General features: G+C 44.3%; 1 protein-coding gene, 1 long non-coding RNA gene and 4 other non-coding genes across 7 annotated transcripts; 5 read left to right on the top strand and 1 right to left on the bottom strand.

Moving 5' to 3' along the window:
* Positions 1 to 8586: 8586 nt before the first annotated feature.
* Positions 8587 to 70515, bottom strand: tmeff2a (transmembrane protein with EGF-like and two follistatin-like domains 2a). Of its 2 annotated transcripts, XM_072700492.1 has the most exons (10): positions 70332 to 70515; positions 54506 to 54615; positions 41909 to 42038; positions 30767 to 30793; positions 20235 to 20331; positions 15845 to 15993; positions 14614 to 14673; positions 12014 to 12149; positions 11038 to 11196; positions 8588 to 8970 (listed from the first exon to the last, which is right to left on the bottom strand). In XM_072700492.1, exons 1-10 carry the CDS (start codon positions 70513 to 70515, stop codon positions 8874 to 8876), a joined length of 1149 nt encoding a protein of 382 aa, XP_072556593.1. In that variant the 3' UTR covers positions 8588 to 8873. The 2 variants fall into 2 exon arrangements, with proteins under 2 accessions (XP_072556594.1, XP_072556593.1); XM_072700493.1 differs by lacking the exon at positions 14614 to 14673 and having other exon boundaries at positions 8587 to 8970.
* A 17359-nt stretch (positions 70516 to 87874) lies between these two features.
* trnar-ccu (transfer RNA arginine (anticodon CCU)) lies at positions 87875 to 87947 on the top strand. The gene has a single exon. It is a non-coding gene; the product is annotated as a tRNA-Arg (tRNA).
* An 836-nt stretch (positions 87948 to 88783) lies between these two features.
* On the top strand, positions 88784 to 88856 carry trnar-ccu (transfer RNA arginine (anticodon CCU)). Its single transcript has one exon. It is a non-coding gene; the product is annotated as a tRNA-Arg (tRNA).
* Positions 88857 to 89142: 286 nt separating this feature from the next.
* trnar-ccu (transfer RNA arginine (anticodon CCU)) lies at positions 89143 to 89215 on the top strand. Its single transcript has one exon. It is a non-coding gene; the product is annotated as a tRNA-Arg (tRNA).
* Positions 89216 to 89603: 388 nt separating this feature from the next.
* Positions 89604 to 89676, top strand: trnar-ccu (transfer RNA arginine (anticodon CCU)). Its single transcript has one exon. It is a non-coding gene; the product is annotated as a tRNA-Arg (tRNA).
* A 17633-nt stretch (positions 89677 to 107309) lies between these two features.
* LOC111850221 (uncharacterized) lies at positions 107310 to 125643 on the top strand. The gene is made up of 3 exons (XR_002839738.2): positions 107310 to 107519; positions 123913 to 124029; positions 124444 to 125643. It is a non-coding gene; the product is annotated as an uncharacterized lncRNA (long non-coding RNA).
* Positions 125644 to 144179: the final 18536 nt, after the last annotated feature.

The following is a 144179-nucleotide window of genomic DNA, read 5'->3' on the forward strand; positions in this document are numbered from 1 at the left end:
CACAAGGTCTGAGACATCCTGCATTCTAAACATGCCACCAGCATAAACATCCAAGTTGATTGGGCTGATGAACAGGTTAAGCAGAGCATGTTGCATTTTCGGTGCATTTTCTAGCCAAACACTGACATCAGGTGACCATGCCCTGTAAATGCAGCCAGAACACTGAGAAACTGGGACAAAATGCAGGGCAATCAGGCACCTGTGCTTCAGCAGCTGAACCACCAAGATCCTCCCAGCCAGAATATTAGTCTTTAAACCAGACGCAATTAGGATGGTACTTCTTTCCACCAAGATACATTAAAAAGATATTTAATAATCCAATTAAACCCAAGAGCAAGAACTGAATGGGCTTGCTGTCTTTGACCAAAGTGAAGTCCACGCCTCATATTAGCAGGATGGTTCACACTGAGATGTTCCACTTCGTGTTTTTTGTCACATGCCTCTCTTGGTGCCCTTAGCATCACATTCCTCATATATATGTCTGCCTCTGCAGATCACTGTGTCGTACTGGTCTGTCTCTGCAACATGCTTGTGTTTCCCATGCAGGGAAAGTATTGAAGTGCAAAGCGGCTTACAGCACAGCCTCTTCAGAAACCAGCGCCCCAACACAAGCCTCAGATAGCACATTGAGGTAATAAGCATGCTGTTATGATTAACATGCTATGGATCGTGCAGCATAGGAAAAACTGATTCAACACTCCGACCAGATTAAGAGTCTTCTGGGCGCATTTTGAAATAAACTCAGGGAGGATCCTCTATGTTTCAGCAACGACAACAAGCACCATTATTTTCAGCAAAGCACATAACATTATATACAAAGCATCTAGCTGATATTTTGTACAAACAGCTATTTTCAGAAGGTAATCTTGCTACCACAATCGCTGGCTCCACCATATGTTCTCCTAGAGGATATGCTGCCCGCTACAGTTATCAGAAGTACATTTAGGGGACGATGCTGGATTTGACCTTACAAAGAAAAGGTGAAGAAGTCTTTGGTCTCCGTGCCAAGGTAGCGTTCAGCTGGCTGGCACTGAGGGGACGGCACCATATGTGGCTTCTGGAAGACCCAGGGCCGGTGTTCAGAATGACATTGGAGGGTCCCTAGAATACCGCACATCTGCTGCCCTTTCTGGACTTCCTCCAAGGGAGCCTTGTTACCTTGTTCCCTCAGAGGAGAAAGCCCTGGAGGGGCCAGACCTCTCATGACCCTGTTGCACCATGTCTGTTTCCGCGCCGCGGCGCTGGTAATGCCAGTAGTTTCGAGCCCATCTGTGCTTTGTTACTGCTTTATTTCCCCTCGCTCTCTCTTCTAAAGCTCGCCAGAAAGGATTTATTTCTTAAGAAGAGGCAGGAACAGTTCAACCTTTAGGAAAGAACAGACCTTATATGAGCTCAGAGAATAAACCTGTAAATATAAACAATCAACACGACGAGTTAGAGATGATGCTGCTATCAGATGGGTTTTTAACAGAGTTACAAATAAAATACATTAAACCAAAAGGAAAGTACAATCAGAAATAAATCTCCACCCCTTAGAACAGGGGTGGCTAATCTTATCCGTGAAGGGCCGGTGTGTGTGTGGATTTTCGCTGCAACTCCCTAATTAGATTACTAATTAGAGGACTGATTGGCTGAAGAGTCCTCACACCGGGGTTTGAACAGCTGACCTACAGGTTATCCCAAAAACCTGCATACACACCGGCCCTTTGCGGATAAGATCGCCCACCCCTGCCTTAAAAGATCAAACTACAATCTTCCTAATTCTCAAATATTGGTCCACAACTGTAGCCGTTCAGACAGTAGAGGAAGCTGGGAGAGACACCTTGGAGTTTATGGACTGGGATTGGCTTCATCAGACACTGAGCGAGTCAGTCACTATACTTCAGGTTGTATTATTTTATGTGGGCACATTACAATCTCCACGAAACAGCAAGTTGCTGCACCGATAACAAACCATGGATGAAAAGCCTGAAGGGTTTTCTGAGACAAAGAGGAGGGCATACAGGCCTAGACATAAGGAGGGGATTAAGGGTGTGCAGGCAGAGCTGAACAAGTAGCTCAGTAAAGGAAGGTACTGGGAAAGAGGCCAGTGGGAACACAAGGTACAGCAGAACATAGAGCGGACAAGTCTGGAGTTCAGTAATCACTGGTGGAGGGGAACTCAGACCAGACCGATGAGTCAAATCTGTTCTGCAGCAGATCTAGTACTTATGTGGCAGCCTAACCCTTCCTTAGCCCTCCCTTCTACTATTTCATCTCTTCACTCACCCCCTATCCCTGCTGCTACCTTTTTTTGGCCCATGCCACAAAGCACATCACCCAGGAGATCTCAAGCCCTGAGCCCAATGCACACACAGATTGTGCCCAAGGACCAAATAAGGACCATAACATTGGTAAGGCAGGGGGCTGGATGGGATGGGATGGATGGGAAGCCCTGCACTGTATCAGTGCCAAAGAAGGACTTGCCCAGTGCTGCTATGGATTACAGAGTGGTAGCTTCCCCATTACATAACATCAATAGCGTGTACATTCAACAGCTCGGACCTCAAGCTAAGGACCACCTGAACACTGCAGTTTGCCTATGAGGTGCCCCATATGCTCCACAGAACTGATTAAAAGCTAAATCAAAATGAGGGGAAAAACTGGACCAAGAAGCATGGGCAAACACAAGCAAGGGACAAGAATCAAGGACGCAAAGTGAGCAGCACATACACCAGGGAGCAAACACAACAACCAGCTGACAATCATGGCTTGGGCAGGTACCTAAATACACGAGATGAGGGAGACAAGGAACAGGTGCAGGCCGTAAGGAATTAACACTGAATGTTAGAGTAACAAGAGTCAGGTGAGGATAATAAACAACCCTACAGATTCAAACGGTAGAAGATACTGGCAACATCGGTAAAACAGAATAGAACTAAACTAGACCAAGGCAGGGTTAAAACAAAGACCTGAAAATGCCTCTAGTCAGCCTCAAACTCTTGATGGAGGAGTTGCTTTGTACAGAGCCGCCCCCTTATTTCATTCAGCAGGCAGTGGTCCAGGGAGCAGGAAAACACACTAGGGTGCTAAACCAAGGGAAACTAGAGGAACTCAGAACAGGACGGCCAGCAACACCAGCTGGCCAAACAGGGAACTGACAGACAAGGCTGGGACTGATCCTGAGAGCACCCGTGCTTCTACTCGTGCACTCTGGGCGTGAGTCAGGACCAGGACAGGGTACATGGGACAGGAACTAGGGACAACATGGACCAGGACAAGACAACTACTGGAAACTAACATCTGGCAGACAACAGGATAGACTGAACCACGACGGACAGGAGGAACAAGAGGAGCTGGGACAAGACCACAAGAATGGGGAAGACCACAGGAAACTTACCTTGGGGACTTGGATTACACAGATCAGAGACAGGATGTGGCACATGAGGAGGAGCCGGGGGGGCAGGGGACAACCAGGGGACCTAAACAGGAACCATGGCTGATTGGGGAAAAAGGTCTATGGGGACAGGGCTAGGAGGCAAGGGAGCAAAAGGAGGGGCCCTTGGGACTGGGGATGCGGACTAAGTGGCCCTCTTAGGACTGGTTGCTGGAGATTCTGGCTCCTAAGGGCTGGGAAGTGGAGACACAGTCTCCTTGGGTGCAGCCTGCTTCTTCTTGGAACGGGAACCAGACAAGCCACTCACTGGAAATGAGGGCTTCCTCTGGGCCTGGAACAAGTGATGCAGCCCCTTTTGGGCCAAGGACTTCAGGACTGTGGCAAAGTGGTGACCCCATCTGGGCCCCACACTGGATGCCCGAGCAAACTTAGGCGCTGGGAAGACTGATGAATAGTGCAGCGTGAGAAGTGCACTGGTCATGCGGCAGGATCCTAGGGGCATGTTGGTCATGTGACGGCAGGACATGACAGCAAGACGATACACAGTGTGGTTCACAGACACAGTTACAGGATGGGTCATGGGATCATCCTGGAGTCTATTCCACGAAACACAGGACATGGTCCCTCATAGAGCAGAATATAAAGATCCTCCATCTATCTATATTCTGCAACTGTCCATCAAATTGTTGGCACAAACCTCAGGCCTCTTGCACAATTCAAAATACCTCTTACCTATCATGCATAGATTATGTACAGCTGAACAGTTCATATATCTTTTTATCTTATTATTTTTCCTTATTTGTTTTTGATATTTTGTTATCATGTACGGTGACCAGAGTTACATTTCATTACATGTTGTATGTGAACTGTGTACGTGACAAATAAACCTCTTGAGTCTATTCAGGGTCACAGGCTTGTGATTGGGCACCAACCCAGCGCAGGGCACACTCATGCATGCACACCTACAGGCAATTTGGCAACTCCAATTAACCACAGCGTGTTTTTGGACTGTGGCGGGAAACCAGAGAACCCAGAGGAACCCTCACAATGACACAGGAAGAACATGCAAACTCAACACACTTTGGAACCCTGGCAGAGACTCGAACTCTGGTCTCAAGGGTGCGACGAAGCGGCGCTAACCACTGTGCCACCATCTTATTTACAGATCCTTTATAAATAAAATGAAAGTAATCTGAAGGGATGCCATAAATAATTCTAGCCATGAGTGAGCGTTTGTTCGATGCAGCTGTAACAGACATTGGCGTTTGGAACATCCGGATGCTGCTCATTTTGAGGCACCACTTACACACAGCAACCTCTGCCTTTCATGACTATTTTTGTTTCAGAAACGCCTCAGTGTGACTTTGCCTGTGTGTTTTGGGTCACAGTCTTCGTGAAAAACCATCTTCTTCAAAGTCCCAGGCGGCCCTCAGACCCCAGCAGGAACTCCTCTAGAATTCCTCTACATCATTTTTGGCTCCCGTCTTCAGAAGATCCATCCTCTTTGGTTGCAGCTTTTGCCAGACTTGCTTTGAATGTTTTTTAGCCTTCAGAATACAGGTAGGAGTTCCACTAAACATATGAACTTTTTACAGATATATTTAAGCTCAACTTATGTAAGACACACAGGCATAACCCTTGGTGAGGCCATTTCTCCCACATTAGCTGTAAAATCAGTTACAGACTCATATCCCACACACAAAAAATCCAGAGGACAAGGAGGCAAAGTAAAATCTTAATTTACTATGTCCATTCAAAGATGGTCATAATAACTAAATACTTAATACAAACCAAGGAGCCCATAACAAGAGTCAGCAACAAGCACTGCCAGCAGTGAGACTTAAATAGGGAACTCACATAGACACAGGTGCCAGCGCTAACTAATAATTAAGTAATTAATAGGTAGGAGAACTGGAATTTGTGAATCTGATGTTGCCCCCAGACTCCCTCTGCTGGCCACATCACAATATGACAATTATGTGACTAGCTTTTGCCAAAGATCATTGAGGCATATCATATGATAATTAGTGTAGTAGAATCTGTACAATTTTGTATGTTGATCAGTGATAGAACATTCCAGACATTATGAATATTATGACTATATCATAATAAAGTTCAAGGTTGTCAAAGCTTTTGACAACTACTCTCACTTTAGAGAACTACTGACTGTGTTCGGCAAAATAAAAATGGAACAAGAACAAATACGATGAAGTCAGGAAAAAAGAGAAAACAAACAAAAATAAGCTCAAGGTGCGGGAAGCCCAGATGCGGAGTGTTAGAGCCGTAGGAAGAAGGAGAGCAAACAAATAATGGGCCTCAGTTGTAGACTGTCATTAATCACGCCAGACTGGGACAGAAACTGGGCAGAGAATGCTGCCGTCTCTCACGTTTACGACCATGCAACATATTTCTTTATGGCAGTAGAGTATAATCTTGTTTACATGTTTGACTGTACTTACTGTGTCTGTTTACAGGATAAATGAAGCGATATGAACAGTTCTCACTCCAAACAGGAGGTGTTAATTGTCAACAGGGTGAAAGTAAACAACGTTGTTCTTCTCAAGGAGATCCGGTCAAACCTGAAGTAAACCTTGAAAAAGCGAGTGGCATGGAAAACTAGAACATGGAGATGGCAGTATGAGGAATCGCTGGCAGGGGGAAGTTCTGGCTGTTGCTTCTTTTTGATCAGGTCTTGGTCACCAAAGGACTTTGGTAAATGTCTTTTTGTTCCAAGATGTGACTGACCAGAAGGGCAGAGCACCAAGAGCTGCACTGTGCCCCCGTCGGCTGTTTCCTGCTTGACAGTCCGAGTCCACTGGGCTGAACAGGGCAGGAAGGAGGTCACCGCCGGGACTTGGGGGTGCTGACTGGACAGATGACTTAGGAACGAGGTGTGCAGGAAAGGGACTGAAGCGTGGATGATTTGTGGACCTGGGGGACAGAGGGACTAGGGGAAGACGACTACAACACAAAAATAAACAAACAATACAGGACTACAACCAAAAATGCAGAAATGAAATTCCAAAGGACAAGAGTGGAGTGCAAAGGCTCTGAGACTAACAAGGATCATCTCCGAGCACAAGTCACTGATGCTCATGCAGTATGCAGAGCTGGAGGCTTCTGGGATGCAGGTAAGGAACTGCAGACCACCTCCGTCAACTTTGGATGGGGACACAGGAGTAACACCGTCCATCTATTCAGATTGCCATTAAATACAGTTTATAAGCCTTTGAAGAACCAAAGATAATAAAAAAACTACCAAAACACCAAACTGCAACTATACAAATGTATCATAAAAAATGATTCAAGTTCTTTGCCACATGGAAATTCCCCACATTTGTTTAAAATCCTCCTCATTTCAATGATTTCATCTGGGTAATTCAGATCTGCCAAAACCCAAACTAGCATCTCTGAAATTTCCATAGCATTTGCGTGTATGTGTGTATGTGCGTGTGTGTGTGTGTGTCCTGTGATGGCCTGGCATCCTGCCCATGCTGTACCAGGGATCACATGACCCAACGCTAGACAGATGGTCGAAAAATGAATGTGAGGAATTGATAGGCGGATGTATGAGGTCCCTAAAATTCCAATACAGGAAAAATTAAAAATGATTCCCTGAATCCTTCACAGGAAAATGCCTATAGAAACATACAATTTTTCTCTGAAATACAGAAAAAGAAAGCAATTTTTTACACAGTGTGTAGTTAGAGTATGGAATATTCTTCCTGTTAGTGTAATGCAAGCTAAAACCCTGGGTTCCTTTAAATCAGAGCTAGATAAGATTTTAACAACTCTGAGCTATTAGTTAAGTTCTCCCCAAACGAGCTTGATGGGCCGAATGGCCTCCTCTCATTTGTAAATTTCTTATGTTCTTATGTAAAATATATATTAAAGTACAAATTCATATGTGAGAACACTTTCTAAACTGCAATGAATATTGGCTCCAGTAAGCTGGAAACATTACTTTTAATATAATCTTAGTAATGTTTTAAGAGCAATGCCAAGAAGTTCATAATACTGCTATGCAAATGAATATTTAAATGAGGACCATCATTATCCAATAAAACAACATGTCATATAGATAGGAGACATTTGTAATTACTTGGTCTTATGCCTCTTTTTCCTGTATCCAGCCTTCACAGTTGAAAAAAACAAACTTTTAACCCAATTTTGGAAGAGAGCAGTTTGTTTCAGGAAAGTAATTTGATTACTTCATGATGTGAGCAGAGATAGAGCCAGATTACTGCCAAGGGGCATACCAAAAGTTTCTTAAATGAAATGAGGAGGCGGTCTGTTCCAGATAAAGGGACCATTTCAATCCCACAATGCTTTGAAAATCAACCAACGGGGCAAAAATCTGTGAAATGTCTGTGGTTACTTTGCCTAGATATTATCTGCTGTGAAACTTGACAAAGCGGTCTAGGAAGCTGAAAGATGCGACTGTGGTTTGCCAGAACTTTATTATCCATATTTATGCACGAAAACCGTCTGCTCCCTGCTGTTCCATTATAAACTTAATGCTCGTAGTAAACGGTAGCTTTACACACCAGTAAGGGAGATAATTAGGGAGCGTCAATTACTTACAATCAAGCAATGGTGGCTGTCCAGATACCAAAAGGAATCTGATCCCTAAATGTGTAATGCTCGTTCATGCTTGTCTGAATTGTTCTTGACCTTTGTAACCAGGAGCTGGATTTATGGGCTCTGGCCTGCATTAAAAGGTTGGCAGTTCAGCGAGTATTTGATGGAGGGATTTGGAAGGAGGCTGCAGGGTCCTGTCCACAGTGTAATGAGGTCCAGATAGTTAGGATGAATCACAGTAATAGAGGTATAACTAATCAAGCAGGGCTCAGCAGGAGGAGGGTCTGGTAGGTAGCCTGTGACAAAACTGTGGCCTGATTCTCGCTTAACTGAACCTCACGCTGGTCCCAGCTGCCTGAAACTAAACGGCCAACAGGGGGATGAGTCAGTGTCTCCGCTCAGACTTGCAAGCAGACTGTCCTCCTTTTGGTTCTGCCTGGAAATCCCAAAGGAGAGCCAGAAGCCCCCTGTAGCTTCCTACCAGGCGATGTAATGCTCTCCTGAGTTCCTGCACCTATTCCCGTCTCTTCTGCAGACGTCTGGCTTTGTCTACGCTTCACGAACAACCAAAGACAATTAACTGCGGGACATGAAATCCATAAATAGCTTGTCACCGGAATGAACATTCACCAGCAGATGTTTTTCTCTGATATAAATTATTTATTTAAATTACAGAAAAAACCCATCGAGACAATGTTTAACTAAGTGAAATATACGGTATCCATACATAACCAAACAGTATCTTTTGAGTATCATTGTCTTCATTGGTGTCGTAAACCACAAACGCAAGGCATCGTGTGCAGTTCCTGCCTCCCCCCTGACACATCCCCCTCCCCCTGTGAGTCAGTCCACAGTGTCCAGGCTGGGGGTGAGGGGGATACTGTCAGCCCTCCTGCGTGCCCCTCGTCCAGTCGGCTCAGATCAAGCGGGTCGACGCCCGCATGGTGTTCTCTGAGCCGTAGTGTGTGGCGTTCTGCTTCTGCCTGGTTATCCTGCTGCCCCTGGGGCATTTCCTGTGGGGCAAAAAGGACAAGCAGGCGGTCTGCCGTCAGTGCCCCGATATCGCATCTGTTCAGAGATCAGGGGCAACTTTTAATCTATCCTCTGGTTATCAGCCATGTTCAGCTACCACAGTTATTGTTTATTGATCATGGTATTCAGCTGTTCTTGTTATATAGTAATCAGTGCTGTTCAGCTATTTATGTTGCTATTTGGTGATATCAGTAGTAATGCTTTTATTATTTGCTGGTCAGTAGTGCTTGACAATAATTTTAATTTATTGATCTGCAATGTACCGCTGTAATACCCAGGTAATATTACTATTCTACTACAGATCTTCTGGTCCAGCTCTGATACAGCTACATTTACACCCAATTTACTACGGCTTTAAGATGAATCCACGATCCATTAATACCACAATAACCAACCTCCAATACTCTCATGAGACATAAACACATAAGTCTATGTGAAGTGGGTGCAAGTGTTCTTTTGCATTGCAGGGTGATCGGAATCTGTATTTCAAAATAAAATTTAATATACAAAAAGCTGCTGAAAGAAGTAGAGAAAATCACTTTCCTGTTAAAATCTGGCCAAATGTTCTGCTAATGTATAAAACCTGAGACGAGCACAGTGTCAGACTGAAGGTTGTCATGGAAACTCACTTATAACTTAGGAAGAGGGAGGGCACTTCATCCTTCAAACGAAAGAGGGTTACCAGTGACTTTAATAGGTGGCTGCATGTTAGTGACCTGCGTTACTCACAAAGTGTTTCTTCAGTGTATGAATATGCGTGTAAACATATGCCTTTGGTGTGTTTGATGTGTTAGCCTGTGCTGTTGATGCGTTTGATTTTCAGGCGTCCTCCTTCAGTGTGTTTGATGTGTTAGCCTGTGCTGTTGATGCGTTTGATTTTCAGGCGTCCTCCTTCAGTGTGTTTGATGTGTTAGCCTGTGCTGTTGATGCGTTTGATTTTCAGGCGTCCTCCTTCAGTGTGTTTGATGTGTTAGCCTGTGCTGTTGATGCGTTTGATTTTCAGGCGTCCTCCTTCAGTGTGTTTGATGTGTTAGCCTGTGCTGTTGATGCGTTTGATTTTCAGGCGTCCTCCTTCAGTGTGTTTGATGTGTTAGCCTGTGCTGTTGATGCGTTTGATTTTCAGGCGTCCTCCTTCAGTGTGTTTGATGTGTTAGCCTGTGCTGTTGATGCGTTTGATTTTCAGGCGTCCTCCTTCAGTGTGTTTGATGTGTTAGCCTGTGCTGTTGATGCGTTTGATTTTCAGGCGTCCTCTTTCAGTGTGTTTGATGTGTTAGCCTGTGCTGTTGATGCGTTTGATTTTCAGGCGTCCTCCTTCAGTGTGTTTGATGTGTTAGCCTGTGCTGTTGATGCGTTTGATTTTCAGGCGTCCTCCTTCAGTGTGTTTGATGTGTTAGCCTGTGCTGTTGATGCGTTTGATTTTCAGACGTCCTCCTTCAGTGTGTTTGATGTGTTAGCCTGTGCTGTTGATGCGTTTGATTTTCAGGCGTCCTCTTTCAGTGTGTTTGATGTGTTAGCCTGTGCTGTTGATGCGTTTGATTTTCAGGCGTCCTCCTTCAGTGTGTTTGATGTGTTAGCCTGTGCTTTTGATGCGTTTGATTTTCAGGCGTCCTCCTTCAGTGTGTTTGATGTGTTAGCCTGTGCTGTTGATGCGTTTGATTTTCAGGCGTCCTCCTTCAGTGTGTTTGATGTGTTAGCCTGTGCTGTTGATGCGTTTGATTTTCAGGCGTCCTCCTTCAGTGTGTTTGATGTGTTAGCCTGTGCCTTGTGTGAATTTTGTGTATAAGAATGTGCCTGCATTGCGTTCGTTATGTAGGCCTGTGTTTTTGGTGTGTGTGGGATAAGTATGTGTTTTTAATGTGTGTGTGTGTCTGTGTTGTGTAAGTGTGTGTGTGTGTTGCGTAACTGTGTGCCTTCCGTACGTTTGATGCATAAATGTGTCCCTGATCGATGTGTAAATCTGTTCCTTCAGTGTGCATGATTTTTGATGTGCTAGTCTGTGCCCTTAACGTGCAGGTGGGCCCTTTGGTTGCCCATGTCACCAGACTCACCGTGTGATACACAGCACCACCACGCAGATGACGGCCACCTGCACGGCCCCGATAATGGATGCGATGAGCACGTAACGGAGCTTTCCGGAGCCCGGGACCACGTACAGGACATTGTAGTCCTTGTTGTCGCACTGAGGACCGCTGAACCCAGAGTGGCAGCTGTACGGGCAAACGTGGCAGCGAGCTGAAGACAACATCTCAGACATCTACTTCCAGTCCTCAGTAACACTTAGCAGAAGCACCTTACATACAAACTGCATGTACACATACAAAAATTACCTTCAGCCCTAAGTGTTTTGTTTGACATGATACACTTTGTCAGTCAACTGATCATTAACACATATCATATTGGGCCCCCGACCCAGCCTAATCCTGTTTTATTACAAAATTTTAAGGCTTCCAGTCACTCAGGGGATCTTGGACACAAACAAAAAAAAAACAAATCACCTTCATCCTAACTGAGTTGTGGGTTCTTTGTTGTTTTACTGATATCTACATTTGATTCTGGTTGTCTCTCTCTTACATTGCATAGGTCTAAATGATGTAACAATCTCAGGGTAAGAGCTGTAGATTATAATACGGAACTCTCTCCAGTGAGTGAGACAGAGCTTCAATTCTCATCATAAACATTTAAGGAGAGATTATCAGGGCATTATTGATGGATCTTCATGTAACCTTAATATCGGCTGATTTTATCAGCCAATCGATATATCGGGTCCGGCTTGATCCAGGCTGCGGCTCAGGCTCTGCCACTGTCCCAGCTGGAGCCAGGAGCTCCTCCTAGCTCTGTCAGTTCACACACCCACACTGTGGATGGTGTCAGAAAGTCACACATCATATGCCATGGAAATGCCGCCGTACTACAGGTGAGGATGGATGGCGTGTTGCAGAAGTGGACAGTAGAGGGCGGTGCAGAGTGGAGCCTGAATCTCCTGTCATATCATTTTGTGGCACTTCTTGTGGGCCTGAGTCTTACCTACAGGAGGGGGGCAGCATGTTATTAGAGTGCTCGCAGTCGCCATGGACACAGTAGTTCTTGTAGTGCTCTGGGCATGGGATGTAATATTCCGGGGTCCCCTCGCTGGGCCGGTCCGGCTCCACCTCCCTCTCCTCTGCGGGTTAGGTAAGTAAGGACAGGGGCGGCATTTCAACATCGAGAGACACCCAGACAACACGTTCTTGATGAGAGCAGAATCAGCAGCCTGGCGACTGTTATATTATTCATTGGGTGAAAATGTTTTAAATTATGTCTGATGGGTTTCAGTCAATATCCCTATTTCTCTTTTAGAAAATATGCTTTTAATAAGGCTGCCACGTGTTTGCATATTATTGCATTTAAATCTGGCTGACAGACTCCAAGTAGTTCATCTGCATCTATTGCCATCCTTAATGACTTCATTTGACAAATTAGAAAGAGCCGAAGCAGACTCCTCTCCACACTCCCTGAAAATTCCCTGTAACCTGGTTTTACGTTGTTTCATCCTCACTGGACACACTCTTCCCAACCATACTGCAATGTCTTCGTGGACACTGGGCTTCAGTAAACCAAAACCCCATCTGCTGAACTATTTCCAAAATGGTGATACTCTGCGGCTGACATAAAGCAAACAAGCGACTAAAAGGAAAACAAAATGGATGGTGTTGTACTTCCCTGCCTATATATGACACCAGAACTGATTTTTGCAATAAGCAGCAGATTAATGACAGTGTAAACAGCATTCATTCGTTCACCCTGTACACACTGAATCACATGACCCGGATCACAAGCCAGTGAGGATAACCTTTACTGACAGTCATGTCTGCCTGAGTCTCTCCTGCCAGCCAGGGTGATATGCACGTTTAGATGTGGATGCACGTTTAGATGTGGATGGGTTTGCTATAAGGGGACCATGAAGTCTGCAGGGTCATTAAACTTGCTGGATCTTTGAAATGTACAGCGATGTCAAACTACTTAACATTTAAAACGGTTGTGCTCACGCCTACAAGACCATTAAAATGTAGAGGTTGAGTCCAGGGCTCTAAGATAGAGGTTGTGTGTTTATTATGTAAGAAATTACACTCACCAAAAGGATTATTAGGAACACCTGTTCAATTTATCATTAATGCAATTATCTAATCAACCAATCACATGGCAGTTGCTTCAATGCATTTAGGGGTGTGGCCCTGGTCAAGACAATCTCCTGAACTCCAAACTGAATGTCAGAATGGGAAAGAAAGGTGATTTAAGCAATTTTGAGCGTGGCATGGTTGTTGGTGCCAGACGGGCTGGTCTGAGTATTTCACAATCTGCTCAGTTACTGGGATTTTCACCCACAACCATTTCTAGGGTTTACAAAGAATGGTGTGCAAAGGGAAAAACATCCAGTATGCGGCAGTCCTGTGGGCGAAAATGCCTTGTTGATGCTAGAGGTCAGAGGAGAATGGGCCGACTGATTCAAGCTGATAGAAGAGCAACTTTGACTGAAATAACCACTCGTTACAACCGAGGTATGCAGCAAAGCATTTGTGAAGCCACAACACGCACAACCTTGAGGCGGATGGGCTACAACAGCAGAAGACCCCACCGGGTACCACTCATCTCCACTACAAATAGGAAAAAGAGGCTACAATTTGCACGAGCTCACCAAAATTGGACAGTTGAAGACTGGAAAAATGTTGCCTGGTCTGATGAGTCTCGATTTCTGATGAGACATTCAAATGGTAGTCAGAATTTGGCGTAAACAGAATGAGAACATGGATCCATCATACCACTGTGCAGGCTGGTGGTGGTGGTGTAATGGTGTGGGGGATGTTTTCTTGGCACACTTTAGGCCCCTTAGTGCCAATTGGGCATCGTTTAAATACCACGGCCTACCTGAGCATTGTTTCTGACCATGTCCATCCCTTTATGACCACCATGTACCCATCCTCTGATGGCTACTTCCAGCAGGATAATGCACCATGTCACAAAGCTCGAATCATTTCAAATTGGTTTCTTGAACATGACAATGAGTTCAATGTACTAAAATGGCCCCCACAGTCACCAGATCTCAACCCAATAGAGCATCTTTGGGACGTGGTGGAACGGGAGCTTCGTGCCCTGGATGTGCATCCCACAAATTTCCATCAACTGCAAGCTGCTATCCTATCAATATGGGCCAACATTTCTAAAGAATGCTTTCAGCACCTTGTTGAATCAATGCCACGTAGAATTAAGGCAGTTCTGAAGGCGAAAGGGGGTCAAACACCGTATTAGTATGGTGTTCCTAATAATCCTTTAGGTGAGTGTATAAGAAATGTGGGTGTCATCATATATGTTGTAGAGTTACATGTATGTATGCGCGCAATACAAAACAGCGCCCTCTAGTGGTCAGTAATAATAAAACAATAAAGTCCCCCTACTGGTCAGAAAGTCCAGGTCTACACAGTACCCTCCAATATCCCCCTTACTCAATGCCAGAATTGCAAGGCCCCTAGGTCTTCTTTTCCTCTTAATTAACTTTGCAAATGCCCCCTCTGTGACCATCCAAATGGACGTGTTCAAACGCACAGAGTAATACAGGTTCTTTCAGATGGGTTGGGGCATCGGCCCCCTACCTGGGTAGTATTTCCTTGGAGAACGGCCATCTCCAGGCTTGACCCCCTCAAGCGTGTCGCCTGTAGGAGGGAGGCAAGCAGAAGAGACAGATGGCCAGTCGGTTACAGCATAATATGTGCTGGGAAAGACCTCTGTGGGGGGGGGGGGGGGGGACATGCCCCAAGAAAAGTGCCGCAACCCCATCCCAGGATGGCTGCACTGGGCTCAGATCTCTGTCAGGTGTTACAAGGCACATGGCCAGGGGCCTGGTAGGATACAGGCACCCAGCAACATTAAGCAGCGGTCTCACGGAGACGGTGCCACAAGGAAGCCCGGTTTATTTCCCGATAGACGGTCGAAAGGTTGTGATCTATTGTATAGGATGTGGGAGGCTGAGAAAGGAGAGCACTACGAGTCCCTTCGCCCCAGAGCACAGCACAAACACGTCTAGCATCCCGAAACTCTGTGCTTCTTTGCTTTCAATGACGGGACCAGGCTGGAGGTTCATTCTGGCAAGAAGCACTGGATGTGCAAGGCGATGCCACACAGATCTGTGTAAATACAGCTGGGTCCCCGAGGAGAAGCTCAGCCACTTCTAAACAGATTAGACAACGGCTCTAACACAGTGAAGCCCACCTCGACACACTTTATGTTCTACTATCGGATAGATTTTTTGTACTTTGGACTTGACTTTGTTTTGCTGGCTGACAGGAGAAAAAGTGGTTAAAGTGAAGAGAAAAAAAGAAAATGAAGGAGAAGGTAAAAAAGATGCTGATAGAGGTGATAGAAGAGGACTGAAGGGAAGTGGGGAGATAAATGGAGAGGACAGAGAAGGGGGGGGACAGATGGAGAGGGATGGACAGACACTGAGACAGAGAAGGACAGGCAGAGAGAGGCAGGGATAGAGAGAGAAAGAGAAAAAGACAGACAGAGTGGGACAGATAATGAGAGACAGATGGACATGGTCAAATGCTGACAGACCCAGACAGACAGAGACACGCAGCTGGAGAGAGACGGAGAGACACTGAGACAGAAACAGACACGGACAGGCACAGGTAGACAGAGAGACATACAAACACAGATGGACAGGAAGAATGAGACAGAGATGGAAAGGGACAGACAGAGAGACATAGGAGGAGAGGGACAGACACATAGACACTGAAACAGACAGGGACAGTGAGACAGAGATAGAGAGTGAACGACAGACAAAGGGACACGGAGTGACGGATAGGCTCACGGCGCTGGCCTCACCTTGGCAGTGACCCAGGTATTTGACCTCGATCCGCTCCTGTTTCTGGCAGGACGCCTCCTTCACCTGACAGGGGTTGTCGTAGGACTTTCCGTCAGAGGCGCACACTGGGTTGAAGCTGATTTGGGAGCAGTCGATATTGCAGACGCACCTGGGAGGGACATGTTTGTGCCACTTATCACATCCAGTAGCAATCAAAGTAACTCTAAATATCTGAGCAGTGCTGTACAGGTGCAGTTTCCTACGTTTTTTTTTACGATCATAGACGATAGGGGTGCAATGCAGAAGTGAATCTGTGCTCCCATAAGAGGCACTAAGGTAGTAAGGGGGCTCCAGTAATAAGAAAGGCAGGAATCCAAGGTGGGCCCAGTCTTCTGAGCTACTTCACTCATGATACTGATCTATGTACTATACGAGGTAGATACTATAGAGCAGGGGAGCCCAACTCCAGTCCTGGGGGGTCAGAGCCCTGCACATTTTTGGGTTTCCCCTCATTTATCACACCTGATTCAACTCCTTGTGCTAATTACCACACAGCTCTTGAGCTGAATCATTTATGGTGGAACAGGGAAAGAACTAAGCTACACAGGGCTCCGGCCCCCCAGGACTGCAGTTGGGCACCCCTGCTATAGAGAATGTACTATAGATAATTCATCAATCGACTGAAAGTGTAAATGTTTATTTCTGGGCTATGATTGTAGCCACACCAGTGGCATTTAAGTTCTTTTTTTCATTCTGGAACTTGTCAATCAGGCAGACAAGCAAACAGAGTGACAAAATAGTAATGTATGTGTGTGTGTTTATGAATTTCACACTTATTTCATGGCTATAATGGTATTTGCCATCGTGACAGACTGGCATTCTCTTTCATAAGACTATGAAAAACTCGTCGGGCTGTTTTAATTATGTTTTAAAGCACGTTATTCAGCTTTCTGTGCAAACCTGACACTCGTGCTTATCTACAACACACAGACACAACAAAACATTAATGGCTACTCTGTTCTTGACTTTACGGCATACACGTTTGTTATGGAAAATGACAGCAAACAGCAAGGCCTTCAAAGGAATACATCTGACGGATCGCGGCACGTTAGGTACACGCAAACGGCACGCGGGAGCGCAGAGCGGCCGTGTGATATCATAAAAACACAATTACTGAGGCAGTCACCTCATTTTTGGCTACGCCTTTTGGGGTTCAGACGAACCCCAGTCACAGGATACCGCGTTAATGTTGGGCGGCTCGGGATGGAGGACGGTGCCTCAGGTGGACGTCTTGTGTTGGGCGTGTTTGCTACTTTATTACCCCCAAAAGGGGCTGTGCTCCTGGGTGATGGATATATATAAATCAAACCAGATGTGTCTGCTACCAGACACTGCCCATTAGAACAAGGCCTCCACCCCCAGCGTGTTACTCAGCCCGTCCTGGTCCTCAGCGCCACCTTGTGTTAGACACTAGCAGTGCAGTGCAGTGCACTAGCAGAGGGTTCATAGTGCCACTCAGAGTCTGCCGTACACATGCCTGTCCTTGTGCTCCCTGATGAAAAAGACCGGCCAAAAACCAGCTAATGTTGGCAGTCTAAGATAGTCTTAGATGGTCTAAGATGGTCATGTCCCAGCTGGGTGGGTCACCAGTTGATCATGCCAGTGTGGCCAGCCTATCATGCTGGTCAGGTTGGTATGACCAGTTAAACCATCAAACTATCATCATCTGGTCATGTTGGTTATTTCAGATGGGTTACCATTTACTTTGGCAGAGGGCGCTATACAGCTTCAGGATGGTCATGGCGTTTCAGGTCCTGGTTCAGGTCACTTTTTTCTTCCAGCCACCGGGTCTAGATTTATTCATTCGTAACTGTCGAGTTTGTAACGCAGGAAAACTACGTGACAAATCATTACCCTGTTTTTCCTTCTGCAGGTATAGTCAGGGATTGGCTAAGTCTCACTCCAAAAGGGATCTGTCTCTCTTGCCATTGCGCAAACACAGTGGGACGGCGCTCGGTGAGAGGCGGCACTGGAAAGGCTGCTCTCCCGTGAGGCCAGCCATTTGTGTAGCTACAGGATAATGTGTGTGAAGGCCATGCATTTTTAATGGTGAGTCAGAGAGCTTGCATCCCCGAGTGTAACTGCTACACAGCACTGAAACACGGCGTGAATTTTCAGCGTGACGCTCTACCGAAGCTGCAGCACCATTCACTGTGACAATAAGCTGCAACGCTGCAGTGTGCAGCCACAGTAATGTGGAAAGTCACACGGAAAATTCTGCAAGGGCTGCAATATGTGTTAAAATGCAATGAGATTCTACAATACATAAGTGCACAATGTAGTATGTAAATGCTGCAATGCAAAGCTGCATTTAATGTATAACTACACTGCAAACCTGAACTGTGCATTACGGCATCACTGCACAGCTTTAACTAGTTTGCGTTTGTACACAAGCGATTATATAGCAATGTGATATACATGGAGTGATGGACCAATCGCCTGCAATCTCGAGGTCCCCCTGTTTACCCACCTAAAGCTGCGGATTTCCAGGATCACATCAAGCCTTTTCTCTAAATCCAGACACACAAACCTGAACCAGCAGCCGGTACAGCAGGAATCACAGCTGTAGGCACACTGGACCAGAATCTGCAGTGTGTTTAGTATTAGTGGGTCTGTACAGCAGCAGGCAGTGGAGAGGCCGAACTGATAGCCCCACGCTGAGCCGGCGCACTGGAGAAACCGAATAGCCAGCACAAGAAGTGAAAACAGCCAGGCTAATGCTGCGGTCGCCACTGCAGCGTCTGGGTCAGGCGCTGAATGTGCTATTGATCGGCCGCTAGGATTTTTCAGCGCCTGCAGCTCAGAAAGCGGACGAAGCCTGGGAGACTGTGATCAGACGGACGATTCTGACCCCGTGCCCCGGCTCAGCCTGCCAGGATTCGGAGCGTAGGCCCAACGCTTGAGAAGCAACAGTGCGGGAATATGGATTGATTTCCCGCCCCATACAGGCACCACTTCATGGCTGAGGGTTCCTTTCAGCTCACATCTAAATGAAACACAAACATGAACAGTGTGTCCTTCATGGAAGGGCCACCCAACATTATTTTAATCAAGCTCAAATTCTGCTCTCTGGAAGCAGCCTAAAACCAGGGCTTAAGTGCTTGGGATCTCCTTGTTATCCATCACCATCTTGTCTGTGTGATTTAATTAATCTCCACAGTGCCCTCTCAGGAGGACTGAGGAACTACAGCAGAAGAACCCGTAAAGGTTAACAGATTGAGGCTAGAGGTCCAACTACTTGTCTGAAGTAAAGTCTTCCCCTTAGCAAAGAGAAGATTTTTTGACTAGCCACAAAGTCTTTAACATAAAAGCTCCAACGAACAGTTAAAAACTGCTCGATGTCAATGCTACCGGGAAATACAACATGTCAGTACATTGCTTTCATGTAAATTTACAACCAGATAAATGACCCCTCTGTACTCTCTTGTCCGTCACCTTTGAGTACAAAAATGTTGATCACTGTGCAGTTTACTAGTGATCAGCTTGTTATCCTGAAGATAACTTGAGGCTGTGTAGTGAATAATATTAAGTGATATTAACAGTATGGTTTGGCTTCACTGCCGGTCACGATGATGATATTTGTGCACAGTGATAAAGGGCATTTATATGAATGACTCAGGAAGGCATGAGGACTTTTTCTGGGCACGAGTCACGACAGGATTTAGCAACACACTTCGGGTTTTGGGAGGCGTCAGTCGGGTATGGGATCGCACATTAGGGTCTGGGAGTGTTTTCTGGGGCTCAGAGGCACAGACCTCGATGTTACTTAATTGGCATTAAGGCGCCGGTGAAGTGAACAAGCAGGCCTGACCCTTGGCTCCGCCCACACTGGGATGTCCACACCCCCCTCAGCCTTACAACATCAATAAATGTTTTTGTCATTGTCTCATTTTCAGAGACCGAGGTGTCCGTCCCGCGTTCCTCTCTGCTTCACTGACGCGCAGCGACCGCGATCGAAAGGGGGGCAGCTAGCTGCTCATCTCTGGCATCGACGACTGCGGCATTAATCGCTGTTTCAGCTCAGCAGTTTGGATAGTGATCGTTTGCCTGGGGTGGTCTACCATCCCTCCATCTGCTTGGCATCTGTTAAGTAAAACAGGACCTGCTACGTCTCGCCTCTGGTCTCAAGGCCATCCATCATCTTTGCGGGCAGGCTGTGCTCGGGCACGTTTATTAACACCGGAGAGTCGCTGAAGTTTTGGGAGACTGAAATGAATGCAAAAATTTAGGCCAAAGCAAAGCAGGATTTCGGGGGAGGGGAGGGGATAGGGATTTCAGACGGAAGCCCTGGGCTTTTGTCTCTCACTTGCGAGAAGCCCTCGTCACTCACATGGACCTCGTGTCACTCACCAGACATCCTCGGCGTCCTCGTCACACTCCGCCCCGAACTGGCAGATGTCGCAGGTGGACGTCTCCTTCTGATTGGTCTCTGCTGAGCCTTCGCCCCCTGGGTGAACGAGCGAGGAAGAGAAACCGGGGAGAGGCGAGTTAACAGTGAGGAATGGATGGGGAAGAGGAGTGTGAGAGCAAGTTCAGACATGCAGAGTGAGCGGTGGTACTGCCTCGGGAGGGGGGGGGGGGGATCAGAGACAGCCGATGCCTCCCTCTCCCTGGATGATTTCCATACTCTGTACCAGGCAACTCCATACAGGCTAGATGCCCACTCTGCACATCCTGGAGTTCCATCGAGAGGACAGATATGCTCCATTCTCCAATTTCTCAGTTTTGATCACTCTCCAAGGTGACCCCAGAGGTCCAGCATTTCATTATGACGGTTCCTCTAAGTGCTTTGACAGAGCTGTTCTCTAGCAGCTTTTCCCTGACTTCCCAAAAACTTGTAACACCAAAGGCTTCAGGAATCTATAAAGATGAAATTCTGAGTGTTTTTTTTTTTTTGTTGTTTTTACTGGAGACTGGCTACATGCTGTAATTGGTTCCTGTCTCCCTCTTGGTCCTGAGAGAAAGTGACCATCAGGATCATGTTCTGTACACATGTACCACACTGACTTAATCAATCACAGAATTTGAATATATGCATTTAAATGAGCATATATCCACTGCTATAGATAGCATGCATATTATCATGGAATTAGCATATTATTAGTACAAAGCCTCTCTCAAAGATATGTTAGATTAGATTTTCCAGCCACTTTACTACAGGAAATATGTAAGATCTCAGTCAGACATCATCTAGCAGGCTAGTAAAGACCTGATTAAGATTGCTTGATTCACGGCGCGTTGTTTTGGGGGCTGTGTCCTTGCCCTGTACCTGTCTTAAGTCCTGCTCATTCTTTTTTTAGAATGTTATTTTCTCTTTGCTCAGAATCTTTGGTTATCCTTCTTTGGAGATTTGCTCTGTGTCTTTTCCCATCCCCGGTTTGATGTAGCATTCTTGGAGCGCACTATGGAGAAGGAGAATTCCTCTCCACCGAGCGGGATTAAAGTCTTGAAGTAGCTTTCCCTTTGCCCGTCGAGTGAGGAGGCTTTGAAGCTGACGTCCTGCAACCACTAAGGCGGCTCAGAGGATGGGCCTTGTGAAAATGAAGCCTAACCTCTAGCCCCTTTCGCCGCCAGCTGCATTATTCTTCCTGCTAGTCCCAAGGTCACCGCAAAAGGGACAAAACAGGGTGCCGATGCGGCCGAAAGAAGACACTTGCGACTAGCGGCTAGCTGCTAACACCCGGGATGCAACAAGCAGGGAGAGCACTGTTCAACAATGTGAGGCACTTTACTCCGGGTCCCATGGGGGAAGCAGGCATTAACATGAACCTGAGTGCTTCTCTATAGATCTGCCCCCGAAAGCAGGCCTGTTTCACCCACTCTATGTCCCTTTAACGTCTCATGTGCCACTGAGAGGATCAGCTTTCCTCAGGCCTCAGATATGATCAGTTTTAACCGCAAACATCTACCAGTGTGCCCTGAAATTCATACCCCATCCTGCATGTGTGCTACCCCATCCTACCATCCTAACCCAACCACTACATCTTAAAGTCAGTAAACCAGTCCTAGCCAGAAGATCCCTTTAAGATTCTTTTCTAATTCCTCTTTTTCAGCACATGCAATCTTCTTGGTGTGTGTGTGTGTGTGTGTCCCACAATGTGATAAAAACCCATTTTTTTTGACGTTGTGGGGACCATTTTTTACGTTCCCACAAAGATCTGTGAAGCAATTGAAAAAGTCTCATATTTTGTTTGGTTCCTTATGGTCAAGGTTAGGGCTGGGTAGGGGTTAAGTTTGTCATTGTTGGGATTAGAGTTCTCCCCATAGGAATGAATGGAGAGTCCCCACAAAGATATAGTTACAAACCTCTGTGTGTGTGTGTGTGTGTGTAAGTGTGTGTGTAACGTGGACGGATGCAAAGTATCTTTGCATCTGTCCACGTTACACACACACTCCATGCCTCCATTCACGGTCGAGCAACATGAACACACACACTGCCTCCCCCGCGTCTAATCTGAGCGGAGGGGCACAGACCGGCCCCACACCACGCGGGAATGAACCCAACCTCCGTACAAATTAGCCAGTAATGGCTCACTTTCCGCTGAGTAGAGTTTGGCGTTTGCTGTGGGTGGGGCGCTGTAGTCTTTATGCATAATTCAATAATTGAGTTCATAGCAAAAAAAAAAAAAAAAAAAAAGAAAAGACACATTTTAACAACATGCATCATTTATACACCCCGTTTATATCTGAGGAACAGAACATAAATTACGGCTTTCAGGATGATTTGCTTTTAAGCTGTCCTGGGTCACCTCAGGGGCAGAAGTCTGCTTCCACCTGCTCGCCTGCATTCGCCTAATTGGCTTCAGTAGGCTGCCGGGGGCTCTGCCCCCCCAAGAACTGCATGTATGATTTACTACAGTATTTACTGTTAAAATTCTTGCCAAGGGTGAGCTGGTGTCCTACCCTTAAGAGCGTATTTGCAGGTTCACACTGAGCTGCAGATGAAGCCTATCTGTGAGATCTTAGGACAGTTATCTCGTGATTTCTCACCTACTTCAGTAGTCTCTTATCAATCAAGCTATCAGTCAGCTACGGTATTTAATGAAGCTTGAATTCAGTTTTGAGTGCAGTTAAAAGTTGGACAGCATTTTTACATTTTCAAAAGTCAATTTAACCTGAATATACTATATCCTCCTGAGACCCAAGGAAGAAAGTGTCCTTCAATTTTAGGTTTTTTGTCTTTGGAGGAAATAAGAATTTAGATTTTTTTCAAATTTATTTCACATTATTTCTAATTTCACAGCATGTCCTCTTTAGTGTACAACAGGAATAAGTATGTTTCCTTACATCAGTGGAAAGATAGATGCAAAAATAAAATGTCCACTACAATGGACATAAATGAATGGGTGGGGTCTCAGGAGGACATAAACTGTATTTTTAGTTCCTTAGTTCTCTGAGCCATGAGTGATCACATGACTAACGCAGAGCAGAGCTAACCGAACATTGACTGGGCATGACTTTGAGATGGCAGTAGTCAACAGAGACATAATCTGCATTGAATATTAGGTACCATGGGGTCCTTCGGCCTGCGGGGAAGCTTGCTGTCATCAACCATAACACCTACATAGGAGACAGAGAAGGTCGACCCCATGGACTCCCTTACTGTTAGTACCAAGGGCTGTTTCGGGAATATGGAACCACATCAACAGTTCAGTAGCTGGGTCAAAACAAAGGCGAGTGGTGTAATTTTGGAGCAAACTTACTGGTGCAGGCAAGGTGTCAGCACTTTATAGAACAGATACACACAGTTCCAAACAGAATTATAAAACCAAACAATGGTAATTACTGTTTTGTCTCTGTTTTGTAGTTTTTAACCTGAACGTAATGTTTACAGATTCATTATTATGTACTTTGGAGTGGCTATTTTTGAAGGGCACACGATACATTGTGTAAGTGAACTGAATTTGATCATAACCAAAGGAGCAGGAGAACTGGAATGGCCTTCCATTACATATTAACTTTCTGATGTCCATACAGGCGGTTTCTTCATTGGCTCTTAGCATATCTGTCCATGAGACTGTGAAGGCAGGACCTTACGTGACCTTGAGTCACAACGTCTTCACACAGCTTGCCAGTTACAGGCTGATGGATGCGTTCTGCTGCCATTAGTGACACCACCACCAAGGCTCAACAGGATCATGTTAGTGACCATTACAAAGAGCGACATTTAGGCGAGCTGTTATGGAGTAATTTGTGAAGATACGCAGGTTTATGAAAAGAAGCAGTGACAGCGTGCTCATAGAGAGACCTCACATTCACAGCCCAGAAATTCGGACAGCGTGCTGATAGGAAGATCCTCACAGTCCCGGCGATATGGTTACAGTGTTACAGCTGCAAGACCTGAGGAAACCCCTGAAGAACAGTGTCAAAATACATGGTTTTACTCTGGCAGGAAGTTAAATTTGAGAGGAACCAAAATAAATTCGAGGGACTGAGGGGACTTGCATACCGTGTCTGAACTATGAGGGGGGGTGGAGTCCAGAGCAATGGAATTCAATACCTTGGTCTGAGTGCTTAAAAATAAAAGAGATTATGCATCCCGGAATTTAACTGACCAACAATTATTTTGGTAATTCAATGGATATACATTACTGTCTGCATTTACTTTAAAATAATGCACAAAAAAGAACTGGCACTGATCGACGTTTCTGTTGAATAAATGGCAAATCACACACTTCAGCTTTAATGCATCAGTAAGATGCTGATTTCACAATTGTTGATAATCAGGATTATCCATTGATCCATTTGCCATACCTGCTGGTGCTATGCGGGGTGACGGGAGTCCGGAGTCTATCACCGCAGCTACGAGAATATGCCAGGAGGGGGTGCCAACACTACTTACACAATGACAATTTGGCAACTCCAATTAACCTCAGCATGTTTTTGATCTGTAAAGGGAAGCCAGAGAACCTGGAGGAAACCCCATGATGACACAGGGAGAACATGCAAACTCCACACATGTGGGGCCAGGGAGGAGACTCAAACCCTGATTTGAGAGGTGTGCGGCAACGGTGTTAACGGTTAATGCCCCACCGGTTAGGTGACTCAACTGTTTTCCCAGAGGATCAAACAGGAAGTGACAGATATATAAAACCAACATCAGCCCTCAGGTTGCTGAAAGGCAGGAGAATGATTTGTAACTTAACAATTATCAGCACGATCATTGATCTTCATAGATCACATGTGAATAGTGACAACTTCACACTATCTCATCAATTGCCGGCTGATGTAAAGCTACTGGAAGGGGAGCCCATGCTTCCAGGCAGAGGATGCGAGCTTCTCTAGTCCCACGTGTATCGAGACAGATGGTTTGAAAGCCAAAGGAAAATTCAAGGGCAACAGCTAGAAATCTCCAAAGGAAGCTGACATTTTTGAATCAGAAAGTTTCCCGAATCATTGCCTGACATTGTCTTGATTGAAATGGCCTTGATGGGATAAAGCAAACAACCCGGGGGCCGTTAGCAAACGGCTCGCGGCACAAACTCCCCGCATTTTCCCCGCATCCGGAATCATGTGTTGTGGCCTGATGAGACCCAGCTGAGGTTTTCATATCTGATTTGGATGGTGTCAGAAGGATGGAGCTCCGGGGAGCCGCAGGCAGACCCGGGTCGCCATTTCCAGGGCGTTTTGTAGCGACGCTCCCCGCAGCGCCGGTTACTCCAGCGAGACTGCAGAGTGGCCTTACACAAGGACAGCGATTCCAAACGCCAGGAATCATCACTCGCAGCTTGTCGGCCTCTGCTCTGAACCCGAATCTGAAGGGTAATTTGTGATTTGAATATAAAGGAAATTGGAAGGAATTCATTTAAATAAATTTAAAAAGAAGTGAATATTAAAAAGTAAAAGGATACATCTCAGAAGCCTCCCCCCGTACAAAAAGAAAAAAAAACTCCAGAACAGAATATAACTTCCCTGACTGAGAAAAACTTATACAGCACACTAACTGTAGGGTATGTGTTAATGTTTATTATTCTGAAAAAAGGTAATGTAAGGGCACCTATGGCCAATGACATTCTATTATTACTAAAGCATATATTTTTTTTTACATTTTATATAATCTATTTAATTAACCTTTCTCTAAAGTGGCGGTGAAAACTGAGGGCATTGTGGTTTTAATGTCTATTTTTCACATGACATAACCTGTTTCTCAGGGTGTCCTCTCATTCTTATTTACATTTTTAATTTAGCCTGTAGCTACGCAGGTCCTGCTAAGTTTTCCGAACATTCTGTAAAGAGCTATTTTAGCTGTATACGTGTTCTGTATTCGAGATGCCGTGTGGATTCTCAGAGCGCTCGGCTACGCGTTGGTTAAATCCCCCGACGAAATGATTATACTCCTCGGCCGGAGGATTACGACTGACACAGAAACGTGGTGGTGGGGACTCTACCCTGAGTTTGGCACAGTAAAGACACGCGACCGGCAGCCGTGATCACGCTTCGCCTCGACACCACGGCAGTGGCTGGATGCTTTCTTACTTGCCACGTATTACAGCTCATTTATTTATTAAGTGTGACTAACGAGATGGCCCCCAAACCCCGTGACGAACAGACGACGATATCCAGGTCATCTCCTGGTCCTGGGCTTCAGTGACGGCTGTCTGTATATGGTGCCTTATCTTGCGTTAGTTATAGATGAGCGGAGAAACTTTTATAATTCTGTTTGATAGAAGGCTGAAGATCCCTGGAAACAGAGGCCACAGTGTCCATCTCTCAGGATAGCTGGGGAGCAAAAAATATCCGTTTCAAAGATCGGGGCATTTCTTCCTGGAAGATGACTCTGCCTGCTCATGATGTCAGCCAGTCCTAATTGGTCACCGGTCCATTCCGCAGCTCCTTCCTCAGGTTCTGGGTACTGGGCACCGTGCAGAAACGTGGCCGCTAGCGTGACCTTTTGCTCGGCTGCTTCTCGCGTCTGTCGCCAGGCCTCCGGATGCTGGATGCCCGGAATCTCGCAGGAAATCCCCCAATCATGTCAGCCAGTCACCCATTTAATGACACCCGGCCTCTCTGTCTGTCCTCTCCGCTCCTGCGCTAAGCCCCTCTCCCTCTCTGAGCCGACCATCGAAATTTCATATGAGTCCTGCTGCACTTCAATCCCACTGTAATCCCGCAATTAAACAGTGAGATCTCTCCCGGCCGGCTGACGCCCTGCCTGTGTACGCTGCCACCCCACCAGAGCCTTCATGGCACAGGGTGGTGAGCGAGAGCGCTGTGGCTTTCCTTCAGGGTCAGCGGCCCCCATGCTGCACTTCTTTTCTGCTGGACACACAAGATTACCCTCCGCCTCAGGAAAAGCTCTGCGTTCGCCTTTCATTGCCCCCCGATCCATGGCTGTTTGTGAAGGATTTACATTTCATTAACACACCCTGCGATATTAATAATCCACGGCAATTTGACATGCGTCGGAAGGACACGGCAGGCAGACGGGAAAATCGAATCACCCCCCCCCCGCCAGCTTCGTCTGTCTGCCCGGCTCCCCCCCCCCCCCCCTTTCTGCCATGGGGCACGCCGCGGCAGTCATTTCCCGGGTCTCTGCGGCTGTGCTTCCCCCCCACCTGCCGTCCCGGCACTGCGTGGCGTGGGAGACAGAATCGCCCCTGAGCATTTTCACACTGCATACAAATCTGCTAATTCCCGATGGAGCCCGTCATAATTTGTCCGGCGCCGGTGAAAAGCGGAACGGTTTGCCAGAAGGTGTTAGTTTGTCTAGGATAGTTTAGGACATGGACCGTGGAACGCATCCGAATGGGGGTGGGGGCATAAAGTCCAGTGCACCTGTCCTGTGGAAGATTTAAACTTCTGCCACTTCATTTCCCCCAAAATGCGGAAGCCTGCTCACCCCACTTTTTTGGCCTGTGATGCATGTTGCGATTTGGCTAAATCTGTCAATGGCAATAACAATAAATATACGGTCTAAAAATATGCTCCATTGGTAAATATCAACTCACAATGCTCAGTGAGTAGTCAATATCATTTGCCTTGGCTAAATTTTATTTTTGTTTAAAAAAAAAAACCACGGACAGAATGCAGGCATTTATTAATAAACTTTCAATGGTTTGCATTAATTTTTTTTTTATTCTTAATGATACTCCAAAAGCATACCCCCCCACCACACCCCCCAGTACCGTGGCCCATGCTGCAGGACATTGGTCACCAGCATCCGGACTGAAATACAATTGCACCCGGACCGCACAATCGATCTACACCCCCCCCACCCCACTTGGCAAATTTAATCATCAGGGGATTGTCCCTGGTCGGCAAATTTTTGGAAGCAGTGGGCTGTGTCTTTGTGCTGCTGATGGAATTTGGCCCTCTGGGAACAGCAGCTGGGGCCCCTGCTGTCAGACACCCACTCAGGCTTACACCCCCTCCCCGTTTGTGTGTCCCTGACCCTCTCCTGCTCACTTGCTACCTCCAGCCCATCATGGCCGCCGTTCCCTCTGATACAGAGCATTCCTTTCAGGAGGGCTGTAAGCTGTGCGTTTCTTTGCTTTATGAGTTTAGGCTGCAAATCCATTTCAGGGTGGAAATCTATTTTTCTCCGCAGCACCGGGGAGCATGGAAAGGCCGCGTGATTGGTCCTGATGCGGCAGAAAGCTACGTAGCGTTTTTTTTTTTTTTAATCTGCGACGCAACTGGCTAGTGATTATCCATATAAAACGGCAAACAGCTTGAAATTAAATGCATAATTAGTCCAAGTCTTGTGGATTTAGTAACATTATTCAAAGAATTATTTACAGTTAAATTACCTAGCTAATGAAGCATGACTCCAAAAATGCTGTAAGATGTGCTGACTGCCTTAAACCACAAAGAGTCTGAGCGGAAATGCTCTTCCCTTTGTCATTATTTAGTTACTTTATTTAAGACTGGGCTTTATAGTTTTCATATAATTAAAATTTAATTATTTGAATGTAATAATCCTAAAAAGGATTGTATGTAACAGCAATATAATTACTGTAATGAAAGAATGGATGATATATATTTAATTACTGCATATTAAGCACACTGTTTGCACGGCCGCACTCAGTCGTGAGACACACACTCGCCAAGGCGGGATTTCGCATCCTCGTCCGTGGATCGCACAGACGTTGGGGAGCCGGCGTGACCATTTTGGTAATGAGACACCGAGTGACAGCTTTCAGAGGGCTGGCGCCTTAATGAGGAATACCAGGAATACCGGGAATACAGGAATACGGGAATACCCAGAATACAGGAATACGGGAATACCGGGAATACGGGAATACAGAACGATACAGAAGAGCGGCCCGGTCTGTTTAGGTGAGAGCAAAGAAACGGGACAAAGGCGCAAAGGGGACGGAGATGCAGTTTCGCCGCCCCTGTTCCTCCACCTGTTACAGGCATCCATCCACTCGCCGAGCCTGGACACCTGGAGAGCAGCTGGATCCGGACGCACAGATGTCAGGCTGGCTCAGATCAGTCCCACCCCCCCGGCCTGATGGCGCGAACGACAGGGGTGCTCCAGGAAGCCTGTCGCTCGTACGGACCGAGCGCCGCGGAAAGCCCAGCGGCCCGACCAGGAAATTAAAGAGGACACGTGTAAAGGTAGAGCTGCGGGGGTGTCTGAGCAGGGGAAGTGGGGCTCCATTCGTCTGCTGGAATTGACGGCGCCCGACCAGGCAGCCTTATCCGCCTGTCCTCCCACTTCCTCACATCGCCAGAACCGCAGCCTGACTCACCAAACCAGCAAACCTATTAAACCAACACAACGAACAAGCAGATCTACTAAACTATCAGCAGCTCCACCACTCCAGTGCTATTTACCAACTAAGAGAAGGTTAAAATCCCCCATTTTGAACAAAGGATCACAGTGCTTTGTGTAATGCTACCAACTGGGTGGGCTCCAGTGTCCTTATTTATGGGCTCCGATTGGCTGGTGCTGATCCAATCCCGTGTCGCAGACTTCGGCGCCCCCTGCCCTCAGCTCCTGGAGGTGCAGGCCAATCCGGTAGGCAGGACCACCATCCAGAGCAGGCCCTCGCTCTGTCGCCACTGCAGATCACAGTCCTTCACCCCTGACTGCACCCCTGTCTGAACTCCCAGTGGCGCTCCATCCATAATAGGGCCAGCACCATGGCCTGGCCTTCCCCCTCTCTCAGGGCCTTCCTGCTGTCTCTATCTGACTCCTATCTGTCTTCAGCTATTGCTTCTGTATGTTATTACTCACCTCAAAGAATGGGCACATTTTCGCAGGTCAGTATCTATTTTAAACCCCTCGGCCAGGACAATCCTTAGCACCCCTCCCTTGTGTGCTGTTTTTGCCTCTTCCACTTGATCCCCTTCCAGTCCCTCCTGACTCATCTGCATGACAGGTTTTGGATCTTTCTATGTCTTTCCCTTAATCTCCATCTCCCTTCATCCCTACATCTTCTGAACCTTTAAAGAAACCGCAGTCAGAAGTGCAGAAGCACCCGTGGCCATAGCGGGAATGCCGTCACTGCAGCTCACTCTTGCACGCCGCCACTGCAGCTCACTCTCGCACGCCGTCACTGCAGCTCACTCCCGCACGCCGTCACTGCAGCTCACTCTCGCACATCTCTTTGACTTTATGAATATTCAGAGTAAGGTATTGTCTGCACACAGTGCACACTGAGCTGAATCGTTAACGGGGGGGGGGGGCGGGGCCGTAGTGGTGGTCACTGCATTTTCATTGGTTTGTGTCATGCAGAGGAGAAAGGGCACTAAAGGGAAACAGTGATGTTTCCGGGGACATTGTGACAGAAGAAGGAAGGGGGTGAAAGCATGCAGCGTGTATCCCTTCAGGGGGGGGGGGGGACAGTTAAAAAAAGCAGGTAACAATGGGCAGCGGCGTAAATGTACCACAGATGACTAGAGATAGTGGTAGAAGTGAGTATATGGCTTACCATCGTTTCCAGAGCCTGATCCCGCATCTGGAAGAGAGATGGGAAAGGTCATTAGTGTGGGGTGGGGGTTGGGGGGGGTGCTTTGCAGAGGTGGTAGGTTAAGCTCCATAAAGTACAAATCCTGACCAGGATTTTGTTTCAACCAAGCAGCTGAGTAACCTGTGACTGTCACTCTATGTTCAACTGGCTGGTTGAAACAAAATATTGGTCTGGATTTCTATTTTATGCACCTCAACTTTCCACCTCTGCTGCTTTGAGGTTGTGGGATAGCATTAGAGCACGAAGGAAGGTATTGCGGATACGATACAGAGATGCAGCAAAACACTGCGAACACTGCGCTCGACAGGTGGCAGGTGGGTGACAGGTGCCAAAGATGGTGTACGAGCTCCTGGCTCGGAGAGAACAAGCTCGCCTACGTGACGGGGAAGGCCGCGATCTGGAAATGCGCGTACAGCTGCTAACCAGGCCAGCCGGCCGGTGCGGCTTGCCGGAAAAGCCTGGTGTTTGGCTGATGCAGGAAGCGTGTGAAATACTGTTCCGGTTACAAACGATGAGGTGTTCATGACATGCAAGGTGTTCATCTCACAACACGTCCACCGATGCCAAAGGAAGATTCAATTTGACTCCAGTTTTGTGAATTTATTTACACGATGCGCATTTTTGACAGCTTTGAGGCTGTGTGAGGCATTCCATAAACTGCCGCATTGTGTGGATCCATCAGTCTAAAAACGCTTTAAACAAAACCCCCATTTGTAAAATCAGTCATCTAAATAATATCCACCCGCTTTGATCTGCCGCCACACGCCGGAATGTGTCTGCAGATCATAGCTGTGTGGCTATGTGGGGGAGCGATGATCAGCTGCATGACTACAGGTCATGGGACACAGACTGCGTGGCAAGACAAAGATGCTTACTGGATCCATGCGTACCCGTTACCACACCTCGACAAAAGTCGCACAGAAGTTTTCGCAGTTCGACGTGGTCGCTGATGATGCTGGTGGTGCAATAATTAAGGCAAATTGCAAAAGGGGGGGCATTTAATCAGCCTTATTTATTTGTGTATTTAAAATCTAAATATTGTTCAAATATTAACATTTTACTAAAAGCCTCACATACTCTGTGTGTAAAGACACATCTTTGTTATGACCTAAGTTGTCCCTCAAGGCAGCAATCAGGGTCATTCTCTCTATTATCCCCTTTATAAAGTGGTGGTGTGCAACTCAGCGGGTCACAAATCACTGTCCTTGTGCAGCAGTTTATGGGTTCAAATCCCATGGCCAGCAGACTATTCATATCACCGTTAGGCCCTCCAGCAAAGCCCTTAACCACAACTGTTCCGGAGATACTGCCTGATAGTGTTTCTCATCCTCATGTCTTTGTTGCTCTGGACAACAGAATTATCTAAACAAATAAACAATATATTTTTACACCCCAATCATCCATCATTCCCCCTAAACTGCAATCTTCCATTACCTTGATTACCAGAAAACAACTGGCATTTTCTTAGGTAGTATTTTCTTAGCTAGTTTTGAAACCGACTTCCAAGAAATGTCTCCCGGATTTGCTTTGTCGGAGAGCGGAGCAGAGGGTTAATGAGTCTGATTATCATAGCTACACCATGAAGAATGGGACGTTCTCCAAGCAGTCTATTTAGAAACACGGCCACTGCTGGGTTTGCCACCAACACCGTTAAACTCAGGTGGATGCTAAGTTCACCGTACAAACTCGATTTGTTTGCCCCCCCAATAGTAATGCTAATGTGCTTCATATTTTCCTCTTAAGAAATACACGACAAGCCACAAATAGATTCTGGGCACATACATTTGCTCTGAATTAGACATCTTATTTTAAACTTTCTTTTTTTTGCAAAGGAATATTTTTGGAATAAGATCAAATCCAAGAATGTTTCTTAATGATATAGTGATACACATCAACTTAGTGTGGCATAGAGATTACATCATCAATCATGTGGTCCTGCAAGGCATTCTGGGAAACAGAATGCCTTGCAGGTGGAAGCGTACATTAACGTTATCCTCTGTAAGTTCCACCATTACTTAAATGAGACCTAACAAATGCAGGGAAATACATGCATATTAAATCTCTCCATTGCTACATTGTGCTTCCAGAAACTCCCCAGAAATCCAGATTTGCTTCCTAAGCTTTGGAAAAGCAGGAACTGTACTGACTTTCCATCCATCCTGGAGAGGGTCACGAGCAGGTCCCGGAGCTTATTAAAGGACACTCATTCAGATATATATTTGTCCGTTACTGATAGAGTTTGCTCAGCAGTATTAGCCCACCCCCGTGGGCTACCAGAGTTAGCCTGGCTGAGCTTTTAGCCTCCCCCAGTGTGAACATTGGAGTCCCAGTGGGAGAGTCGGCTCCGTCTGACGGCTAAGCTGGCCGCCCCCCAAAGCATTACTCACGTGCAGGAAACAGCAAAGCGATATGTTCCTGAGCGGCACGTTTCAGCCAAAGTGCATCTCCATAATGCCTTGTTTGGCATTTAAACTCCCGACCCCCAGGTCACGACCCCCCTGGATCTACACCCCAGTCATCAGCCTGGTGACATCATCTGATTGGCGTGACTTATTATGATGAGAGATTTCATTCAGCAGCCTGCATTGCTGGAGTTTGAGTTGCTCAGATCAATTTCTAAACCAATTACACTCAATCTGGCTCCTAATCGAGAATTTAATTCAGGAATGTCCTGGACTGATTGCCTTTGGCTGAGTTTAATATAACTCATCATTAGAGGCTGGGCCTGCACCTCCTGCTCTTATGGGTGAGTGGTTTCAGGGATTGCTCGTCCTTTATTTCGAAGAGATCAGTTGGAGTTCAGTAAGTCAGAGTTACATCAGTAAATCACTCTGTCCTCGTTTCCTCTTTGGGACATCGGGGCACCTTGAGGAGTCAGGAGGACACGCCCATGAGCCTCTGCGATTGGTCACTGCTGCCATTGCTTTAAACCAATCAGTGAGGCCATCTGCCTTTGGAAATCCTCAGCCCCACCCACCACACCTGTGAAAACAGCTGTCAGACATATGCGTGCGAAAAGACAGATCTGCCCCATGTCCAAGCTGACGCTTCACACCATCGGGTGTCATGCACCGTGTCATCTGGTGACAGGGGTGCAGAGACACGTGTCTGCCGGATAGCTCACAGGATGGACGGATGCCTCCCTCCAGCTCCGCCGTGTGGCCGGTCCCCGTATCGCGCTCCCCACATCTTTGGCCCCATTTTAGTTCGCATTTTTCAAAGGGCCTTGGCCGAAACAGGCTGCAGGGACTGAGATAAGTTTCTAACTGCTTCATTAGTTCAAACTCAAGCAGGTCCCAGCAAGCAGGTTTCTGGACGGCAAGATTACATTAATCATCTGAACAACCTCTTAGAATTCCGGAGATGGTCTGTCCAGCATAGATGTGGGAAAAACAGAGTTGCCTTCTGTAATTTTGGCCATATATGCATTTTCAAAACTGTCTCTAGACCTGCTTGCATTACAGGATTAATTATTTTATTTTCACAGATTAATTAGTGTCTCCCTATTTGCAAAGGGTGGTATTTCTGATTCAATTATCATGGTCTTCTGTATGAACAGTAAAATCTAGTTAAAAAAAATGTATTTAGACAACTAACAAACAACATTCAGCTGTGATGTTAATAGGCTGCATAACTGTGTACATTATAAAACTGCCAGCACTATTTCTAAATATGACGCAACTCCAGTGGATATATGAATGGGTAAATGATGTATTACCAAGGCTAGCATTGTCTATTTTGGTTAAGCTGCTGGGATAATGTATTCGTAACACAGAATCTGTAATAGTTCCTCTCTTGGCTTTGCAAGTCGGCCTTAACCGGTATATAACCTGTAATGGTATTTTCTGAGGCACTGGAACATGACAGTGATTTGTGACTCCGGAAACCACTTAGCATTCTGCTACGTGCTCTTACAGTCTCGCTAATAGCCACGAGGAAATTAGACATTATGTAACAGAAAGAGAAATCTTCTAAACAAACTGAAATCATTTACCATGTGAAACTGGTGATGGGATGGATATTTCTGTTCATTTTTACTTGCATGTGAGCTGCTTTAAAAACATGTCCGAAGAAATAATCCTGAACTTAAGTTTGAGAAACTTGGCTCTAGGATGGGGCCACGTGACATCTGGAAGAGAGACCTACATTACGGGGGGGTATTATTTCATTAGAGGTACTTCCTTTTTGGGCTGGGCTGATGCTGGGCGTGGGGGGTAACCTACACAATTTTTATTTTTTTTTAAAGTCGTTAAAAATAAACCAACATGTTGTTTTCAGCAGTGTAAGGAAACCTAACCAGGTAGTTGGAATCACGTCGATTTTGGACCAGCGTGTCTCCCCAGGACCGTGTTCATTGGCTGTGACCCACAATCAGGGATCTGGCAGGAATGATGTCATGGGAACCTGAGCAACCCCTTCCTTTCTCTCCTGGAATGGGCCGTAGTCTCGTTATGACATCATGAGTCCAAAACGAGCTGCGCTACCAGGTATGATGGCTAAAAACAACGAACACAAGAAACCACCCCCCCCACCCCCCTCCCGGTCAAGGAAGGATTAAACAGAAATTCTTATATACAGGCCACACAACCTTGGGATTAAAGACAGTGAAAAACACTATGACTGTGTCAGTTGCACATGTTGTTTATAAAAGTTCTGGCTGGACAAATGACACGAAGCAGGAGCAGCCGGCATGTTTTCGGGTGGCATTCGCTGTGGATGGGGTCCCGTCAGACACGTCCTGCCTCGGAGCTTTTCCTCCCAGTTGGGGAGGGAACCACCTGATTCCACTAAGGGCCTTTATTGAATCCATTTAACTCCCTTTCGGAGCTCTTAGAGGCATAATGAGAGCTGGAGAACTCCGAACTTGGTTCTGCAGGGCCGTAATTGAATAGGCCCACTGGTAGGTCTCTCATTCAAGTACTAAATTTAAAGCCAAGATTCAACCGTGGAGACCAGGGAAGAAACCGGTTATTAAACACACCCTGAGTGACTCTGTAAAAGTGTTGATGAGTCTACAGGATTTCACTCACTGTACGAGGCTAGGCTGTCCCAAAAAGCCATTACTGAACCCTTACCGTGTCCCCGGAACATTCCGACAACCTGTAGGTCCAGCACATGCTTATGAGGGAGTGTTCCCAATGCAGGAACCACGATGCTGCTCATGGTCAAAAGGAAAGCACAGGATGGAGAAAATCGTAGGCAAATCTGCTTAGGTCCACTGAACACCCAAAACTGGGACAAAAACGAACCTTTCAGCAGGATAATGACTGAAAGCTTAAGGGCCGGAGCCAAGCTGGAGCAGCTTAACAGGAAGCATACGGACGTCCTTGAGTAGCAGAGTCAAAGTCCTGCGTGGATCCTGAGAAGTTAAACCGCGGCAGTGTGTAAAGCTGCCAGCACTCTGCCACAAAGGGCTGTAAATGCTGTCAGTGTAGAGGCATGCAACCAGTCGGCCTTGTTTTTCATTTCCTGTACAGATCCTATTGCCATTTAGCCCATAAAAAATTCAAAACTGGCTTTAAAATAATTAATGCACATCCTTCTGTTCGGTAATGTATTTACATATATAAATACATATCATTTTCTTTGAAGACGGGGAGCCGGTGAGAATGAAATGAAGGCTCCGTCCCCCCTCCCATCTTAAAGGGAAAGTACAAATAAATACATAAACAGGGCGTATTTGTTTTACGAATCCTTTAATATAGATTAATAAGAGGCAGTGGGGTGGCAGCCTGCCGCATTAAGTGTGTCTCTCTTCCAGCTGGTGGTGATCTGACGAGGCTCTCGTGCCTCAGAGGCTGCTCCACTCTCTCGCACGTGTTCGGCTCCAGCCTTAATCAGGCTGCCAACCGCTCGCCCATCGTGTGCCGCTGGCTTTCATTCCTGTAATGAAGCAGTATTGCTTTTCCTGCAAGGCTGGCCGCATGTAGCTAGACTTTTTTTACTGCGCTGTCTGGACCTTGTTCCCTACCCCCATCCGGGAAAGTCACAGGGGCTGCCAAAAAGATTAGGCTTGCAGCCCCCCCCCCTCGATATCCCAAACAAAATGATTTCTCTAGCGTGTTTTCTTATGCAGGGTATTCAACATGCATTTAATTACATTACGTCTTAAAATTCCATTTTAAATAGGTACATTCTGCAGATTTATGCACATTAAAACATGCCACCTATTCTCACGGGATCAGGCCTGATCAACAGCCGCTCAAGATCAGAAATCAGTGATTTGTACTTTTCACTGATGGCCAAAGAGGGACGTGACACTTAGTGATCTTTGATTTTCCGCTGTTATCGAGGATAATCTTAGACTGTGCAGACGTACCAGTTATTGCTCAATGATGATGATGATGGAAGTTTTAAATTAATTGTATGGCTGCTGTTTTTCTAAAAAGTATGCCACTTATATTATTGCCCATATGTTTCTCCTCATTGTCACATTATTCCTAATTAGTGTCCTACCTCTGCAATTATGAACTAAAAACAAGTTACTGATGTAGTAACAAAAAATGAAAAAAGACAATCCAAAAATGAATAATGAGAAATAACAAAAATGTAAAATGAGAAGTGCAGGCGGTCCCCAGGTTAGGAGTTACACCCAATTCCATAAGTCTGTCTTTCAGTCAAATTTGTAGCTAAGTCGGAAAAAACAATAATACAGTTCTCAATAATAAAAATGATGATGATCATAATAATATAAGTATTATTACTATTATTATTATTACTAAAAGTAACTACATATAGTACTGTACTGTACCTTGAGCCGATAAACCACTGAAGCCGTGCAAAGTGGTTCTGCATTTGTTATTACGAAGCATTGTATTTAACCTGAATTTTGAAAGCAATAGGGTTTATGGCTGTCTGTTCGTAAGTATGAGTTGTCCATCAGTTGGACGTTCTTAACCCACGGACTAACTGTATGACGAAAACAGATGTTGCATATACCACTAACTTCTGGGTATTTTGGTTTGATCTGTATAAAAAACATGAGGGTCAAAGGTAACTAGTGCAAACCAAGTTGCCCAACTCGTTGAATAAGCAGAATAACGTACAAACTCATAATCACACATATATAGGCTTCATTATGCCATATAGGTCAGTACTACAGTTAAGAATAAAATCTGTAACCTAGAAAGCATTAGAATTGCTTTATTGTAAAATATGGGGAGCATGAAAGATACATTATTAGCCAACAGGGAACATCAGAGAGCACAGGGGTCAAGACGAAGCGCAGTTAGTCCACCAGCGTGAAAATCCGAAACCACCCAGAGCTAAAGCTAGCCAACAGGGAACATCGGAAAGCAACGATAATCCACAGGGGGCAGGAGAGAGCATAGCTGACCCACCGGAGGTGCCTCGTGGGGGGTGTGAAAGATTAGAGTTAGCTCACGCTGTGTGTGTGAGAACATGGCTAGCCCTTGGGGATGTGATAAACCAGAGTTACCTCGCAGGAGGCTGTAGGAAGGGCATGCCACACTGACGCGTATTAAGAACCAGCGCCACACTGACGCGTATTAAGAACCAGCGCCACACTGACGCGTATTAAGAACCAGCGCCACACTGACGCGTATTAAGAACCAGTGCCACACTGATGCGTATTAAGAACCAGTGCCACACTGACGCGTATTAAGAACCAGTGCCACACTGACGCGTATTAAGAATCAGCGCCACACTGACGCGTCTTTAGAACCAGCACCACACGTTCTCTCAGGGTTCAAGACACAGAAATGGGAAAGGCCGGGGAAAGGCGAAAAGAACAGAGGATGAGAAAAGAAAGGAAGACAATTAAAGTTTCTTCTTCTCATTGACTGCAGACGGCCCTTATCGGACTCAGCAATACCTTCATCAGAATACTAAAGCCGGCCGCATCGCACACATAACGCTGACGTCTAACCTGAGGATCAGGTGAGACGGAGGCGTCAACCACGAAGCAGCCCACTCTTCATCATCCCTGCTGCCATTACTCACTGCCACGTCACCGTCCCTCCTGCCGCTTATCTGAGATGTTCCGCTTAATTGGCTTCAATCCCGCGCTTCTCCCACCTGCTTTGGGGTGGGGTGGGGGGGAGGTGAGGGGGTGTTCATCAAAGAAGTGGTCCTGATGTCATGCTAGAGCTCCCTGAAGAAATAAACCATGCCAAGAACCACCCCCGTGCAGCCAAGGGTATCTACCCTCTACCCATCATCGGAGGCTTCCCTCCCGAATGGGCCTCTGGCCGCCTCTTCATGGGGGGGGTGGTGTTGGGGGGTGCACGCGGCTCCTGACCTTCTGTGTCATCGTACTCACAGGCTTATCTGAGTTCCCTTAGAGTTCAGACAACCAAAGGAATCCTCCTGGCATTCACTGTAATTCAGTACTGTGCAAAAGTTTTAGTCAGCCAAAGAAAATAATGATGTTTAATCGATGATCATGTTGGTGTAAAACGATGATATTATGCCTCTCAAAGTGTGTCAGCTTAGCCATTTCAAAACCTCTCCTAAAATCACTCCATTATTTGCAGCAACCATCCAGGACACCAATGTGTTTTTTGACTCCACCCCCAACACCCCATGCTTGGCTAATGAAGACCCCATCCAGTCATTTAACTAATTAAGGTAACGAGAGACCTGATGGGGCAATCGAGTGGAATGGCTGGGTGCCCGTGAGATGGGGTTCATCTAGCAGGATATCAGTGACTTTTTGGAGAACAGAAGAAATTCTTGTTAATTAATAGTAACATGATAACAAAATAACTACCGTATGTTGTAATATTAAATTATGTATTTTTTTCTGAGCAAATATACATTTACTGCCAAGATAAACATTTTGGTAGCACTTGATGGGCACAGATGCTTAGTAATAACTGAGTTAATACTGAAGTACAAATTATGAAGAAATCATGAACAAATATAGTAGCTACTTGATAAGCTGTGTCACGATTCATTAATGATGAACACATATGAGATCAGTATTTAACTTGTATTATTCATTACTTGTTCCTTCAGTAGTTCACAAAGGTTTACAGGGTTAACAAATGTAGTAACAAATATAGTAACTACTTGTATAGTAAAACATGCTTCACAATTCATTAATGATTAATACATACTGTAAGTAGAAGTATAATACTATATTTGTGTCTCATCAAGTAAAGTGTTATCAACGTTTTCTTTGACTACCTAAGACTTTTGCACGATACTGTATTCAAGCTATAATTTTTATCAGTGATTTTGAACTTGCAACAAAATCTCGACCCTGTGACTGTCAATCTTTGTGTCATTGTCAGGGATGTGAGACGCAGAAAACACCATAAACTTCTGAGCATGGAGCTGACCTCTTTCATTCCCTCTCAGAAATCATTCTTTTCCACACGGGTCTACGTGCAGTAGGTTCCCATAAATACATTTTTGTTCACAGTTTCATAGCCAGACTTTTATGAGTATATGAACACTTATTCCACGATACACACTAATGCAACTACTACACAGTGTAGCCCAATTGATCACTGTCACTGTAACTGAGATTGGGATTAAGTGATCCAATTAAAGAGGGTAACTAACAACGACGCCAAGAAGAGTGAAAACCTTTTCGAAAACAGCCAGTTATCTTCCTCCGCAGAGGTCTCGCGCGAGGTGAAGCCTTTAGCCGCTCATTAATAAAGAATCATCATCGCCGCGCCTATCTAGGCTGACAGTGCTCGTAATTTCCATCCGCAAAGTGTCAGCCGCGTGAAAAATGGATGGAATCCGAAAGAGCTGAAGGGTAAGTCCTCGCCGGGGCTGCCCACATTGCTGTCGAAAATGCACGTCTGCTCCCACGATCGCTTCAGCCACCGGTGCGCGTTGGTGGTCACCCCACTTAAATATGCTAATGTTACAAATTAGCATGGCGGGAGCTCAGCATCAGCAGGCCGATGAAGCGTATATAATACGCTGCCATTTCCCACACAATAAACACGTTTTTCTTATCTGGCAGATGATTCTATCCTGAGCCTCTTAGAAACTTGGCACAATGTATCAGTATTAAATACAGTGCACTGACGTTACATATATAGTTTCATAGTTTATAGTTAATGCTTTATTATTATGTGTCAGACATAAGTCAGCTTGCTTATGCTTCTTTTTAGTAGATATAGTTATTACACTGCTTGAGCGTGAAATAGAGCTGAACACAGAAATATGACATTAGAGGTAGAATTTCATACTAAATTTAGGGCTGGTCCTGTGTTCACCACAATGCATATTTTGTTTCTGGTTTTACTAAAACAATAAAATAGAAATTTTCTTCTCTCCAGCACAGCACAAATGTATCAGTGGAAGGGCTGAATCTTATAATCAGTGGGCCGGCGCTGCTCACAGAGCAATTTCCTTCAAATACATATGAAATCATCTGCTGATCATCTGGTGAGTAGATGAGACTCGGCGCTTTGGATGAGAAGCGGCTCTCTGGCTGCCGTGAGGCTCCGCGTCGAGGAAGGCGACTTTCGGAGGACCCCATGCCGGAGTATATTTAAAACACACGCCGAAACGGTCCGGAACGGCGCTGAGCACTCCCCGGCTGTCTGTGAATTACTGCCATGTGAACGGCGGGTAATCGAAGCAGCCAGAAGAGCAGAGGCTGATGGGAGTCCATGTGGCGTGCAGGGTGTGTGTCGAGCGATGTCACTCGGCAAGGCCTCGTAGATCACATCTGCCTTCCCTCTGGCTTCAGCCCATTCATTCAACACTCTGTTACGCTTCTCACTATATATTATCTTAATACTGGAAGTTCAGCTTCAAACAAATCATCCCCAAACTAAGAGTTGTTATGCTACTTGGATTCTTTTTTTTTTAATCCAATCATTTTTCTTTATGACATCCTTTGGTACTGCGAATGAAAATCTTGAAGGGCAGATTTTTGGGGGAGACAGGAAATGTGCAAAGCAGCTGTGTGTGTCAAAGGCAATATGGGAAAAAAAAACATCCCCTGGTGTGTTTATATAGTGTTTATGTTTATCAGCTGTCTGACATCCAGGCTATTTGGGACAGAGACGCTGTTTTCAAGGCTTTATATTCAAATGATGATGCCACAGGAGGCTGGATTTCTCCGGAAGCCATGCCTGAGCACGTCAGGAGGACGGCTGGAGGACCTACCGACTGGACAGGCACCTTCAGACGCCACCAGAACCTCCGTCTGCAGCTTGCAGGCGTCCTTCCTCAGGTAGCACTCGTTCTGGTAGTTCTCGTTGTTGGAGCCGCACACGGGGACATAGTCGTTGTTGCACTGGGAGGGGGGACAGGAGGAAACGAGGAGGGGGGGTCAGCCCGGTTTACCGTGGTAGATGCAGAGATGAGTAGCATTTCCCATGCAGGGAAGAGATAGGGTGAGAGAATCGATCATGACCCACAGATCTTGCCTAGGCAGGGAGGGTGGCCTTCCACCACAATATTAATCACACGTCCCTCACGGGAAGCATGCAGACGTGAAATTACTAATGTGAGTTTAGAGAGGGGAGTGCAGCGCGAAGGACGAGAATCAATCAGACCCAAAGATGCTCCAGATCATTCCAACGCCGTTGGCGTTGTGCTGTGTCGAAACAAAAAGGCCCCCAAACCCCCCACAGTGCAGACACACACACAGCTGTCAGGCCGCCTCAGACAGATGTCCTTCAATGCGCTAATGGCCATCAGCAAGGTGCAGACACACATTCGACTGGTACTGTCCAAGCTAAAGGGTTAAAGAGACTGATGAATTACCCAGGATACCCTTTCTCTGCTCTAAAACCTTGGAGAAAAAGAGAACCAAGATGGAAATAGTAAGATATAGTAGGTAGAAGGAAAATAATGCCAAGGCCTACTGTGGAAAGTAGAAACCAAAGCTGACAAAGAAGCAAACCTTGGACATAAAACAGACATCTGGTCTTTTAATACTTAGAAAAGGAAATAATAATAATAATAATAATAATAATGTCATGGAGACAACCTCAAAATGAAAAGGCAACCTTGAGAAGTTAAAAGAAAACCAGAAAGAGAGTCAGACAGGAGAGGTGGTGGCCCCTTGCTTGTGTCTGCTTTCTTAGACCTACTGTTGAAGTTCAGTCAGGCCTGTGGGAGCCAGCAGGTCATTATTAATGCTGAGAAGTCTACATGGAGATGGATAGGTGTGATAATCTAGGTCCAGAAATCTTACAGGCTTCACAGAATCTTCAGAGGACATTTAGTCCCAATTTGTAATCGTGGAGCCCATTAATATCCCAAAATGTAACCTCCTCCAGGTGTAATACTGCTAAAGCCAGTACCCACTCTCTGCTGAACACCGTACCCACTCTCTGCTGAACACCGTACCCACTCCCTGCTAAAGCCCGTACCCACTCCCTGCTAAAGCCCGTACCCACTCTCTGCTGAACACCGTACCCACTCCCTGCTAGAGCCCGTACCCACTCCCTGCTAGAGCCCGTACCCACTCTCTGCTGAACACCGTACCAACTCCCTGCTAGAGCCCGTACCCACTCCCTGCTAGAGCCCGTACCCACTCTCTGCTAGAGCCCGTACCCACTCTCTGCTGAACACCGTACCCACTCTCTGCTGGAGCCCGTACCAACTCTCTGCTGGAGCCCGTACCCACTCTCTGCTGAACACCGTACCCACTCCCTGCTAAAGCCCGTACCCACTCCCTGCTAAAGCCCGTACCCACTCTCTGCTGAACACCGTACCCACTCCCTGCTAAAGCCCGTACCCACTCTCTGCTGAACACCGTACCCACTCCCTGCTAGAGCCTGTACCCACTCTCTGCTGGAGCCCGTACCCACTCTCTGCTGAACACCGTACCCACTCCCTGCTAGAGCCCGTACCCACTCCCTGCTAGAGCCCGTACCCACTCTCTGCTGAACACCGTACCAACTCCCTGCTAGAGCCCGTACCCACTCCCTGCTAGAGCCCGTACCCACTCCCTGCTAGAGCCCGTACCCACTCCCTGCTAGAGCCCGTACCCACTCTCTGCTAGAGCCCGTACCCACTCCCTGCTAGAGCCCGTACCCACTCTCTGCTAGAGCCCGTACCCACTCTCTGCTAGAGCCCGTACCCACTCCCTGCTAGAGCCCGTACCCACTCCCTGCTGGAGCCCGTACCCGCTCTCTGCTAAAGCCCGTACCCACTCTCTGCTGAACACCGTACCCGCTCCCTGCTAGAGCCCGTACCCACTCTCTGCTGAACACCGTACCCGCTCCCTGCTAGAGCCCGTACCCACTCCCTGCTAGAGCCCGTACCCACTCCCTGCTAGAGCCCGTACCCGCTCTCTGCTAGAGCCCGTACCCACTCTCTGCTGAACACCATACCCACTCCCTGCTAGAGCCCGTACCCACTCTCTGCTGAACACCGTACCAACTCCCTGCTAGAGCCCGTACCCACTCCCTGCTAGAGCCCGGACCCACTCTCTGCTGAACACCATACCCACTCCCTGCTAGAGCCCGTACCCCGTCTCTGTTGAACACTGTACCCACTCCCTGCTAGAGCCCGTACCCACTCTCTGCTGAACACCATACCCACTCCCTGCTGGAGCCCGTACCCACTCTCTGCTGAACACCGTACCCACTCCCTGCTGGAGCCCGTACCCACTCTCTGCTGAACACCGTAGCCACTCCCTGCTAGAGCCCGTACCCACTCTCTGCTGAACACCGTACCCACTCCCTGCTGGAGCCCGTACCCACTCCCTGCTGGACACCGTACCCACTCTCTGCTAGAGCCCGTACCCACTCTCTGCTGAACACCGTACCCACTCCCTGCTGAACACCATACCCACTCTCTGCTGAACACCGTACCCACTTCCTGCTAGAGCCCGTACCCACTCTCTGCTGAACACCGTACCCACTCCCTGCTGAACACCATACCCACTCTCTGCTGAACACCGTACCCACTTCCTGCTAGAGCCCGTACCCACTCTCTGCTGAACACCGTACCCACTCCCTGCTGAACACCATACCCACTCTCTGCTGAACACCGTACCCACTCCCTGCTAAAGCCCATACCCACTCCCTGCTGGAGCCCGTACCCACTCCCTGCTGAAGGCACCAGCGGCAATTTCACCGCCTCACGTCTTCTCTCTCCCCCCCCTCCGGAGCCCCATATACCCCAAGTACATCATCAGACATGACGAAGGGTGGATTCTGACTTAGCCAATAGGGAGATTATAAAAACAACTATGCCGTGGATTTGGGACCTGAAATCAATTTGCATTCATTGTTTTCAGCTGAGAGGAAACACAAAGCGAGGCTGCTTAGAGCCAGCTGGCAGCCGATCACAAACTTAGTCCCAGCCATGGGAGAGAGAGGAAAGCAGAAAGAGGGAGTGCATGGGGGGGGGGGAATCACAAAACAGAAATGAGCTTTCTTTGCCCATATGGTCCTCCTTGTTCAGTCAGGTTAAGGTGAGGCATGATGCAACACCAAGAAAGACTCCTGCTCTCTCTTGAAGACAGCATGCCTCCCGCAGAAGCAGCCCCTTCTGTGCCCACCCAGCCAGGGGTATTTAAACCTCCAGGGGTTGCTTTCATGAGCTCCGTTCCGCTCAGCTCTTAAAGCGCCTTGTGCAAAGGAGCCAGTCGATTATGCAGCGCTGCTATTTTTCACCTGGCAGGAGCTCGTAATCCTTCTACGCAGCTGGAAGGCACAGCGCTGGAGAGCAGAGGAAGACGCACGTCTTGGAATCGCAGTGCAGATGTTGAGGAAACAACTGTGGAAGATACTGCCGCAATTCAGGAGGTATGGACTGGTAACGTCCTGGATGAACATTGAGAGGATGGATGGATGGATAGATAGAGGAATGAGTCAAGAATATTTTTGGAATGCAAAAAGGACAAATGGAGGAAGAGTAACCCTTCCATATGTGCATGCATGAGAAATTGGTTCTGGTTCATCTGTGAGGTTTCCAATCTCCAAGGGTCCTTCATGGATTCACATTTGGTCTGACATTATTAGTGTCCTCTTCTGAGCAGACTGAGCGCTGCTTTTATTCCTGATTATTATGTCACAGTAAAATCACTAAGAGTCGCTCAGTTTTAGCAGCTTATGTCATGTGTGCATCCAGACTCCCCACAGACATCTCATGAGAGACATGCACTTCCCCCTGTAGCCTGCAGGGGCTGCTGTGGAACTGAGATGGTGAGCCTGGGTTGGAGCACATAGTCATTAGGAGCACAAAATCTGCCTGTTGAAAGAGAGGGGAAGGCAGAAGGGAATCTCATTAGCTATCGGCGAGCAGGCAACGGGCCTGCTGGGCCGGCGTGATTCTCACTGGTGTCTGTGCAGGGGACGGATGGCGGTGTCTGCGCAGACGAGGAACAGTGGTGTCTGCACAGGGAAGGGATAGTGCACTGGGAGCAAGCAGTGGCACCTGCATTAGGGACAGACTGCCACGACTGCAAAGTAGCAAATTTGCAGCTCTTTAAATATATGATTAATGTCAAACTTATTTCCTCTTGGGTGAGAGGAAGGAGCTTCACTGCAAATGAACTGGGATCAGTTTGATCTTCCGTTCTCTCTGGGAAAAAATGGGGATCTGAATTTTAATGCATCTGAAGGCATCTGCTCTCTGAGAGCAGCCTGGGAAGCTGTTGTTCCCTCCCGGGGAGGTGTCAGGTTCAGCCTGATGGAACAGAAGCCCAGCATGATGAAGCTGCTGTGTTGTTGGGGGGGGCAGGGAACCACGGGCACACACGCTCATGCTGACATACGTGGGCAAGCACACACAGGCTGTAACACGCGAACACAAGCACACGACAATTTCAATTTCAAACACTTTCTACAGGAGAATTGCTATCACCGCTGGTGGAGATGGAGGACTGCTTGGCCGTTGCGGCCATCAAGACTCTTTCAACTGACTGTATCCAGAAGTGGAAAGTTCTGGTTCAGAAAGTACAAATCCAGACCAAGATTTTCTTTCAACCAACCAGTTGAGTACTCTGTGACTATGACTCTTTATACTTAACGGGTTGGTTGAAACTAAATCTTGGTCTGGATTTTTACTTTCTGGATTTGAACCGTCCGCCTCTAGCTGTATTCACCATTCACCCACATCCAGGTCATTTCCACTGAACTTCACTGACTTCAGTTCACTTCAGTCTGGCTCCATCAGAACATCTCCACTTGCTTCTCCTTCCCTGTCCCTGTCTCTGCCGTCGTCACCTAACCTCCTTTCACCATCCTGCATCGTAGACTTTCATCTACCGGATTCCACCCGGCAACCTCCCTTTCCTTCAAACAGAGCTGCACTATAAAAGGGATACAAGAGGAGAGCAGTAGATGTGTATGGATATCACAGGCCTGTTTGATGACGCGTGTGTTTTTAAATAAAAAGGCTTTTAGCAGAGCTGCTCCCTACTTCTGTCTGTGATCTCCTCTCATGCGGGCCTCTCTGCCATTACACACGTAGAAGCCTGAAATGCTCTCAAACACACACACACACACACACACACACACACGCAAAACTACATACACAGGCAATGTCATACAGCGTGTGAGGTGCAGATCTGAGATGCTTTACGACAAATGAAATACAGCAAGCGCATCAAAATTCATGCAGTAATCCAATCGCAGAGATAACATTCCGGAAACAAGTTATTGCCCTATCGCTAGTGAAAGCTGGTGGTAAACGTCGCCGTACTAAATATGAGGTAGTAGTACTTGATTCATGGGGGAGGGGGTGACATGTTTATTTACAAACCTTCTCCGGAGCGGAATCGAGCATTTTGATGATTGTGAGCCACGGTTTTTCCACCACATTTATTGTAAACGTGTCCTTATTGCATAATGTGCAGTTTGGGTTTTAATTGAAGTGACTCACTGGCACACAGAATGTCGCCCCGCAGTTCCAGGCGAGAGCTGAGAGCTCCCCTCGGACGTGACACCAGGCTAGTGTCCCTCTTTCTCCAGCTACAACAGCAGGGAACGAGCCCAGGTGTTGAGCTGAGCCATCGTGTCATCTCGTTAACTTCTTGCTGGAGGGACACGACGACCGCAAACTACAGCAGACACCTTTAAAGGGGGGGGGGGGGGGGAGTTAATAATCATTTGGCTGTCCCCTTGTGCAACTGCAAATGGAGTTCTATTCCTCCATCTTCACTCTATTTAGAACTAGGGCAAGACAGCAGCCCAACAAGGCAGGGGGTCCACAGGCCACTCTGACTGGTGATCAGGCAGCGGGGACATGCTGACGTGAATCTCACGTTCCAGCACATGTTTCCATATCAGCGCTTGCATCGCTGTCGCAGGTTCTCGGCCTTGCTTTCTCGTGCAGTTTCCAGAAAACATTTCGCCGCAGTACATTTATGACTTGAGCCACAAAAGGATCGGCTTTTCCATTATTATGCTGATTTCATTTTCTCCCCCTTCATTTAGAGTAGTTTATGAAACGGCTTGCTAATCCTCTTTGAAAAGAGCGATAGATACTCAAAAGGCTATTCATAACCTGGGATCAAAGGCTAAAAGAATCACAAATATTGTATCATTTAAAGTCGACCAGCAAATGTCAGGGAATGCCATGTTGCTCCTCTTAGAGGATTCTGGTCGTTTGTCTCTGGTTTTACAGATAGCCCAAAGACCAACACTAGCTGCCAACATTCACTGTTTTAATGATTTCCGAAGTTCTGAGAGAAAATTACCTCGAAGCTAAATGATACTTCACTGCCAACCTTCAGTCCAGCTGTTGGGCAACTTCCATTTAGGCCCATCGATATAGGGGAATTGGTCCTATTCACGCTCAGTCTCAAATGAGCGAACATCTGCAGGCGGGCAAGGGCTCATACTCAAGGGTGCTGTTTCACTACACTCAGTTGTGAGATAAAATACTGCAATACTGGATACTGTGATGCAATAACACAGCGACATGGATTTTCTGTCTTAAAGGAAGTATCACAGTACCAAATATCACGTGATTTAAGACCACAGGGCAAAAATATTGGCATATACATGACCTTAGTATCTCCAGTGACATGTTAAAATAGGCCAGACCAGTATCTATCACCATTCATGTACCACAGGGAACAAAAACGGCTTCAGCCTTTTGAATATTATGCACGGGAAAAGGAATGGGCCACGGATTTCATGAGTCCACAGAGCGAACACTTTCTAAGGATCATCTAAAGAGGTTCTGGTCTGTTAGAGCACAAGAAGTGAGGCACAGCAAATCCGTCACCAGCCGAGAACAGCAGCCCCTATGAGTACCTTTAATATTGTTTATGTTTAAGTCATTTTTTCAAGCAGGTACATTGACTGATAGTAGGGGAGCATCGGGCCCAATACAGCACTCATGTATTCATACTCATGTATTCATACTCATGTATTCATACTCCTCCTTGTGACACTGTGTCGATACCTATAACCGATACCATATGATGATGTATCATTGATATCATTAACAAGCAAAATGTTACGGTGGGGTGTGGTCTATCCACAAAAGTGGCTTCAACAAAAAGGGTTCATTAATAAGCAGAACAAAACACCGGGATGACTAAACCATGGAAGTAGGCAAATAGGGGAAGCACAGCTACAAACACCAGAGCTACTACAATGACTGACCTACAACAGACTACAAGTACCATACAACTTTAAGCACAAACCTACACATGGAGTCACTATCTTGACGACAATTAACAATGACTGACTGACGAATGGAATGAGGGCAGGCACTTCAATCAACACAGATTGCAAGGGATAACAAGGGGCAGGTGTGGACCATAATAAAATCAACCAATCAGTACAGGAATGGGACAATAAAAAATAGGTGGAATAAATTACAATTAACAAACACAAAAACTAGGAAAACAACAAAAACACTAAGGGTTAATAACACTAGGAAAAAACAGAAGAATAAGCAGAACAAAATTAAACAAGGCATGAGCGAGATAAACAAAAAACAAGGACACAAAGCAAAGACAATAACAGGTGCAAAGGAAAACAGTAAACCAATAAGTATTAAATTACTGGTGAGCCTGGCCTCTTGCCAGCCGTGAACTCACCACTGGAGGAGTTTAGCCTCTCAACTGATCGACCCATTGAGCTATGTGTCAGCCAGGGGAGGAGAGGAACACACTAAGGGCTGAAGGGCTACAAGACAGACAGGGGGAAGCAGGATGACCAGCGACACCTGCTGGGCAAAATGGGGCAAGACACATTGGACAGGGTCAGACAGCCAACAACCCTGACACAAAATAAATGGGACCACAAAATGTCTGTAGTATGGAAGTATTTCAAAATTAACGACAAAAATCAAAGCATAGAGGACTGCAAACTGTGCCTTGAAATGTCAAGAGGAGGTACGAAAATAAGTTCATACAACCCAAGTAATCTAATTAAACATCTAGAAATGAAGCATAAGAAAGAGTAAGACGAAGCTGCCACCAGCAGAACTATGCAACAACCCACCATGTAGCAAACAGTAGCACAGAGAGAGAAAATGTCAAATGATAACCCTTGTGCAGCGAAAGTAAGAGAAGCTCTTACTCAGTATATTGTTCTTGACAATCAACCATTATCAGTCGTTGATAATGTCGGATTAAGGCACCTTCTGAAAGTACTGGAACATTTCTGTCTGAAATTTGAGCCATTTGGTTTATTTTTGATTTTATAAAATGGTATTGAAATCTCTTCTATGGAAATGTTTTTCACATAGAGTTTTTTGAAAGACTTTATTATTATTTAAATTACAAACCATGCATATGATGTTAACAGTGGAGTTAACTATTACTATAAATAATAATACTCTCTTCCAGGGAAGAGTCTCGCTGTATTTTGTAAATTTCTCAACTGTACAAGTAAAATAGTGGTATTGGTTTCGGTGAGTACCAATAAGTGAGCATAAGTACTCATACTCAGTCGGGAAAAAAATGGTATTGATGCATCCCTAACTGATAGACTATCCCTTTTCTAAAGTTGGGAATAATGGATGTAAAACACTTCAAAGTGCTTGAATCCAATGGCTCATTGAATATATTTCAACAGAAAAATAAATCCTGCTTTAAGTTAATTATATGCGAACGCTGTCAGGGATGTGTGGACGTAAACGCTCGTTATGACAGTGATCATCGCATGCTATGGACAGCGGCTGTGGAGGCTCCTGGCGGAGATGTCAGCAATGCTCTCCAAAGCTGCACTCTGGAGACCTAAAATAACTCAGCATTAATGAGAGGGTTAAAGGCACTGAATAAATGGGTTTACTTATAACAGTGATGACAACTACATCTCTTTTAATCGAGGACCGGATTAGGGATGGATTTTTAATACATCATCCGAATACAGTTGTGTTTTCATTTGAATATGCATAGTTAATAGACATTTTAGAAATTAAATGCTAAAAATGCTTTTTGTAAATAGGTGTTGACATGATAATGGATCCCCAGAAATTAAAAACTAAAAAAAAAAATCAATCTCTCCAACCTTTAATGGGACCTTAATTTCTTCATTTTATTTGATTGAGGGAAAAAAAGAAAACTTTGTGACAGATTAATTTAAATAAAGCAGTGACAGATTGGGCCACAGAGGACTAAGATGACATTGACTGGGTAAAACCAATCAATGTGGTGTTTTATTATTAAAAGGTATTTAAAATCTTCAGAAAAATCCCTGGTCTAAAAGAGTGCTCAAATATTTACCAAGAGAAAAAAAGCACACAAAAACAGGAAAATATTTACATAAGCTACACAGGGATAAGGAAGAACTCCAAAGGATCAAATTCAGCTTAAACTCTTTGGAGTCCCGAGACTGAACTCAAAAACGTGAATACGCTCCCTAAATAAAATGAACCCCGAAACCTTCTCCTCTGAATCATCAACTTAAGCAGTGCCCAGTAGCACCTGTGTGCTCATTAATCCCCTCTTTCACATCTCCCTCCCAAATTAAGCACCATCGGTAAGTGAGGGCAGCCAGTTAAGCTCATCAGAACTCCTCCTGTCCCTCACGCCACCTTGTCAGAAGGTCACAACCAACGTCCTCAACAAGCACTTTGTCACAGAGAGCATAGCTAACATCTATCTCTTCCAGCTGCATCTGGCTGATGGAGGCCATTGGATACCACTGCTACGCTACTCCTGCCAGCGAGCCCTGGTGCAGGATAGCATCAGTGCCTGCCCCCCCCCCAAGATAAACCTTGGCCCATGCCATGGGCTCCCCTGGATCTCAGACTGAGGCAGGTGGCCTGTACTCCAGTCCTTTGGCCAAAGGGCCCCATTCTCGTGGCATAATCTTCACCTACCTCTTCTCAGCTTACTGGCTGATTTGATGCCACTTAAGGTACCAGACGTGACAGAGGAATTACAAAATGATGGTTGAGTGAAAAACTGCGATTCATTTTGCAACTGGAAGAATCGTAAATGTAATCACAATTCAGCTGCATGTCAGAGTGAGTTTGTAGTTAAGTTTGTTTTCATTTAAGTCCACCATTTTTTGGAGTGTAATATTACCTACACTCTACAACATATATTTGCGTAATCATATTCTGGTCATTATGGTGCTTCCGTTTAACAAAAATAAAATATAGATCAATCATTAGTAATGAGCATTACCACTGTAGTCAGTCACCATGGCAAAGCATGATCCTCTAAGATACATAGATACTGCAAAATAATACATCCGTCAAATATTATCCTTAAAAATGTACTGTACTATATATAAAATATTCAAATTATACTATGCTTTAAATATTGTACTTAGTGTGTGTATGTGTGCTTGTATGTGGCCTGCAACGGACTGTCGTCCCATCCATGGTACAGACTTCAGGCCCATTGTTGACCCAATACAGGAAAAGCTAACCGGACCTTGATGGATGGATGGATGGATATATAATTCGACTGCAATTCATTATAATTTGTTCTATTCATTAATATTTATAATGAATCACAATCATGATAATGCTTCCAAAGGTAACGTGAACATTTTAATGCTACACAGGGCATATTAACATCTGCCTTAAAACAGGGGCCCCTCAGCCATTTTGGGAGGCATTTCGTTATTCTCTAAATTAATCGATTTTTGAGCAATGCAGCCCTGCCTATGTGCCTCACGACTCTGTCCCAGTGACGCTGGCCCAGTACAAAATGACTTGGAACAACAGGAACAGGGACAGCCATTGAAAAGGGAGAGAGAGGGAGAGAGAGAGAGAGAGAGAGAGAGAGAGAGAGAGATGCACTGGCCATCACTCGGCATAAACTGAAGCGGATATTTGGCAGTCAGAAATATCTGGCCCCATCACTAGGACGCCTTCTACACACGCCTTTCTAAGGGGGGTTGTCTTGCGTATTTAATGTCAATTTTATGAATTGATGCACGCTGACTTCTCAGAGCCGAGCCAGGCAGGGCGAGGCTGGTCCGACCAGATCTCCCCTGATAGGCTTTCTGGAGCCTCTGAAATGGAGCCTCGCTTTGGTCGCCTCCCTCTCCTCTCTACCTGGCCCCAGGTTTGTTTTGCGCTCCCGCCCAGCACAGCACGTTGACGCAGGCTCGCTCCGAGCTAATTATCACGTAGAGCTTTTGCTCGGTGCCGCCGAAAGCAGCTGCTGCTGGACGGCCCGGCTGCCCATACTGTGGACAGACATCCAGCACGGACCCTGTCGGCCCCGTCAAGCTTGGAGCTTGTAGAAGATCCCTAAAAATAAGCTCCATGCATCTGTGCTAGATTAAGCAGGCTAATCGATGCCTCGTCATGGCATATAGACTGCTGTTTCTTATTTGTAAGAAAAAGCACGTTACAAGATCAAACTTCAAAAATCCCTGCGTTCCCTGAGCAACGCCCTTCTCTACTCATTGGCTACTCCGTACGCAGTGGTACCCCAGTGATCTCATCCTTCTGTACTACCACTCAGTGCACACACACTGTTTCCTGTGGCCATCTCTCACACCCCCCCCCCACACACACACACACACACGCCCCAACACCCCTGGCCCCCGTTTGCAGCAATCACACAAAAGCGGTCACGCCGCTGCCCCAGGTTCTGGCAGCACCCCCCTCGAGAGGCGGCCCCCAGGAAGTCCGATCAATACCGTCCCAGTGGCTACATGAGCCGCCCAAGCTGAATGGCATCCATTCATAGATCAAACCCATTCCCTCTCCACACAGGCAGGGCACATTATGCACAGGAAAGACGCCAGGGTGCAGCACTGGTCCCAGGCCGTAACTGGATCATACTTGATGAATTACTGCACTTAATGGCATAAAGACAAGCTCTATCAGGCCAGAGGCTGAGCCGCCGTGACGTCAAGAAAAAAAAAAACAATTCACGAGGCGCGATAAGGCTCTGAGCCTCCCTGGCTATATTAGCATCAGAAGTACATTAATGTAGGATGCTAACAGCTACAGACCTCCCAGCTGTATTAGCATTGATAAGGATATTAGCCCAGGACGCAGCATTAGCAATGACAAGAATATTCATATTTGGCGCTAATAGCTATAGCCTCCTCAGTAGTGTCAAGCATAACAAAAATTCTCACACCGGATACTAACAGCTATAGTCTTCCCAATGGTATTAGCACTGATAAGAATATTCACATTGGATGCTTAAAGCTACGGCTTCAACAGCTACATTAGCTATGAAAAGATTCACATGGTATGCAAACAGCTATGGTCCTGTATCTATATTCCCACTCATAACATGCTGGTATGAGCAGTAATGAAGAGAACCCATATCATGGCTGTGGATATGCTATCTGTGTTTCTGCTGACCAATCAAAATGGGGGTGCACTGGAAGAACCCCTTCTGAAGGACCTTACCTTAAAATCACAGATGCAGGTCACCGTGTCTCCGATTCTCAGACACTCCCCGTCGAACTTGCAGGTGTTCGTGTCGCACAGGAAAAGGTCTGTGTCACGGTCATCGTAGCCTGCAGCCGAAAACATGAGAGAGTCCTGAGATGTGGCTCTTCAGGTCAGCGTGTTATAACGTTATTATACACTGGGCTACGTGCAGCTAATTTTGCAGTTTGTTTACGGTCAGCAGATAACAGAATGGTCAAAGCAGACACAGAAGGCTCATATGGGCGGCTGAAACAGACGGAGCGTCGATGCTGAAGGGCTGAACCCGAACCGCTAGGTTCAGGTGAACGGATACTGTGGAACAAGCAGCACTTTGGGTAAGGAGACATCTGCTAAGCGACTCAATTATGCAAATAATAATGCACGGTTTTAAAAGGCATTCAGTCACTTCTGAAGGATGTCTCGGGATAAGCAATTTAGCCAAAAATAATAATGCTGTATGTGTACCAATCTGTCATTCTGTCAAGTCGATTGAGTCAGTATTTTGTGTGTGAATACCCCCCCCCCCCCCCCCCACACACACACACACACACACTGCAGCTTGATCTAGTCTGAGCTAAATTAATGCTAGTCTTAAAAAAAGGCCCAGAAAAAAATAAAAACTGTGCGGATAAAGCAAAATGAAATCTTTGACCCGTGAGCAGTCAAGCCTACCCCAGAGAGGGCTCCTGATGTTTAATCTGCCTGAGATCGCCGAGCAGGTCATTTCCTGCCTAGAATATGCAGCACAACAATACCCAACTAACGGGCTTAAATTACTGGCGAGCTCACGGTCCTTAAGAGCAGGGTTGGGCTATGACACTTTAATTACGCTAATTACCATAATCTGTTTGGACAATACGGATTGAAGTTACTGAGCGTGTTGGTCTGTTTGCATTATCACGGCCAAACATGGGAGCAACAGACGCGAAAAGCAGGTCCTTCTATGTTGGCTGTTTCACGTGCCCAAAGATATTAGCTGAAAAGTCTTATGTTATACCAGGAAATGCGGATTTTTTTCAGAATATAAATTGCAAGATCCTGTACCTCAAACCAGAAAAAGCACTCAGATGATAGATTGAAGAAAAATGAATGGGTATCGTGAGATCTAACAATCTATGTGTGTCTCTAGATGTTCAAAAGTATAACAGTGTGTGGACTTTAAAGGAAAACAGTTTAATTGGTGTCACTTGTAACCCAGGCATACAATCCAAGGATTAATACACTAAAATTTAAGCTAAACTGGAGTGTGAAGCAAATGAAAAATAAAGAGAAATTACACTACCTAGCTGTAAAAACTAAATATTATATTAGACCACATGAACCTATTACATTATTATGTAGTTATAGCTTGGATTTATGGCAAGATACATTTATATTTTCTACCATGTATAAAAAAATTGATTTTGATTGCATACCTGCAAATGAGAAGAATATTAATAATGACCAATAAGCTTAAAAAACCCATGTCGTGTAATTCATCTCACACATATAATGGAAGCATCATGGACTCTGTAAATTCTAAATCTTCGTCCATCTGGTCTCCAGCGGCACCATATCTACTCCAGCAGAGCTGTTTCTTCTGAGCCAAATGACTAATTTCCTTGCATTTTCTAAAGAAACTTTTCAAGCCTAATATTTTACAGATAAATCATAAACACTGCTATACAAATCAGACATGGGTGAGCCACAGCAGCAACTATCAAATTTGCAATTAATTATGATTAATAGTAATTAGTAACTGTGACTGCAGATAGTTCTAATTGCAAAATCATGACTTATCCCATGTATTCTGTTCAATAGTTACAATTCAATTAATTGGGTCCAGTGAGTTTTACATGCATCTTTATTTTTGTACTGGAAAAAAAAGTCTTGACACTGACATTGATGAATAAAAATGGGATTTTAACAAAAAATGTGTGTTGATGCGCCTCTGAATGGCTAGATGTTCGCCGACGTTCATTTGACAGGGAATGGCTGAGTAAGGGACCTTCCTGCATGTCAAATTCAACAGTGTCATGACAACAAAAACACAGAATGGAAACTGAATATACACTCAAGAATTCCTGTGCCTATTCTTCAGAGTTTAACAGTTTTTTCCCTGTTTTACAATTGCAACTGCAAATTATTTATATACACTGTTTAGCGTTGTGTTTACATTTTTCTGCTGTTAAGTAGCACTGATAAGTTCAATTTTAATTTCTCTGTCACAATATTGATAACAACAAATTGTTAATTCTTACTTTTAACTCCAGTTACACTCGTTTCTTTACAGGCACTCCATAGCGCACAAGGTAAGTCACACCACTTAAAGACCACATACAGGTAGAGGCGATTTATGAAAGTTTAGTTCATAATATTCCTATAATAAATAATATTCAGCAAATCTGTAAACTGTATGGCATACAGGATGGGTGTTAACCGGAGAGGATCAGAATGCAACCACATTCCTCTGGTGAGATAGGAATACAGACACAGTTTAGGATTTAGTTTTTACATTTCACATGTAATATACAAGATACAGTACTCATCTGAATCAGTTACTGAAGTCAGAGACATAAACCATCCATCCATCCATCCATTCATCTTTCAACCACTTCTCCAGATCACAGGAGAATGAAAATAAGAAAATAAAGTCAGTTTAGTTGAACAAACTACTGCATTCAAACAGCAGGGTTAATGTTCCTCTTATAGCACTCCTCTTTTCTCATCTCATCGACTTTGTGTTTTTTGGGCAGATTGAACCCTGAGGGAAAGCCATTGTCAGCTTTGGGTAAGTCTCAGAGGAAATGTGCGTTCCTTCCTTCAACGTCCACTGGTCTAAGACACAAGGTGAAGTGGACCGGCAGCTCTGAATTAATCTGCTGCAAATATCAATCTCTGCTGTGAGCATGCAGTCACTGCCTGCAAACATAGACCACCGAGAATTTTACGATGGAAGATGCTATGATCAGGACTCACACTATTACACTTTTAAACGTACTTCTGTCTGGATAGTGCTGAGCAGTGGAGAAAAAAGTCATTGTCAGATGAGTCATCCTGCACTCTGCTTTCAACGAGCAGATGAGTACGTCTGTGATTAAAGCCAAAACAAGCCCACAGGCTGAAATGCTAGTTTTGCACAGTCAAGGGTTCTGGTGGCTCTGTTGTGGCACGGACTGCATTTCCCTGGCATGTTTAAGTCCACTCAACCCCATGGAGAGCAAGATAAATGCCACGGAATGCAAAGCCAGTGTGAGTGGTCACGTTCCTCCTGAAGGAACAGGAGTCTGCGAACGGGTGACAGCTGGCTCATCCACAGGGAACCAGTGCTGGAGTTAGAAAGCAAGCCAGATGCCACAGCTAACCCAGTCATCAGAGACCATTCTGGGGCAACACCTGAGACGGCTGTTTACCAACACCATTGAATATACATCAAATGAGGGGAGGTCCTGAAGCTGTCCGATGGCCTGCGGGTCCCCACCGTAGCCAAATCCCTGTTATTTTGGCAGTTAACTGCTCGTTTTAACAATCACATTTTCCTGGCTTATACTACTCTGAAAAGCAAAAAAAGGAAAGACAACGATACTTACAGATTTTGCTGATTGAAACTATGACTCAACCTTAATTACTCAGTGTGTTAAAAAAACACAGCAGAAATGACATTGAATGCCATCACAAACCAAAAAAAAAATTAAAAAAACAACACACTGCCTGCTGTGACTCGTCTAAAGCCCCACACAGTCTTTGGGGGCAGACAGTAATTCCAGGCTGAGAGTGTCCTTTCGGGGGTCGAGTGCAGGTCACAGGTATTGAGGATTATAATTAGCATTATTTACAGTCACGGTAACTGGAGTTATGTCACCTATACATGAGTGGTCAAAGCCACAGACACGAAGCACACATCTGCCTACTTGCATTTGCTAGTCAAAGTTGCTTTGCTAATTTGCAGCTAATCAACGAACAATTGTATTGTCAGTAGTTATGGCAAACATGAGTGTATAGAACGGCTCCTTCAAGAGGGTCGCCTTACTGTAAATACTTGGTTATCCTTGATTTGCAGTCCCATGGGAAGAGGGAAAAAAAAACATTCTTGGCAAAATTACACTGTTATCTGACCCCCCCCCCCCCCCCCCCCCAAGGCAGGAAATGAAGGTGAGGATGGGGTAGAGGTGTAATACCGGAAACCACAGAACAGGCCCACTAGGCATTATGAGTGATGTTTATGCTTATGATGCCTGACTGGAGCAAGGGGATGGTATTAAGAATCTGCCTCCCAAATCTTTAGTGAAAACTCCAATAATCACCCCACTCAGTTTCTCTGGTGGGACCTTTTTTCATTAACCTTTGGTAATAAGTACCTTTTTTTCAATAATAAATCACAGCACAGCAGAAATCTCCTTAAGGGACTCCCTGGCTGCAAGCAAAAGACAAACAGTGATACTGTTCACTGAGCACAGCCCAACAACTGTGACTGCCTCTGGGTTAATCTCCACAAAGCACAGCCCTACAATAGGCAGGAGACTGAGACTCCCTCTGGCTTAATCTCCACAGAGTACAGCCCTACAACAGACAGAAGACTGTGACTCCCTCTGGGTTAATCTCCACAGAGTACAGCCCTACAATAGGCAGAAGACTGTGACTCCCTCTGGCTTAATCTCCACAGAGTACAGCCCTACAACAGACAGAAGACTGTGACTCCCTCTGGGTTAATCTCCACAGAGTACAGCCCTACAATAGGCAGGAGACTGTGACTCCCTCTGCCTTCATCTCCACAGAGTACAGCCCTACAATAGGCAGAAGACTGTGACTCCCTCTGGCTTAATCTTCATAGAGTACAGCCCTACAACAGGCAGGAGACTGTGACTCCCTCTGGCTTAATCTCCACAGAGTACAGCCATACAACAGGCAGGATATTGTGACTCCCTCTGGGTTAATCTACACAGAATACAGCCCTACAACAAGCAGGAGACTGTGACTCCCTCTGGCTTAATCTCCACAGAGTACAGCCCTACAACAGGCAGGATATCGTGACTCCCTCTGGGTTAATCTCCACAGAGCACAGCCCTACAACAGGCAGGAGACTATGACTACCTCTGGCTTAATCTCCAGAGAGCACAGTCTTGTAACAGGCAGGAGACTGCGACTCCCTCTAGGTTAATCTCCACATGGCATGGCCCTACAACAGGCAGGATTATATTCTGTAGAGCACGGTACTACAGCAGATGACAGCTTCTTACAGAGTCAGGGCTCATCTCCATAGAGCGCAGTCCTACAATAACTCTGCGTTTCTGACATGGGCAAGATTAATGGCCAAGTGCTGGGAGGACCTGTGAGGTCCCTCTATATCCTTTATGTATGTGGAAGCAAAAGACTTGACATTGCATATGTTTATAAGTAGGTCTCTGAAACACCATGCTTGTGATAAGTCATTCTCACGGCGTATTAAGTGGCAGCCTCGGTAAAGAGCATTGAGCGCATCTCATTTAAGAAGTACTCAGGTATTGAACACTTGCTACTGTACTGCAAAGTGGTTTTCTGTCCAGTGGTATTACTGTACTGCTGTTGTGCTGCCAAGCAACATTACTGTTCAGCAGGTAGATTGTCCTACTCAGTGTGCAAATGTTAACTTTATTTCCACCATCTGTACTGCGCTATCTGGTAATTTTCCAGGTATCTAAGAGAAGGTGTTGGAAATGCACAGCACAACCTTTCCGTATTTAGCTCTATCAGAATCAGAAAAGAATTTCTGCTATGAAGATGTTAATTAAGGATTATGTTTGAGAGACAGTTTCTATACTCCAAAGGATACCTGGTCTGATTCTACTTTGCAGTAAGCAAAAATTAATTACCTTAAAATTAATTTAAACACGGTGCTTAATGATGTTTCACACTCAGAGTATTTCCCCTGTTCACATGATGACGCCAATAACTGAAAGTTTTGCGCTCATGAAATGTCACCAGGCCAAAGGCACATTTGCCTGAATTTACAGCAAGTAGCAGCTACAAATTTTCATCGCAGACATTTTCACTAAGCAAGAACACAAATGGAAACACAAACAATGGGCAGCGAAAAAATATTGTGGCGCTGGGGCAGACCGAGAACATTTCTAGTCCTGAACAGGACTGTAACAGGCACCCAACAAACCCCGAACCGAGAATAAGCAGGGAAGGTCAGAGAGGTTAGACACTGGAAATCAAGGTACACACACAGTGGGCAATATACACAATAACTAGAGACATGCGAGGATTGAACCGGTTTCATACAAGACACGGGTAAACATACAAGCCACAAATGGGAGTATTAACTATAACAGTGCAAAATGGGCTATTTACAAGACAGACAAGGGCTATTTACAATTTCCCGCGAGCATGCCGGGATATGCTGACCCCTGCCGGCGCTACACTATGAATGCCAAGAGATGAGGAGGTAAGGAGCACACACTGATTACAGTGCGTAAGGAGCACACACTGATTACAGTGCGTAAGGAGCACACATTGATTACAGTGCGTAAGGAGCACACATTGATTACAGTGCGTAAGGAGCACACATTGATTACAGTGCGTAAGGAGCACACACTGATTACAGTGCGTAAGGAGCACACACTGATTACAGTGCGTAAGGAGCACACATTGATTACAGTGCGTAAGGAGCACACACTGATTGCAGTGCGTAAGGAGCACACACTGATTACAGTGCGTAAGGAGCACACACTGATTACAGTGCGTAAGGAGCACACATTGATTACAGTGCGTAAGGAGCACACACTGATTACAGTGCGTAAGGAGCACACACTGATTACAGTGCGTAAGGAGCACACACTGATTACAGTGCGTTGCCACACCCACCATACGACAAACCACCTCAGGGATGAGAACCTGAGTGCAGCCATGCGGCGGGTGATACCTCAGCACCATGCTATTCCAAATGGACCAGTGCAAGTTTTTTTCTGGTAGTTGGAGTGCCAATCCTGCCACCAACCCCCAAGTTTTTCCCTGTAAGTTGAAGGACCTCCTTATAGGGCTGGATGTAGATTAATGTCATACCCAGGATGAAGCAAGTGCAGGTTAAGGGCCTTCTTCAACGGCCAACGGAGTAGAATCACTCAGGGCGTTCATGGGATTTGAACCAGCAACCTTTCGGTTGCTGGCACAGATCCCTAGTCTCATAGCCACCACTCTGCCTTATGAATGCCAAAATGCACATATATTTTTTTGCTGTCCATTTCTGAACATTACAGCAAACATCAGAGCCCCACCATGTATTAAATCAAACAAACAGCCAGTCTGTGTCTGAAATACTGTCATAACATTAGAACATTATTCGGTAACACTTTACTTGAACGGGCACAAGTAACTTAGTAACTTGGTTACTTCTGAAGTACAAATCATGAACGAATATAGTAATTGCCAAAATACCTGACTGATTAATGATGAAAAATCAGTGTGTAACTAGCACTTAATTTTTGGGTAATTAATACAATAAGTAAGAGGATACTACTACCTTATTTCTGCCCCCCAAGTAAAGAGTTGTATTCCACATGAGGCCTTTGGCTATTGGTGCACAAATATGAGAGGACAGTGCATGCATTTGTATATTTGTGGGGCAGACTCTCAATTACTGACTAAACTGGCACTCCTTACCCTGCATGACACAGATCTGTAACTGTCTGGTGCGTCACATTTTCTCACTATGTGACCAATAGTAAGTCACACAGTGGACCTGTAACTGAACAGAAGAGAGCGTCACTCACACGCCAGCTTCCATGGAGACATCCAGCCACCTTCTGTTCTCCGCACTCTGCCTCCCGCCCACATCCCCTGTCTTTAACGGTGTCAGAAGCTGCAGAACTTCGGAGATGTGGCCACGGACGTGTGATCAAAAGGGTCTACATTTGCCGTGTTTGAGAAACCGGTGCTCGGGGGCCCTCAGAGAGTCCACATTTTTGCTGCTCTTATTGGGAGCTGGGAGGGAGCGAAAACACGCAACGTCTGGGTGTCCCCAAGGGCTGCGCTGAGAAACACTGCCTTTAAGAGACATGCTTCTGGAATTGAAGTAACGGTTCAAAAGAAAATTAGCAGGCAAAATGAGCTATGTACAACACTGAGATTAAAGGTGTCTTCTAGGGAGGGTATCCATGGTATATGTTAACAATGCTAAAGGGAGCAGCGGAAAGCCCTGCTAATTAACAGAGACACCGCGATGGAGCACACTGGGACCCACTGAGAGAAGGCAGATAGTGTGAATGGATGATGTCATCGTTGACGAGAAACTCACTGGATGGACGTGACTTAAAACCACAGCTTGGATTTGAAAGTTGCCAGTCACACCCCTCCTCAAAGCCACGTACGATCTCGCACAGTCCCAGAACACTGGCATACTGGGAAAACTGGGGCTCTGCAGCAATAACTCCAATAACTCTTTATACACATTATACCAGAGAGTTCTTTAATATCTGGCTGAGTGTGGTAAAGTTACAAGTGAAAGTTGAGAGATGTACAGTACAACAGGGGCCTATTACGCAATGCTGTTGTGCGGTATTTGTCAGAAAATGCCAAGGAAGTTATGATATATTGTGAGACACTTTGGGGGATTTTCCCACACAATGCATTGTGGGTATACTGTGGATTACACGCCCCGTGTCAATCTCACTAGGCCATACCTGCAGAAACAAGGAAACAGACAAACAAAATACACCAATAAGATGTGTTTGCTGTGAAGACCTACTGTACCATGAGTAATCAGTCCCAACTGTGCGTAGAAGGAGGGGAGCCTCTGACTTATACTGATCACACAACTGAACTATAAAATTACAATACAGTACATCCGTCTTGATCAGTCTGGCAAGCGAATGGGGGAAAGCCAATTACTTATGCAAAAACATTTGTAAGTTGGACTTGCCATCGAACAGTGGTGACAAATTGACTTTACCGTTTTAGAAAAATAATGACGGCAATAAATGGGTGAAAATTGCCAATGGGAAGTATGGCTGGCAATATGTAGAGAATTAAAAAATAATGTGGGAGATTTACAGCACATTTTTCATATCTGTTAAAGATGAATTCTGGACATTTTGATGATTTCACTTGAGAAAAGCATCTGTTATGCTCACTGTGGCCATAACGATTCGGGGGGAAAAAAACAGGAGAGTAAAACATGGTGAAAGTTAGAAAACGACATCAATCCAGTGTGTTCTGATAGCATCACTCAAGCGTGAACATGGCGTTGACGTCAACATGGGATATGACTGTCTTCTGTTTACTGCACTCAAAATCTTCTGAACAAAAAGTCTGTAATGAATTAAGGAATAAAAATGGATGTGAGCCTGATATTAGAAAGACATTGGAGTGGGTAACATGTGGGAGTTTGTGGTTTGACAGGCCTAGATTGCTGTAATCTCCTCCCCTTGATCCATTCCTCTGCTAATGACACTCAGATGGCTTTTATTTAGAGAATTTACTGCTTATTTAACCAGCCGGGCTGAAATGTAGAGAATAGCTGGAGGACAATGACAGGGGCACGGTCTACAGACATCGTCAAACTGCTGGAAGGTAGTTTCGAGTTTCTGGTCTTTATAGTGTCAGTTTAAAAACACAGCCTCTTTTGAATGTCATTTTAAAAAATAAAATCTTTGTCATTAGTTCGGCGCCCACTTCTGCTCAATCCTTGGCTACAAAAGCCAAGGATTCAAAAGAGAGATGATCGACTGATTTAAGTCTAGTCTAGTCAAGTTACTGTGCTAAGAAGAGCTTAGTGGCCAAATCTGCTCACTGAAGGAAAGAAGCTGAGGTATGCTCTAAGCAAAGTTCTCAAAACATCAAGATCAAGATAGGGGTAACTATAGTGCCATGTGGTCCCTGTCAAAGAGCTTCTGTTTTTCATTAAAAGCTTAATAGGAGCTTAGAACAAACTCTCCAGAAATGCGTGTGAGGCCAGCAAGGATTTTTCAATAGGAAAAAAAACACTTAGGTCATAGGAAACCGATGGCTCCAGACCGGTAAGTGAAGCACTATTATTCTGACACAAAATTTCAGAATTTAGTTGAATGCTGGGAAGTTCATCTCTGTTTATCACATGCAGTTAATAGGGATTTCTTAATAGGGAAAAAATGAATACTATTGTATTCATGGACACTTGACCACAGAGCTGGCTGGTCGGCCCAGCGGTCTCCCTGTCCCCCCTAAAGTCCAACTGGTCGAGAGGCTCCTTCCTTGTACTGGGGGGCCAATGACTACAGTGGACAGGTGCCATGGGTGCAGAAGATGGTTTGTCACATTACCGGGCAGATGGCCTGTAAAATCACAGGCTATTCTTAGAGGTTTTTTTTTTCCTCTCTCTCTCTCGAATGTGAGACAAAGTGGATTTTGCTTCAATTTTATGAAAAAAAGCAGGGGGGGGGGAACCCAAACGACATTAATTGGAGTACAAGCTGCCAGCTTCCCAGAGACACCGCGGTGACATAGCGGGGGGGTTAGAGGAAGATGGATGACCCCTGTGCTCTTCTGCGAGCGCGCAAGGTTAATGGCGGCTGACCCCACACCCTCTGGCGGCACCTATGAGGACAGAGGCGTCAGAAGTCCCTCAGCTCGGGCCGGGGGTGGGGGGCGTGTGACTCAGACCCATAAAGATCCTGCAGCCACCTTTTCATCCCCCCCCCAGCCCCTCACGACCCTGCCTGCCTCACATCTCCATGTGCTTCACATTATTCCATTCCGATGTTTTCATTTCCGAAAAAAAAAGGGGGGGGGGGGGAGTGCGGATGCATCCAATTAAGGTAATTTACATTTGGATGTTGACTAACAGTCAACTAGGCCAAGAAATGCATCAATTATTTAATATCACTTTCATGCTTTATGGAGTAAGATATAAAAATACAAACAGAAAAACCATTATTAGCATCGTCATAAAATCACTAAAGCCAAGACAGGCCGTGGGAAAACAGAAATAGTCCTGCAGCCTAATTCGAGAATCTCTGAGGAGAATTTGAACACAGTGAATTATTCTATGTTTCTTTCATAATAATAGCTTTTTACAGCTGAACTGAAAATACCCTATCTGTGCCGTTGGTGTTTGATCTACAAGGATGGGGCGGGTTAGACGCTCATGAAACATCCGTAAGCCGTGTGACTGCGATAACCAGAATGCATGAGAAGCTGAATGCAGGTTAAGTGTAACGTTACCCAGGAAAAGGACGCGTGACAAAGTTAGCATGCGAAAGTCTAAGCATCCAGCACCGAGAACACGGTCTCCTGTACCAGGATACTGTGCTGGCAATTCGGGGGAAATTAAAATAATTAAATAAAACCATCCATGGATACATTGGCCCTCATGCATATTTTAGGGCTTTAATATTCCTCGACACCACGTTTTTAATTGCCAGGCCTTAGCTGGGGGGACTCAGATTACACACTGCCAATTATCTGCTTGAAACACAAGGAAGGGGCGACTTGTGTTCAGTCACTAAAGCATGACATGAAAAGAGGGGAAAGGGAGGGACCCCATTCTCAATTAAAAGCGAGAAGCCAAATGAGAAGCAGCGGAAGGTCCACACAGCTCAGCAATTAGCAGCTTCTTCTCCTGCTTCGCCGGACCCCGGAATGGCGTCCCTCTTCTCAGATACGGCTTCCATAACGCCCGGTGGATAAACCTCCACCGCAGCATCTTGCTGCCGTGGGCGAGAGGCCGCAGGAGGTCTGAGAACACCGCAGACATGTAAAATGCCTATAAAGAGAGATCTTACAATCACTCAAGGCCAATACATCACCGTGAAATAACAGCCACGGCATCGCAATCTGCTTAAGGGCGTTAATTTGAACAAAAGAAGAATTCACAGATCTCTCTGAAATATACTGAGCATAACATCACCAGGTATTCAAATTTCTATGATTTATGATTTCTATTATTTATATGATTTAACTTTACACAAGTTATACTTTAGTGTTTATACAGATAAAACCCATATACAGATATGTAAAATGTTTAAAGTCGTAAAGCCACTATTTATAGCATTGCTAAATCGAATGGTGTTCCTGTTTATATTTTGCAAATTTTCTTGCATTTGGTGTGAGGTCGAGGATTAAACAGAAGGCCGTCTATTAACCTAAAGATAGCACATAATACTTGGCCCCTTGAGATGAACAAAAACAACAACAAAAAAACCAGAGACTAGTGAGTACTGACCCAAACATACCCCAAACTCCAATAAAAGCTGCTAAATGAAAACAGCAGTGAATCCATCCTCTTTCACAAAATTTCCTTCATTATCCCAAAGTCCACCCCGACCTTAATTCCAGCTGGCCTCATTTACCCTTGACAGTCCAATCAGTCTCACCTGAGCCAGCTGGGCTTCATGAATGAAGCATCTCTAGATAAGAAGGGCCAGTAATTTGTTGTTATGGCTACACATGCCATCGGTTCACCTCCTGCCGGTTCGGTGTACACAACACACACAACGCCAGTCTACTTGCCAACTGTCAGCACACAATGGCACTCAGTTTAAAAGGAGCCAACAAACGCTGCGATTCAACTAATGAATCGTCTAGACGCCATAATCTGTGATGCACCTAGAGTTAACATGTTGAGATTTACCCAGAATGCCTCATGTGGTCATCACGGCAAATGAACATTGTATTAAGTATTACCCTGAGGGATCGCTGCATGTATTAGGCGCATGATTTTTGTGCACATTAATAAGTGTGAGTGCTGTTTTTGGAACCCCGGGAACATACCGCGGGGAATCGCACTTAGGGAACCGGCGAAAGGTTCCCTCTCGTTACATCATAGGCCAGGAAATAGCATTGGAGGTGGGGCACTGAGCTGACTGAGCCAATGGGGTTTCAGTCCATTTGTGCTCATGCGGGAAACCTGTTTGATCAGCTAGGTTAGATGGTGGAGCATCTACAATTGACATTTATTAGAATAAGGTAAAATGCTTATTAAATAATCGGCGGTAAGACCCGTTTAATACTAAAAACAAATTTGTATGGGGTTACAAGTTTCATCAAAGTCAACTTAAACACATTTGCAAGTTTCATATTTTTGTACTATGCAACATTTGTTAAATTCACTTTAAGTAATTGCATTAATTTACAGACTAATTAATAAAGTTATTTTGGCACAAATTATTTTTGAGCAATTTGTGGTGCATGAGGATAACGAATTAGGAAAGTAAAAGATTTTCTTAATGTAATAAAACAAACTTATCTGTAATCATCCGTAACATGAATTATTCGTTTTAATACTTGGGAAGTTTGCTGTACTTGCATAAAAGCAAACAAACATAAATTGTGAAAATGATTATGTTAATGAATGAAAAAGGGATCGTCCAGGCGGCGTGAAGCCCACAAGAACTTCATGACCACTAAAGGTTTTAGTGACCTAGTTAATGGTACACAACACAATTCAAAAACTGCACAATAGTTTAAGAGAAGTCTGGAGTCCGGGACGAATCTGCATTGTGACTAGAACCACGGTAAACCATCTAGCCGGTGACAGAGCCGAAACAGGACTGGCTCCACCTGAACATGGGTACCCTGTGCCATCAGGAGCCCCCCCATCAACATGTTCATATATGACGTGCAGCAGTTTCAGATAAACCCGTTCATGTATATTCTCCAACTTTACTTGACTATGCCATTACACAAATTCAAACATGCTGAACATTATTCACAGATTATTGAACAATCGTGATTTGCATCAGCTAGGAAAGCATTAACGTTCAAATAAAGTTCACGCAGTCGTTCAAAAATCCCAGCGTGTGACTAGATTGTCCTGCTGTGGTTTCTTTGCTCCGCCCAGGAAATCACAGTCTCAGATCCGAATTATTTATGTATGTATGTATGTATGTATGTATGTATGTATTTAAGTAAAAAATCACTTCTAAATGTCTGCCTATGACACCAGCTGGGTCCCCTTCAATCCAGCTCCCAGGTATGGCGATGGCCCCCGTTCCCCAGCGTTCTGACAGTAAAAGCCCTGTTATATCAAAAGAAAATGATGTACCCACAATTCCCCATTTTATATGCCATGCAGACCCTGTCAGCCAGTGACATCGGAATTCACGCCCGTCAAAAGATCCTGATAAAACCATCACAGTTCCTGTATTCAGCATATTTCCAAAATGTCATTTTTTTCAGTTAAGACATAAAAGCAGTGGACATAATGATATGATGAAAAGAGGCATACCTATGATTAAAAAAAAAAACATCGTTTTAATTATATTCAACTACATAATTTGTTTTACTTCAAAATATATTACATATTAATTCATAATAAACGAACCAAAAATTTCTAATTAAAGTAAATTGAGTTTCTCCGTAATCAGTATTCACTTATAGTCTATTGCAGCGTCTCGCGAATTCCTTTTACTAATGAACTTATGTGTGTTCAAAATACGTTGTTAAACAGACCTGTGCTGATCTTTTTAGTACAGAACTGAGCTATGCTGTGCTGCTTTGTACCTCCTGTTATTGGCGGTTATTACGGCAAGTACGTACGGGGCCTTATACACACACATACATGCACATGTGTGTAACCTTGCACCCGATCCTATTCTCCATCTTAAGCAAATACGTCCCCAATGCTCACCATCTTTTAAAGCCGCTGCACACTTTAATACTTGCAAGACGGCAAAGACTAAAAGATGCCTGTGAAAAAAAATCCGACTTGGACTTTTTGGGGGGGAGGAAAAATTCACGCACATTGAGGTGTTAAAGATCCTGTTTCACTCCAGCATTTTAGCTCATAAACATCCGCATCCCGGTTTGTCACTATTTGTGCGAGTTATTAAAAGGGGAATACAGCCCAAAGCTCTGCAGCAACGAGGTGAATGACTACCAACTTTAAACGGATGGAAAGATGCATCAATTTACCAGTAATTCAGCAGCGTAGTATACTGGGAGGAACACATGGGCTGTGAACATCGGACACGCTGGACAATACAGGCTGGAAAACTTAACACTTTTGTAAACAAGCAAGTCAGTTTTCTTTTTCTATATACGTTCTTTATACGGCAGCAGCTAGTTAGGAAACTTGTATGGTCCTTCAGCCCGTAAATATGAGTATTAGAAGGCAGCAGCGCAGGGACGGCAGGCACCCCGATGGGTAAGGAGCAGCTATTCCTCAGCTGGTTATTACTGAATTAACGCCTTTGCCCACATCCTGGGGCGGCCAGTGGGCACATTAAACGGGGGGACACGGCGAATATTACCGCACACTGGGGCACGGTGCGTATATATTGTGTATATTTATAGCCGTCAGCCGACTCTTCTAGAACAGCATCACTGTTTGCTTATTGTTGTTATTATTTCCCACAACATACAACCCTTAAAAGAACAAGAAACTCAAATATTTTAGGAATCAGCATCCGACTGTATGCCGTGAGCAAACAGCTGTTACACTGTAACACTTTACGCCGAGCGATCATTAACTACGTTTCATTTGTTTAATTCTTTGCTGATATTAAGTGCCTGAAACACTGCTCCAGTGATTCCCATTTTTTTCAATTCCCATCCACCTTTATTAATTACTTATGCCCAGTGCAATTAAAACAAGTGTTTTGCTTTTATTGCTTAAAACCCCGAAGCGTCTACAGACTAATACTTCGCATTTAATTTTATACAGAGGAGGTCGTCAATTAAACGACTGCACACCAATTTTGGCTTCCAATTAAACGCGTCGGCCGGCTGGGCGGCATTTACCGCAAACGCACGAAACACTTCTGCGCGTTTCCCGTCGCCCACATCAGCCCGTAAGCCGTCGCCGCAGATCGGCGCCTGGTGTAAAGCGGCAAAGTGCGGAGCGCAGCCCCCGCTGCGGGGCTCTTACCGGAGCAGTTCCACCCTGTGGGGGTCTGGCAGTCGCTCAAGGAGGAAGGAAAGGCGTCAAGTTGCCGCACATGCAAAGTCGCAAGAAACCAAACGGCGAGCAAAAGCCAGCCTGTCGATGTGCTGCTCCACGGTCGCGGACGTCCAGCCTCCGGTAGCCCCGCTGCTGTTGCCCAGGGACCCATTTCAGTTCCGCGGCGGCCCCCGACCACACAAGCGACGCGGGCAGAAACTGCAGACGGGCACCAGCGACTCCGGTCTTTGCGCAAACGGTGGCGGCGGCGAGCTCAGCGGCGAGAAAAAAAACATTTTCCGAGCAAGACAGGGTGCCCCATGAAGGACTGTAGTCTGTCGACGTGCCCACCGCTGGTGGGGGCGAAACTGGGGTGTGAAGGGGCGCGGGGATTTGCGAAGGGCTGCCGGTGTCAGTGCAATCGCGCCGGTGGAAACTCAAGTGGGGCGGTCCGCTTTAAGGGAACGGAGCTGACAGGTAGGGTGCTGGGCGACGGAGGAACATAATAATGCAACAACTCGGAAGGTGGTAAAATATATGAAAAACGTCAATACATTCCACAGGGAAGGCGAGCGCAGTTGTAAGATCCAGAAGACAGAAGCTCAGCCGGTAGTTTGAAGCTCCGCGACTGCGTGCGCTGAAGCGCAGCGCTCCGTACCATCTCCGCAAGGTCCAGCAGCTTCTGCCCCCGCTGGATGCGAGCAGCAGGTTTCCAGCCTGGCCGCGATCACGTGGTGCCCGCGCCCGGCATGGGAGGGGGGCGAGGCGGCGCAGTAGGTGCGGAGCGCCGATTGGCGAGAGGTAAACGTATCGGGGACTTTCGAGCTGGCGGCGAGGGTCCAGCTGTTCGACCACTGTGCCTCAGCGCTCTCTGGGAGAATATGGGGTGTCGGGGGGATGTAGCCTAGCGGGACTAGGTGGGGAGGAGATGGAACAGAACAGGATGGAGGGAGGGGGACATCAGGCGCCCTAGAACTGAAACAGGATATTGTAGTTAAAGCCTGCAGAAGTAAGATTGATCTGCCTCAGTCTCGCATATTTCTACAGCTCTGAAATAAAGGTGAATCCTCCCCCAGGCTTCATGACCCGCAGCTGCAGGCTTGCGGCTCTTGTACCGTCCGTAATAAGGGACCTCGAGCTTTTGCATAAGCTGATACGCTGACAGCAGTGGCGGTTTATTCAGTAAGAAAAGGGGTCTTTTACACCAGTGTTAGGGCTGGCCGAACGTGTTAGGGCGCGTACTGTTTGGATTGATTCAGCAGCCGCCTGACCCGGTTTCACAATTCAATCAATCATCCGGCAGCTCCTGAGAGGCGCATCTCTCCGTTTCCCTGCGCCGCTTGGCCCAGGGAGCCTTTTCGGATCACAAAAGCGCTACTATCTATTCGGATTTCGCTTCTTATTCACTTACTGCAAGCCTCATATCCGGAGCTACGTACAGTGCACGATGATGAAGAGCAAAAGCCTCCCTTAATCACATTAAGTGGCGGTATGTCGGAGGTGGGCTTCAAATTAAGTTAAAATCCACAAATTAAGTCGTTCTTTTCCCTTACCACAGATTTTGCATATTAGTCCCGCAGCAAGTTACTGGCCAAAGAATTTCACCTCAGTTTCGAGCAAACGATTTCAATGATATAGATGATCATTAATTCTATGCAGCGTACTACTGAATTGTTATACAGCAAATAGTGCGCATTGCCGTGGAGTACTTTGCAAAATGTTTACCGCGTGACCGTCTGTATTACCCACATTCACTTTGAACACCAAGCGGCGCTGTTGTCAGCCGACCAGGCTTCAGTCGCAGGTCCGCATTTGGAAAGGAGGCTGTTTCAATCAGTGGCATATTAGCGATTAATAACACGTAAAAATATTCGAAACTTAAATTTGAAACATTTTCTTGCCATGTAGGTCATTCACTGCGTATCCTTCAAGTAAAGTCTGGTAAGTCTTTAATATCATTTAATGAGTGCACTTCGCTCGTTAAATCTGAAGTTATAAGTAAAATATGAAGTTTATGTGTGGATATGAATTTAAGCACAGGAGGAGAAGAATTTTTCCTGAAATTATGTTTGTGCGTTTAGAAACTTGACTAGGTACTCAAATTTATACGTACACATGTGTGTGTGCGTGTGTATGTTTTTATACACACACACACACACACACACACACACACACACACACACACACACACACACACACACACACACACATATGTGTACGTATAAATTTAAGTACCTAGTCATAATTGTCCACCACTGGTACCCATTTGTAAATGATGAAAAACAAAAATTATTCCTGCTAATCCAGTAATTTAGCATTACATTTCCATAAAAGCATTTCACCTTATCAAATTCAGTTGAATTCATTTTCCAGATTTGGCATCAGACATGCATTCAAAAGCAAGCCAAACTGTTTTGTTAGAGGGATTGTTAACTCTTTCCATGTGACTCTTTGGAAGTTGAATGTTCAAGGGGCATCACATTTTCATTTCAAACTCATTTCTAGGGGCACAGCAGTCCCTGTTTGCTTTAATCGACTGTTCATAGCCCTCTTGAAAGAATGAACTAATTCTCCAGTTGTCCTTCTGATGTTAAATTAATCTGTCAAGGCCTCGTGTGCATGAGGAATGCTGTCCGATACCTGCTTGCTGAGGTTGGAATGTGCTTTGTGTTTGTGTCTGGTGATTCCCTGTGAGAGATGAACACCTTCAGTCACTGCAGTAGCTGTGTCCAAGCATTTCTGGCACAAACATCCACTGTCCATCCTCCCTCTGCTACCTCTGTCAATCCAGACTCAGGTTTACAAGGATGCCTATCGGTACATGACTTCAGATGAATTATGTGCCCCCTCAGGTGAAAGTCAGTCAGTCCATGGCTGTGATATAGTTACATGGATTGTGCATCCTCACTAACTGCAGACTCACCCTTAGTGATTTTCTTTTGGACCTGTCATTGTCTGCATCTTTTACTCTTCATTCTCTCTCTTTCTCTCTCTCCTTGCATCTCCAACCCCATTTCTATGCAATATTCTCCTTCCTCTCTTCCTTCCACTTTTTTTCCTATCCACTCTCACAAGCCAAGATTTTGTCAGCCGAATTTAACCAATAGACCCCTCGGCCCCAGGAACACTCAAGAGGAACACCAATGATAATGACCCTCAAATTATCGAAAGCTTAATCACCACAGACTGAGCCGACAAGCCAGGAGCATCTTTGGTAGATGGAGATGCGTGGATAGTTTGAGATGATTGTGTATTCTCCGTGGATCTCTCCGTACGGTACAGAGATGCCAGATAAACGCACACTGAGGTGAGGTGTGGTGAGGGTGATGGGACATGATGAAACAATCAGCAGGCAATCGCTGGAAAGTTCTATCAAAGAGGCAGAACAGGGAAGGATCCAAGGCAGAAGACAGAAGATAGAATGAAATAGTCTGTGTGGTCATGTATATACTACATTGTGGGGACATTTGGACCTTTGACATTTGGTGACAAAAATCTGTTATTTTGACCTTGTGGGGACATTTTCTCCCATCCCCACAAGGGGAAACTCAATTATATAAAAACTCGATTTAATTTTAAAAAAATTGTGAATATGGTCAAAGATCTAAGCATGTAAATAGTCTTGTTTTTTGTTTGGTTACTTAGGGTTGTCATTGATGTGATTAGGATTTTTCCTATAGAAATGAATGAAGGGTCCCCACTAATATATGAATACAAATGTGTGTGTGAGAGAGCGAGCAGAGACGAAGGGCGTGTGTGTGTGTGTGAGTGTGTGTGTGTGTGTGTCCGTGTGTGTGTGTGACAGAGAGAGAGCGAGTAAAGACAGGAAGGGCGTGTGTGTCCGTGTGTGTGTGTGCGTGTCTGTGTGTGTGTCTGCGCGCATGTGTGTCTGTGTGTGTCTGTGTTTGTCCATGTGTGTACGTGTGTGTCCGTGTTTGTGTCTGTGTTTGTCCATGTGTGTCTGTGTTTGTCCATGTGTGTGCGTGTGTGTCCATGTGTGTGCGTGTGTTTCCATGTGTGTGCGTGTGTGTCCATGTGTGTGCGTGTGTGTCCATGTGTGTGCGTGTGTGTTCTCTTCAGGCGCTAGAGATCCGGGGAGGCAGTGTCTGTTATCAGCCTGCTGCTGTCAGCTCCTGAGAGGAGCCTCTTTTTAGAACTACAATCCCCCAACAAGCCAATTAGCAGACAGGAGCAGGGGGTCCCAAGGCTACTTTTGTTCCACTGATGGTTGAGGTTAAAAAAAGAGAGAGAGAGAGAGAGAGAGAGAGAGAGAGAAATATTCTCCCTGATGAAAACATTCCTGACTAATGGAATTTGCTCAGCTTGTACTTTCCGCTCTTTTAGGGGGCCGGAGCACCTGAGCGTGGCCTGGGCCTGTCAGCCCACCCGGTACCCGTCTGCCCCTGACACTCACATGTGGATTTCCTTCATCACAGACTTTGCAAACACATAGACATAGCTATGCATCTTCATCCATAGCACTTGTTTGTCTAAGATGAGCTCTGGGGAAAGCGTGGGGCAAACCCAGCTTGGCAATGTTTTATAGTGCGGAGGAGATGCTAAGGAAGTTTGGTGCAAACTTGCAAACTCAATGAAAAGAGCCAGGAGGAGAATGGACCCCACAAACCATGACGTCACAGGGCCACTTACACTGTCCTTTCATCTCTGTGATGGTCCCTTGCAAATGCAGGAGGCTAGTTCTACTATATTACACTAAATCTTTGTCAATGTACGTTTAACCTGGACATCAGCAGTACAGCAGTCTCCTTGAACTATTAACTATACAAATAATGTGTAATTAATCAACATGCCATAGCGATCCACTATTTCAGGTTAAGCTGAATGTACTGTAATGGAGCCCCGCCGTCTTTAAAAGGTGAACATGAGACTTAAATCATCACAGCTATTGTAACGGAGCACCTGCGGATTTCATCTGATTTTAGCGATTGTCGCCCATCAGTTGAAAATGGCTCTCAGCGCTGCAGCCATTTTGGCGAAGAAGAACGTCAGTGTTTTTTCCGTTTTGATAGACGTGCGTGTGTTATGTAAGATGCGCTCACCTAGACAGGACAGTTTGGTGCCCGTGTAGTTGGATCAGTTTAACTGAAGCAGTGAACAGCGGGCCAGCAGAGAGGCCATCAGGCGTGACTCACTCACAGCAATGAGCATGTCGATGGTCGGGGATTCCTGGGCACACTCTCTACTAAAATACAGCCAAGTTGCCGAAGATGAAGAACATTACGTCACTGCCGAAGGCTCTACAGATCCATTATTCACCATCAGGTCTTTCCCAGTTCCTGCAATGATGAAACGTTATGAGGTGAACAGTGTAATAATTGGCATAACGAGCAACATCCACACATATATGCTGTTTATATATTGAACTGTTTCTCATTCATAAAGTGCGAGCTTATCTAGGAACAAAAAAATGAAGGCATTCATTTTCAATTCATTAGTTTACATTTTAGTGTGATGCTTTAAACTTCATACTGAACATAGAAATACATTTTGGTTTTGGCTGTTGAATACCTGGTTACACACTTTGCTGAAGAAAACCAAGTTTAAACCAAAGTAGCCATGTTTTATTGAATTATTTTTTAAAAAACTATTAAAAATGAGGGAAATACTTAAACGATATCACACAATGTTAAACGGTTGTGATGAAACGTGTTATAGACTATGTTATATATATGTTATATATTGTTAGATATTACCACTTAATATCCAGTTAGGTGTTTATGATATTTAGTAATAGACATTATTTACTGATGATTTAAAAACCGTTCCTATTTTTAAAGGGCATTTCCCCAGAAAGTGAAATCTTATGCTGCTGTTCATGTTTACAAGATGTGTAATGTGAGATTTTATACCTCGCAAAATGAGCTGTTTTGTATATCGCTCTCAGGCACGCAGATCTCAGGTGACAGTTTTATTGCCGTTCCCATCTTCCTGTCCTCCAGGCTTCACTTTGCCTCCGCAGAGCGACGAGCTCTTACAAGAAGCTGCGGATCAGAAATCCTGAATGGGGACGGTGGCCTTTTTCCTTCTCGAATGACATATCAGAGAATGCTGCCGTGATTGACTGGCGATGACGCTGCCACATCTTAAACGGCATGATTTACACAGATTGTACGCTTTGCACTTGCAAAACACAGAAAGTGACTATTTCAGGCTTTATCCATCCATCCATCCAACCCTTTAAAGCCAATTCTGCTGAAACAATTATGTCCAGTTTTGTTTAATTTATTTGTTATCTTGATAAGAATGGGCACATTCCGCATTTATGGAAAACACTCTCAGAGAGTGTTGCCATAGACACATATGGGGTTTGGGAACCATCCATAGACACCCGGAGAGTCCCTAAGGCTCTACAGCAGGGGTTGTCAAACTCAGTGCCAGGAAGAGCTGATGCATTTGGATTCTCAATCTATCCCATTTGCGCTCATGAATTGGTCCAGCAAACAGTTAATTACCTGTGACATTGCACACGTTCAGTAAAATACGGCACCTAAATACAGTATTGTTAATTACTAGGTGTGAAGAAATATCTGAAGATTATTAATTGAGAAAAATGTAAAAAAAAACAAAAACAAAACAGAGGTTGCAGCTAATTAAGTGATTAACTTGGGTGGATCATACCTAAGAATCACTACAATGGGCTACAGTCTTTAACAGGTGGCAAATATTTGACTGTTCTTTATGTTTGTGATTAATTATGAGAAAACACTTATTCTTCTGGTCTACAATATTCATCACGACTCATTAAATAAATAAGCTTCTGCCAACTTAATGGCTGTAAGCTGCTCAATAAATAGATAAAAAAAAATATTCTATTGAGCTCCGGCGCCATGAGATCTCTGATTTACTATGCATGAATATATTACACGACAGTGGAAGGATATTCATGGATTTGTAAGTCATACCGAAGGTGAAACCAATTTTTCGGTTTCCAAAAAGGGACTGGCTTATCTGATGCTAATGTAGCCCATGAGCTCCGTTGAATTGCTCATTATCATTCTGTAATGTGCCAAGGCCGGCTGGGCTGTGTGTTGTTGCATGCAGGAAATAGCAAGGCCAGACAAAAGCTTTTATTTATAACCAAAATCAAACGAAAAAAGCCAAACAAAAAAGCTTTCAGTGTTGCCAACTAAACAATAAACCAGAGCTACCCAGCCCAGGTGCATGGAAGCCAATCCTTCCGATGTTTAAAATCTACATTTAATTCCTGGTTAACAAGAGAAACATCAGGCCAGTTGACTTGGTGGCCAAAAAAACTCACATCAGTTAATCCATTAATTATGTAGCCGAGGTTAAATCAGCAAACAAACAAACGAATGAATTAAATGTACAGATAAACTGCCAAAACACATTCCAGTGTTCGCTGTGTCTATAGTATGCTGGCGTGCCAAAGTTGTAGCGAAAAACATGCACATAAATCCTATGTAGACCTCAGGCCTACAAGCATATACAAAAATACCTGCATAACATAGGTGGCATCAAAAGCTGCAGGTATGAAAATATACCTCTGTGGGAAGGAGCAGTGAAGACAGGATGCAGTCAGGAATTCAGAGCCGCGGTGCACCCCATCGAGACCAAGACGACTTCTCAAGCATGAAGGATTCTTCGCTCTGAAGGCTATGGGGGACCTTGTCCTACCACACAAAAGCACGACGTCTTTATCTCTCACTGAACAGGCCAGCTGGATGAGTCAATTAGATGAGCATAGTGACCTTAAGAGAGTAAGTAGGGTTTTAATTGTGAGACAGTGATTCAGGTATATATCATGCTCTAATTAAAATACCATCTGAAACCCACAGAGCCCCCCCAGCTTGACACCATAACAGTCCACAGCTACTCACTGTCTTATAGCTGTCCTTCTCCGTTGCATTGTAATTTTCCATTTAAGTGTTGACTAATTCTTCTCACCTGCGGTTCATTAGCCCAACAAGCCCACACTTGGTTATGTCAGCTATGAGGCACCAGATGGGTGTGACATAACTAGTGTCTTGTTTTTCATAGCTCAGATTCTTTCAGCACAATGTCAACATGGCTGCCATGTTTCTGTAACGCTTTAACTGCCAGGCCAGCATAGGGAAGTGGGAGCTGATGAATGTTTTACTTGACCAACAATGGATTTAGTCCACTTATTTGTTGATTACAGATAATTTAGCTAGATGTTTTGGATTCAGTAGGTCTTGCTTGCCAAATGTATGCATTTACATATATAACCGAAACAGCTTGAAAATTTAATAGAAAGAGCCACACACGGCAGGGCATTTCGCTGGGGCTGCCTGACGTTCCCTATTTTTAGCCATCGTGTTAAGATGTGTGTCACACGGTCACAGTGGTACACTGGAACTTATAAAATGCTACAGACCTTCTAAAAACAAAATCAGTCGCATTTGGCCGCGTTTTTTCCCCCCACAATGCTGTTTTCTTGGCCTCAGGAGGCTGCTTGGTGAGTGTGAACTCGCAGACAGCATGTATCTCTTCATAACAAATGGCGTTCTTCCTCACAGTCACCTCCACCATGGATAGAGGTACTATATTCTGTCCTCTACTGGTACGGAGTCTTCCTGTAGTCAGGTGATAAAACAGCAGCCTCCATCCAGGGATGTCGGAGAGGCATGGATGCCCCGGCAAATTCAGGGGGCCCAGCACTTGACAGGGGCCTAGAATATGAAAATAAAATCAGACGGAGCCCAAGGTGGCATTTTGTCAGGGGGTGTCTGGATACAGCCCTGCTCCTGTGGTGTAAGACGCGTTCCTCTCTCTGCACTCTCTTCCCCCTTCTCCCTTCTTCCTCCATCATGTGTACTATCTCAAGAAGCACAGGGCACTGGGAAATGATCCCCGAGACGGGATGTCAGCCCACCCCAGAGCACACGTGCAACTTAAAGATGCCAGTAACTGAACTGTGTGAGAAAACACACAGAGTACCGTGATGAAACTCATGTGACTTTTCTGAGTTTTGATGGAACAACAGTATCAACTACAGAGCGATAGTCATTGAAGAGCATCCAGATATAGATGTTCTGTCTTTTAAGATGTTCCAGATCTGGGTCCTTTGCAAAGGAGATGGGATCGTATGCAAATCTGTGAACCTGGTACACAAACTGAAATGGATCCAGGATGAGAGGGATGTTAAGTTATGTAGGACGTGACCAGTCTTTTCCAGAATATTCCAAATTGTGCAGTTTTCCCCTGAATATTTGCAATTCACACTAATGAACCTGCTAAATGCTTCCCAGTCACAGTGCTGTACTGGTCCTTTAATAATGGATTTTGGTTTTACTCACATGATTTCAAGCAGACGATGCTGTTTTATTCATATGATTCCAAACAAATATTTAAAATGCTTTAAGTCTGTCTTTAATATTTTAAACGCTCTAAATATTGCACGCGCACAAGACTTTCATTCATAATTGTAATAGAGCACAAAGATGCTGGAGGCTTGGATCGTTAAGGGGTCAGGGAAGGCTTTGCTTCACATAAAGAGGGCGAACCCAGGCATCGTGAAGCCGGTGCTGTTCACTCGGCTCGGAGACAGCTATGCTCTCGGCCAGAGTCGGATTAAAAATCAGGCCGGGACTTTGGGGTCCCCCGTGATAAATTTGGCTGAGCAGGAGGTGGACCTTCCACGGGGGGGCCTCACACAATGAATTTTGCTGGCCCACAAACCCGTCAGCCCACCGGAAAGATTCCAGTTGGCCAGTCCAGGCCAGTTCCCAGCTCTCATACAAGGTAAATGATCAGGAAAAGCCAGACTGAACCCCCTGCCCATGATCACAAGATGAGCTGAAGTTTGCTCATGCGTAACATTTTTATTTGTATTCATGTAGCCTTTTGATCAGCACATTTTATTAATAAAATATGAATTTTTAAGTCACAATTAAACATGTAAACGCACATCAGAAGCTTCCTTTTTCTACAGCCAGCTTTATTAGTTGGATGTATATAAGAGATTTAGTATAATCATAAGGATGTTATTTGTTAGATATGAGGTTCTATGCTGGGTAATTAGATTATCATATTTATTTCTTCAGGGTAAACAAAACCCACAGTACAATAATATGTATCATGGACTGTCTGGCAGACGGTACTGGCTTCCTGTAGTTCACACCAGGCCCTGTTTGAGGTTCTAGTTTTACACAGTTGTACAGGTCTTGCACATACGATACCTGGATCCCATAAGACATGTTCATATTAACACCCCTCTCACCCCCAGCAGTCACGCTCCCCTGCTGTCCTTATCACTCCCCCCAGCCGGAACAGCTGTCCTCGTTACACCCCAATCAGCATGCGAGTCTCCGGGGTGACAGTAACCCCCGACGACGGTATTTCCGAAACATACAGGTATTAAAGGCCCCGAGCCCAAACCAACACGCCGAACGGCGATCCCGCAAAGGTTAGGGTTCGAGCGCGATGCAGCGCTCTTCCTGACTCTCCCATGCGGCAACAACAATTCAGCTTCTGGTCACAGTGCATGAACTAGAAGTAAAATTCAGGAAGAGATCCTATTTAACAGGAAAACAAGCAACATTAATGCACGTCCCATTTAACACATATGAGGAAGAGTGCGTTTAAAAGGCGGTCGCTGAAATGCATCACTGGCGAGCTAATGCTAACGGTAGCCATCAGCTGTGAAGATGCTGTGTGCCGTTTCACTCATTTGGCCCTGAGTGACGGGATTTTTCTTGAGAGAGGGTCATTTGTATCATTTAATTAACATTTTGGTTAAACTGGGGTATCGAATGACAGCATGTTCACTTGTGGACCTGAGAGAGTCTGCAGTTGAACTAATAATGAATTCCTTTCATTCATTCATTCATTCATTCATTCGTGTGTTTGTTTATTAACAACAATAGCAATAATAATGATTACCTTAGATGGAAGCTGTTACTAGTTATGCTATGATGTTATGCTGTCCTTAATGTGTGTGGAGTTTGTAACTAAGCTGACCAGGATTTAAATGAGCTCTTCTGCAATTTCCTACATCAAATCCAATTTTCAAATAGGCTTTTTTTTGTTTTTAAATAATAAACATCAACAACAGGTGAGCTGCAGGGCTAGTGAAAATAATGTGTGAGGCCCCTTCTGGTCAGTGTGTTGCAGGTTCATGACTCTGACTGAGCAGATCATCCTGTCCCACATGCTCTGAGAGTCTCATACTGATTTACTGACAGGCATAAGAACGTGTCTTTGAAGAGTCTTTGGCCCCATGAAGTGTGTGTGTGTGTGTGTGGGGGGGGGGGGGGGGGGGCATTTGTGTATATAAATACACACACACACACACACCATTTCTCTTCTTCAATTTAATGTGACTTTGAATTTGAGTTGGAGCTGAATGAGGTTACAGGATGCAGAGTTTAAATTTCAGTATGAAAATAAGGAAACTGATTATGACTTAAATGCATAAAAGACAATGATCACAAGTTATATATAACATTATACAGACAGTAGTTTTCTATATCAGAGGCATATGTGTTACAAAGGCTGTTTCAAGTATAATTAAAATATTCCACACTCCCAGAATTACGACAACTCAATGAGCGGGATTAATTTTGAGCAGAAAGGAAACATTAACTGAACGGCCGGTTATAAAGCAATGCTTTCATTACTGGTATTTACATTAAAACAGTATGACATTTCCATAAGAGGAACTGGGTCAGGAGCTTTGTGACCTGGGACTGCCTGGCTGTATGGTCAAAGAGCTGGTACCTGAGTCAGCTCTCATCCTAACCAATGATCCTCCTCACTCTCCTCTAACAAACAGGTAAGGAGCAGCTTACCACCATTCATTTGCTCAAAATATTTGATGATTGCTAAAATAAAAAGCTAAAATTATGAAAGTAGAGAGCATTAACATCATCATAAACGCTCAGAAAAAGACTCGGGCTTTAAGGGGAAACATTCAAGAGGGAAATTAATGTCCTTGGCTTGGTGCTGGGGGGTGGGGGTGGTGGAGTGGTGCTGGTCAGATCCCTGTTCTAAATGACGTGGGGGAAAGTCTGCCTCTTAGTGGGAAACCAAATTTACTACAGTAGCTGGGGCCTCTTCACCAAAGCGCAGTGGCATCATAAGCAGGGCTGTGGGGTATTTAGGGTTGCTTCTCTGTATAGTAGGAATAGAAGGAGCTGCTGGCAATTGCTGTTAAGTGAAGAGAGGTGCCGTGGTGTTAAATATTTAATGCCCCCCTGTGTTTGCTGCCCCTGCACCAAACAACTGTAGTGCTACAATCAAACGCCAAGTCCAACAAACTGAAACACAACCGCGACCACGGCGGAGCATCGGTCACACAACCGCAGCAAGCGGGGCAATATCTGCATAACACAAACTGTGATTTCTTTTGATGAAAAGCCAGAGTATTTTCCTTGATTAAAGTGCCATTCCGAAGAATTTTCATGGAATATTCTTAAGCATGCGTGATCTACAGGGCAAATGTTGCATTTTAAATCCTTTTAGTCATATTTAAAAGCCTAATTAAAAGTCAATGAACAACCTGTTTGTTTTTACATCTGCTAATGCAGAGCATATTTCTGTGGTATGATTGGCTATGAGGTAGGAAAACATGTGACTTTGGGAGGAAAATCTCACAGACACTAGCTATCCTGTACTGACTGGCTGTTCTCCTTGGAGAAAGACTCCAGGACTTGGGCCTATAGCTAATACAGTACTTACTATGACCAGCTAGCCCCACACATGACACAGTCCACACAGTCAATCAGCGGCATTGTGACCCTGCTCGGGGCAAAATCAGATAGCTAATTCTTCTAGCTAGCTAATGATAATTGCTTTTATAACGAGATTTCATGCTAGAACAGGGTGATTTTATGTCATCTTTAACTTAATCCGAAAAAATCACGTACGTATAAATAACTTTCGCTTGCTGTAGATTACACACAAATCCATTTTGTAGAACCTGAAGATTAGGCAAGGGTAACCTACAGTTTCCACTCAAACTACACATTAAACCACTGTGCTTCACTCACAGTAATTTAATCAACAAAAAAACTACCTACTAAATGCTATAATTATGAATGAAAAAAAAATAGTCATACATTTGTCATAAAATTCAAATGTTTCATTCTCAGACTACAACCTCTGGACTTTCTGCACAATTTTGATGCCAAGTGAGCAGATACCCTCATTTGTATAATGACATCAAGGGCCATATTAATACATTACTGGGCCTTGCACTAAAAGTCATTCACTGAACTGACAGGACACCATCTAAATTAGCAGATGTAAATGCAGACTTTAATTGGTTCAGCATGGAGTTATGGGGTGCTGGAGAGGAGGAAGAAGGTACACGAGAGCTTAATTGCTGGGTGGTCCAGCAGATAGCATAATCAGCTCACAGTTCCTGGGTTCCCCATTTGAATTTTAAGGACAGGATTATTTACCAGCCTATGTCTTTGACTAAATATCTGCTGATGCAGAAACAGACTAATGCCTTTTGATCAATTCCATTGCATATCTCCACAATAATTCCCTGAGCAACTCAAAGAAGCGTAAACTCAGAAGATAACCACTTATGGATCCCCGATAACACTATTACATCCGTTTCGATTAAGATCATAATTTAATAATTTGTGGGGTGAAATGTAATTGGCTGCAAAAACTGAAGTGTTGTAAAGTGTAACCAAAATGTACAGGATATTTAGCCAGGAACTGAACTGCATGTGTGTCACTGCCGAAGAAACTAGAACTGCATAGAGCTTTATAATAGAATAACAAGATGACAGGGAAAACTGAGAAAAGACTGGAAAAACTGGGAATCCGATGGGGAAACAGAGAGGAAGGACTGGGAAAAGATGGGAGAAATGGGAAGCAGATGGAGAAACAGAGGAAGGACTGGGAAAAGATGGGAGAAATGGGAAGCAGATGGGGAAACAGAGGAAGGACTGGGAAAAGATGGGAGAAATGGGAAGCAGATGGGGTAACAAAGAGGAAGGACTGGGAAAAGATGGGAGAAATGGGAAGCAGATGGGGAAACAGAGGAAGGACTGGGAAAAGATGGGAGAAATGGGAAGCAGATGGGGTAACAAAGAGGAAGGACTGGGAAAAGATGGGAGAAATGGAAAGCAGATGGGGTAACAAAGAGGAAGGACTGGGAAAAGATGGGAGAAATGGGAAGCAGATGGGGTAACTCAGAGGAAGGACTGGGAAACGATTGGAGAAATGGAAAGTAGACATTCAAAACAGACAGGGTAACAGATAGAGATGACTGCTGAACAAAATGTGCCTGTCACAGGAAGTACTGGGACACACTGAAAGGGATGGGGGGGGGGGGTCACACTTCCTTTCTATGTGAGTCTCTGGTCAGTTGCCTGCATTAGGTGACCTCTTCTGCTGAAGTCAGCTGCAAAAATCTCCTTTTCTGCTCCATCGTCTATAATTTGCTCTCACTTTGAGCACTACACTAAGCACACTGGCTGTGGGAAAAAAATCTTTTCTTGGCCTCTCCTTCAACATCCTTCCTAAGCTGCTCTGTCAGCTGTGTGTCTAACAGGGCAACAGTTGCATGATGTGTGTATGTGTATGACTAGGGTGTTGGTTCTCTAGATATGAGACCATATGAAGATGCACACACACAGATTTGTATAATTTGTAATTATATCTTTGTGGAGACTCTCCATCCATTTGTATGGGCAAAACTCTAATCCCAACATGACAACCCTAACCCATACCCAGCAATAACTGTAAGTAACCAGACAAAATACAAGACTTTTGGCATTTTTAGTTTTTATATTGCAGTTACAGATTTTTATTAGATTGAGTTTCCCCTTGTGGGGGGCAGAAAAATGGTCCCCACAACATCAAAATTACAGTATTTATCACATTTTGGGGGCATTTAGTCCTGACAATGCAATATATAACTGACCCCCCACCAACACACACACTCACACACACACGCACACACACACAAATACAGTTTAGTGACATTCACCAAAACATGCCTGTATTTTCTGCCATTGAATGGTTGGGTCATGTACATATTACATTGTGGGGAACAATGTGATAAAAACCTGGTCTCAGTCAAGATCGCTACAAGCTTGGTCTCAGTCAGGATCTCCACAGGCTTAGTCTCAGTCAGGGTCTCAACAGATTGAGAGCAGTCCTCTGGAGATCCTGACTGACACCAGGCCTTTGGAGAACCTGGGAAACACCAAACAGGCTTGTGGAGATCCTTACTCAGACCAGACCTGTGGAGATTCTGACTGAGACCAGGCTTGTGGAGATCCTGACTGAGACTAAGCCTGAGGGGTTCTTGACTCAGATCTTTCTCCACTAGCTGACAGCTATAACCAATAGTAGGAGTATCTAAATCTGTGGATGACATGAACATGACTCCTGCTGTTTAGAATATACACTCTGTATACTTTGAAGCAGATGAATAACTCCTGACAATCATGTAATCCGGCTACATGTGCTACACAAAATGTATGACAATCGCTCACTGAGCAGCATGCTTGGATCCAAAAACCTCACTGTAGCTTTTTTACATTGTTATAATTTGTTATAAGTTCAGTTGGTCATACATATATTTATCACAAATGCTGTATCAGAGAAAAACAGTTTCTTCTGATTGATTTTATGCATTTATCATAAGTGCTTATCCAGTAGATGGGTGTGGAAGTGGCAGTCTATCCCATGCAGAAAATGGCGTGAGAGTGGGGACACCAGTCCATTGCAAGCTACACATCATAGGTGGCCTATGGTAGCTTTGCTGAAGAACCTGAGCTTCTCTCAAAGAGAGGTGTATGGCCCCCTTAAGCACAAACAAGCAAAGCAGGCATGATATTCCTGCCCATCTCCTGAGGGAAGCCATGCTTAAGGACACCCGAGCAGCCCAAGCCTGAAGACTGCGTCCACTTCCAGGTGGCATGTGACTCCTCTCCGGGGGCGTGGCCTGTCCTCAGCGTTCCTACGCAGAGAGCAGATTGTTGTCCTCCACAAAGCCAGATAAAGGGTGCTCTGTGTCTTCTCACTTTCTCTCGCCGTGTCCGTAAGCGAAACTCAGAAGTGCGACGGCGTGTGACGCACGCTCCCTCTATTAACACCGACGGCACGAGGAGCAGGAGGACCCGGGGGCGGTCAGGGCCATCGAGAAGCGATCAGACCCGGCAGTGTAGGCTGCTGCTGTGGTTTTATTGCTAATGAGGCAGCCTTCCAATGTATGGGCCCTGAGGTTTTCAAGGTCCTGCAGGGTTAGTGCACCATTGGTGCAGGAATAAAACTTGCATGCCTTCTTAAGTTAACATGATTTGCGAAAATTGGGGTTACGACTTTACAACTAAAATGCTGAAGAACGTTTCCCATGGACCTCACTGTCTTTTCAAAGAAATGTATAACTGCATTTTGCAGCAAATGTAAGAAAAAATATGGCTCCAAAATGAAGTACCAGTTCTTGTGATGGTTATGGCCAGTCTTGCTATAACTAAACCAAAAATCTTTCTCTGTTCAGCAATTAGCTGAAAATTAGAACCAGTCCTGAGATGGAAATGTTTATTATACCGTTGGCCCAAGTTCCTGCCAAGTTTTGCATTACTTGGTGTTGAAGCACAAAGACAATAATTATTTTCTTCACTAAATCCACTGTTACAGCATATCTTACGTTTACACACTTGCTTGTAATTAAACACCTCAGTGAACAGATTAAGTGTTCCCCTTTGGAAATTGCATTACTGTTCACATAATTGAATGCCAAATTTAATTACCCTTCCCGACTAAATGCTGGGTGATTCCAGCCTGGTTGGAAGACTACAAGGTCAGTGACTTGGAGACAACAGACTTACACGACTTCTGAACTCTGAACAACCACCCTTGTTGGTACAGACTGCCATAACTGTGCTCACTGGTTCTTCCCTTCTTTTGCACAGTGTGAAGTGCTTCATTACTCTGTATTGTGTAAAACTTTTGAAAGAGTTTGTTCTGTCGTAGTAAAACACCAAATATTGGATAGTATTCAAACATGGAATGCTCGGGATAAGGAATTAGCAGAGAACTGGGTAATACACAAAACATTCTGCAGCACAGAAATACTGATTGTACTGTAATATGGAAACATCAGGCATTCCTAAGCACAGAAACACTGATTACACTGCAGTATGGAAACAGTAATAATTCTGTATAGAGTACACTATAGATAGGAAACACTAAGCATTGAGTAACACAGAAACAACGAGTCTCCGTTGACATAGAACCACTAAGCTTCATGTAGTACAGAGACATTCCGGAGCCGCATGGTGTCTCTGCCCCAGTGACCTAATGTATAAGGCATTAGGAAACACTAAGCATTTAGTAATACAGAAACAGTGAGTCAAAGCATTCTGTACAGTAGTTCAAATAAAACGAGTACCCTGCAGCCTGAAAACACTAAGCGTTGTTTAGTACAGATAAACTGAGTACACTGTAGTTAGGAAACACTAAGCATTTAGTAATACAGAAACAGTAAGTATACGTTTGACATAGAACCACTAAGCTTCATGTAGTACTGAGACATTCCACAAGTCCCTGATCTCCCTGCCCCAGTGGCCTAATGGATAAGGCATTGGCCTCCTAAGCCAGGGGTTGTGGGTTCAAGTCCCATCTGGGGTAGCTTGTTTAATGAATTTACAGAATGCACTACATGTCAGTGTACAGTACAGAAAAGTTGATTACACTATAAAAATACAAATTAAACGAGTATCCTACAGCCTGAAAATACCAAGAGTTGTTTAGTACAGATTAACTGAGTGCACTGTAGTTAGGAAACACTAAGCATTGAGTAATACAGAACCTTTGAGTCTGCCTTGACATGTAACCACTAAGCTTCATGTAGTACAGAGACATTCCCCAAATCCACACTGTCTCTGGCCTAATGGATAAGGCACTGGCCTCCTAAGCTATGGATTGTGGGTTCAAGTCCCATCTGGGGTGGCTTGTTTAATGAATGTACAGAATGCACTGCAGTTTTAAAACATATGTCAGTGTACAGTACAGAAAATTTGATTACACTCTAAAGATACAAATAAAATGAGTATCATGCAACCTGAAAACACTAATCATTGTTTAGTACAGATAAACTGAGTACACTGTAGTTAGGAAACACTAAGCATTGAGTAATACAGAACCATTGAGTCTGCCTTGACATGTAACCACTAAGCTTCATGTAGCACAGAGACATTCCAGAGCTACATGGCATTTCTGCCCCAGTGGCCTAATTTATATGGCTTCAGCCTCCCAAGTTGGAGATTGTGGGTTCAAGCTCCATTTGGGGTATTTTGTTTAATGAATTTCTAGAATGCACTGCGGTTTTGAAACATATGTCATTGTGCAGAACAGAAAAATTATATTGATTACACATAGAAACTATATGACTATATGAGTCTCCGTTGACAGAACCACTAAGCTTCATGTAGTACTGAAACATTCCAGAAGTCCACGATGTCTCTGCCCCAGTGGCCTAATGGATAAGGCATTGGCTTCCTAAGTCAGGGATTGTGGGTTCAAGTCCCATCTGGGGTGGTTTGTTTAATGAATGTACAGAATGCACTGCAGTTTTAAAACATATGTCAGTGTACAGTACAGAAAATTTGATTACACTATAAAAATACAAAGCGTTCTGTAGTTCAAATTTAACGAGTATCCTACAGCCTGAAAACACCAAGAGTTGTTTAGTACTTATAAACTGAGTACACTGTAGTTAGGAAACACTAAGCATTGAGTAAAACAGAACCATTTAGTCTGCCTTGACATGTAACCACTAAGCTTCATGTAGTACAGAGGCATTCCACAGATCCACGCTGTCTCTGCCCCAGTGGCCTAATGGATAAGGCACTGGCCTCCTAAGCCAGGGATTGTGGGTTCAAGTCCCATCTGGGGTGGCTTGTTTAATGAATGTACAGAATGCACTGCAGTTTTAAAACATATGTCAATGTACAGAAAATTTGATTACACTCTAAAGATACAAATAAAATGAGTATCATGCAACCTGAAAACACTAATCATTGTTTAGTACAGATAAACTGAGTACACTGTAGTTAGGAAACACTAAGCATTGAGTAATACAGAACCATTGAGTCTGCCTTGACATGTAACCACTAAGCTTCATGTAGCACAGAAAACACTAAGCGTTGTTTAGTACAGATAAACTGAGTACACTGTAGTTAGGAAACACTAAGCATTTAGTAATACAGAAACAGTGTCTCCCTTGACATAGAACCACTAAGCTTCATGTAGTACAGAGACATTCCACAGATCTGCACTGTCTCTGCCCCAGTGGCCTAATGGATAAGGCATTGGCCTCCTAAGCCAGGGATTGTGGGTTCAAGTCCCATCTGGGGTGGCTTGTTTAATGAATTTGCAGAATGCACTGCAGTTTTAAAACATATGTCAGTGTACAGTACACAAAAGTTGATTACACTATAAAAACACAAAGCATTCTGTAGTATAAATAAAACGAGTATCCTGCAGCCTGAAAACACTAAGCGTTGTTTAGTACAGATAAACTGAGTACACTGTAGTTAGGAAACACTATAAGCATTTAGTAATACAGAAACAGTGAGTCTCCCTTGACATAGAACCACTTAGCTTCATGTAGTACAGAGATATTCCACAAGTCAGTGATGTCCCTGCCCCAGTGGCCTAATGGATAAGACATTTCCGTCTTAAGCCAGGGATTGAGGGTTCAAGTCCCATCTGGGGTGGTTTTTTTATAGCATGTGAAGTGATTTGTGCAATGTAATTCCTTAATCCCTGTCACTTTTAAAACATGTATCATTGTACAGTACATGAATATTAATTACACTATAGCAGGTCTCACCAACATGGTGCCCGCGGGCATCAGGATGCCCCCAAGGACCACATGAGTCGTCCACGGACTTGTTCTAAGAATAGCACAACTCACCAGTGAGCAGTGTCTAAAATTTTATTTTATCCTGTTGCTATTATTCTTTAATCACATTTGCATTTATATACATTTGAAAATGACAATATCTAAAAAAAAAGCATTTAAAAAATGTTTATTATACATGAAGTTTAGATTCAGTTTAGGAGGAGTGTTTCAAACTGGTAGCTCTTCATAAGTAGCTCTCAGTTTCAAAAAGGTTGGTGACCCCTGCACTGTAGAAATACTAAGTATTCTGCAGTTCGAGGAAAACCAGAACCCTAAGAACGCTAAGCTTCAAGTAGTACAGAGACATTCTGCAGCTGCTGTCTGTCACAGCCCTGGTCGCCTTATAGCTCAGGCATTGGTTTTCAAAGCCAGGCAGGGTCCCGACTGCCGTGGTTTATTTAATGAATTTCTTTGCTACTGTACTATTAAACCAGTAAGGGCATCATTATATTTATTAGGTATGTTAATTTAGGGCTGCACCTAAACTTCGTCGGATGCTGGTTGGTCCTCCCAGAGCCAGGCTGGGTAGATGACAATAAAGCACCGATGGAAATTTCAGGTTAAAGTAAAAATCCAGACTGTGATTTTGTTTCAACCAGCCAGTTGAGTATAAAGCGTCACAGTCCCAGAGTACTTATCTGGTTGGTTAAAACAATATCTTTGTCTGGGTCTTTACTTTCTGGGCAAGAAATTTCCAACTATGCAATAAAGATATTTCATATTGTAGTATGGAAACACCAGTCATTCATTACTACAATTACACTGACATTTCTGTAGTAAAGGACACATGCAGCAGTGCTGACAGTGCCATCTGATCTGAATTTCTCACACACAATTTATAGTGCTCTAGTCTGACGTTTAAAGACCAGTGCTCTTTAACCCAGTTTCATAGATTCTCCATTTTTCCCATAAAAATTATTAGCTTTTTTGTTCCCGCAGAGTGCTTCATGCTCAGCATTACTGCTCAGGTTTGCTAGTGGATCGACTCTTTTTAATTAATACCCTCCTATACAATCTCAAGGCATTCTCGATGGAGTTATGCTTCACTGACACAGCTCTGCTACGGTTTCGTTTTTGCTGCCCAGGTGGCAGCTGCCAACAGTCCCTTTCCTAGATATGCAGTTTGGGAAACAGAAGAACAAAAGGACCGTGGTAAGTGGCCATAACACCTTCGAGACCTCTGCCGCTTCTGACCCTCAGTACTCCCTCCGTATAAATGTAATCCCATCTCTGAGCTATCGCATATTCCTGCCTTAGCGACGACTGTTTACACTCTCTTAGCAACCTTTGTTTAGGCCCGTGTGTGTTACTCAGGTTGTGTGGGCCACGTGTTGTCTTTGGTGTCACGATGGCCCCATTGTTGCCAAGAAGCCTCAAGACACTCTGTTGGACAAGCTGGTGGCCACCACACTGACAGAGGAGCAGGGCACACCAAAATACGACATAGTATCTTGGCACTCTTCACATTCCATATAAGTCTGAGAATATAAATCTCCAGTGTCTTTGTCGGTTATCAGAAGCCTCAGTATCTAAAGATACTCGCAAGTACCTTGGTGTCAAGGGTCTGGAGTGGAGACAACAGAAGATCAGGGAGAGGACTGCATATAACATTTTTCCTTTTGCCTGTTTCATGGAAGTTCAGTTTTCCTATTAAAAACTGTGGAATACTAAAAATAGTAGCAATATCTGCTACCTTTGTGTAAAAGTGAAGGATGACTGTACAATGTACAATGAAATGTGTCGGCTTTGCATTTAAGCATAGCTCAAGAGGACTATGGAGGCGGAAAAATGGGGAAAACACCAGTGAGAAGGCAATGACACATCAAAGATCTGAAACATACCTTAGTGAGTTAATGTCAAGGCAGAACCACAGCCTAATTGGATTGGCAGTGTAAACAACTGGCTCCAGATTTCTGCCATTTGCACAGAAGGTTAGAACTCAATCGAACACAGACGGCTGTGAGCGTTTTTGGGTAAATATTTGGCAACACAATGCCAAAAAGTGACAGAAGAGCTCACAAATATAACATGCTAATTTCCTGTTTAAGCCTAGCATAGCTGATAGCAAAATCTACACATGACTTAAAGTAGAACACATGGGCAAACACACTACTGTCACGTCATCACGTCTGGGAGTGACGATACAACACACAAGTGAACATGGTACTGTTATGGCATTTTGTCTGGGGCTGATGGTACAACACGTGGCCAAACACGCTACTGTTACAGCATCACGTCCGCAAGTGACGGTACAGCTTGTGGGTGAACGTGGTGCTGTTACTGCATGATGCCTGGGAGAGATGATACAGCATGTGGGCAAACACACTACAGATCCTGCGTCATGTCTTGGAGCGACGATACAACGCATGTGTAAACACAGTACGGTCACTGCGTCACGTCTAGGAGGGATGACACACCATAGCCATGTGGCCTGCTGAACACGGTGCACCACTTCCCAAAAATAAGTATTACAGTGATGCACAGGATTTGAGGACATATATGATCTCTAAGCTAAATAGAGTTAATAGTGGTGAAAGAAGTGATTAAATTATAGACTATTAGAAGCCATGTCATTTTCAGCAAGCATTAGCTTTAAATTTTGTTTATGTTGTAATATTTATGTATTAATTAATCATGGAATTAGGATGATTCTGGTTTAACTATAAAGCCAGGTGAGATATAAGAACATTAAAGCTTGACAGCATCAGCGCCATCAAAAGTTTAAAGCTATTCTTGGCCTAGTTTGGGCTCATGATTAAACCCAGAACATAACTTGACGGTGCCCCTTGAGAGAAGAGCAGAGGCTCCAGGGCACCATAGACCTGCCTGGCATTGCCTGTCATTCCCACCCTGCGCTGCCAGGGTCGGGTTTGGGCCACCAAGCCGTCGGCGACGTCGCACAGAGGCATTGATGGCTTTGGCACAGATGGGAGCTGGACAGTTTCTTTGGAACAGGGGGTCTGATGGGGAACGAGGGGCTTCTTCACATAACCACAGAAATTGCTGCTCAGGGGTGAGACGAAACTGTGATTAAAGGCAAAGAAAGTGACAGATTAGGGTTTATAGACATTAAAACCAGAGTGTGGTTTTATTTTGCATCTTTTATGATTTAGTTTGCCTTTTAAACTTTAAACAAGAAACAGAAAATACAAGGACAAAAACAGTAAAATGGAAAACCAAACTAAAACAAGAAAATTGACACTTCTCAGAGCCTAAGATCACTTCTTCAGTCTAAGTTCTACTGTATCAGCCTTACCCTATCTCGTATTTGGGTTCTTGTACTGAAACTGAACCCCTCTCACAGTCAGGGTTATGAGCTCAGTGCCTACAGATAAGCAGGTCCCTACCAAAATAGCTAACGTAAGTAGAGCGGGCCGACTTTTCATGGTACCGCTGTTAACGATGCTAATCGGCTTCCGTGATTATCAGCCGAGCTCCGTAACTACTTATATGGATGAGAAAACAGCAGCATGAGCACAGCTATTTGAACAGTGGAGTCCATCACACATATTACAGGCAGCAGCAGAGGCCGCTTCTCTTAGCAGGGGCCAGTTTTGGCCCCCGTAATTTTAGCTAAATTATTCCCCAGACTTAATTGGCCCTCAACAGTCAACATGTGGAGCTGCGGGGAACCTGAAGCCAGGGTTCCCTTTGCCCAAGAACCAAACTGCTCTAGCTGTAATGGTCTGTTATGGACATCAGATAATCTGTGGGATTAGGGATTGATAAAGACCTGCTAGTGTCCAAGCAGAATGATTAGGGATTGATAAAGACCTGCTAGTGTCCAAGCAGAATGATTAGGGATCGATAAAGACCCGCCAGTGTCCAACCTGAGTGATTAGGGATTGATAAATACCTGCCAGTGTCCAAGCAGAATGATTAGGGATTGATAAAGACCTGCCAGTGTCCTACCAGAATGATTAGGGATTGATAAAGACCTGCCAGTGTCCAAGCAGAATGTTTAGGGATTGATAAAGGGATGTTCTTACATTAGAAATAGCCATCCATCCATCCATTATTATAATCATGCCTGAGGAATTATGGGGCATGACAGGTACCTCCTACAGTATAGAAGATATCCATAGAGAAGTATTTATTACTCATGACATGGTCGAGTCTCCAGTGAATATAATAAACATGCATCTCATCCAAACTATATGCTGCCCTTATGGGGTTTCATGGACTCTGCTGCATACAGATTGGGAACCATCAAGCACAAAGTCCAATCCACCGACATTACGCAGCATTCTCTCTGTTAACCAAGAGCATTCAGTAGTTGTGTGTCACCTTTTCATTACAGAACCTATGACCCTCACCTGTCAGAGCTGTTAGAAAAGGTGCCATTTAGAGTTCACAACATCCAGTTATGGAATGTAACTGGGTCAGTTTTATCTTCTCCTGTACACATTTAGCAAGAGATGAATATGGGTCTGAAAAAAGTGTGCAATGCATTTCCCAAGCTTCACCCACTCTGTTTGTGATGCAATAGTAAGTTGACTTTATCTCCTGAGAGCAAAGCCCTCTCAGGATTATTCCAGTTGCTTTGAGCATTAGGACCTCGCTTGTGCTTCTCTTTGTCCCCATGTTCTCTGCTGTTTTGTGCATATCTGGCACCCTCTGCCCCAAAGAGCTGTGTTCCTCCATTACTGCTCCACTCTTCCTCCTGTCATTATATCTCATTTCTCTAAGCCAAATGATGATGTTCCTGGGAACTTCTGTAGCTCCTGACCACAAGGAGCTGTGACCTTTATCCTAAATAAGCATGGGGGGACACAAAAATGCTTGTATGTTAAACTTCACACTTAATGTCATAAGAAACTACACTGCTACCACAAAATACTGGAGAATGAACAAATTGTTTCATTAGTTATTTGTTAGTTATTTGGGGGGGGGGTTATTCATGCAGTCCAGAAATACAGGACAAATCACATTTTATTTGTATTTTATTTATATGGCCCATGACATATTTATAATTAATTATAATTATTATTATTATTTTTTATTATTTATTATAATGAATTATAATAAAAGTAATGTAATGTTATTCCACTACATTACATTTATTTAATTCCTTGGTAAGACCCCACCTAGAATACTGTGTGCAGGTTTGGTCACCATACCTTAAGAAGGACATTGCTGCCTTAGAAAAGGTGCAACGGAGGGCTACGAGAATGATTACTAGTCTTAGAGGAATGTCTTATGAGGAGAGGTTAGCTGAGCTGAATCTGTTTAGCCTTGAGCAAAGGAGACTAAGGGGGGATATGATTCAGGTCTGTAAGATTCTAACGGGTCTGGATGCTGTTCAGCCAAATGGCTATTTCAATATTAGTTTAAATACTAGAACTCGTGGCCATAAGTGGAAATTAGCGGGAGAACATTTTAAAACAAATTTGAGGAAGCACTTCTTTACACAGCGTGTAGTTAGAGTATGGAATAGTCTTCCTGCTAGTGTAGCGGAAGCTAAAACCCTGGGTTCCTTTAGATCGGAGCTAGATAAGATTTTAACAACTCTGAGCTATTAGTTAAGTTCTCCCCAAACGAGCTTGATGGGCTGAATGGCCCCCTCTCGTTTGTAAATTTCTTACATTGTTATGTTCTAAAATGTAATAAGTGCAGGGACTGGCGAAGCATGTCAGAGAGAAGCATGTTGGTTATTGATCCAATTTTTCAATGCAGAAATATGGAGATACAAGTAAAAAAATATATATTAATGTATTTGATGCAATATACATACAAAAATAATTCCATTTGCTCAACTTTCGCTGTACTACCTCTGTCTGTTTTCCCTGCAATTCCTAATTAGCGCTGGTGCATGTAGTGAACCAATCAGCAAAGTTTATCACTATGAGCCAGTGCCACCAAGTAGTTCTGGGTCAGGGAAAAAGTACCTACTCTGGTGTAGGGACTAAAAATATGGACTAAAGTGGTGTTGAGTTCCTGCAGTGGGAATGCGAGAGAAGTTCCTGGTTCCTGGTCTTATTTACATGGCGGTGAAGGTAATTTTGAACCAATCTGTTGTGCAACGCACAGGCACGGACCGGGAAAGGATGAACAGGAGTCGAGGGATCGGGAGAATACGAGGTTTAATAGGGAAAACACACCACATTACATAAAACAACATCAATGACTGGAGTGGGGAAAACATACCAAACGCAGATTTAAATACATAAGACTAATAACAGCAACAAGAAATGGCACATGGAAGGAGCGGACGATTGGGGTAGGACACAATCATTGCTGAAGCTTTTTTTGCTTTAGTTCAGCAGGAGATGCCTGATCTGTGTACCCCTTGAGTCACACACATTTCTGCTGAATCTCACTCCTAGACATGAATCATTGATAAGGTCGCATGGGCCACCAGGTTCACTCTGGACTGTGGCCAGGCTTGTCGGGTTCGAAATCACAAGGGAAACAGTGACACCCATCTCTCGGCCGTTGTGTCGCCACAACCCGCTGCTCTGGTAGCTCCTAAGTACAACAGATCACATTAAAACATGGCTGCCGTGATGATATGAGCCACACGTTCAGTTTGGTGGCAAAAGTTCACCCGCTGTGGGCTCAACTCCCAGGTTATGAGACCTAAGCCAAACGGACCATTTCCCCAGAATCAATATGCTTCAAATTCATTACTCTCTGGAACACTGTCTGCTCCCTTGGAAACTAATGTCAGTTTTCTTGTACAGGAAGGGTTTGACAAGGAAATAATTCTAGTGTTTCACACACAGTGTGAGTTAATATAAGGGCAACAGGGCTGAACTGAAAGGCCTCTCCTGTTATATTTTTGTCCTGGAATATAACTGTTAGTCATAAATACATGTGGTCTCCTGTCTTTGATAAATATTCATAAACTTTTAATGATTTTTGGTTCTGTTTACTCTTCATTCTTACTGTGTACTTAGGACAAAAAGGTTAATTTAAAATGGACATTGTGAGGTTGGGTTTAGTCTCTTCCCTGGTTCTATGGGTAGAGATTGCTTCTTCTCCCTGTGTTGCCGTAAGGTTTCATCCAGGTACTCAGGTTTCCCCCCACAGTCCAAAAACATGCTGAGGTGAAATGTTGTTGCCAAATTGTCCATAAATGTTACTGTGTGTGTGACTGGTATGTCTGTGCGTGCTGTGTGTGAGTGTGCCCTGTTACGGGTTGATGCCCAATTCTGGATTATTCCCTGCCTTGCACCTCTAGGCTCTGGATCTCTGTGACCTGCATAGGATCAGCAGGTAAGGAAATGGATGGATGGATGGATGGATGGATGGAGGTTGGGTCTAATGAACATGATAATTTTCTATGGCAGATGGACCTCTGAATGACACAGATTTTTCAGGATGACTGACATGTTCAGCATGGTGATAGAAGGCATTGGTGAACAGATTTATAGTAATGATACTGAACACTGAAAATAGTATAAACAGCTTACATGTGATGCTTGGGATTTAACTCAAATTTATTTAAAACAGTTTAACATTTGTAGTGGGGCACTGGTAGATGAAACAGGGTGTACAGCATACACTGGTAGTAGACACAGCCCAAATGAATGACCCTTCCCCCTCCCTGAATGTTGAAGTCCTTGGGATATCATCCTACATACAGCCAACCTGCTGGAGTTCTGGAGAACATGCTTCAGAAGGTCAGAAGACCCCTCCCTTATTTCCAATGAACTGTATGACTCTATGCTGTGAATCCCTCTCTTTTCACATAACATGCATCTAATCAAATCCATTCAATTTACACATAACTAAAAAGCAAGATGGATGCTCCTTTTGTTGTCTGGATAATAACCCAGGACAAAGCTTTTTACAGGCTCCACTCTCCCTCTTTTCCCATATCTGATTGTCATTTGTCTCTGACATTCACTTCATTGTGACATTCACAGCATTTGGATCCATCAATTCCATCTGTAAACATCAACTGTACTGACTATAAATACTGGCAAAAAATCTCAAATGTGATAGGAATGAGGCTTTGGTTGTTTGCCAAGAAGCAGTTTCGGAGGAGTGAAAATCTAGGTCACAGAAAGGAAGGTTCACTACCTTTAGAAAGATAGAAATGCCCCCCCCCCCCAGTTCTTCAGTCACAGGTCAGGAAAGCTGCCAGTGTCCCTCAGTGATGCACACTGTGACAGAAATACCACATCACAGTTCTCCTCACTGTGGGTGGCGTGTAACTGACTTTACCTGCTCATCGTTCTAAGAAAAGATTAAGTGGAAATATTAAATCTGCACCCACATCTAGTCTAAAGCTATCTGCGGCAGGGGAAGACATGGATTCTTGGGACAGAACTCCAATGAAACCCATCCACTAATCTTCCAACTACTGGTCAGACTTGTGGGGGGAGCCTGGGGTCCATCCCAGGCAGCACAATGCTGCGGTATACCCTAGATGGGATGTCTGTTTACTACAGACACACACACACACACACACACACACACATGTAGGGTAAACATATCCTTATGGGGACCGCTCATTCATTTCAATTGGAAAAATGCTAATGCTAACTATAACAACCCTAACCCCTACCCAGCCCTAACCATAACCATAAGTAACCTAACAAAATACAAGAGTTTTTGCATTTTTAGTTTTTTCATAGCAGTCACCGATTTTTATAAAATAGAGTTTTCCATTATGGGGACCAGGAAACCGGTCCATATAAGGGAAAAAAAACGGATATTTATCACGTTATGGGGACATTATGTCCCCATAAGGATAGGTAAACCCGCTCGCACACACACACACACACACACACACACACACAAAGGCGCACTACGAGCAATTTTCAGACACCAGTCAGGAGGAAACTTGGAGTACTTGGAGATCACCCACACAAAACACAAGAGAAGTCTCCACAGTTTAACAGTGGATGAGCGATTCGAACCATGAACTCTGGAAGAGCACACCGACCTCAAACAGTGGATCTGAAGAAAATGTGCCTCGATTGACAGCAGACAGCAATTATATGGTAACCAGCAGAAACAAAGGAACAGCGATCCATCCATCTTCCAACTGGTTACCCTCCATAAGGTCACAGGCTGAAACAGATTTTTACAGTAAATATATATAGTTTATCATCCAGCTAAGAAGCAGGAGCTTTGCTCATTAGATACGGCAAGCTGTGTTAAAATCAGACCTCTGACAACCCGGAGATCTCATGTTGAACCAAAGTGAAAATCACAGGGGGAACGATAAAAAATGTGATTTATTTAGATTGTAAGACGACTGGGATGCAGAAACTGCAGAGATACCTGGAGCATGCACTGCTCGAAGAAGCCGCTTTCACCCACACATGCTTTCCCTGCTCAGTGGCCGTACAGTGACAGCTGCGTGTTGTGGCAGACGTGGCAGCTAACTGGGTTCACCTTTGCTTATTTCCGGTTCCTTACTTACAGTGCCATCAATTAGCCATGTCAGTGGCGTTTACAATCCAGTGTTTCTGGCTGCATAAAGCTATCGAAATAATCCACATAGACAGTCCCATAAGCAAGAATCATTTATTCGAAAAACAGTAAATAAAAACTGGAATAAAAACAGCATCTTGAGTTGTGCTTAGTTAAAAGTAATTTACAAAGCAAAAAGTACTTAATTCCAGAATAGGCATCTATTATAAAAGGCAAGTGTTGGAATGAACTAGAAAAGGAATTCACTCAAGTCATCCCGACTAATAGGTTTCTTCTGTAAATTTTGGTTATCGTTCTTTATTCAAAATTATTTTATCCAGCTGTAGTTTATCTTTCTGCTGAATTAAAAATGGTCTTTGAAGCTCTAAAATTAATCCCCTAGACTGAAATCTCTTTACTAGAAGTCACTCTGTCAAGTCTTTGTACTTCCTAAAACCTAGCTATGCCTTGGTTTATTGCAGTTCCTTCTGTTAATTTTGTCAGTTATTTTCTTCAAACCAGAAGTGAGAAAACCTGCTTGACAGGGGAAAGTGTGCTATATTCTATTCAATATAAACAGTAGTGTAAGATATCACGTTGTTCTCTGGTCATTACAGCTACTCCTACACCAACAATGCAGTTCTTGTACTTTTTATGTAACTCATCAGCTATGGGCGGTATGTCCTCCTGTGTAAGAAGCTGTGGCTCAGTGGAGTCTTTATTTCATCTACCTTCATCAGTGGATGGAGCATCAACATTTCCGGAGTTTAAGATAAAAACAAACAGTGATCATATCTTATGCACTTTCCCTGTATTCTAGCATTTTCTCAAAAAAGATCCACTTGTGTATCACTGGCAATCCCTGAACTGTGTCCCCTCAATCTGTACAAGCAGACTTAGGAAGCCTATGGAGACTTCCAGCGTGCAGGTATTCACAACGAGATGTGGTGCGAGGACTTGGAGAAGGCAGAGAAAAATTACCTCTCACTGGGGGGATTGGCCTCTTACATGATCTCCTAATGGAGATACGGCAGCAAAAAACATACAAGCAATTATGATACAGGATGAAACACTTAAATGTGAAAGCCTGAAATATCCCTGTAGACAATTAACGTCTTAAGCCCTGTGCTTATTTAAGAGCTGAACAGGAAAAAATAACACAGGAGTGGGATGGTTATGTTGACTCATCAACATTGTCATCTAGACGAAGGCCTGTATTCTGCCGATTGACGCTGCGTCCTCTGTGATCGGCGCTTGAAGCCTCAGACAGATAAGCTGAGCTCCAAGGCAGTACAAGGTCTTGCAGCTTGTCACTGGATCTGAGGGCTCTGGAGAAGCTCAGCCTGATCACCGGTATCAGGAGAACCAGCTTTTGGACATGCTTGGGCCTCTGAGGTTTTGTCCTTAACGTGGGGGGGGGGGGGGTGGTGGTGCCACTGTCATGATCCAATGCACGTTTCCATGACGACCTGGAACTCAACAAAGCGGCATAAAGACTCAGCAAAGGTCCACACGCCTCGCATGCTCCACCAAGAGAATGTCAGCTGGCGCTAATTTTACCATAAAACTTTAAATCTGCCATGCATTCGAAGAAGGGAGATGAACTGAAGTGTTATTTTTAAAACAAAACATAGTGCTGCAAGAAAAACAACAACAATTAAAAATGAGCACCACTGTTGGCAAACGGTTAATTGTTTTGTCTCACCAGGTGATGCCTGTCATGAAAGAGTTAACTATGTTTATTGTACATTACGGTCAAAGTCCAAAGATGTTAAACCTGCTCAAATTTGTGCATTTCAGGTCTGAAATATGTGCAACAAAATGTGGTGAAAGATGTTGAAAATCTACGCCTGCGACACATCGCAGATTGGAAGACAAAGCCTGTTATATCGATCTCTTTTACACCGTGTGGAGGTGTCCCTTAACCTCCAAGACCTTAACAGTAGCTAATGTATGAATGGTTCAGGAACTATGCATCGTGCTCCTTCTTTGACACTGAATAACCAATAGCTGAAATGAATAAGACAGACAAACCTATACTTGCCCTCAGAAAGCTAGAAGACAAACTGAATAGAAACTGAATTCTAGTGGAGGCAGGTCTGTGTTTAAAGGTGGCTGGAAAGTGAATTGCAAACAAATGAAAATGGAATGCAAATGTAAAACAGTGCAGACTGAGCCTGGATATTACAGGTTATTTCAGCTGAAATATCCCCACCTGCTGAAGAAGAGAAATGGGGAGGTGTTAAACTATCACAGGAGCTGTCTGAGATCAAAGCCCCTGCGGTAATGTGCGTTTCTGCCTGAGGGGTGGGCAGTTAGCAAGTCAGGAGTTTGTTGTCGGATTTAAGATGTTCAAAAGATAGTTCTCTAGAGACACTGGATATCCAAGTTCTTGTAGTAGAACTACACAGCTTGTGTCCAACTGGAGATGAGGTGCTGAAAGATACCGGTTATGCTCAACAAGTTCCCTCCAGGGATGTTCCTTCTCAAAGGCATGAAAGGTGCAGGCCAGTTTTACAGAACATATTGAAGATACAACTATACTTCACTGTTAAATTAAAATCAAAGTCTTGCTCACTGTGCTGCGCTAGTTCAAGAGCATCTGAGACAATTTCCTTTCTAGGTTTGTTGGGCAAAAACACCTGTCTGCATATGAGCCACCTGGGTACCCGTGCTTTTCTGGGTTATTAGAACACAGTCTGTCTCATTTTTCTGGTTCACCTGAGTATAAGAAGTCATTCACTGGCAGAGCCGGCGCATTGTTGTTCCTCACTGGTGGACCTGGAGCATTGCCGGATCATCATTGGTGGAGCTAGGGCATTACTGATTCTTTATTGGTGGATCTGGTTCACTATTTGATCATCATTGCTGGAGCACTGGTGTTTTCCCACTGATTCAATTTCACTACTTGGTTGGTGACATAACATGGAGCCTGCTCCATGCAGATCCAGTCTCATGGCTTCAGAGACTCCAAGAATTCTGTTACAGAGACTTCCAGCCTCACCTTTTCATTAACAGGAGAACATGTACAAGGTCTCACACGATTTCTCACACACGGTACCATGAGGGCAATTAGGCCCCATGCTCAGAGACTGCTGCAGCAGAAGGGCTTTGATTAGCTCGGCGTCTGCAGGGTTTGAAGGGCCCTGAGCAATCGCTGGAGCCCGCAAGGGAGTACAACGAGCAGGACAGCAGGCCATCGAGCGCTCAGACAGCTACCCGCCCAGCGTCATCTCACCTAGACACCTCCTCTCTCATGCAGGCAGCATGTTGGTGGCCATTTTAATTATTCATTTTGTTACCAGGTGACCTTACCCACAGTGAGACACTCTGGGCTGAAGGGAAGATATCGCTCAGCTGAGACCATACAAGGACATACAATGAGTCACCAGAAAGGATGAAGTCAATACTATTTCCTACAAGAAATAAAATATCAAGTAGCCAAGAACAAAATACAATGCAAACCGATATGCTTGTAATAAGCTGCATTGTAAATAGAGAATACAGGGTATAGATATAGTAGAAAGTTTATTTTATTTTATGTTTTGATTTTTATTTTTTTATTTATTTATTTTTAATTAATTGCTTAATTAAATTTTTTTTTATTATTATTTTTATTTATTATTTATTTGTATTTATTTATTTATTTATTTATTTTTTGTAGTAGTAAGTTAACCACACGATCGTAGTGCTCAAATTAATCTGGTTTTAGAGCTAGGAAGCTACATAATAACTAAGGAGAGAGCTTCATTCACGCGAGCAAGGCAATGAGTCTTGGGTGTGCGCTCTGTCGTGGATGGATTCAGCAATGCTTACACACCGGGCACGGCCTCAGGACTAAGGCTTAGATAAGAATGATAGAGGTAGTCGCTTTATGTTTGCTGTATTGATGTGGCTAATTTCTTTTTAGGACTTTTGGCAAAGTGAATCGAATCAATGAATGCATGAGCCTGAATTTCCATCCACAGCGCCCCCTGCCGGGAGGGCTGTGCAGCCCATACTGCATGCGCCGTTATTGAAGATGCATAGATGCATGCAGAGAGGGATATTGGTCTGACCTCCTATGACTCTGATCTGTTAACTGATTAAACACATACTGATGCACTAACCACTCTGTAATTTCCTGCACTGATCTCATTTCTGCCACACCCACTAATAATCGTGCTTATGACGCCCTAGCAACTGCATCGGCTTGTATTTAGTGTACTGTGATAATGACAGTTCTGAACGATTCCTCCAGCTGGTTGCCAGACACTGAAAATGCACTGCTGAGCTGCAACACTTTCATGGGTCATGTGATCGGGGCCATTCCTTTGGTGGTCTGCCTCCTTCCTGGGAGCCGGCAGCAGAGAGTCTGAAATGTGTCAACCATTTTAATTTCAGGTTTACGTAAGTGGTTTGCATTTCAAACTACTGCCAATGCCGGCAGAGTTACTGTAATTTCCTCCCCAGGTGTGTCTTCTGGAGTCCCTGTTTCCCAAACTTTCTTGTACTCGACATTAACGGACCCCCACACAGCCGCCTGCCTGTCAATAATGTCATTAACTGGGACCCAGAGATGAAAAATCAGGGGACATAAATGTCTCTGTGTCCATGTCTGCTGAAGCGGGGTAATAGATTTCTTTAAGCATACAAAGATGAGAAATCAGATGACATAAATGAGAAAGAAACAGCGATTTATCTTCACGGCCTGTTGTAAATTAGCCGTGAATCATTTTTCATTCTATTTCTGGAGATAGATATTTATTGATCGATGCTGAGATGAAATAAAAGAAACTGGGCCTCTGTAAAGGGAGGACTGACTCTTGTTCTCCAAGCGGGGTCCGGTAATTTGATTTCAAATGGCCTCTACTCAATCTAGTTACCATGGCTGGGGCTGTCCTCGCTGATTCACTGCACCTAGGAGATGTGCTTTGAAAGATAAGTACGTGCACCCAGCAAGTGTGCCGTGGACGGACACCTCCCGCAAAGCGCTCGCCGACTTTACACTTCCGCTCCAGTGGAATTTTTAGGGCAGATTTGCAAAGGGTCTTTCAACAAGCGGGAAACATGCAAGCACCCAGCCGAGCCGCTATAGGTCATGATGCTGCGACGTTAAGAGGTGCAGCGTAGCAAAAGGAAAGGTGGCAGACTTCAAGCATCCACACTGATTACAGTAAATGTCCTGACTGGCAATAGCAAAGGCTCTTTCATCCTCGTTTATGAATGAGACTGCCCTAGCATTCCCCAGAGTGTTCATAGACTGCTCAACACCAGATCCAGTGGTTCTGGTGAAGCAATCATTAAGTGTTTCTACGTCAACCCAATATTAATTAAAGTGCAACACAAGAGCGTGGTCCTTGTGCACCAGAGGTGGTGACCTAGATCTGGGCATGAAAGGCAACAAACACGCTGACCAACCAAAGCTGGCTTGCTGCTGCTTTGACTGAAGGGGTCTCCATGCTCACTGATTCACATGCATCCACGAGCATCCCTGGAGATGCTCTCAACGGCATTGTAAGTAGATCACCAAGAGTTGGCTTCGCTTGATCCAAAGATGTTTGGCGTGTGGTTGTCAGGCGCCTGATGTGACTAACAGGTTTGTTGTTGCCCTGTTGATGGTTTAGGGCAAACGCTAATATCAGAGTAACAGTTGCTGTATGACTATGATTCCTTTTCTCCCGCATTCTCTTTTCCTCCCACTTTGTCAGGAAGTGGTTGACAGTTGATGTGTTCTCCTCTGATTCATGTCCCTGTGAGTGGCCCCCCTCTTGTTTTGTGCTCGGGAAAACTTTGGCACCACGCGAAAGCTGCGCACTAATTGGAGGAGCCACGCGATGCCCCCCCGCGGGCACTAAGGCGTTGTCAGGAAGATGGCGGGTCAGGAAAGCTACTTTTGCAGCAGCTGGTGGAGAAACTAACCTGATTTTAATGGCGTGATCTGAGCAGCTCACATTTGTTTTTCCACTTGGGGGGTGGTCACACTCACAATTAGTGATTGTATGCTTGTGTAATGCCTGATGTAAGGCATGAATGTTTTAGGCAAATGACCAAAGCTGAATGAATGTTGCCGATGAATGTAAATGAAGTTAACAGACATAAGCTGATCCACTCTGCTTTGGGTCTGTGTGTTGGGCTTGTGGTGACCCAGCAGGCATTGGGGTCCTGGACATGAAACACGAGTTAAGAACAGTGTGATGCCAGACTAGCATTACCACAGACAAAGATTACTTCAGACCAGTTTAAAAAAACAATCAAGAAATGGTTAACACTTTCTATTAAGGCATTGTCTATAAGAATCTATGACCACATTCATAACATATTATAATGCATTCATAAAGCATTATAAACATGGCTATACAATTTATAAAAAGGCATAACATATTATAGCCATGTTTATTATGCATTATGGCTGCCTTATGAAGCTCTCCACTATAGATAATTTTATAATGCAGTACAAAGGATCATTAATGCTTATATTGACCATTATAATGTCTTATGAAGGTGTCTATAGTGTATTGTAGGTGAGAGTAAAGTATTACTAAAAAAATAATGTAAACATAATCCCAAATCATCATGGATCATGTGAGCACAGACTGGGAACATCACAGAAAAGCATACATCACAGCAAGCAATGACACTGACAACGGATCAAGACCAGCACAAACATTCATCAATTCAGGCCCCCATCATTAGAAAAGAGAATCAAAACAGACTAACATGGTGACAGTGCAGCACTCAGGCACGGCAGAAACAGCTGGATGTGGATTAAAGTCAGGACCCCTCCTGGACCACATCTCCTGCTGTCCACTGCAGCAAAGCAGGCCACAGATTCTCTTGTTACATGGAAAAATCCATCATCTGGTCTCTAGTGCACTCATGTGCTACCAGTAGGCTGTGAGGCTCAACCGTGCTTTTCCGTAAATACTAGGGGGAGTTCTGATTCAGCTGGCTAATCATCACAGATAACACATTTGCAAGCACAAAATTGTCTCAACTGAGCAAATATAAATTTTAAGTAATTATGTCAAAATGTGTTACGCGGGATGAATTATTCTTTACATCTGTTACACCTAATCTAAGTATGTTTTAGCAGGATGAGCATCGACTGTTGAATCAGTCAATCAAATTTTATTCAATGTAGCAGTTTTTCATTAAACGTTGTACAACATAAATGTTTTCAGGAGGAAAAAAAAATATAGGGCAAAATATCAATTATTTCCTGACCACTCGGAAAAAAAAATGCTCCGGGTAAATGAAAGTCGTACATGTAGAGTTCACAGATCAGATACACCCGCGGTAAATTACATCTGACAGTTCCATTGTGGCTGAGGGTGGTGCAGGGCTGGTAATTACAGTGGGATAATGCAGGTCGCTTATGGAGGCGGCGCTGAGGGACCACGTTGGGCTGCAGACATTTCTATTGATATGACTGCAAGTCAGATGTCCATAGATGGTTTGTGGGCTAAACAAGAATGGCCACAAAGGGGAGATTAAGTAAGAAACAAAGACTAATGTAATGAATTTAACAATAATTTGTGGCACCATACAGATTATCTAAATGCACTTGGGCAAATTAAGGTAGGTACCCCGCCCCCCCCCAAACAGGGGCAAGATGAACACCCTCCAAAAATCTGGTGACACCCTTAACATCATTTTTCCATTTAAGGTGTATTCCACTTTAAGGAACAGGTTACAAAGGAAGTAGTTTACTTCCACTGTGTCTTCGCCTCTTATTTGCTCTGGTCTGCTCCTGTGCATGTGTAGTTTGTGTCTTTCTCATGGTTAGTTTTCTGTTTAGCTCATTATCATCATCTTCACCATCATCACTTTGGACTAAAGCACGTTTATTGAGAACATTCTGGGTTGTATCTTTCCAGGAGCCCTTGGATTGGCATCGTTTGGACTTTGTGTCGTTGAAGATATTTCTCAGGATGGCTTCTTTGGTTTGTAATTCTGTGTATATTCTTGTCATTGTACCTGCTAGCATTTGGATTATGAGCCTTTTTCTGTGCACCAAGGGACTTTTATGTTGTTGTGACATGTGTTGTGCTAGACTGTACATATATTGTGACCCACTTCAGACTTTAAATTTTAGTTTTATTACTGCGTTTCATAGGACTAATACAATTCAAAGTGAGAAGCTAGAGGGGTAGTAAGTTTTCTTCTTAAACAGCACCTGTAAGTAAGGGAGATTTTTATTTAAAGCAAAAAACATTAAAGATGTCTTTGAGTAGTATCCCTCTTAATCTTCTTGTAAGCATTCTGTGCATAAATAGTGTTGAAGTACCAAGATAGAGACACCAAAGGCACAGAGGTATAATGAAATTTGAGGCTGTATATGACTATGACTGAATCCTGACATGCCCAGCAACAAATCACGGTAAGGCAGAGCTAATGGGAGGATCAAATATGATGTTAGGATGACAGCTCAGGCTGCTTTTTTGACGAACAGCTCTGTAGTCAACATTTCTCCTCTACTCAGTGCCCTTAACTATTACCGAACAGCTAAAAGATTGAATATGAAAGATGAAGTATGTCGATCTTCACTGTGTGTGCAGCAGCTATAAACAAGCTGCTACAATATCCCATTAAACGGGGATTTCTTATGCACTAAATGTAATCTTAAAATAAAAAGGAATGCAGTGAAAAAGGAGGAGTTTCTTTTTAGCAGACTTTTGTTTCCATGAAAGGAGTTTCTAAAAATCATTTTGGGAAATGCTGCCAAATTTATCAATCCGCGGACTGCTCTATAGCAAACCGCAGAATACCAGAAACAGGAGCGTACCTGTTCACGGAGGCTTGAGTGCTTTCTTAGGATATGCAGCATAAAACATGATCCTTAAATCTGAAAATACAGAGACGGCCCCACAATCTGAGGAGGCAAGATTAGCAGTGAAATGGCTGAAGCAAGACTGACGCGGAAAGACATTTCTGTGCTGGAGGATGACAGACAGTTGATGTACAATCTTTCCTAAGAATGGAAATGCTGAGATAGCCTATAGTTAGAAAGAAAATTGGAATTCAGATTAGGTTCATTTTGCAGAAGGTTGATTACCATAATCTGTCCAGATTTGGAATCTATTTGAATTTATATATCTATGGTTTATCAGTTTTAGGATGAATCCCCTTAGTTGGGTTAGGACTAATAAACAAGTGGATAATTTAACTTTATAATTAGTGAAGTTAATTCACTCAATATAGAGTTTGTAATATATGTCTTGCAGCAACATCAGCAGCAGGTACAACACTGAGCTGTTTATTGTTACCGCCTAGAGACATGAATTGAATGTAATCTCTGCCCAGGAAATTAATGAACTCTACACAATTATGTGTTAAGTAACATATCCAGTAAGTTTCGCTGGCTGTCAGTTTGGCAGTTTTATATATAAGAAATCAAGACCTATTTCAGTCATATTTGAGAAGTTCAACAGTAAAAATATTTTAGAAATGTTACTTGGTGATCTTTGTGAGAGTTATGAAACACCTTAAAATGTGTCTTTTTTGCATTCTAATGGGGTAGAAGCCAACACCCTACTGTGATCATTACAGTTGTTTACTCATCTTCCATGAACAAGTACACAGCAAGGCTGGAGCCTGTCCAGGGCATCACATACTGCATCCGCATCCCAGGGTGCATGCAGGCTAATTTACCTAAACCACATGCATTTGCAGTACTAGGAGGAACTAGGGTACTTGGGGGGTACAAATAAAGGGAGACCATGGTATCTGCAGAAGCACAAAGCCCGGGCAGGGATACATGGGTCTGTGAAGCAACATCACGACTCACTGTGTCACTATGCATTCTGCTCCAGTACTAAGTACTGAGTACTGAGTACTGTTCCTACTATGTTGCCAGTCAGCTGTGATTGATGAGACATCATTCAAAGACGCTGGGGTCAAACTTGTGACAAGAGTGCAATTTTAAAAATAAGAATATGGTCAGACAGAGCAATGGCATTCTGGTGGACAGGCACATCATGAAACTATGAAATTTAAGATGTACTTATACTGTTGAGCTTAGTGTAGGACTGTTTTGTTCCAGAACCTTGTGAAAGCAGCCTTAGGAGTATCACTTTCAGTCTGCAGATAAACATTAAATACTCCCATTAATATAATCACTCCCCGGTTCCACCCAGCTGGCCCCGTTTATCTCTGACGAGGTAATCGTCCAATTGTACCAGCTGGCTTTCATAAACTGTGATGTCTGTAAGATCCGGGGTGGCATTGGTAAGATGAGACCGTCCAAACGCAGCCCCGTGGCACGGCCGTGCTTCCTGGGAACTCACACATGCCGTGCGAGATGGGAGAGGCTTCCCCTCAGAAAACCAGTCTGTAAAAGTTACAATATAAGGGCTCCTCTCAGCATCCAGGGACTCTGCGCTGACAGTCTGCTGCGTATTTCATCACTTCTCCGCATGGTTGTGGCAGAGGTGTGTTATTGACTGGGACTTTTTTCTTATTTGACACCTAGATCCAAAGTTTTTTTTTTTTTTTTCCCCCCCAACAAAGTGTATTGAAAATTTACATTTACCATTAGTGCGGTGTAATTAACTGGGGTCTTGCCCTGGGTTATTTTACCCCCCAAGGATGAAGATCATTATCAACGCTGTTCATCACTGTCCTCAGATTTCCCAGCAAGTAAATATGAGTCTTCAGCGCAATGTGCGCTGGTGGGTGGAGAATACTAGCTTTAAGTATGAATGGAGGACGCAGCAGGAAATGTGGCATTATGCTCCGTTCTCTGCTACTCATCAAGTGTGACAAACTGGGCTCGCTGTGACGGTGCCACCGGAGCTCGCGCAGGGGAGAGACCATCTGACGTGTGCCGCTCAGCCAAGCAGCACTCCCAGGCAGACCCGCTGTTTCCGACTCACTGATCCTGCCCAACAGTCTCCTGCTACTTCTGCACTTCCTGGTGGCGACACCAGAAGCCCTAACGGAAAAATAACAACGAGCACATTAAACTCTGTAGGCAAATAAAGGCATAAGAAAACACCAGGCCGCCATATAAGTGGGTATGTGAGAAAGGGCTTCTTGTATTTATGGCAGGATTCCCAAATCCGAAAGCTTTTTAATCAGAGATGGCATTCTGGCTCAGACCATATTATTTTTATTTTTTTATTTTTTAAATACCGAGACCCAGCTGGTCTAGTTATAGATCCTTCTGTAGTTACCTGTAGTATTTTCCCAATGCCTTTTTACTCTTATAACAGCTTCTCGTTAATGAACGTGAACAGCAGAAAGAACATGAACATAACAACAACCTCATTAACCCTGGAAGAATCATGAGACATATAGTCGAGCTGTCTTTGTTTGCTAAAGTCAAGCCTGTTTAAATTATCGGTCAATTTGTAGCAGTTATTTATGGATCGTTTTTAAATCACAGGAGAGGAAGCCCCATTCTTTTGGTTCCTTGGGAAAGATAAATTCCATAAATATGAAATTCCACTAATGTAAGACATTTCTATAGTAGATGTGTAAGCAGTTTCTGAAAATCTCAGAAGCTTGACTTCAAGGTTTTTTTGGAAGGTACAGTATATGTGTGATGCTGAAAGCTTGGTAGACCAGTGTGTGAACAGATCTGTTTGGCTGTGAGGAACTGAGCATAGTCAACTTCCTAATTACCTCAATACTAAGAGCCCACACAAACAGCTCCTTCAACACATTCGCTATACCTTCCTCTACCGACAGGCCAGCATATAGCAGTTACGCAGACCGGAGCTTTATGCCTTATAATCTGTCTTCGGTGTGGCGTTTAATTAACCATGCTTAGTCCAGAGCTCAATCACAGGTCATAGGCTTCTCATCAGTTTACGCCACATTTCTTTTTTCCCCACATGCAGGAAGCTCAGACCGTTCTTTCTTCATAATGACCAGACTGTACCCCCTCCTGGACTGGTGCTCTCTCTTGCTTGCTGAAATGTTTCTCTTTGGATTTCGGTTTTGTGATAAAGTTACTGTCGTGGCCTAAAGGCAGCGGCGACGGGCCAGACTGACAAACTGGCCTCCTTCTTATTTCAGAGGCTTTTTTGGGTTTTACATTGTGACAATGAAGCGTCACAAAGCTACAAATGTCTGCATTTAACAAGACCGGCTAATCAGCATAATCTGCAATCTTCATCGGTAATTTCATGCATGTACAGACTACCTTCAGTCCCAAAAAAATTTGTAAAATTGCAGTGCTTACAATAAAATTAATAATGAAATAAACAAATTCACAAAGCACTGTTCATAGCGATCACTCCAGGGATTTCATTATATTCTATGTCTGATGAACATATGCTGTAAAACAATTAACAAAGGGACAGGGGGTGAGTAATGAGATCAGTGAATAACTAGAATAAAGAAAAGCGGATACAGTGTGAAAAAATGGCATCTTTGTTGAGCTTTGTTTGCATCTATGGGTGGGAAGAAACTCACAAAGAAATGCGCGGTGTCCCTGGGTTGCTATGAGCTGGTGAATATTCATAAATACCATCATGCATAATAATGCACATAACATAAAAGGTAATTAGATCACACTGGAACAGGACTCCCACTGTAAATAAGTGTGGAGTTTGAGCTGAAGATGCGAGGCAGCTCCCCGATCCCTCAATCAAACCCCGTGTTCTTTCCCTATGGTCCTGCCTGCTATGCCTGCAGACAGCTGGTTAAGTTTAAGCTTGACTTTGAGTTGTGCACTGGTGGCAACAAAGTAGCTTTCCCGACCCCAAGAAAGGTATAAGGAAAGTGATGTAACAATAGACCACATTCTGATGTGACTATGAAGCTACTTGGGGTTCCAGTAGTTGAGTCACATTCAAATGTTATAAAGTGATACGTGCAACAGCATGAAAGCGTACATATTTTATGTGCATTTGTGCCGATATGACAAGAAATTATTGTGCATTTTAACCTTTATATGCTAATTCGTACTTCATTTGTGGTATAGAGGTTAAAATGCACGGTAATTTCTTGTCATATCGGCGCAAATGCACATAAAATCTCTCGTATTTGGGCTGTTACATTTATCGATTGCCTTTTAATGGTGAATGCGTACTTGTGTACCAGTTATGTCAGTTCCTGCTTATATCTTCCAACCGCTTATTCTGGTCTGGGGGTGCTGGAGCCTATCCCAGGTTGCATAGGGCACAAGGCAGGGAAACACCCGAGATGGGATGCCAGTTCATCGCAGGGCACGTGCACACACACTATGGGCAATTTGGATTGCTAATTAGCTGAACTTCGTGCATTTTTCCAGCAGGAGAAATCTGGTGGAGGAAACCTTTGTGATATGAGGAGACCATGCAAACGTCACTGGGCGACAAGAACTTTATTAGGACAAGAAAACAAGAGCCAGCGGCTGATTCAATGGTGCACATTTGTGCCAGAACCGTGATATACCCAGTGGCCACGGATTTACTCAATATGTTATGTCTACAGAGTCCGATGATCAAATGTTGTGACACAAGCAAAATGGTGAAAACAACAGTTTTTCCGCAGGTCAAGGGCCGTCACACCCCAGGAATTTCTGAATGCTCCGTGAAAACATTCCGCTCAAGGTCATTTGCACGCCTGAAGTTTGCTGGTTGCGTTTTGAAGCCTTTATTTTAGCTCAGAGTACAGTGGCTCCCAGCGCATGCTAATCAGCGCTGTGCTAATGCCCTGCTGGCCTAGCGCAGTTTTTCAGTAAGCATGGCTAGGCAGGAGAATATGCTCAACACCCGGTTACAAGTGAAAAATGCCATTGTTTCACAAGTGCACTCACCCATAAAAGTGTTTGTTCTGCAATGCTGCCAGGTGCTCTGGGCCAGCAGCTCAATACTGTCGACTGCCCACCCAGGCAGAAGGCATTGCCAACCACCCCCATGGAAAGACAGCTCATCGGGGAGAAACGTCTGTCGCTAAGGGGGGCAAAATATATGGGGCATTTGCTCTGACAGAAAATGATGTTCTGCTTCCCTAAACTGTAATGCTCCAGAAAATATGTGAAAGTGGCTACAGCAGAACAGAAGGATTCTGAGGGCCTGAAATGCTAACTGGATCCAAGCTCTCCAAAAAGCAAGAGAGCACTCATGCTCATACCGTTCGGATACACGATGCAACAATCTGTTGAACAATCTGCGGTCCGTCAGCCGAGGAGCACCGGAAGCACTCTGTGTGACGAGCCAGAGCCGCAGACTTCCTGCGTGATGCTGTAGAAGCGTCACGGTCCAGCTCCCTGCAAGGGCAAACGGTGCCATTGGACACAGGCGCCGCTGAGACCTCGACTCGCTGTTTCCGTTTTTGCTACATTTGGTGAACTCGTGCCGCTCAGAACCCCTCCCAGCTCTCGGCCCACAAACACACTGCGGAAAAGCACTGAAATTTATTGCAGAACCAGAGATTTCTGATATGCTAATGAACACATTCGATAACTGTGACTACTGACATTAGTCTTAACCTATCTCGTTTTTTTCAGTAAATTAGGGTAAGAAGAGATATATTTGTAGACAAGAAAGTATCTCGTCATGCTGCTATGATGGTGTGTCTCTGGGTGTTTTCAAAGTGTGAGGAGGCGTGGGTTCATCAGCCTTACAAATATGCTACAGACACAGGTTAATGAGCTTTAGGTGATACACAAGAAAACTCTCCTGTCCTTTTCACATGGAATTAATCATGAGGGGATTTAACAAGCTGTCGATTTTCAGAAGGCCGAGGGAGTCGGAGTTCGATCTGATTTGTCTGGGAAAGCGTCTGGGAAACTTCACCTTTGGAATTTCACCAGGGCCTTGACAAGCACTGAGTCCCAGCCGGGATCACCATCACACAGCTGGTGTCGGATACACTGTCAGCACTCTCCGCTGAACACACAGACACATAAGCACTCTCATTTTCGGCGAATAGTCCTTATGAGTCATTATTCACTGGTTTACAAACATTAAAAGGCTCAATTATAAGGCAATTCCAGAAGTTTACCCTCTGCATCGATTCCTTCCACTGACTGGATTTAATCACAAGAGGTGCTGATGTAGTTCAATATATGACACCTTGCTGGAACACCATAAAAACACCCAGTGTGACAGCATAAACCCGTGGCCATAAATAGACAGTGTGTGGGACAACATAAACAAACCTTGTGTTATTCTGTGCATATGCAGTGTCTGGGACGACAAAACAATCCCCGTGTGCCCTTATATACATGATGTATGGGACAGAACAAGCAACCCCTCTGTGCCTCTACATACATGGTGTGGAGCATAACAACATCAACAACAAGAAAACCTCTATTGCCCCTTTATACAGGAGGAGGAGGGGCTGTTGTCTTTGACTGCCCTGTTGTGTTGAGCCGTTACTTTGTAAGGGGCAGTATGTGGCTCTGTGCCTATGACCTGAAGGTTGTTGGTTCAAGCCTGGTCTTGCCATATCTGCGGGTCCTTAAGCAAAGCCCTTAATCCTAAGCTCCTGGGCACTGCTACGGGTGGCTGCCCTTTTGTTGCTTGCTTGCTTTCACCTACAGAGAGCAACGTATCTATTATTATAGACACTATGTGAAATACCCTAACCACACACTTACTGGAGGATCTTAACCACACCCTGGGAGAGCCGCGCTGTGCGTGCGTGCAAATGGCACCAGGAGAGCAGCCGGAGGATGGTTCTAGATCTCAGTGCTGGCTGCCTGCATTTGCAGACGTGCCTTTCCTCTTGCCATCCGTGCCATGGATGGCTCATTGACAGGGTATGAATACTGTTTGTTTTTATTTAATTTGACAGATACTGGTTAGATGTCGCATCCATCAAAAGTCGACAGATGACACGTGCGCTAATGAAGTAGCAATAAATCTTCTCACCATGCTTTATTGATTTATGCAATTATATTTAATTTGATAATTATATATACTTGATAATTATATTATAATCTAATTTATATATCATGTGAACAATATTAATTAATATTACAATCGCTTAATAATTAAGGGTGATTAAATATTTAAATAACCATTAGTTGATATAATAATAAATATAAAATAAAATTGATTTGAATACTTAAGCAAAAAAAAAAGCACTTCTGTCATACCATCACAAATGTAAAACCGTTTACAAACAATTTAGAATTGTCACGGTTTCACAGATTACAGTAAGGAATCAATCAACAGTTACATTAAGCCAAGTTAATTAAGCGCTTAGCTGGAACAAAAATCTGCATATATAGAGGATGGCTATAAACGCACTGAGACGTATTCATGAACACACACAGACACATGCACACATTCCTGATTCACAGAGAAACAGTTCTGTCTGCTGTTCAGTCAAGCTTTCCTTTATTCATACTTAAATGCCAAAATGTTAATGCAAAATGTTAATGTGTAGCCTTAAGTTAAGAAACCAGAAATCAATTTAATAACACTGTTTCTAAAATCAAAAATATGTTTAAAAGAAGCTCAGACAGAAGTTATTAATCACAAAACAAGTAACGTGATTAAATTTCAGTTTGTAATTGTGAAATGATGTCGTTTTTTCAAAAAAAAAATATGTCAAACCTCAGATATATCTTCCTGGGGATTGTTGAAAAGTCTTAAGATGGCTGCTAGTTTCTATGGCACCTTGTGGTCCAATTTGCCGACATCATGCCCTTTCCAAGACTGAGACAGGGACATCAAGAGAGCATCATCAAGCCAAATCCAGAATATCCTCATGGTCTGGAAGCTGGAGATTTAAGCTTTGCTTTCAACATACTGGCCCGTGGGAGGTTCCAGGTAAACGACAGAGGTTTTTTTTTTATATATTAGGTGGCGATAAGGTGCCAGATCCATTATTGTGAGCAAATTCGGAATTTCGGAAAACTGCACTGCAAGCATTTAAAGTTTGGACTACAGGAATTCCGCTGGTCATCTGTACAGTGCAGGCCATAGATTAAACCACGAAAACCGAAATGAATGAAAACCAACTTCAAAACAAACCAGATCAAAAGTGGGAAATATTTTTAAAAAGGGCTCGGAAGACAGCTAACAGTCCCCCAGCTTTGCAGTCAAGTAGACGATGAAAGACGAGGTGTCCGTATCGGAGAGACAGAGGCATCCCCGGGAAAGAGGCAGCCTTCAGGCAACTCAGACGCTGCCGACCTCGGGAAGTCGGCCGTCACATGCCAGCAAACTGGGGCCGTCGGGGGAAAAGGACAGCGATGTAGCCGGAGAGGAGTGGCCACCTGGGAGCTCGCATTAGAGGCATTCACCACACACCGCCGCGCAAGACAAGGCCACATATCTAACAAGGTCCTGAAGGTGGGTCCAGATGCTCCTCGGTGAGCGGGCGAACATGCCTGACGTGGGATTTTCACTGGTGACCATACAGCAAAGCAAGAAGGCCGGAATAAATATACACTGATTAAACTATGGATTAAATGCCTTTCTCCTTTTATAGTCCTGCTGCACAAAAGGCATGTGACGTTGGAGCAAATGAGAATGAAATCCCTGTCACCGTGAAAAGAGAAACAGCGATTAGCTCGGGCTCCAGCAGAGGGGGCACATGAGGTCATGCATGCTGCTCCACAGGGTTAAAAATGCACTTTTCTTCTCTGAGGCAATTGACCTTTTTGGTATTTCAGCTTGACATGTGAATAAAAGGTTATGAATTACACACGACCTTCACTCACAGCAGCCATGTGTGCCTATTCTACTCGATACTTAAATAATGTCTTGTTCCGCATTTTCAGTTAAGATCCATTTGGATAAAATCCCCTCATCTGTTCAACTAAGGCTGGAGACCCTAAAATTAAGTTACATGCCCAAGAAATCATATTATGCTCCTTCCTTGGTGTAGTTCCATCACAAGGCCAAAAATCCCCACATTTTGCAAGCGCTTAGCATCTTTAATTCACTTTCTTGCTGCAGGACGTTCAATTGGAGTTCTTATAGCGCTCATCCTGCCAAAGTAAATGTGCCTCTTGTGTGCTGTGTCTGGCCTTTCTATTGGCAGGGCAAAGATTTGAGTCTCTGTGGACCTAACTCTCCACATGATTTTCTGAGACCCTCCCTGAGGTCTCTCCTCACACCTCTTCCTGGTTTCTCTCCTCCATTCCTCTTCCTGGCATCTCTCCACATTTCTCTTCCTGTTGTCTCTTCCTCATTCCTTTTCCTGGTTTCTCTCTCTTATTCCTCTTCCTGATGTCTTTTTCATTCCTCTTCTTTGTTTTCTCTTCCTCACATCTCTTCCAAGTGTCTTCCAACTTTCTCATTCCTCTTCCTGGTGTGTCTCCTCATTCCTCTTTTTGGTTTCTCTCCCTCACATCTCTTTCAGGTGTCTCTTCCTCGTTCTTCTTCCTGGTGTCTCTCCCTCACACTTCTTCCTGGTGTGTCTCTCTTATTCCTCTTCCTGGTGTCTCTCCTCATTCCTCTTCTTTGTTTTCTCTCTCTCACATCTCTTCCAAGTGTCTCTTTCTCATTCCTCTTCCTGGTGTGTCTCCTCATTCCTCTTTTTGGTTTCTCTCCCTCACATCTCTTCCTGGTTTGTCTCCCCTATGCCTCTTCTTGATGTATCTCCTCTATTCCTCTTCTTGGTTTCCCTTTCTGGTGTTCTTGGTGTCTCTTCCTCATTCCTCTTCCTGGTGTCTCTCCATCACACCTCCTCCTGGTTTCTCTCCCTTATAGCTCTTCTTGGCTTTGCTACATCATGCCTCTGCCTAGTTTCACATCCTCATAACTCATCCTCTTTCCTCTTCCCACTGTATAACTTTGTTGCCACATAATCCAGGCGGAGGAGCTACATGAGTAAGATTGTGATAAAATTAAACCAAACCACCGGGTTGCATTTCAGCAGATGACTCCTTAGTGGTTGGAGCGCAGCCTGCAGTTTCGATGCTGACTTGTGTTTGGATGGTTAATCGGCCAACCCTCCTTCTAGGGCAGACGCTGCTCTTCACCAGGCCTCGCTTTCTCCTTATAAGAGACTGGGATGCCAACCCAAAAGGACCGGCTGTCTATGATCCCGCTTCATGTAGCCGCAGGCGGCCTGTCTGTTGCGTCTGAGAGTCCCAGGTGTCTGGCACAGAATGGCAGCAGGAACCGCCACTAATGCACGATGGTGATTGGCGTCAATATTTACTAATGTCGTTCATCAGGCCTGTCGCACGTATCTCTGCACAGCAACCTCACGCAGCGCCTCACAGGCTTGGCTGAAATAACTCTCATATCCAACTCCATTTTTAGCTCAGGTATTTTGGTTTGGTTAGAATATATTCTAAGAATGGTATCATCCATATTTGAATGAAAAACGCAGACATGAGGCTAAATTTGCTATGGTCTGCATGCAAATTGAGTTGCCCACATGAATACACCATCTCCTTAATCAGTATGCACAAAAATTCTGATGTTCAAATTTGTTTTAAATCACTCTTACGATCGAGGTTCACTTGGCCCCTATTGTTATATGCTTTCTGTGTGCTACCAATAGATAGAATTTTTGGCTAGGATTTGAAAAACCGAAGTTACTTAATACACTTTTAGAGGCTGCCCATACATAGGGTTCTGTGATAATGCTGTGTGCAGTTTCAATAAATCCATTTTAATAATGTGGAATTCTCAATGTGAGGATGACAAACTGTGGCCAGTCACATAGGGACAGAAGAGGGGAGCAGGATTTTCATGGGGGAATGAGGAAAGGAAAGTTTCAGCATCAATAGAAGCTAAACAAAATGCAGGTATCCATCACTATACACCCGGGGTTCATCCTGGAAGTTTGGACAGAAGACAATCTGGATGTATCTCCATCATTATAGGGGTGTGAACAAGACATACAATATATCAGAGATTTCTTCCATTGCAGCAGCGTAATTGGATTGTTTCGATTCTTGCTGCATGCCACACTCATATGCTATCCATTACACGTCAACTACATCTACTTTGGACATCTCTCGATAATTTGAGTAGGGCTCTTATGTGACATAAGTTACTCGATAGGACACAAGCTGACGGATGACTCAACGGAAAAACTAAAACCACTGTCAGATCACGCAAGAGCTACATATCCAGCTTGGTTGGGGAATAAGGGCTTTGGAAGTGTGTTTAAGAGGCAGGAGAGAAAACAAAATTCAGTCCAATATGATGACTGCCAACAGAAACCGGTGAACCAATTGGATGATTTCGTCACCTGACTTTACCCAACCTGAACAAGCACCAATCTCACAGCATGTAACAAATAATATGAGGCTTGGGGGCTGAGTGACAACAGTGCAACATCTTTGTCTAGCAAACTCTCCATTAGAAGGCTCCTCTAGGTTTTTCAATGGACTCTTTCACAGCTGAGAGGAAATCCTCGTTCCTGTTGACAGGCTGTTACCGCTGAACAAAAGGAGAGCTCTTTGGTAAGCCAGACCTCTCCCAGAATGGATCCCAGTGGCTGATAAAACCAATACAATCAGACCCTCCTGCTTGTCACCCAGCTGTCAAGGCTGATAAGTGTGCTGCAGGTTTTGTCCTCTTTATTTGGAGATAATGGGACTTTGAAGGTAATGGTCTCACAGAAAGGGGTCGCGGCATTTTCACAATCCACTATCTGCCAGAAGCTGATCAGTTTTGAGGTAACTGAAAATTCATGACCATCTGAGGTCACGTCGAACTCACTGTGGAATTCAATTGACAAGCATTCACACTGAGGGAAGTTTTACTGGGAAAGTGTATTTGGGGGGGGGAGGGGAGAATTATGCCGGTCCTCCTGTTGTACGGTGTGTCTTAGGCACCTCTGAGCCATTCTGTCTTATACGAATGATTTATGGAATTTCAGCTATGGATGCAGGAACCACCTGGATGTTCCCCGGAGTAGTGGACTGTTTGGCCCTGATTTGAGAGCAGGAGTGTTGGACTGACATGCTTGAGGGACTGATAAATGAACCAGCTAGTCAGAAAAGCTAAGACCAGGTGGGGGTCATGGAGCCTTGCAGGATGTGAGGCATTGGGTGAAGGACTCCAGGCTGTAGAAGAGTTCAGGTAGAGTGGAGCATGAAGAAAGACAGGCAATGTTTTTGTGATAAATCCCTGCAGGTTCACGTTCTGAAGTCATGCAAACTGCCACAGAAGATCCCAAGGCAGGCCTTGGAATCACCATCAGCATTAAAATCAATGACAAAATAAGGCTGGATAACTTACAATTGACATTGTACATCATTTACATGAACAGTTACCTTTAGTAAGTTGTTTTATAATTAAAGCCAGTACAGTATATAAGTGTTTGGTCATGAGGATTGACAAATGCTACCAGTCATGCAAATGTATTAAAAATGCCAATCCTAGGTGTGGAGCTAAAAAGTGCATACAGTTAATAAAATCCAATTGATTAAAGTATAGCTTTAATGATAGACTGGCAGTATTGGTAATTAAAACAGCATCTGTTGTTTCTGTTTCTATGGGTGTATTGACAGTATCTTCTTGACAAAAGTCACGTGCCAGTAAGCAGTGAATGTAGGTTGTTTTATGTGGCCCACAGGTGCAGCAGTGAGGCTGCCTTTATATATAATGTCCAGCCTCAGAGTCCTAAGTAGCCTCCTGCCTCTGAGTCAGAGAGATGGCTCTCTGCCCCCTTAAAATCACACTTTTGCCTTTCGCATTCTGTTCCACTGCAGTTAGGGGCTGGCGTGATAAATATCTGCGATTGTGCTTGAATTGCACATTACGTTTGAAATTGGCATTTAAGTCAGCTATGGCTTGTTAGCCGAGCCGGGTCTCTTACGGGTCATATTGCTGTTCCACCTCGGTAAGATATCGAGCCGCGTGGACGCGTGACGTGCCGTACTGCTGGGCTGATGGTCCTAGCTGTAGATAAAGGTGGCTGCCAGAGGGCTACATAACGTTTTGTGAGAATTAGCTTGCAGCAGCAGAGTTGGGCTATTTTTACCTCATTTGTATTGAGCCAGAAATAGCATTTTGAGAAAATCAGATCTTTGCTCTTCATTGATGTTCACTTGCTTCTTTCCAGCCTCTCTTCGAGCTGTTATTTGCACTGTGTTTTCCTATGTTTAGATTTTAGCCGATAGCAAACCTTTAATTAAATTGAGCTGGGCAGCCTAGTTCCTTTTGCAGTTAATGCAGTGTTACTGTGGCGACCACTCACCACTGACATCCTAGTTGAGGAAGGAGCACACCCCCCCCCCCCACCACCACCTGTCATTACCAATTAAAAAGCCTCGCTGTCGCTGTGGTAGCCCACCTGTGGCTCCGCCCCCACACATGTCCACATCCTCCTTTGGGTCTCCGCGGTCTCCAGGGACAGAGGAGACGCTCCTGTGTTTACACTCTGCTGCAGCAACAGCGCAGATGAAGTGTGAGAGCATTATCCAGGGAATTCGGATCCAAAAACGTCTCCAGCTACAGCTCAGGGCACGCAGCATGCCTACGAGTGCATACCTACGCAACTGCACATGTTAAGCACATGTAACTATACACAGGATAAAAACAGCTACACTGCACCCACTGCACACATTAATAACAACGGTAACATTGTAATCTATGGTTATCTATGTCAAGGGAAATCTAGAATTTAGTGATCAGTGGTCATTGTTGACACACAACAGCACACAGTGCACAACAACAAAATGTGTCCTCTGCCTTTAACCCATATGCGACAATGTGACATAGCAGGGGGCAGCTAATTCAGTGCCCGGGGAGCAGTGCTTGGGGGGGGGGGGGGAGACCTTCCTTTGGGTACCTCAGTGTTGCCTTGCTGGTCAGAGATTCAAACCTGCAATCTTTCAATTACAAGTGCGTTTCTCTAAACATTAATCCACCACTGCACCTTTATCTGAAGCTTTACTTTCACCAAATTACTGTAGTTTAAGAAAATTTAATATTATTATTATTATTTTTTTATTATAATTATGGCTCTTAATAAAGAATGAATTATTAACATTATCATAAAGTGTGTTTCTCTATTGTCATCCTTCAAATCCTTTTTGATTCGGCAGTGAGCTCAGCTTGTGGCGGGGAATCCATGGTGGGATCTCTCATCGGCTGTGGTGTGAGCCCACACAGAGTATGACGTGCCCAGAGCTCCGGTGCACCGCAGGGGGTGACACCTCACGTCACCCAGCCTCCATGCATTTAGCCACACTTCCCCAAGGACGCCAGGATTCATATGACACTTGAGACCGAAGGCAGGCCTCGGCTTGCTAATGGACATGATGTTTGGCGTCTGACTGTTCCAAAAGCCCCAAACCTGGGTGTTTAGCATGCTACGGTGTGGCTGCTCCGTTCCCATGACTCACCCTGACAGACGCTCTCGTTCCGTTTTCACGTTCCTACATTATTAGGCTGTAATAAAAATGCGAGCCGTTTTCGTGACCTGATATTTCTCCGGGGAGTCGAATCCCACCGTTTACTGCAGTTCGTCCCGTTCGCTGCCTTTTCATCAGTGGAAATGGGTTATTGCTGCTTGTGCAGGCATTTGGCTACCTCCGACCTTGTTCATAATTAAATGGGAAACATAGCACCCCTAGTTTGCATTCCACTAATGGCAATTTAATCACAGCAGGGGCTCCTCTTTTGGAGTTGTAATCAGGAATTAAAAATCTGCATTCCCACTGTTTTGCTCCAGCACCCTGAAATGAGTTTCCAAACAGGCTGAACACTGTCATTATGCAGCTTCCGTTGCCCTGCTCTGCTCACACCCACACGGTTTTAAAGCACTTTGAGGGAGAAGGGACATCATATCCTCTGTGGAATACCTGCCCCGGATCCCCTCGAGGAGGGGGGCACTTTCACAAGCCCTCTCCCCGGAGCCATCAGTCAGGGATTTTCGGGGAATTGGATGAACCCATAACTCGACTGCTTGCATGGTGCTCCCATGACGGGTTTAATCAAATCACCATTGTGGCTGGAGAAGAAATACACAAGCCCAGTCCTCAAATGAAGGAGAGAGCCCTGGTTTTCATTTTACCTGACATCTTAATTGTGTGATTGATGTGTTTATTGGGAAAGTAAACTCTCTTCAATGGGTTAGTTTGGCATGCCAGTTCAAAGGCCACTCCAAGCTCTTCTCTACCTCTGTAGCACTGATACTGCTTCTATTGATGTATCCTTTGATTATTTATCTTAATTTTATACATTGAGAAATAAATTGAAGAATCCTACACGTTAATCTGTTTTGTAAGGGGGACTTGAATAAGGGAGACAGACCAAGCTGCAATCGCACCATTCAAGGCTTCAATGCTGTCCATCCAAGAGCCGAGTGTTATATACAAATGCAGTCCTATACATTTTGGATTTAATCCATCCATCCATTTCATATAACTGCTTATCCCATTCAGGATAGCCCATTGCAGGGCTCACTCACACGCATGCTCGTGGGCAATGTAGTAGTTCCGGATAACCTCAGTACGTTTTTGGATTGCAGGGGAAAACCAGAGGAAACCCCATGAGGAGCATACAAGCCCCGCACTCATGGAGCCATGGTGGAGGCTCAAAGTCTACTCCCAGAGGGGTGGGGCACCAGCAACACACACAAATTAAGGTTTGGATTTTAAAAAATAAATCATTAGGGTTAATAAAAAAAGGCTTACAGTTAGAGTGGTACTAGCTTTAGTTATTACAGGATTGATAAACTAAGGCTCCAGGTGGGGCACCTACAGTGATTCGATGTGTAATGTGTACCATTTGTGTGTTGGCTTTAAAATGAACAGAAAGTATGTCACAGGGGAGGGTTAGGGTTGAACCTGGAGCAGGCTTAGGTTCAGCTTTCGGGTTTAACACAAATAAGAAGCTAAATGTAAGAGCAATTCAGATGGGCATGAGTTTTATATTCCTGAGGACGCAAAGAAGGATTCTTTAGTGAAATTGTGTAGCGTTTTTGTCCAGTCTGGGAACATTATGTAACTCTTTAGAAAAGACCCAGATTTTGAAGTCGTGATCAAATAATTTCTTTCAGATTCACCGAAGCAATTGAGGTTAGCTGGCTTCTACCAGAACCTGGTGATTCATGGACTGGTTCTGACTCATCATATGGACTGGTTCTGACTCATCATATGGACTGGTTCCATCTCAGAGATTAAGTTCTTGAACGCATTACCCCATTGTGATGGTGTCCACTGGAGCGACTGCAATCCAAAAGAAGAACATAGATGCTTCATCACTTTTATTGTTAAAATGTTGGACTCTTTCTTTGGGTTTAAGTGTATTCACTGCCTGGTCTTTGTCCTTTTGGCTTTTTCTGTAGGACGCAGCCCTGCTTTGAGGGATATCTCTTCCTACTCTGGTTAATAATGGAAGAAATATTTGAAATTTTCACTGGATGACTGGAATTATGAACCACTGAGGTGTGAAGATACGTTAAGACGCTTCCTTAGAAGTACTGAGTAAGACTATTGCATTTAAAGAGGGTGGGTTTGTGGTTGGTCACTGAATAAGTCCAGCCAGTAACAATATGCACTCTGGCATGAATCAGGCACAAATGAGACACGACAGGGTGCTCTTCTTCTCATGTTCCTATGGTCTCTAGAACCTAGTCAACAAATTCATTGTACTGGTGGATGGCTCCACAAACGATACCGTCTTCCCCTACAGCCCCCCGTAGAGAACGGGCGTAATTCTGGGGTAGATGGTTCTTGGGAAATAAACTAGGCTTAATTGTGCAATGGTGGCCTGAACATTTCTACAAAAATGCAAATTAAAAGCAGGTAAGTCTGGCAGAAATGGACGTGCTTAATCGCACTGATAATTGGTCAGTGGCCTTGCTGATTCTCTGCTGTGCATCAGCAATGCTTTTGACCTCATTAGACGTTCCGTCATCTCTTAGTCGAGGGTAAAATAAAAGCACCTCCTTCATTCGCCGATTTCGGGCTGAAACGGCAAACTGACGTCTTATTAAAGATCACAAATAGAGTTTAATCCCTGAGATTCATTAATCTGTTCTATTCTTGTAGCCCTCATTTTTTCTTCCCCTGAACAGAATAAAAGAGTATGTTGATTTATCAGTTGAAGAATTCATAATAACCTGTTACACGAGGGCCCCAGGCATACATTTCCTTCAGTTTTATTATTAACACTATTGTTATTAATAATGGCTTTTAAAAACCTAATATAGAAATGCCTGGCACAACACTGCCTTTTTAATTCCTTTACTTGGCAGACTCCATTTCGCTATACAGGATACACGAGAGCAAATATAAAAGTAGATTAAGTCTGCAGAACCCAATCATTCGTTTGAACTTCCCCCGATCCCAAAAATGAAATGAACATTAGCTGGACAATTAAATGTTGATGGGAATTAGTGCAGAAATGAACATATCTGTCAAATATCAATCTACTTTGCAGTAAAACACGACTTAGTCTGCAAATTGGGCTTTAGATTAAAACTCGACGTACAGTATAACATGCCATATAGGCTGTGGATCTCCGTTCAACAAGAGCAACTCATATTTTACTGTTCGTAACTTGACTGTGAACAAGCACGATGTGAAGGTTTCTCATAAAAGTGAGCTTCCACTAATGAAGGAGAGTTTTTAATGGGCAAGGTAAATATATATTTATGTATAAACAGGCCAATTGTCACTGGTTGGCTATCATTAGGGGCTGACTAATGAATTGTGCCCAATCACTGTACAACAGCAGTAACGTTTAATTATAATCACTGACTGCAAGGTGTGCAAGGGTTAGCTAACTGTGTCTTTCCATACATAGAACCTGTATGATATTACATATTATATAGTTAAGATTGATTCATTATTAATTATCTACGTAGGTTTAAAATCCATAGTTAAGTTAAGGTTACCAGATAAAGATTTAATAGTAAGTTTTTAAACTAATGAAAGCCCATTCCACTCACTGATTTGATCATCCAGCATTCATTCTCTGGATTTCCATCACATTAAAATTCCCTGAAAGTGTAGACTGATAATTGCCATCAAGGAAACCAAGCAGATAGAAGGCGTAGTGTCTTTAAGGATAAGACATCCGTCTATCTCCATATCCACTCAGCCATGGCAGGATTGTAAACATTCTGGAGCCTATTCCAGGAAACATAGGGCAACCTAGGATGCGATGCTGGTTTATCACAGTGGACCGGCACGCCATCATATGCTAAAGGCACTTTGCCTAGATGCATGTTTATTTTTTATTATTATTTCGTTTTTTTAACAATCAATGGAAATCCATGGAAAGTTTGTGAGAGCAGACTTTGCACAGAAGCAATCTCCTCTTATTACACAGTATATCTCCTGGTGTTCAGTTACCTAGACCCCTGTTGGTAAAATATGCTATTCAATCTAAATTTACAGCAGGCTGCACAGTCATATCTGAATAAACACAATTACTAACAGGTCTCTGTGTAATTTGTTTTACCAAAGGAATGCAGAATATTCTTATGAATATACTCATCAGTAAAATATTGATGGGATATTGACTTTCTTGTTTGCTGAGAATGGAGAATTCTGTGTTCCTCTACTATATTTAATCGGAGAACCCATATTCAGTAATCTGACCCCAGCTCGTGTTCAGCAATCTGACATGTAAACTACATACTCTGTTCAGGGGTCTGGTATTGATCGTATTGCCCCTTGCTGATAGATGGAAGATAGGGCATTCAGAGCATGTCACACTTGAGTATGCCTTACTCCAGAATCAACACTGCTGAATTAACACTTACTCTGCACTGCCTGAACTCGACTCCAGCACTGACACTGCTGAATTTACATTTCACCAAGCACAGCTCTCTCAGAATCATCTAAACATTGTTTAGAGTCCCAAACCTCAGGCCCTCATTGGGGTAGATTTTTCGAAGAGATCGGGGGGGCCCTATCCGAATGAGATGCTTATGGGAAGGGAGTGTCTCGTAACTGCTGGGGAGACTGTGCCAACTTTAGCACGCCGAGCCATTGGAAGAATCCAGTGCATGGCAGCCTGCCGACCCACAGCAGGCACCCGCCTCTCCTGGCACGTTCTAATTTGGCCTAATGACGCCTCGATCGGTCTCAAGCTCACCCCAGCCTGATTTCTCGTTCTCTGGCTAAACTGTCGCATAAATCACCTGCAATCTGATTAAGGGTGCATTTGCAAATCAAATGCTGAAAGAATCCGTTTCACGAGATTTATCAGCTGTGCACATTTTAGATAAGTGACGGAGGGGAAAAGAAAAAGATGCGGAAATTAGATCTGCAAAACAAATTTGGCTGGGATTGTATTTTAGACTTGACACTGAATGAGTCCACTGCATTTTAAATCCATTACCGTGTCCTTTAGAGCCAGAACTAAATATGAGTTCATTGGATTGTTTAATGTAACTGTGCAAAATGCAGGGGGATTAATTGTAAATGGTCCATGACAAAGGAACAACGCATTAAGAAGGCACTTAAAAACCAGAAAGGTCCTTCAGGTCTCTAGTACCAGTAAATTAATTCGGCACAGAAGCAAAGTGTTGCGTGACTGCGACTTTATTTTGGTTTACAGTAGGCTGAAATGCGGCTCTGCTGGATCACAACTTCCTCGCAACATCAGAAATACTGAGGGAAAGTGGGACCCTTCAAGCTAATGTGGCGGTTGGCGTTATGCGTTTAACTTGGCGCATGTGGAATGCGCTAACGCAGTCTTTTATGGATAAATACCATATTACCATATGTCAGCGTCACCCTGATTCCTAAAGTCATTAGGAAACCCACTTAATCACATTCGGTGAAGGGGGTTTTGGTTGGACAAACTACCAAAACATAATTCTATCTATGCGAGGAACAGAGGCCCTTTGAGGCAAAGCGAGGCATAGAGAGTCAGGCAGAGACATAGGGACAGAGAACTGAGTGTGTCAAGGGAGACATGAGAGAGGCATATCGAGGTGCAATTTTAATAAAAAAAGTAATGACACTTTTTCAAAGGATCGGTGGTTTGGGGACTTGGCAGTGGGGGCAGGTGACATATCTCTTTGAGCGCCTGGCTATAGTTACTCAGTGTTGGCCAAATCACAACCTGGCTTCTGTCCCGGAGCTGCACCACAACTCTGTCTGAGACCAGCCGGTCTAAACCTGTCACCTTTGCAGGTTTCCTGCTATTTCTGCGGGTGTTTTAACCAGGCTTACGAGTCATACACGCATTTACCCTCCAGAGAAGACATGTCCTCATGCCGTGAAAATAACTCCTCCAACTCAGTGGGATCCAGCCCCCCAACCCCCCCCCCCCCCCCCCCGCCCCACGCACACACTCTTCACCATCCATTGGCACAGAGTGAGGGGGATAAGTCACCGTCAGATTGGATGACTGGTTTTTATATTTGCCAATCAAAGTAGTCACTTCATCAGATTATACCCCATTAGCACGTCCATCAAAAGTGTGGCTCTCATCTGTTGGACAAAAGCTGGATGTCTGAATCTCGAACAGGAAGTGACTGACAGCCAGTCATAATTACACCACAATGGAAGTGTCTGGAACAAGTGTGCCTGTGTCATACCCCCCCCCCCCAGACTCTTTCCGATTGGCAGCACCCATCCTGGTGGCCATCTGGCTGGTGACTAGTCTGCCCAGGAGACCATGGCCAGCTCACTAAACGCAGCCACTTAACGATGAAGCCAGCTGCGGGTGGGCTTCGTATTCACTTCAGCTGCTCTACCCCCGCCCCCCCATTGCCATGGCCAGTGACAGTCACTGACGGCTATCCCTACGTCAATCACAGCTCTCCTCCTCAGCTTTGGAGAAGCAAGAACAAACAGCCAGACAGGCAGCTTCCAGCTCAGAAATTCAGGAATAAGATCACAGGGGATCAAACTGCATCACTCCTAAAAATTCAGCAAGCTTTGCACCATCCTCTATCAGTTTCCATTGCTGTTAGGCCGGCTACATTTCATCATGGAGTTTGCTGGATACCCATAAGACTGTGAGAAGCGGGAGGATGAGAGGCTGTGCGAGGTGATGGATGGTTTCCGGCGCGACTTGCTTCCGACGCGCCAGGATCTCACACCCTGACACAAAGCAGCCTCCACCTTCCAAGCCCGGCTTCACATGCCTCTGGAAAGCTGGAATGTGTGGCCTGGCAACGTCCCACATCCCTGTGAATCTACAGCTTCCAGCTGATACCATGTGGCTAGCAGTATAGAACCATCACAAAATTTCTATGTTTAAAAACATCACAGAATAGTATCTTAAAAGATCACAAAATAGTAGCTTGAAGAAGCGCTTGGCTCGATCTGAAGGGCCCGCCCCCCCAGCCAGACTCTTCCCCACCTTTGTGGTTTTTACGCAGTGTGTCCACAGTGCGACCTCCTTTCCGGGCATTTCCAGTGACCTACTTCAGTATTCACTCGCTATCTCATGCCGACGGCCCTAACTTGTTGCAGATGCCTCCTGAGAACAAGAGTGGATTTTAAACTAAATTTAGATTTAAAACTGAAGGCTATCACAGAAAATATAGTGACTAGAAATAATGGCTATTAACAGAATTTAAATAGCTAATCTTGTAATAGGTGGCCTATTATAAAGAGAGAAAGCATCGCTTAGGTTTATAGGACTTTCTAACACTAGCAACAGGGATTTGAGCACAGTATTTGGAAAGACGTGACATTTTAGCCTATATACTTTAAGAAAAAGAATTATCAATGGAGATGTTAATAGCATAATGGAAGCTCGTGGATTTAATGGATTGTGCACTGCGCAGCTCAGGAGGTCAGGAGTCTTTGGTCTGGTCTGAAAAGTCCTGAGTTCAAATCTTGTGGTTGCCAGAATAATCACATCCCAAGTGAGGTCATGAGCTGAACCCTTAACCCCGACTGTTCCAGGGATGCCGGCTGAACTGCTCTCTGATCTTTCCTTGCACGTCGCTTTGAACAAAAGCATCTGCTAAATAAAATATTTAATGACTCTCCAAACACCATAAAACACAGTTAACATCAGGCTAAGATGACTGCCTGCCTCGGTCTTCTGTCATCTGTGTGCTGTCTACGTGTAAAGGATTGACTTTACTCGCCACGGAAGGTTCCGTGGAAATGTCTCCATGATTAACTGGCTGGCTGATTAAGCAGTCATGCAAATAACATGGGGAGGGTAAAAATGACTCTAATTTCACCTGGTGGCCCCCAGCCACGATTCACTGGTGTCACACCTAATGACTCCTTGAAAGACCTGCAGGGATAGTCCTAAATATTATCTGTGCCAGGAATGACATGTGATTTAAACGAAGATCTTCCCTGCACCGTACCTTCTAAACTAAGAAAAACCAAGCTCTACTGAACTCATGATGAAACCGGTGACAGAGGTTGTCACCCAAATAATAGAAGCTGACACAGCTTCAAAGTGGTGACAGTCACTCTCTGTACGGCTTATTGCGCTTCAGAACAGACCGTTCCAAACGGCATCCTACATGAACATTTATTACAAAACTCTGAGCTAATAATAATTTTATCACATTTGAAAATGTGTCTTGTGTGGAACTTATGAACCAGCGAATAGTGCAAGATCATTAAATCTGAAAAAATCAATCACTCAGCTGCTTCAATTAAACGCACATGTGTTTCTGGATGCATGTAGAAATATGTTGTAGATATTGTGATATATATGACATCACACTAAGTATTTATATAAATATGTACATAATAGTGACATGTTATTTTTCTGTGTTGAGATATGTATATTTCCGTGTCTTATATTGCTTAGTGATACAGTTTTTCTGTGTCACCACTTTAGTCTTCCTAAGACTTTGGACCAATGATATGCAACAAACCCTTTTACTCTTATAATGGGACTTCAGCAGCTCTCAAACTTCCTGGCCTCACTCTAGCAGCTGTTGTATGGTTTTACTGACAATTGATTAATGCTAAAAATACTCTTTGTGTGAATTTGACACCTAAACCACAGAAATAATATGAAATGTCAGCATTCTGTTACGGTACATAAATACCTATTTGTGTACATCCCTAAATCGGCATGTGAGTCAGACGTAAAAACTGAGCTCCAGCTCAATGGGAGGTGGTGTGGTGACCTACCTCCTCTGCAACCAGGGTTCAAGTCTCCACTCTGGCTCCATGTGAGGAGTTTGCATGTTCTTGTTGCAGGGTTTTTTTTTTCCAGATATTCTGGGTTCCTGCCACAAACCAAAGACATGCTAAGGAGAGTTACCAAGCTGCCCATAGGTGCGACTGTGCCCTACAATGGGTGGGAACCGCACCCTGGATTGTTCCCTGCCTTGCACAAGTAACCTGAATAGGACAGGCTGGTACAGAAAATGGATTGACTTGGGCTGGGGCAAAGATGGCTGCAAGATGGAGGAGCTGGCTGGATATCCTGGGTGGGGCCTTGTCTGGTGATCAACAAATTATTTTTTTTCCTTGTTATCCATTAAACGCTGATGCCCAATCCACTATGTCAATGCACCCCCTGCCTCTACCCAACACCTGTCTGATTTTCTTCTTTAATTCATATTGTGTTGATGCCATATCTGTTTTTATTCCTCTCCATCATTTTTTGTTAAACTCATCTCCTCTCTGGTCCCAAAGTAGTGCATATTTCTTTCTCTGATCCCGCTATCATGTGATTCAGTTGGCAGTCCTGACACGCCCACCCCAGCTACGATTTGTGGTTAAATTGTACTTATTTGTTTAACATATGTACGATTTGCCTCTCTTTTCAGTGTTCTGCTCTCGAGGGGGGAACTAGGATACATGACTGAGATTGGAAAGGAGCTGTGAAATATTAAAGTGTATCTTACTCAACAGATCAAGCACCGACCTAAATAGTTAATAATGTTTTAAGGAAGTATGTTATGCCGATGATAAATTAGTGATTTTCTGAGTGCACAGTGTACCATCAAGCTAAGGACTAGCAAACACATGACGTGGCTTATGGAACAAGCAAACGGGGAAGTATGACAGGAAATGGTGCATGCAATGTGAACCAGTGAGAAATTATAATAACTCTAGAGACAAAGAAGAAAACACAATGCTGGAGGAACTTTATGGATGCAGAACAATGCCTTAGAAGATCCCAGAAGCAGGTGGCACCTGTGAGATGCGGTGGGTGTGAAATGACGTGTGTGTCAAATGTGTACATCACATTTTTAGAATATGAATGAAGCAGTCTGCTGTCTGAACGTGTATTAACACACACCTCATCTGAAGGTGTCCTCACCTCTTCTTCTGTGAAGGTGGCACATCTGGTGTGTTTTATTTAAGGAGGCTGGAGGGGCTCAGGAAAGGTCTGAGAAGAATTCTGTTTGGTAGGCATTTTCCAGGACTTATTACTGGCTTTAAATGGTGACAGGGGTCATTGTGTCATTTTTAGGACGATTAAAGCCCAAATACGGCATCTCTCACTGCAGCAGAACACACGGCAGTGAACTCAGACGCAGGGCAAATGCATTCCAGAGGTACCCTGGGACGCAGGTCACACCTCCAACACAGTAACTCACCCCGTCCGCACTTGGTGCCAAAGGCGTGGGGCATTCCTGCTGGGGGGCATTCCTGGCTGTCAAAGTGTAAAAGGGTCCTAACATGTAATTAGATGGTGACCTGGTTACAGTTTTGGGTCACTACACCATTAAACCCACACTATAAGCAGCTAAAGATCTTCACTTCTGGGTATTCCTGTTGTTACCTAGTTGTCCTTTCTCTATATTGAAGAATAATATCAGCAATATATGCATAAATATATTGTACAGCCTGGAAAGAAAGGAGCCTTTATCCTCTGTTTCCCACACGTACCTGTATCTGCAGGGAAAATGGAGGAGCGGAGCACCTGAAAGCATGGACACATTTTGGTGCCAAGATGGTGAAGCAGATGGTATGGAAATATTCAGTGATGGCAGCAACACGCATGTGGCCGGCACATGTATTTTACATTAATCTTTGATCTCGCCGACAAACACCGTTGTATACGAGGTCTCCCGCTTCAGTTCCTGGGTGAGTAGCGGCAGGGAATTTAACAGCAAGTAATGCTGTTTTAGGTAACGTCGCCATAAACCATGTGGAGATCCAGGAACGGGCCCAAAAATGTCGGACCGGTTGGGGGCGGGGGGGGGGTTACAGCACATGTGACTTCATACCTTCAGCCATTAAGAAGGGAATGGTGCAGTAAATCATCATCACCTCTGAACCTCTACCTCCGGAGACAGGGGTCACTTCTCAAAAGGTCAAGACAGAGGTCACTTATGACGAAAGCTTAAATCGGCCTGGAAACCAGACGACTGACAGAGTACTTTTATGAGCCATTATTTGAAACAGAGTGACTGAGTTACTAGGATACATAAAAGAAAATGTTGGAAAACTCTCCTCGGTTGATTCTTCTGTTTTTACTCATCTCCACAAAGATGAAACATGTGCAACTCTACTTAATGAGGATAAAAGTGAGTGGCTAGACCTCGTTATGATACCTTATTGACTGTATTTAATGATGGTGCTCAGAGACCTTACCCTTCTGGTACTCGTCCTGTCACAGAACACTGGAGCGACGCACCTCAAAGCTAAAGCAGGAGGTAACTTTCTAAAGGAAACCAACAGATGATTGCTGATCCTTTGAGAAGGTTGAAACCACGGCATGAAACAGAGAGACGAGTCTTTGCAGCGTTCAGTCGTTTAGTTCCCTCAAACCTTCTAAGAATAACCCACTGCTAACAAGAGCAGATGGAAGTTTAGCATATGTTGTCTGTAGTGTTTTGTGTGTTGGTTGAAGTGTATAACAATTTTGCATTTTAACAGGCTCATATAGCTGTTTCATCAAACCTTATGTGTTTAACTGGTTTGACACACGTTAAAATCATGCCTATGCAAACACACAAGTCTTAATTGCCTTTTATAAGAAGCAGAAAGGGAATATGGATGAGTAGCCTTTGAATGAACCTAGACCAGATCCCTGTTATATGCCTGTAATTTTCTTGAGGTTGTCTTAGGTGCTTAGCATGGAAGACCGGTGTCACACCAAGTCACACAGCCATTCAATGATGCGTGACATCATTAGCATTTATTTTACAGATGCTGTTGTCCAAAGCAACGTACAAGTGAGGCAAATATCATGTGTCAGGGGGCCTTATCATGTGAACGATTAATGTGCTTTATGACTACCTCCTAAGGACCTGAATTGTGGCATAAATCAAAAAATTAATATTTGAGGTAATGTCTCATTAAACGCAGGTTAAAATAACAGTACGCACAGGCTTTATTATTAGTGCATACGTTAAGATGAATGGGCAGTCTTGAAACTATGTTGTCTGTCTGAGTGAGATTTATGCAAAGCGACAATCTCTCCCCCCCCCCACCCTGTTGGGGGTGGAAATTAAGCTGCAAGCCTGGAGGGGGGAAATTAAGCAGAGGGAGGTCAAGCAAATCTCAGCAGAGAGTAGCAAAACATGGTGAAGATATATGCAGGGTCTCATGTTTAAATGTGCCAGATGTGGAATAATCGGCGAATGAAGATCAGGAATGTGAACCTTTCTCCACTCGAGGAACGGAAAAACGGCCTTGAACACCGTAAATTACAACCCCCTCCCCATAAGCTGTATTAGCATCTGTTCATAGTTGTGGAGCACCTGAGCGGCAAATCAGCTTCAAAGAGCGTTTATATCATTGTTTAGCTTTAAACTGGAGTAAAGACAGCACACTGCACCAGGCAGTATCCTCATTCTGGCTCTCATATCATATCTCATATAGAACCTCGACTGAATCCAATTAAATTTATAATACTGTAATACCCTACCTCATTTTAAACCTCTCTTTTCCCCATGGTTTAAAATGAATACAGCCAGAGATAAAAAACATTATCAAATGGAAGCAGAGGGTTTCGCCGACCGGCTAGAAGCAGTGTGTCAGTGAATCTCACGCAGAGACTTTATTTGAAATATACGGAGTACATGTCTGCTTTTGTGCCATTATTTTCCAGGATTTTTTCCACAAGGGACCTTTCCTGGGATCTGGAAATAACTACCCCCCCCCCCTGCCTCCACCTCCCCCAGCCCTCAGTGCTGACTCTTGTTTCTCTTCTGTTTTTTTCTTCATCCCATCCGGAAAATGTATGTCGTCCCGTTCATTCTGACAGAAACCCATAGCGGCGCGCCCCGGTAAATCTCACCGGACCGGCGTGCGGATGGATTGATCGTCTGATTGATCGGCGAACCCCACCGAGCTCTTTGTAAACACACTTTGTCCTGGACCCACGGCTGGGCAGGTATCCAGAGGAACGTCGCTGTAAATCACGACCGTGTGACCCCCCCCCCCCCCTCCGCTGGCCCCACACCCAGATATTATCCACCGCCAGCGAGGCTGAACGGAGAGGGACTTTGTAAAACGTCCTGCTCCTGTGTGCTTGATGATGTGCACCTTCGCTCCTTAAAATAGCCTTGGCGTCAGTTTTATAGCTCTCTGGGGTCATGCGGCCCCCCGTATGCTCCCCCTCTCCCGCTCCCCTGCTGCCCTCGCCTCCTTCTTAGCCTCCTCATTATATATGTCTAACTGATGGCCATAGTGCACCATATGTAGGCTTTGGGATGGATTCTGGGTTTTGGCCATTTTCTGTCCTCCCTGTCCCTCCATAAAGAACAGCATACTTTTTTCTGTGCTGGATAAACAGCACCTTTGTTACGAAAAAATATATATATTAATGTGCTCTACAGGCCTAGACAAATGCTGATGGGGCCAGAGGAGAAAGAATGAAAGGCAACAGAAGGAAAATGTTCAGCCGGCCCTGTAAGTGACTAAGAGAAATAGGAAAATGACAAATTGAATGCAGCCTGTGTGTTTGCAAAGGGAAACCTGAAGGGTTTTCCATCTTTGCTGATCTTTGGCCCTGAAGTGATCTACAGTCATCAAGCTGAACCGACGGCCTCTTTTTCCTGAGGTCCAAGGCCTTCAGACACAGACACAGCGGGGCTGAGGTGTTATTCTGAGACTCAGCTTGTTAAGTGTAGCTGAGAAATCACACCTCTCTCAGCCTAGTGTGTTAAAGCAGGGGGCTGGCCTCTCCCCCCATTGTAACGAGGAAAATAAAAGAAGAGGCAGGCATATTTATTTAAAAGGAAACTGAGATGAAGAACACAGACCCATACGCTGAAAGCAAACAAACACATTAGCACATACAGTACGATTTCTGTGTGGACACACGCCATTATAGAATTTGATGTCCATTAGGAAAAATCTCCCCAGAAGTTTCTAGAAAGAAGTGAAGGAAGCTGGAATATGAAAATAATGGGCACTGAAAATGTGGATAGCTACTGGTAGTTATTTGTAGCTGCTGGGGAAAAAATTATAAATTAAAGTTGCTCCCCGTTGGAAAAATCTAGTGGACTGTGTTAAACAATTAGCAAGCATGTCTCTAATAGAAAACTAATTCGCTTCTTAACACTTCTAAAAGTTAGTACAGGCTCCACTAAAATTCCCACTCCTCTGCGGCTGCCGTCAGAAAATGCTTCACTGCGCTGCCTCCTATTTAAATTGCAAAGAAAAATGCTTCTTGAAACAACAGATGATTAAAAAATGTAACCCAACAAAAAAAAGGTTCACTGTCCCAAATTAATGAGGACCAAAGCTTGTTGTACACCTCTTCCTCAATCAAAATGATTTCATTATGTAAATCTGTTATATACACAGCCTTCACACAAGCTTGAGAAGTTTAGCTATCTGCCTGCTAACCGTGAAAATGCCAGCTGGTCAGGAACATATTTACCCTTTGACTTCTGTATCTGCTGACGTGGCGAGTTAGCGGTTAGCATGCTGAGTATAAAGGGAGTATCTTACAGTATCCTCTCTGATAAAATATAGGTAACGTGCGATCCGGAGGATCAGCGGTGATTTATTGTATGTATTAAGCTCTCTTTCCGGGGGGTTAGGACTAAGCATAAAAATATCAAAATGATTCATTTATCTTTCTCTTTTCCTGGGGTATCTCTACGTGTCAGCAACTAACTTTACACGCTTACTTTGTTTTAACAACATCTGACAGGATTTTGAAGTCAGTTTGTAGTAACCTATATGTATTCATTAGTCAGTTACCACTAAATAAATATGACATTTCCCTGGTCTCTTTGTCTGTATAATTCCATGTTACAATATGAAGACACACTGCTTTCCGTGTAAATAATTTTCCTTACAGGGGCTGTATCTATGGATGCAGATATTGAGTCAGGAACATCATATGACCCAGGAATGGCTGTGTTCTGACCAAAAGCCAATTCAAGGCCAACATAAAATATTATTTAAAAAGTGTCATAGGGAGGGATGGGGAGGCACGAGGCACATCTGTGTGTGTCTCTGTTGAAATTAGTGATTTTACTTTACATACTTCCAGGGGCAGTTCTGGTGGGGGGGGATTGGGCAGTGCCTTCCCCAGCACCCCTAAATACATTTACTACTTGGTTTTGAAATAAATGTATTATTATTCTTATAGGCAGATTTTCTTGATGGACTCCTAATGTGGTCGAGTTGCTTCACTTGGTGAAAAGCTTAGTTAATGACAGGAAGTATAAATAAGACGTCATGTCAGTTACATATTTGTAAAAAGTGCTAAATGTAACTGCTAAGCATTGCATAAATAACTTAGTTCTTCTCAAAATTCTTTTGCTTCTTAATGCTGGCATTGTGGCGCAAGTAATTCTTGGAGGACAACAGAACAACTGGCCCCAGTCTGGCCCCCCCAGTTGAATTGGCCTAGAATCACCACTTCATACTTCTTTGATTCTGAGTAAATATCGTACTTTTCAACTATGACTGCAATAAGCAACTTCTAAGAATCATGTCTGCAGTATATTTTCTGCTGTAATGAAGGACCAAGAGCTTAGTAAAGCCTTCCATGTTTGCTCTGCACATGCACCAAGCAAACAGGCTTCTTTCCGAAGGTCTGACTTCCCCACAGCTGTGTGTGTTGGGCTTTTGTCTGATGAATCCACCACACTCAAAAATGTCAGATCCCCTCTCGTCCAGGAATCATGCTGCCAAGATTCTGGTTATTGCTCTGCACCTGTGAACTGTGAGCTGGTGGCCACCAAGCAGCCAGTGCGACTGCTGGGCTGTGTACCATGCTGCCTTGTTGGCTGTGTCGTAGTCACCCATGATCAGCGGCACAGGATTACCTGTGCTAATAACCACCAACAGCTTGGAAAGGGCAGCAGCGTTTTCCATGGCTGCGGAGCCTGTGGAAGTTTGCAGGCGAGTGAAAAAATATGATGCTTCACGATGCCTTTACAGCAGTGGTTCCCAATCCAGTCCTTGGGGACCCACAGACAGTTCACATTATTGCTGGGAGGGAGCAAAAATGTGGATCATCTGGCAGGGAGCTTGGAAGGAGCAAAACTGTGGACCATCTGGCAGGGAGCTCAAAGGCAGCAAAAATGAGGACTGTCTGGCAGGGAGCTTGGAGGGAGCAAAAATGTGGACTGACCCGAGGGATGGCTTGGGATACACTGCTTTAAAGAAAATAGCTGCAGTATGGCTTATTATTCCTTTGTTCATAAGTTGTAGGACCAGGGCAACTGAGCAACAGACACATACCTGTTGGGATAACAAAGCCTGTCTGCAGGATGGGTCAAGGTCAGCCTCCTGCTGAAGTGGCCCAGTAACTTGATGACCTAATCAGAGCTTAGAGAGGAACCTACTCTGACAGGTTCCACAGCATGAGGCCGTGGAGGTCAGGGAGCGAGACTGGCAGGGCATCTGCCCTCTGCTCAATAACAGTGTGCCTGAGTAAACCAGCAGCTACCAGTCCACACAGCACAGACCAGCACAAAGCTCAATAAAGAATATTGTAGGGGAAGTAGGTGACAGCCGGTTTTCAATTGGCTGATGATGGCGGAGGTGTGAACATAACTACTATCAAAGGAAATGTCACGGTGACAGCAGTACACTGTCATGTTTTTACAGAACACCTCTTTGAGGTGAGATCGATGGCACATTTGTGCAAATGGATCAGGAATTAATCTGACCTTTTCACAGAAGTAGAGGTCACCCAGACAGTCGCACAGCGGCAGATACTGTGTCACACTGTGCCACAAAGCGACTTAAAATGCTATTTGTGTCATTCTTAATTGATGCACATGCAGAACACAATTAGGTTAATGACTCAAGTCAAATAACAGCCTAACAGCAAAGCTTTTGTGAATTCTGCAGGGGTGATTATGAAATTATACATTTGTAATTTATGTTTACTCATCGATCTGACACTTTTATCCAGAGTGCCTTACAGCAGCGGAAAGGATTACATTCACACGCATTTCCTAGGATTTGAACCCACAGCCTTTGCATGGTTAGCACAAGGCTGCATTTGTTGAAGCACAGGAGCATTCAGTTGTAGAGGTAGGCATAGATTTTGGTAAGCAACATTCTTGTCTTTTGGTGCCTCACACAATTCAAATATTGTAAATATGTCAAGCCTTCGGAGGTATTAGTGGAAAGCGGAAGACACGTGGCACACGGTCCGGGAGCGACACAGAAAGGGCTAATGCGAGGTGCCTGTTTTTAGCGCCCTGTTTATGAAACAAACTCAGACCTGTTATGTGCATGTCAGGTGGAACTGTGAGAAGGGGACCCTCACAGCGGGTAGCGCTGTAGCCTCACACCTCCAGGGCTGTGGGTTTGATTGCTGTCCCCGGCTCCGTGCTTCTGAAGCCTAGGTAGGTTTTATCATAGATGCCGAGCGTGTCCTCCCACGGTCCTAAGTCATGCTGTGTTGCTGGGATTGGCCCTCTGATGGCCCGGCGTCCTGTCCAGAGTGTGCCCAGAGCTTCCTGGGATAGGTTCCAAGCCCGCTATAAGCCAGCAGTGAATAAATGGTTATGGAAAATAGATGGTAGGAATGGCGAGAATCAGTCTGGTTGGAATGTCCAACAGAGTGGCATGACATATGTTTGTAGCGTGAAAGACGACCTTTATGGGGTGTGTGGTTTTTACAACGCAGTGGGGTATATATGCAAACTGAAAGGGCCATTTTGGGGAGAATGAAATGGGGACACGTGTATTGAGGGATGGTGTAAACTCTTGCATAGGGTCAGAATGGGCAAGAAGGAATAGAACACTGTTTTATACCTAAAGCAGTGAATGAAAAGACTTTCATAGAAATAAAAGAACTGAAGAATGAATCAGAATTTTTAAACAGTGCTGTCGTTGCCCACTCTGCTGGTGCACTGTGCCCTGCTCTAATATGTGTCCCTCCACAGAACCTAAATATTTTATTTTTATTAAAATAAATGAGATTTGTTTTGCTCTGTCCTACTTCACAATTGGGGACATCTGTGGACCATCTGTAGTCCCAGACATCAGTCTCCCGGCAGAAGGAAATTCAGATATGTTTGTAGGATCCAGTCTATTGCATCAACCTCCTTCCCAATGCCCAGCATCCAGCAAGCAGACCTTGACCGCCACAACCAGACCACGGATGCCAAGTCCACATTCGGTTTCCACTATCGGCATGAACAGAGGCCTCTCCAAATGTGCTTCTCGTTGCTGGTGTTTATACCCCTGGTACATTACTCAACAGTCACTGAGTCCCGTTTTAGTTAATTTCCAGTTATTAACATAAATCAAGGTTCAACTCTATAAAATCACATGTACAGTCTTTTATGCCGTCTTGTATAAATACATTATACTCAATAAAAAAACATTTTTAAGGTTTGTTCCATAACTATTAATAAACTGTTACTAGTCATTTGACAATATTAGTAAATAATAATATAAACTTACAATAAAATTTTGATATGTGCTATAAAAATATCTTGCTCCTGACTCTTTTGACTATTTACTAAACAGTTTGTAAAAGCTAAATTGTATCTCATTTCTGAGTATACTTACTAACCCATTGTTTTATATTTGCGAGTGAATTACAAGCTAAATGCCAGAAGCAAGATACGATTGTAATGCATTTCTAAATTTGTTTGTGAATGTATTTATATATTATCAAATGATTAGTAACAATGCATTAATAGTCAAGTAGCAGACCTTAAACTAAAGTGTTATCAAAATTTATGGAAAAATGTAAAACTATAACCAGTGTTCCATCTGTTGATTCATGCTACTGTAGTATCACATATAAAAGTAATTACAAATAAAAATACAAATTTTCACAAGGTCAGTAATATCTGTCCAAGCAGTGATTCTGAATAAAAAAGTATTAGGAGAATCTGACATTAAATTCATGCTTTAAAGCATAAAATATGACAAAAATCACTTGCTTAAGATTATCTATTGAATGGTAAAGACCTTGCAGAGGCCATTTGCACACATTAGCGGTCAGTGAAGTAGAAGGCCCTCGGATGGCTGCCCCTTTGCCATATTTTTACACCAGTAATAACGCTCTCTGTAACTATCCACAGAAAAGAGGATGTGGAGTGATCAATGTTAATTAGGTAAACCTCATAATGGGCTATTTTCATCGGGCATTTCCACAGAAGTGTTGATAAAGGTCACGCAATTATACCTCCCCCCAGTCCCATAACAGCCTTCCAAAGTCATCAGTCCTCAGCGAAATAATGACACCATACATGGTCCACGAACAATAAAATTGGCCACGGAGTACGCAGTCGTGCCCTAATGAGGGGGTGGGTTAAAAGATCAACAGACGAGAATTCTCCACGCGCAGCAGTACGCTCGAAGGCTGCCTAACCCGACGTGTCCTCAAGAACAGACAAAGGCAAGAATAACTAAACCTCTGTCGTTCGATAAAAATATGTCCATCCCTCTGTCTCTCTGCTCGCTTTGCTGCTACATGGCTGTAACTGGCGATGCCACAGAAACGTCACCCTGCCGTCCAGATACCGGCCCGGTTACGAGGCCTACAGACCTGCAAAAACACAAATGTTTTTCTGATGATTAAATGGGCTACAGGCTGTGAGAAAACGAAGGCGGCGTTTAATTATTCATGTAAATGGATGTGAGAGCAAGCCTCCTGCCGTAAGAACTGCCTTGTTTGGCGGTGGCAGCGAAATTAATAAAAGAACATTGTGGTTAGATGTTCTGCGCCATTTGTTGCTCCAAAAAAAAAGGAGACTTCCCCACATTCCACATGGCCAAGCCAGCTTCAATGGGAAAAATGTAGCCAATTTCGTCTTAAAATACTGCTATTACTTACTGCTGCTGCTGATAAAAATAATAACACAATGTACATTTCTCCTGTGTAGTTCTCATTTATATTTCTTATTTATAATCATTAATTACCTAATGAAAGTATTTAGTAAGCACTGGCTATGCTCTCTACAGGAAATTCACATGAACAAAATGTGGGCGGGGTTAATGTAAATCGCCACATAAGATGCGTTGGACACGCCCCCTTTTTGCAACCCCGTTGGGGATGCTTGTGCCCCACAGCCAACCCATTTCTGCCCCACTGCTCCTGATGTTGATCATGACGGCTGCCAAATGTACCACATCAACCCTGATCCCGGTCTGTTGCAGGTACAACGTTCAAAAACTCAGACCCAGAGGAAGGAAGATAACAGGATAAAGGAAAGATGGATGAGGATTTGAACTCTGACATCCTGTACCTCAGTTTATCCTCTACAGCCAGGCATCCTCTGCATAACCCCTGATTTTGAGCGCTTCTAGTTCGTGGCTGTATGTTTATCTCGTGAGCTCTCCACCTAGCTTCTGCCCATTGTAGTCAGTCGTTTTTTTTTTTTTAGCTGTTCTCTTTTTTCTTTCTTAACCCCAGAAGGAGGGAAACTCCTTACCTTCCCAGAGGCGTGTTCCTACCACAAGGCCTGCTACTGTATTCTCACGGGAGCTGCTTCTGCCTTTTCAAAGATTTTAGTTTTTTCTTTATGTATCCCTCACAGATCTCCTGTATTGTTCATAACGAAAGTGAAAACAAGCTACTTTAGAAACACTGAAGCTGTATTAAAAATGATGGAAAACAGTTCCTGTTCACCACGAAAATGTAAGAGGGCCACTGGCAGGTAGAGAGGGTGGGCAATTAGCGATGACTGTGACATGTGAGCCCACATGGTCAGCTTTCAAACCAGCTACTGAAAGTCTATGTGTGATGAGGCATTTTCCTTGATTTTATACAAGCTCACTGTGGGTAAAATCATTTTACAGTAAAAAAAAAAAGGCTTTCTTCAAAGTTCAAACATTTTCATTCATTTATTTATTTATTTCCTTGTTTATGTGTGATTTTTTTAGAATCCCAACACTTATGTAGCAAAATGAACTGTATCATTATAGATAGCAGCTACGTCAATGTCTGGCTGCTTCAGGGCTCAGAAATCTTCTCTTCTTCTGAGGGCCAGAGCTGCACCTCAGGTGTACATTTCTATAGCTCGGGGCAACCACACCAAGTCCTGATATTTACAGTAAATGCTCGTATCAGACATAAGCGGAGCTTTTAAATAAATATTTAACTAATGGTGTCTGGTATTGATCATGCAATGAAACATAACAGATAGTATGTTCATCGCTGGACACAAATGGACCTTGACGTTGAACATATGTGTGGTAACTGCTTTAACATTTGAACCTTACTTATAAATTTCATATATATCCTCTGGGTCTGATCAAAAACAGCACATGTCTCTCACACTCATTTTATTCCTGGAAATCATGACATGGGCAAGATCAGGGTAAGTCATGAAATAGGTAAGTCATCATATAGGTAAGTCATCATATAGGTAAGTCATCATATACTGTCATGCAAAAATACCTGCCAGAAAGATATGGAGAATAACAGAGTGGCGTCTCAAATGAATAGAGTAATTATTAATGCGTGTCAAACTGGGGGCAAAACAGTCAGCTG

The sequence above is a fragment of the Paramormyrops kingsleyae genome, chromosome 16 (genome assembly GCF_048594095.1).
Source record: "Paramormyrops kingsleyae isolate MSU_618 chromosome 16, PKINGS_0.4, whole genome shotgun sequence".
In the NCBI taxonomy this organism is placed as follows: Eukaryota; Metazoa; Chordata; class Actinopteri; order Osteoglossiformes; family Mormyridae; genus Paramormyrops; species Paramormyrops kingsleyae.

Coding starts and splice junctions, on each gene's coding strand:
- tmeff2a (XM_072700492.1), bottom strand. CDS start 70,515: ATGGGTCCCTGGGCAACAGCAGCGGGGCTACCGGAGGCTGGACGTCCG. Junction 42,039..54,505: donor CCTGCATCTGTGATTTTAAG/GTAAGGTCCTTC, acceptor CCCCCCTCCCAG/TGCAACAACGACTATGTCCC. Junction 8,971..11,037: donor GTGGTGCTGTGTATCACACG/GTGAGTCTGGTG, acceptor TTTGCCCCACAG/GAAATGCCCCAGGGGCAGCA.